General features: G+C 36.1%; 12 protein-coding genes, 8 non-coding genes and 1 pseudogene across 23 annotated transcripts in view; 10 read left to right on the plus strand and 11 right to left on the minus strand.

Moving 5' to 3' along the window:
* Positions 1-4,929: 4,929 nt before the first annotated feature.
* LOC115624319 (dynein regulatory complex subunit 5) lies at positions 4,930-7,701 on the plus strand. The gene is made up of 6 exons (XM_030518950.1): positions 4,930-5,155; positions 5,245-5,598; positions 6,616-6,793; positions 6,857-7,053; positions 7,192-7,442; positions 7,507-7,701. Exons 1-6 carry the CDS (start codon positions 4,930-4,932, stop codon positions 7,699-7,701), a joined length of 1,401 nt encoding a protein of 466 aa, XP_030374810.1.
* Positions 7,702-21,283: 13,582 nt separating this feature from the next.
* Positions 21,284-22,348, minus strand: LOC115623939. The gene is made up of 2 exons (XM_030518501.1): positions 22,324-22,348; positions 21,284-22,258 (listed from the first exon to the last, which is right to left on the minus strand). Exons 1-2 carry the CDS (start codon positions 22,346-22,348, stop codon positions 21,468-21,470), a joined length of 816 nt encoding a protein of 271 aa, XP_030374361.1. The 3' UTR covers positions 21,284-21,467.
* A 20,074-nt stretch (positions 22,349-42,422) lies between these two features.
* Trnaa-agc lies at positions 42,423-42,495 on the minus strand. The gene has a single exon. It is a non-coding gene; the product is annotated as a tRNA-Ala (tRNA).
* A 201-nt stretch (positions 42,496-42,696) lies between these two features.
* Trnap-ugg lies at positions 42,697-42,768 on the plus strand. Its single transcript has one exon. It is a non-coding gene; the product is annotated as a tRNA-Pro (tRNA).
* A 2,870-nt stretch (positions 42,769-45,638) lies between these two features.
* On the plus strand, positions 45,639-45,711 carry Trnaa-agc. The gene has a single exon. It is a non-coding gene; the product is annotated as a tRNA-Ala (tRNA).
* A 234-nt stretch (positions 45,712-45,945) lies between these two features.
* On the minus strand, positions 45,946-46,018 carry Trnaa-agc. Its single transcript has one exon. It is a non-coding gene; the product is annotated as a tRNA-Ala (tRNA).
* Positions 46,019-47,108: 1,090 nt separating this feature from the next.
* On the plus strand, positions 47,109-76,434 carry LOC115623531 (histone-lysine N-methyltransferase, H3 lysine-79 specific). The gene is made up of 8 exons (XM_030517913.1): positions 47,109-47,663; positions 52,068-52,124; positions 66,952-66,976; positions 67,046-70,498; positions 70,573-70,692; positions 75,684-75,941; positions 76,011-76,202; positions 76,263-76,434. Exons 1-8 carry the CDS (start codon positions 47,407-47,409, stop codon positions 76,350-76,352), a joined length of 4,452 nt encoding a protein of 1,483 aa, XP_030373773.1. The 5' UTR covers positions 47,109-47,406; the 3' UTR covers positions 76,353-76,434.
* Trnap-ugg lies at positions 60,156-60,227 on the minus strand. Its single transcript has one exon. It is a non-coding gene; the product is annotated as a tRNA-Pro (tRNA).
* Positions 60,392-60,464, plus strand: Trnaa-agc. Its single transcript has one exon. It is a non-coding gene; the product is annotated as a tRNA-Ala (tRNA).
* Positions 62,450-62,522, minus strand: Trnaa-agc. Its single transcript has one exon. It is a non-coding gene; the product is annotated as a tRNA-Ala (tRNA).
* Positions 75,499-75,571, plus strand: Trnaa-agc. Its single transcript has one exon. It is a non-coding gene; the product is annotated as a tRNA-Ala (tRNA).
* On the minus strand, positions 76,432-77,939 carry LOC115623532 (transmembrane protein 192). Its single transcript, XM_030517915.1, has 4 exons — positions 77,758-77,939; positions 77,508-77,640; positions 77,165-77,441; positions 76,432-76,929 (listed from the first exon to the last, which is right to left on the minus strand). The coding sequence occupies exons 1-4, from the start codon at positions 77,871-77,873 to the stop codon at positions 76,700-76,702; spliced, it is 756 nt and encodes a 251-aa protein (XP_030373775.1). The 5' UTR covers positions 77,874-77,939; the 3' UTR covers positions 76,432-76,699.
* A 194-nt stretch (positions 77,940-78,133) lies between these two features.
* LOC115623715 (dual specificity protein kinase Ttk) lies at positions 78,134-81,293 on the plus strand. The gene is made up of 5 exons (XM_030518196.1): positions 78,134-78,270; positions 78,335-78,427; positions 78,497-79,495; positions 79,553-80,105; positions 81,114-81,293. The coding sequence occupies exons 1-5, from the start codon at positions 78,173-78,175 to the stop codon at positions 81,231-81,233; spliced, it is 1,863 nt and encodes a 620-aa protein (XP_030374056.1). The 5' UTR covers positions 78,134-78,172; the 3' UTR covers positions 81,234-81,293.
* A 1,055-nt stretch (positions 81,294-82,348) lies between these two features.
* On the minus strand, positions 82,349-95,762 carry LOC115623895 (putative uncharacterized protein DDB_G0271606). 2 transcript variants are annotated; one of them, XM_030518447.1, is made up of 6 exons: positions 95,668-95,762; positions 85,209-87,359; positions 84,858-84,989; positions 82,998-83,480; positions 82,815-82,937; positions 82,349-82,674 (listed from the first exon to the last, which is right to left on the minus strand). In XM_030518447.1, exons 2-6 carry the CDS (start codon positions 87,282-87,284, stop codon positions 82,666-82,668), a joined length of 2,823 nt encoding a protein of 940 aa, XP_030374307.1. In that variant the 5' UTR covers positions 87,285-87,359; positions 95,668-95,762; the 3' UTR covers positions 82,349-82,665. The 2 variants fall into 2 exon arrangements, with proteins under 2 accessions (XP_030374307.1, XP_030374308.1); XM_030518448.1 differs by lacking the exon at positions 84,858-84,989.
* A 1,884-nt stretch (positions 95,763-97,646) lies between these two features.
* LOC115623996 (structural maintenance of chromosomes protein 6-like) lies at positions 97,647-102,140 on the minus strand. 2 transcript variants are annotated; one of them, XM_030518565.1, is made up of 14 exons: positions 102,085-102,140; positions 101,698-102,031; positions 101,422-101,632; positions 101,088-101,361; positions 100,983-101,020; positions 100,831-100,919; positions 100,689-100,766; positions 100,457-100,629; positions 100,000-100,397; positions 99,081-99,940; positions 98,307-98,918; positions 98,019-98,237; positions 97,826-97,956; positions 97,647-97,766 (listed from the first exon to the last, which is right to left on the minus strand). In XM_030518565.1, exons 2-14 carry the CDS (start codon positions 101,848-101,850, stop codon positions 97,745-97,747), a joined length of 3,258 nt encoding a protein of 1,085 aa, XP_030374425.1. In that variant the 5' UTR covers positions 101,851-102,031; positions 102,085-102,140; the 3' UTR covers positions 97,647-97,744. The 2 variants fall into 2 exon arrangements, with proteins under 2 accessions (XP_030374425.1, XP_030374427.1); XM_030518567.1 differs by lacking the exons at positions 100,689-100,766; positions 100,831-100,919; positions 100,983-101,020; ... (2 more) ...; positions 101,698-102,031; positions 102,085-102,140 and having other exon boundaries at positions 97,758-97,956; positions 100,000-100,249; positions 100,457-100,552.
* Positions 102,141-102,693: 553 nt separating this feature from the next.
* LOC115624023 lies at positions 102,694-103,202 on the plus strand. The gene is made up of 2 exons (XM_030518599.1): positions 102,694-102,913; positions 102,973-103,202. The coding sequence occupies exons 1-2, from the start codon at positions 102,742-102,744 to the stop codon at positions 103,080-103,082; spliced, it is 282 nt and encodes a 93-aa protein (XP_030374459.1). The 5' UTR covers positions 102,694-102,741; the 3' UTR covers positions 103,083-103,202.
* Positions 103,126-104,143, minus strand: LOC115624021 (RNA transcription, translation and transport factor protein). The gene is made up of 3 exons (XM_030518597.1): positions 104,026-104,143; positions 103,623-103,955; positions 103,126-103,564 (listed from the first exon to the last, which is right to left on the minus strand). The coding sequence occupies exons 1-3, from the start codon at positions 104,084-104,086 to the stop codon at positions 103,209-103,211; spliced, it is 750 nt and encodes a 249-aa protein (XP_030374457.1). The 5' UTR covers positions 104,087-104,143; the 3' UTR covers positions 103,126-103,208.
* Positions 104,144-104,305: 162 nt separating this feature from the next.
* LOC115623720 (RRP15-like protein) lies at positions 104,306-105,493 on the plus strand. Its single transcript, XM_030518203.1, has 2 exons — positions 104,306-104,430; positions 104,491-105,493. The coding sequence occupies exons 1-2, from the start codon at positions 104,388-104,390 to the stop codon at positions 105,258-105,260; spliced, it is 813 nt and encodes a 270-aa protein (XP_030374063.1). The 5' UTR covers positions 104,306-104,387; the 3' UTR covers positions 105,261-105,493.
* A 54-nt stretch (positions 105,494-105,547) lies between these two features.
* On the minus strand, positions 105,548-106,212 carry LOC115623721 (annotated as a pseudogene).
* Positions 106,213-107,468: 1,256 nt separating this feature from the next.
* Positions 107,469-108,961, minus strand: LOC115623627 (V-type proton ATPase 21 kDa proteolipid subunit-like). 2 transcript variants are annotated; one of them, XM_030518068.1, is made up of 3 exons: positions 108,827-108,961; positions 108,067-108,764; positions 107,469-108,020 (listed from the first exon to the last, which is right to left on the minus strand). In XM_030518068.1, the coding sequence occupies exon 2, from the start codon at positions 108,736-108,738 to the stop codon at positions 108,100-108,102; it is 639 nt and encodes a 212-aa protein (XP_030373928.1). In that variant the 5' UTR covers positions 108,739-108,764; positions 108,827-108,961; the 3' UTR covers positions 107,469-108,020; positions 108,067-108,099. The 2 variants fall into 2 exon arrangements, with proteins under 2 accessions (XP_030373928.1, XP_030373927.1); XM_030518067.1 differs by having other exon boundaries at positions 107,508-108,007.
* A 29,196-nt stretch (positions 108,962-138,157) lies between these two features.
* LOC115623575 (insulin receptor) overlaps positions 138,158-141,860 on the plus strand; it is a 4,888-nt gene continuing 1,185 nt past the window's right edge. The window contains exons 1-5 of the mRNA XM_030517973.1: positions 138,158-138,952; positions 140,220-140,754; positions 140,820-140,967; positions 141,394-141,789; positions 141,846-141,860. The exon at positions 141,846-141,860 is cut by the window's right edge and continues 202 nt beyond it. Coding sequence (XP_030373833.1) covers positions 138,431-138,952; positions 140,220-140,754; positions 140,820-140,967; positions 141,394-141,789; positions 141,846-141,860 — 1,616 coding nt within the window. The 5' untranslated portion in view covers positions 138,158-138,430. The remainder of the gene's footprint in view (positions 138,953-140,219; positions 140,755-140,819; positions 140,968-141,393; positions 141,790-141,845) is intronic.

Below are 141,860 nucleotides of genomic sequence, written 5' to 3' on the forward strand. Positions count from 1 at the left end.
ATCCTGGCGTTCATCCAAACAGACAGACGGACGGACGCACATGTCTAGATCGATTTCTTTTTGGGGTCGGAGATGCTTCCTTCTGCCTGTCACATACTTTGCCCTTTTTTCCCTTTTTACTGGTACAGGGTATAAAAAAAGAAAAACTGGGAGGAGGACAGCTCTATTAATCTGCCAACATTGCAGAGCCGTTGAAGTTGCTTCGGACTGATGATAACCAAGCTAGATCTGTAACTGATTAAATTTTGCAAATGTACTCTATTTGAAATATTATCTGCCTCTTTAAATGGCGAGCAGGAAAATACTTCAACTACAAACTAGTTCATGCATAACATGATTGTGTCTGTGAATTTATTATTCGCATTATTGATTTAAACAAATGTGCAGTCACATCTTCAGCTTCAAATCAGTAGCTATAAAAAATACCTTAGTAATCAGTAAATACTGTCCGTTCAAGTGCCTGTGATGCCTAATGTTAGATGTTGCTAGTTGTGTTTTGGCAAATTAACGGGAGGGCTCATTGTGTTGTGTAAGTTAGAGATGACTTTACAACAATCTACAGCAGATGAAGTCTATATTTTTCCCAGCCCTTTCTAGATTTTCGTGGCCTATGCGTCTTTGTACTTATTGTAGTTATACGTTAGTTCTAATTATAGTCGATATTGTCAACAGTCTTAGATGAAACTTTTTTAAATAAAACTAGTAGGTACTTATCTGCCTGTTCCTTAGATATTTATCTTCTCTGGTAGTGATGGTGTTTAACTATTTCTATAATTTAGGACCAAATCGTTTTAAGTAATATTTCCTGCTATGTTGTATAACTTTTTTAAATAAAACTAGTAGGTACTTATCTGCCTGTTCCTCAGATATTTATCTTCTCTGGTAGTGATTGTGTTTAACTATTTCTATAATTTAGGGCCAAATCGTTTTTAGTAATATTTCCTGCTAAGTTCTATAATACCTGCTTTACTTATTTATATTTTTATTATGGCTCCGTTAGTTTGTTACTGTATTATAATAGATCATTAAGACCTATGTAGTGAGTAACGCTAAATATATTTAACTGTAGAAACTGCAATACGCGTTTTTTGAGGAGAACAACCGCTTTGTATTCTACTAGGATCCACAGATTTATCAAGATATCGACAGTTAGCCATCGCCGATTATATAACAATACGAATATAGGGATCAGTGCGATGCTCAGAGCCAACACTTTAAACTTATTAGTCAAGGTGTTTTTTAGAATATACGTATGTTTTCTCTGAAGAATGATCATAGCTTTGCTTTATTAATTGCAGCCGACTTATGGTCTGCATTATTAATCAAAATAGTAATTGAGCATGCTTTAAAACGTTGCCATATAACTAAGCAGAATTAATTATTAATAGCATTTCTTTGTAAATATTATTTGAGCTTAATTCAGCCAGAAAATAATTAATTATGTAATTAGTATTCATTGATATTTGTGTGATATGTACTTTTTAGTGTGCCTCCAAAATGGATTTGCTTTCAAATATTCTACCAGTATCCCAAGACTCATCTAGATGTCGAAATATATTCCCCCGTTGTTATCCAAGCTAGAGCTGTTCAGATACTCGTGCTTGAGCTTAAGCAGCCAGTAGATTGGGGGGAAATTCTTGAATTCTCAGCAAGCCGGGGCACAATAGAAACAACAATAACAATAATTCTAGGCTTGTCCAACTGTTATCTCTTAGCGAGAGCAACAGTTAAGCGCTAACTTGAAACGACTTTCCTTTGCTTTTCTTGGGCATCTCTCAGAATCCACATTTGCATAACAAAGTCGTTCGCTGGACGCGATAATGTCTGCTGAGCTGCTGGTCCTACTACTTAGTCCTGCTGGTCCTGTTGCTCGAAGCTGATTATGACCACATAATTACATGACATTACAAGGCGTTTATACACAATACACACAAACACACACACTTTACTCTCTGGGGGGCTGGCATTTGCATAAACACGACGCCACACAGCCAATAATATTGACTTGGCAGTTTTTTTTTCTCTTCCTCTTGTATTGCAAGTTCACCTTCGCAGCTTAGTGGCAGCTGACATGACTTGGCGCCAAGATTAAATGTCTGAGTCCTTCCTACTCTGTTGACTTTGTTGGCTTCAAAATTGTGTAATTTTTATGGCTTAGTTTGCGGCGCCTGTAAATATGCAAAGTATTTCGTATAAAACGCGTTATTTATGTCTTATGGCGGCAAAATCCGAAAGCAAAATTAATAACACAGCCTGCCAGTTTGTCTTGAGAGTGTGTCTGTGTGTGTGTTGAATTTTCATGATGCGCATTATTATGGCCAATTTATGCACCTTACGAATACATACATACATATATGTACGTATATATATATATATATAAGCACAGTTGCGCTTTTTCCCTCGCCCCAGCCCTAAAAGAGAGGCCAATTTTTATGTAAAGCAATTTATTTTGAATTATTTTTATGGCACTTAACGTTGCGCTGCTTGAGCACATAATAATGGTCTCGGTGGCTGCGGTGGCTGCGGTGGTTTCTGCAACATTGGGGCACTTCCAAGTAGACAAAATTGGTTTGTCATTGCGTCTGAAATCGAGGCGGGAACAGCAACATTCGAAATGTTTTTATACCCTGTACCCGTAGGGTAAAAAGGGTATATTAGGTTTGTGCAAAGTATGTAACATGCAGAAGGAAGCATCTCCGTCCCCATAAAGTATATATATTCTGAATCAGCATGACGAGAGAAATCGATCTAGACATGTCCGTCCGTCTGTCCGTCTGTCCGTCCGTCTGGATGAACGCAAGGATCTCAGAAACTATAAAAGCTAGGATAACCAAAGTTGGCATCCAGATTCTCCTAGGTCCGAGAAAGGACGAGTTTATTTTATTTTTTGGAATTTTCCCCCCCTTCCCCCGCTACAGAATTTCGTCAATAGCATCCACATTTCAAATGCTACCTAAACCAAACTTTGCACACATAATTTATTTATAATTATCTACTACTGTTCAAATTTTATTCAATTCGGTCAATTCTAAGAAAAGTTATTAGCAAAACAAATTATCGCCAGTACAACCCCCCAAACTGCAGCAACAAGTTCGCTCTTCTTCTTCCTCTTTTTGCTTTTTTTGGGCGCATATAACTCAATGACGGAAGTTTACCTGGGTACAGGGTATTACACTGTCGGGCTTGCTCGACTGTAGCGTTCTCTCTTGTTTTTTTTTTTGGTTCACTGCTATTGTGCGAATTTGGTTTCATAAATCATGCAACATGGATTTTTCTATTGATTGACAATAAAATCGTTTGTTTCATATTATTTGAGGTTTTAATAGTAAGTAGAGACTTTAAGACTTCGACCATGAAGACTATTTTATTTTAAATTTCTTCCAAAGAGGTTATTATGCACAAATATCATTCGATTTTTTTCTTCTAGAATAGATATTGCTATTATGCTATTATTATATTACTAATTACTAATAGCAATATGTATCTGAATGACATCTTTAAGAACTAAAGTGGAGAAGAATTTTGTGTGAACAGCGGCTGATCACGAGTTCAACCATCCTATATTCAAGGGGAATGACGAACCCTTTCAAGTAAAAAAGTTGGCAATCAGGCACCTATAGAAACGAAGTGACATTCCTTTCAGATCAGTAATCATAAGGAGAAAAAAAGCAGTATAGTCAATCACCTCAGATGTCGCGTTGAAATTCGAATTCTTCTATAATATTGTTGATTGATTGATGACCAATAAATATATTAAATATATATTTTAAGCAAATATTGTATTAAACACTGGCATAATTTGAATTTAAGCTAAACGGAATATGGGTTCAATTCCTTAAACTGTTGAGTATCCATTTGTTATTAAATATGGACCTCTTGCTCATCCTGGCAGCAGCAATGTCTGGGACGATGAAAAATATGTCGGATGTGTTTTCTTTACATTTTCTTTTTACTACCAGCCCTACTAATTCCAAAAACGTCTACCTTAAACTATTAAAAAATATATGAAATTGAATGCTAAATTAATTATTTGTTAATAAATTAATCATTGAACTGCCAAACATAAATATTCTAAAAAGTATTCGTAAAATTTGAGAGAAATAAAAAATTGGATGTGATAATAATTGAAAGAGAAATAACCCGAAATTATTTTAAAAAATATTACAGCACAGTGAATAATTTGAATTTTGATCTTGAATTCGCGTTGTTGTGTTCGGGACCGCTCCCATATGTACATTCATTCTATTTTTCTTACAAGTATATACATATATGTATGTAAATAAATAGTTTCGTTTATTAATATTCGCAGAGAGTCATTAAGTTTGTAGTCGAATTAGCTAGAATCACGCAAGATACACAGTAATATCGTTGTGCAATGTTTGTTGACTAATATTAATATTCATTATTAACAAAACTAAAATGTGGAGGCTTGCCATTTAGTTATACAAGTATACCTCAATTAGTATTATTATTTGGTTCATTTTAGTTAGCTTGAGTAATATTCGTTGTTACTTTTTGAAATAACTTTTCTGCCAGTTAAGGCCTCTCAAACGATATTTATATTAGGCGCAAAAGAACTCATTAAACAATTTAAAAAGTTACAAATCATCAATTATTATTAATCATTAATAGCCCTGTTTGGGGTTGAAAAAGTCACCAAAACTGCAGCTCTCTACAGTTCATATCACAATCATTCTGTTGCTCATGAATTGTGAAAGCGCTTGCACATTTGTTCATCAACCAGCTATTATATTCCACATTAGTCCTTGTCAGCAGTAGACCGCCAATAACAATGCCAAGGCAACCAGTTATCCATTGTCTTGGCAACCGACCTCAACCTCAAGTCCAGAAAGCAACCCTTCGCTGTCAACAATAAATAATGCTTAACATACGATCCAAGCAGACATTGCAACTAAATAGGAATGTAAAATGGATTTCACTTATTGCGAATTTCCCTGCACGGTGTCACTCGACACCTTCAAGGCCTACTTCAATCCCAATGATGTGAAGCTGCCCAAAATCAGCGGCAAGTCATTGCTGAGCAGCCAGCCCGGACTTGCCGATGCCGCCGGCAGCAACAACAACGAATGCCAAACAAATCAAGTGAAAAGTTTGCGACATCTTGTGCTCGATGCCATTGTGGAAAACTGGAGTGGTAAGACAACAACAGCTCTTAGAAAGAGAAAGAGAGAGATGACGAGAGCTAGGACAACTATAAAAGGGCAACATCTTGACTCCTTCTAGAGGTTCCCCTCTACGAGCAGCTGCCGCGACACGAGGACCGTAACTACATACTCAGTCAGTTGGATGTGGAACTGCCGCTGGAACTGCTCAGCGCCCACATAAGCGACGATTATTTCTGGGAGCGTTCTTTTCAGCAGCGGTGGCGTTCCGCGACAATGCAGCTGCGCGGACGGGAGCGGCCATGGATTAACATTTACATGGAACGACATCTGCAGGAGTTTATTGAAAATATGCAAACCGGCGACTATGAGCCGGAGGGCAATGTGCAGACGACATTGGACATCTGTGCGGCATATATAAATCAATTGGAGATAAATCAGCTACAGCCCGCTCCTCCGGGCAGCGACACCAATGGTAAGCAGCAGAATTGTAGACGCACTGTGGACTGTGAGTTCGATTTTGTTGCTCAAAAGACTGTCACATTATTATTCATTTGAAATGGGACCGTTATTAAAGAGATTTTAAAATTATGTTTATTTTAATTCTATTTATAAATAGTAAGTTAATTATTATTATAAATTCATAAATATTTAGATCCATTAAAATTTTTTAATTTTATTCTTTATTTTTTCTTCATTTGCATTCTTGATTTTCATTCAACATTCTTATTCTTCATCTCCTTATTTATATTAATTCTTTAATTTTATTTTTCATTTGCATTCTTCATCTTCATATTAAACTTATATATTCTTTATCTTCATTATTTATAATCATTCTGTATCTATATTTTTCATCTGCATTCTTTATGTTTATTCCTTATTTTCATTGTTCATATTAAACTTCATTCTTTTTCTTCATTCTGCTTTCATCATGTTCATTTTCCATTTTCTTTATTCAACATCATTCTTTATCTTCATATTTATCTCCACTCTTTACCTCAAACGTCACTCTTCATCTTTTTTTTCTGCATGCCTTACCATCATTTTCATTCTTCATCTATATTCTTTATCTTCTTTATTTATAATCATTATTTTTCATCTGCATTCTTCATATTTATTTCTTAGTTTCATTCTTCACATTACATTTCATTCATTATTCTGCATTTAGTCTTTATCTGTATTTTTATCTCCACTTTTTACCATTAACGTCATTCTTCGCCTTCTTTCTGCATTCTTTATCATCATTTTTATTCATCAACTGTAATCTTCAAATTCATTCTTCATTCTTCTTCTTTGTTATTATTCTTAATTTTGCATCTTCATTCTTCGCCAGCATTCTTCATCTCATTCATTATTCTTTGTAATCTTCATCGTTCAGCCTCATTCCTCATCTTTAATCTCCACTTTCGACATCTAGCCAAAATTTCTGTTTCACATCCCATTGTGCAACGAAACATGAAACACGAATAAACATAAACCTTCCCTTACACAGATCACATTCCACTTGATTACCTGCTCGCCAATCTGCCGGATTTACAGAGGCTGCGGCTCAGCTATTGCACCAAGACGGCCGGCTGTAATTATCAATTGGGCTGCAATCAACTCTCCTCACGCGACATTGCGTTGCTGGCCAAAGGACTGAGTCAGTGCCACGAGTTGCGCTCCTTCTGGTGAGATATTCGATAAGTTGATTGGAAGTTCTGAAAGTTTTCGAACTCATTTCACGCTACCAGCATACACAACACAAAACTGGCACCGTATCAGCTCCGACTCTTCGCCCATTGTCTGGACAAGGGCTGCCATCACCTCAACGCCCTCTCACTGATGCACTGCGCCATCGGTGATGCGGGCATACGAAGCTTTATGGAGAACTGCACCAAAGAATCTTTTGCCACGCTCACCATGCTCGATCTGACCAATAATAGGATAAGTGAGTTACTTTAATGAAACGACTAGTTTAAGAAAAGTCATCCACAAGAATTATAGTTCTCACAAATAAGCCTTAGACAAAAAGACAAGCTTCTTCTTTTAAGAACACAAAAGATTATATTTATTCTATTCCATCTAGCTGAGGAGGGTGCCTACATACTGAGTCGCACTCTGCAGCACGTGCCCCTGCAACACCTAGTGTTGCGCCTCAATCCCATTCAGAGCGATGGCGCTGCCGCCATTTTCAATACGCTGCAAGTAATGCCCATCAAGGTGCTGGACTTGGGCTCCTGCTCCATCACGGAATCCATTACGAAACTATTTATGTTGCTCATGTGTCAGCACAAGACACTGCTGGAGATCGATTTGTCCAACAATTGTCTGGGCGAGGTGCGTTTCAATGATAACTAAATGTTATTGATTATAATTTAATGGACAATTAAATGGTTTGCAGGATTTTGGCAAACACTTGCTTAAGGTCTTGGGGCTGAATAAGATACTGGAGCATTTGGATTTGCGAAATACAGGCATGTCCATGGACATGCGCCACAAATTCAAAACATTTCTGCTAAAAAATGTGGAGCGGAAGAAACATGAGGCTCTGAAGAAAATGCAACGTGAAAAATTTATGGCCATGATGCAGCTTTGAAGAAAGATATAACAATCATTTGCTTTACTTTCAATTCTAATTCTTTTCGAATTTTAAATTTGTTTTTTAATATTGAATAAAAGTATATAATATATAAGTTCTTTAAATCACATTACTTTTAGAGTTAAGCTGCTGCAATTGTTACAGCACGTTGAAAATGCCAACCTCAATCTTAATTGAGTCGGAAACCCTATGCCTCTATAATTAATCAAAGCACCTACATATTGTCCAGAAAGTGCCAAAAGAAAAGTGTGCAACAATTTAGCCGGAAAGTGTGACCCTTTTGTAATTTTCATTACCAAGCCCCCCCTCACTGCGTCTTGTTGACTTAAAGCAAGAAAAACAAAACCATCCATTCCCTAGAACCAACAAAACAACACTCAAATAGCCTTTTTCTAATGGCCTTACCCAAGAACAACAACAACAACAACGAGCGGTTGCCGAACTAAGTGGCCCCACGTTACACTTGAGAATGAGTTGAGAGAGAAAAGGTAAAAGTTGTTGAAAAAATAAATAAATAGCGAAGGAGAGGAGTGGGAAAGAAAAGCAAGCTAGCAAGCAAGCCAGCGATGTTGTACATAGTTTTCCTTTTTTCCAAAGTTTTTCTGTTGTTATTTTTCCTGCCACGCAAAGTGTAAAAATTGTTGTGCTGGGTTAATGGGTTTTAAGAGCCAAAGGTGCTTGGCATTAATTAGAATAATGTGCGTAACCTCTGATCTCAACGAAAGTTGACGAACAAATCTAAATGCTATTGAAACTTTTAACTGACTAAAATATATAAAGATAGAGATATACAAGTAGATATAGATTTAGCGATATATAGTAGACTAGCGTACAAAAAATGTTAGCTTTAGGACGCCTTCCGTTCTCAACACAACTTGGATTTATTTAGCTTTGTAGACATAATTGTATTTTATAAATACTTTAATGATGTTATGCCCTTAGATAACTTCTTATTGGTCCGCTATAAACTGAACTCATTATTTTCATATTTAAACAAAAAAATGAAAGGAAAATATTAAAAAACAAGAACGGAATGCTAAAGTCGAGCAGGCTCAACTCTTAAATACCCTGTACCACCCCACAAAAAAGTAATTAAATTAATTAATTAATTAAATTTAATTAATTAACTAAATTAATTTAATTAATTAACTAAATTGATTTAATTAATTAACTAAATTAAATATAAAATATTCCATGCATGCATACATACATTTACATTTACATCAGAATCGTGCCTTATGCCTGTTTGTGTACTTGTACATATGTATGTATGTGTGCATTGGGCCTGGTTATATGGCTATAACTTTCTTTCCGATCATTCTATCATAATGAGACTTGGTATACGGTTATATAATAACTAACCTAATGTGACTACCAAATTTGAGTTGAAAATTCCAAGAATTACTTGAGTTATAGAAAATCGGTAATAGGGGGGGAGTGGAGGGGTGGATCAGAAAAAATTAACAAACTCGTCCTTTCTCGGTCTCAGGAGAATCTGTATACCAAGTTTGGTTATTCTAGCTCTTATACTTTCGGAGATCCTTGCGTTCATACAGACAGACAGACAGACGGACAGACGGACATGGCTATATCGACTCGGCTTGTCATGCTGATCAAGAATATATATACTTTGTGGGGTCTACCAAGCCTCCTTCTGTGTGTTCCATGTGCACTCGCACAAAACTAATATACCCTTGTACCCTTTGGGTACAGGGTATAAAAAACAATAAATGGAGTAATACAAAAAAAATTTTAAAAAAATATGGAAACAAATTAGAAAAATCGAAAAAATGCCACGGAACTATTTTAAATATTGCCGCAAAATTGCTAAAAATCGATTAAGCGGCTTCGGAGTCCATTTATATATATCTGGCTTGAGGTATTTAATAATGTGTTTGGGGATTATTTAAATTTTTCTTTTTTATAAATTATTTACAACATCTTAAATTAAACTTTTTGAAAAAAATACAAATACAGGAGTCTTATTTATTTTTAAATAATATTTGCAGTGGCAAAAAATTTTAAATAAATATCGCATTAGCTCGACTATGATGCTCTATCTAGCGTTCTTCTTTTTTAAAGTTTCGTCTTGCCAGCAGTAACGTCGTAAATCACAAAACTGTATCCATCCAAGATTTATGAGCTGCTAAATATGCTGACAAAACAAAAGAGGGTGCCTGATGCCCATTTCTGGCTGAAAGCGCGCCACACAACTTTTTTCCGCACACTCACAGAGCACATATCAAAATTTAAAACGCAATTATCATATATACCTCACACACACACACACACACACACACACACACACACATATACATGCATACATACATACATACACATAAACTCGTATACACATATACATTTTTGGCAAGTGAGCAGTGTTTGTGGCAAAATTTTCACTTTGCCGCTGTTATTTTTCACAACAAAGGTCCTAAATAAACAGAAATGAGAAAAATGTATGAGTGGAGACAGCACTGGTTGGCGGTTAGACGAAAATACAATTTGATTTTAATTGAAAAATAGCAAAACATTTGTACAGACAATGCAGTTGTGTTGACATATGCTTGATGGATGCCAACATAAGTGAAAAACAAAGCAAGCTAGAAGAGACTATATCTATACTATCTATTCACTAAATAATAGGAAATCTGATATCACAATTAATTATTAATAGTACAATATTTATTTATTTAATCAATTATATAGGAAACACTATAAATGTTATAAGAAAGCCTTATAAGCTAGGAAAGTCTATTATACTTGTTATATCTGTTATATCTGCAATTAATTTTTTTTTTAAATTTAAATTTAAAAAATTAAAAAAAATATTTTGTTTTCAATATATAGCTACATAAATACTTATTGTACAAATAAAACATTAAAGGTACTATCTTACTATCTATTACTAAATAATAGGAAACCCCATTTCACAATTAAATATTAATAGTACAATATTTATTTATTTATTCAATTATATAGGATACACTATAAATGTTATAAGAAAGCCTTATAAGCTAGGAAAGTCTATTATACTTGTAGTTATATCTGCAATTAATTTTTTTTAAATTGAAATTAAAAAAAAATATTTTTTTTTTAAATATATAGCTACTTATTGTACAAATAAAACATTAAAGGTAAAAAGTGGAAAAAGTCAAACTACATTAACAAAACAACATTAATGTGTACAAATATGATATTGAAATCGAGCGGGTGTCATCTCTGGCTGGTTAATTAATGAAAAAGACTATTCGGGGATACTGTTTTGTCATGTTTGAGAAGATTCACAGAGAATCGGAAAAAGTACCGAAGGATTTTTCGGACTGCTTTCTCTCTTTATAATACTTTATAATACACAAACATACGATAAATAAAGCAGCCTTGGCAAGTAATGAATTATTTTTGGAATATTAAGCTCTGGAACTAAAATCCTAAAATTGAATAATAAATTACTTTTATATATCAAGAAAACAATTTTTTAATTAGAATATGTAGCAGAGAAATACTTGGAAAAAGGACAACAAGCTGAGAACTCTTGATTCATCGAAAATAGTAAATATTAGCCAGTAAAAAAAGTATAGAAAACTATTAAAACCTTATTTTTAAAGAAACAATACTTATTTTTTCTTAACCGTATTAAGACATGTATGCACGAAAATAAAAATAGTAGAGCTCTTGTCTTTCAATGCATCTAAATTTCTGAATGCAGTCTAGTGCTTCCACTGCCTATTTGCTTATTTGCATTCAGTGGCCTTCGCCAAATTGGACCGTCCTTTGTCTTTGGCTTTGTCCCATTTCTTTTCCAATCCGTTTGCAGTGTCAATTAGTTTGGCTGCCTAATTGCCATATTCTAAGCCATTTTTGAAGGCTAAGCCCGCCTAATTGCATTTGGGTGCGGAGCAGAGGCGGCCCAGGACATAAGGAAGAAAGAATCTGACAGTTATCATAATTATTTATGATACATCTTGGCGCACTTTTTTGTGCCTTTTGTTTTCGCGACGCAGCTTACGTTCTGGCCAAAAGGGTTTAATGCGCTAAATGGGCATGAAAACTTTTCAAATTAAATTAAAAGCATGCCGAAAGAGAAGACAAAACAAATTTGATGAGTCAGCTGTGCGTGTTGAGGGCGAGCCCAAAAAAAAACATCCAAAATAAAAATATGTATAAAAAAAACAAAATCAAGGAAAATTACAGCCTGCAGCAGTTGCAGCATTTAAAAGTCAATAAATCAGCAACTTAAGTGACGTGGGTTGGCGTCAAAGTTTTAGGGAAAAACAAAAACGAAATTAAAAGCAACAATTAATATCAAAAAACAGATTTATGATATTTTTGAAAAAACAGTTGAGCTGAATATTTTTAATGATAATAATCATAAATCTTTCCCACCCGGATTCTATAGGCTTGCGATAGTTTTCCTTGTTGATGAAATAAATAAATGAATAAAAAAATAAAACTAAATTAACTTTAAGCTAGCAGTCAATAAATATATAAAAAATAAAAATAAATAAATAAATATATCACTTATGGTTAACTAAGTACCTCTAATTAGGCCAATAGAACCATTTATGGGTAGCGACAAAAAATTTATGAGCATCATTACGAAGCTCAAAACTCTTAAATCTGTTTTTTTTTTTTTGTTAAGAACTCTATTCTTTTGTCAAGTCCTTTCTTTTGTTGGGATTCTCAAGGGTTTTTTGACTCGTCACGTCAATTTTAAAATTATAAGCTTTCCTCATCGATACTATGGACTTAAATATGTGATTAAAAAAAGTTCGTTAAAGTCTCATTTTAAAGTAAATATTACAAAGAAACATAAACATCATTACTTCTTGAAATAGTCAAATATGAAATCATCATCGAATATAATATTTTAACGTCGCGAGACATTTCGCTTTTAATTATTGAAAAATATCATAAGTCTTTACATTGAATAAACGATTAAAGAGTACAAAGCACTAAGTACATTTTACTTCAATGCTAAAAATTTATGTTCATTCGAATTTTTTGAAATGTTTTGGCCGAAAAGAAACCCTAAGCTTTTAGATCACAAAATTCTACATCAGTATAAAAATGTAAAGATATCTCAGCTGAGAAAACCGCGCCAGAGTTTTCTAAACTCTAACACGGCCTAGATTGAAATCTATTTATAGGTTGATTTCACACCACATTTAAAAATATAAAGCGTGCCATAAAATGTGAGGCGCCTAAATGTAAATAATCATAATTTAACATGCAGAGAGCGCCATCGACACAACAAACAATAACAATGGCTGACAATGTTACTTTATTGCCTATATAAAAATTCAATTCAGGATTTTGTCGGCTCCAACACGTCCCACAACACGCACAACAAGCTCTCCCCCTCCACACTCTATTGTTGCTGTCTACATGGCATTTTTATGATTATTTCACTCTTTTTTTGTTGCTATTATTCCTCTTGTTGTTGTTGTTGTTGTTGTTGTTATGGTCTATGACAAATTTACATATGCGGCTGCATTGTTGTTGTCTTTGCTTATATGACAGCCTTGGGAATTTCCAATACCAAGAACACAATCTCGATGGCAATCGCATGATGTGAGAATTGCCACAACGCCTCTTTGTGTGTTTGTACTTCTACGAGTATCGGAACAATAAAGAATAATCTCTTTGGTTGACTGAGAGGGGAAGCGGTCTCTGTTGGCGCTTGAAGATTGCTTGTTCGAGCCAAATGTCTCTGAAGTTTGTTTAAGCATTGACGTGTGCCACGTTTTATTGCTTGTAATTTGCATGCAGCGCTAAGAAACAAACTTTTTGTTTCTGTCTCTCTTTTTATAGTCACCTTTAAGGCGCACAAATGATGCGTGTCAGAACACGTTGGCAGCAGTCATTTAGTTGGTAAATGCAGAGCTAAATGCTTGCTGTGTTTTGTGTTGCATAGTTTTGGGCGCCTTTAAGGAAAGTTTCATTAAAGTGATAAAATAATGCAGGCAGGCTATTAAGAAGTGTCATGCGAAGGATCTCCCTTGTGTAAAATATATAATATAATATCATAAAATATATTCCATATTAAATCTAAAAATATGGTAAATACATTGTATATATACATAAATTTAAGTGTGTCCTATAAATTTAGAGTTGGTCATAACTCTTGAATTTCCCATTAATTTTCAACCAGCTTAAGCTGCCATATTGGTAGCAGAATACTGGTTTAATAAATTGTAAATAAATTTAAAAAAAAACTCCACTGCTTGTATGTAGATTTTAGAAATACTTTTTAAATAAATAAATTTAAAAAACCCATCAGAAATGATTAAATAAATTGCTTACTTTCGCTTTCGATAATATTTCAAAATATAAATTTGTAAAAATAGCTTTCAGTAGTTACATAAAACCTCCATTTTGATGTACAAAAAAAATTAAGATTTTTCATAGCTTGAAATGAAATAACCTTGTTTTTCATCAACAACCAATTTCTTCTTCACGGCACATATTCACCAGATTAAGTCCCCTCGGATTATTTAATTTTTCCGAAATTTGAAAAAGTGGATCAATGTCGAAAGATTTGTCAAAAATAAAGATGTGCAGTCTGCGTTTAGTAGTTATTTTTATTTTTTAGCTCGACGTTTTTAACTATAAACAGGATTTCAGAGCTATTGAACAGCGCTGGAAAAGATGAAAAATGTGGATCATACCATTTCTTCCTCAAGCAGCATAAACTATTCGCCAAATAATATTTCCTTGGACTATTTCTTTTTTCCAAACGTGTAAAGAAATAAAGATAATTTTGGCCGAATTGGTTTTTTTTTTTTTTTTTTGCTAAATCGGGTATTTTTGGGTTGCGCATATGCGTTATAAACAGAAATTTGAAAATCTTTAAATCATGGGACAACATTTGGAATAACAGCTAAGGTTCTATACTGTTTATCTGACGATGAAACAAGAGCTCCTATAAATTTTACTGACTATATTTTAGGAAATAAAAAACTAAAATCTTCACAAATATAACTATTGAACTTTTACATTTGTAGTTTAAAATTTTCCAAACTCAACACTAACTCCATTGATTAGAAATTCCTTTTCCCAGCTTAGCGCCAAATTTTACTTTTTTTCAATAATAATTTATAAATACAGAGACCTTCTTCTTATTTGGTTTGCTGTTGTCAGTCGTCTGCGCTGTCACTGCGTATTAATCAAAACCTTTTTGCTTTGGCCATTTGGTCGCACACAATATTTGCCAATCAATTGCCACAAACACAAATTGTCCATTTTCCTGTCGCCGGTGCGCCAATGCCTCGAATGCGTAACGGAAGGAATTTTAAAATTCAAATATAAAATAAAATACCCAATTGAAATCCGTTACAATGAATGTCGCACTTCCAGAGACAGCGCCAGAGACAGAGTCAGAGTCAGAAGCAGAGTCCGAGTCAGTTGGCTGGCCTGTCAGTGGCGAGAGATTCACACCGAAATGAACCCAAGGAGGTCTAGAGAAAAGGAGCGGGGGGGTCGACGACCACAGCAGATAATATTGAAAATCCGTAGACAATTGTGTGCAGATTTGAATGTTGTGTGGGGGGAGGGGGGTGATGGGGGGCTGGGACATCGGACCGCACTTGAGTTGGCCGCCGCCTGGTAACTGGTAATGAAAATGAAGTGAATTGGAATGAAGTTGGGCAGTTTATACAAATAAACTGTCGTTGATTTTAATTTTGCCCCCAAAATGGAAATGCCTTTGCATTTTCTTTCATTCTTTCTTTATTAAAAAAGTTCAAAATTCTATACTTATAACCGCACGACTTTTAAATACACTGCTGAACTGAAATGTAAGCTTTATAAATATCTAAATTAAATAACTAAGAAATAATGAATTTGTTTGATCAAATATTATTCATATTTTGATTGATTACTTGATTACACTACACTCAGAAAAACTAAATAAACACAATAAAATAACTAAAAAATACTGATTTTTTTATAAAATATTATTCATATTTTGATTGATTTCACTACACTTAGAAAAAACTAAATAAACTCACAATAAAACATTTTTCTTAAACATTTTTCTTAAAAAGTCAGTATCTTCTTAGAATGAAATTTGTTTTATTAAGAGCGACCTTAAAACCAATCGTTTCTATGACATCTATACGATATTTTGGTACGATTTCGATAAAGCTATAGAATATTTAGATTATTGAATAAAAATTACATTTGTTTAAAATATGTTTAAAGAGAGAAAAAGCTGTTTTTTTGCCGATCGTTCCTGTGATAGCTCTATATATAATATATAGTATATATAGTATATGGTATATATAGTTTGTTATAAACTTGATATGCACATAGATAAGACAAGTCTATATGCAAAATTTTATGTCCATAGCTATGATGGTTTCAATAAAAACAAAGGTCATACAGTCGAACTGTCGAACAGTCGAAATGCAGACATAGTCGTCGTGCAGTCGTAGTCAGTTTTTTCGATTTCTTTCATCAAGCAGAACATTTCAATATTGACTGTTGCATAGCTGACTGACTACTTAGTAAGCGCTTTCGAACTTTGGGTCTTAGGGTATACAAACTTTTGTGAAATACCAATTATATATGCGCCCGCAAATGTGTTGCAGCATTTGCATAGACATTGCGTTACTTTTTTAGCATCTAGGGGTGTAACATTAGACATTGCGGATACGGATGCTGATGCTGATGCTAATGCTGATGATGGCAGCACTCTCATTAGCACAAATCATTGTCAGCCACATGCATGTTGGCGCATATATCAAGGCAGCAAGAACAACAGAAAACAAAAAAAAAGAGGATATCATATATATGCAGGCCTTACAAATTATTAACATTATCATCAGACAACAGGCGGGCTTACAAACACACTCCCATACTCGTAGTATGCCCATATGGGCCGCCATAATCCACTGTGGAAATGTACAAATGATTTTCACAAACGCTTGCAAATTGCAACACCAAGCACTTGGATTTGGACTTGGAGGTGGACTTGGAGGTGGACTTGGACTTGGCTGTGGTCACACTGCTAAGTGGACAAATCTACCACAAATACGAAAATCACCCTCATTATGGCCGAAAACGTAAATTCCTTAGGCCCTTGTTGTTGCTGCTGTTTTCTTTTTTTTCTCTCTCTCTTTTTATCGCAATGTCGACAAGACCACTGGCCATGTTAACAGACATACGACTCCGTCTACGTTAAATGGTCGACACAAAAAACAACAGCAACAACAACAGTAACAAGGACAACAGCAGGAACGGGAGAAAAAAAGGCGAGAATGTTCGCATTCGGTCGCTGTGGACCGCTGTCAGCATGCCTGACACTAAAGTGGTTTAAGGCGATAAGACGCCTGTGGGGGGCTTAGCACGCGGTTTCGCATGACATCGGGTAATGAGTGCCGTTATGTGGCAGGAGGCTCCAGGGATGTGCTCCTGACGAGTGTGTGTTTGTGTGACAAATGCTAATAGAAAGTGGTTTCGCTATGATTGTTATTTACAATTTCACAATTTTCAACAGCATGAAATGCTCTTTTCATGGCTCTTTTAATAACCGTCTAAATGTCATACAAATCAGTAATTTCATGACCATTTCAGAGAACAGTATTTAGGTCTATTAGAATGAAACAAAATCTTAAGGAGGCTAGAGAAACTATAAAGACTGCATAAGAAAATGGTTTCCAATTGTTGCCTACAATTATTTTTTTAAATTTATTAAGATGGTCTGAGATAGAAGGCCTTTTAAACTAATCCGTAATCTTAAGATCGCTGCAAGTAATGCTCTTTTCATGGCTCTTTTAATAACCGTCTAAATGTCGTAGAAATTAGTATTTTATTGTAATTTATTAAAAGGGTCTAACCGTCTAAATGTCATACAAATCAGTACTTTCATCACCATTTCAGAAAACACTATTTAGGCCTGTCAGAAAAAAAGAAAATCTCAATTTGGTGGCTAGAAAATCAAGACTCTATGTCATGGACATAAGAAAATGGTTTCCAACGGTTGCCTACATTTGGTTTTTTTTAGAAATTATTACTCCGGAAGCTTTGTGACAACTGCTAAATATTTATCAGACATCAGTAAGCCTACAATGGGATAAGCGAAAAGGCTGACTCAGCTACAATGCAAGTAAAATCACGCAACTCCTAAATCTATATCTAGAAAAGATTATTTTTAAGCACAAAAATCATTCACTTATGAAAACTTTGAGCAAACGAGAATTACACCAATATCCTTCTTTAAGTATTATCTATGCATGTTCATCATTTAAACATTTTCATTTTTATTCATTCTCTGACAATATAATGATTCATTTTAAGTTTTACTTTACAACTCAACCAATAATCCTTATATCTGAACAAAAAAAAAAAAATCATAAATTAAAAATAATTCTTCAAGTTTAATTTTTTGATCAAAAGTCATTGTTTATCTGGAAAAGGAATACTTCAAGCCAATTAATATCTATGAGTTCTTCTTTTGATTTACATTTTCCATAATTTTTTCATTTATATAATTCAGTCATTGCTTGTGTTGTTATTGTAATCTTTTGACTCTCCCTCTTGTTGTGTTAAGCCCCAACCCCAAGTCCACTGATAAAGTCACCTGTATTTTTCAGACTTAGCCAGCAACTGTCAGTTCTTGAGGCAGCACGTACCCAAAAGCCTAAGAGCACCCCACCATCCAGCCAGCCCGGCTGAGGCGAGTCAAAAGCGTTAAACCGCACCGACACCTACATAAGAGTATCTCCTGATGTTTGGGCATCACCTCCAAACACAATATCCCACAACACACACACACACACACTGACAAGCTGGGTGGGGTCCGGGGGGCGCTTACTAAGTGAGCCATTTATCTTCACAGGAACCTCAAGCGCGACACAACACAACAACGACGGAGCATTTCCTACACGCGTCATCCAATCCAGGCAGACGCCAATAATGCCAGAGCTCAAATAAAACGATTTATATGCCGCAATACCAGAATCAGCAGCAACAACAACACGGCATTTCAACGTATAGTATTTTGTTTTTGGTTTCTGCATTGCCCGACCATGTCAATTGAACAGCAACAACAACAACAGCAGACAGTGGACCAGCGAATAATAATTATTAGGTAAAATCTTTTCCTTTTTCATTGCTTCATTTTGCTTTTTTCCGCTTACAAGGTTACTTCTTTTTTTGTTAGTCAACTAGTTTGTTTCAAGAATCTTAGCTTGTTAACTTTTTTTTTATTTTTGTTTTAAGTCTTTATTGTTTTTTTAAGATCTGTCCTAAGGAGGTCAATTATTGAATTATATGGTAGCATTGGATTTATTTAGTCATGCGTTGTGACGTGATTAAGTTAATTAGCTTAACTAATTAAACTGTGAGGGAAAGCCTGCAATCCAATAAATTGTGGTTAATATAGTAAGTTGAAGATAGCGCTCCTGCTAATTAAGATTCACATTAAAAAATTTATTAAAAATTGTTTGTCATCGCTATTTTTAAGTCGATCATAAGTAGTTCGACAATAAAGTTTCAAAAAAAAAGTTATTGAAAATACCATAAGATGAATGGGAAAGAAACTTTTCAAAACCTCATCAAAAATTTTATTTTTCAGAAGAAGAAGAACTATTTTTTTCTTACGTTGATTATTTCATTTGAAGGAATTTGTCTTGTTTTATTGATATAAAGATAATAAATACATATTCCTTAATATTAAGTCCTATTTAAATGTAATTTAGTCGATCTGTGAAACATAATAACATTTCAATATAGTCCAAAAAGATGACAAAAGAAGCAACTTTTCAGAAGATTATCCAGATATTTTAATTTCAGCAGAAGAAAAATATTTTTTATGAAACTACCCCTTACCTTGTACACCTTTTAAACCCCTATATATATAAAGTTATAAATTCCTAATATTAAGTTCGCAATATTGCATTTTTTCTCCGCGCAAACTTAAAATCCACTAACACGTAAAATTTAAAAATCAAGAATAACTTAAGACAATACATTCACATACCTCCGAAAGCAGTCTTTTCGTTATTGATAATTGGCCAACAATTGAGTAAATCTGGCCCACTGTGCAAGTACGAGTAAATGAAACCCAGGGAAAGAAAAAGCAAAAAAAAAGTAAAGTAAAATCGAAGATTGCTATCTTTGACGGCTTGTTTTCCTGCGCCTTCCCCCACCTTTGAAGTCGAATTCGAAATGGGGAAATGGGGAAATGGGGGAGTTGGAATCGGAATCGGTCGCGTCAATTGTGGGTGTGGCCGCTATTATGTATTGGCGTTGAAACAATTTGGACAGCAAAACAGACCGGGTGCGCAAAACAAATGAAAGGAAGTCGTTTAAAAGTACAAACGGACATTATTTATCCCTCGAACCATTTCTGGCCGCAGAAACTACACGAAAGCATAAAAAAGCAGCAAAGTAGCCCACTCTGCTCAGACACAACACTTACTTCTTGTTGTTATTGTTGTTGTGTCTACTTAGTTGTAATAAATGGAGAGAATGCCACAATGCGTTGCATATAATTTGGCGCACGGACAGCAATTGGATTTTTAGCATCAGCGGCTAGCAGTCGAAAGAAAATCGATTGATTTTTGCTTACTTAAGCACTTTTCGAAAGCTTCTCTGTTAGAAAGGGGGAAGGGGGTGGAGGGGGGGGGGGGGGGGGTGGGGGGCGAGCAAGTAATTTACAGTTCGCATTGGATTAAGTCTAGATATATAGTATGTTTGTCTGTATTTGAAATGAGTTTTGTGTTTTGCTTAACGGAAGCTTAGGGTGCAAAGAACTGAGTGTGTGACAATTCGAGGGCAGTTTTAGAATTGAAAACATTTTAGGACATATCCCAGACATGTAATAATACGAAGGGAGACCTTCAAGCTAAATATAATGCTCTCAACATTTTACAGAACGGCATCAAGCTTGCAGCGAGACTCTGCTCCCCAAATCAGGATATCTTTTACTATGTTTTCCTAAACTAATTAAAGATTAGTACAGGAAGCCTCACGACTCTTAATTCCAACCGATTTACCTCTAACCGAAGAACCAAGCGGGGTTAAAGAAATATCCCGGAAATATTACAGAAATAGTACAGCTAGTCAGTGTTAGCCTCACTAGGATACAGGGATACAGAAACATTTCAGGATCTTAAATTACAGAGCAACTGTCCAGAGAGGCACTCATCTCTCTTGAAAATGACGAAATAGAGGGGAAGTTTCATATCAAAAGCATTACAATATAGTCCTTTAGGTGGAGCGGATTAAGAAGAATTCATTCCGACGAGGCCAGGACTTCAATACAATGATTTCTGCACAAGCTGTAGAAATGAAAAAGACTAAAAAATCGTAGAGGAGCTTCGTTTCGTTACTGTCCAGCACTTCCTAGGCTGAGATTTATTTATTGCTGTAGAGTATCCCTTTCTCTATCATGTCACATAAAAAAAAAAATAACCAAGAGGATTATATGACATCTCAATGGACCTCCTTAGGCCTATGTGTGTTTCCTATGTAGCATCATCGCCCAAGCCAACTCAACCTAAGCTTATGGCGCTATTTGGGAATGTATCTCAGACCAAAAATTAGTTTATAACTTATTTATTAAATTGAAATGTATGCAGCAAGTTTTTTTTATTTATTCACATGTTGGTTACTGCGTTCGTATAAGGAATAAAATAAATGTGAATTGAATTAAACCAATGGATACGATTCTGAAAAATGATTGAAAAGTCTTAGCAGAATCGAATTTAAGTTAAGTGAAGTGCGTCTGAAGAAGGTCGCAACGCCTCTTAGCGATTTTAAGGTTTGGATTCACCTAATAGACCCTTAAACAAGCTAGTCTTTAATTCTTTAAAGTCTGTGGGACTATCGTTTGGGGTTAGTCTTATATATTGCATATAAGGATATCCAGGACTAGGATAATAGCCTGGATAATGACATCTCGGATTGCACATATTGCCCAGAAGTTGGTCGACATATCCAGGCTTACACTTCGCCTGAGTGTTTTTTTTCTCTCTCTGCTCACGCACTTCATCCAAGGTGGCGGAAACCATATCCTTTAATTGCTGCATCTGTTGATTATTCGCGTTTTTCATATCTTGTATTCCCGATAAGGTTGCATTCTTCAGATCGTTTATGGCATCCACGAGACTTTTGCCAACTACGGCTAGAACGGCCGCTAAATTCTCTGATTCTTCTTTGGGTTTGGGAGTAGGTGCTTTTGTTGTTGGCTTTGTTGTTGGCTTTTTTGTTGTTGTCGGTTTTTGTGTTGTGCCTGCGGGCTTTGTCTTTATCTTCAGCAGCACGAATAAAAGTTTTTCCAACATCTCAACCTTTTCCGGATTATCAGCCAAGGTCAATAGCGGACACTCCTTTGCTGGCTTCTTTGTTGTTGGCTTCTTCGTTGTTGTTGTTGGAGCCTTGGTAGATGATGTAGGTTTTCCAATGGCAGCTAGAATGTCCGCTACTGTGAGATCATCGACCGCGTGGTCGACTAATTCATCACAAATTGTGGAAAATATGTTTTTCTGCAATTCTTCAAATTTTTGACCGGAAACTCTGTGGCACTGTAGCTGCAAAAACAGCAACACTTTTCACAACAGATATCATTATATAGATTATATATGAACTAGTATGATGATAGAAATTATTTACCAAATGAAATGAACAAGAGCCGCATTGTGAACAGTTGCTGCTGCTGGTCTGAAGCGATATCTTTAGATCTTGTGTTCTAAGCACTTTAAGGAGCAATTTTTACAGCCTAACTAATTCGGATTTCAAGCATTTCAGTTATCGTTTGAACTCTTACTTTTGTTGACATTCGATTATATAAATGGTGCTTCTAAACAGTATTAAGCAGTACTTGACTTCTAAGACCATGAAGAACAGAAAGTTAAATAACAAAGTGTAGAATCATATTAATTTTTAAATGCCTTCCATGGTAATTAAATCAAACTTTGCTCTTTGATAACATATTATATTTATTTGGCTGCAATTGTCTTTACAAGCTGTATATGACTAGTACGCCCTTTTAAACTTTGAGTTAGGAATGAGATGATAGATGCTTTGATTGCTGGGTTCAAAGACTGCTGAGAAAAGTGAAAATTTCCCAGCCAATGAAATGATGTTACAAATAAAGTGACTAGATGCTCTGTTTAGTTAGCAATTTCAGATACATATTAATATATATAATATTACTTGAACCATTTTGACATGTTCGATAAGTTTATAGAATAAATGTAAAATTTGTCTTTTGCCAAATTGAATTTTGAATTCATTCAAAAACTTTCTAACTCTCTATTGTCAATAATCTTTGAAAACAGAAGAAAACAAAAGGAATTTTTGATTTATTTATTTTACAACATAGATTCAATGCTCATTGAAATAAAGCGCTGGATTTAAAAAAGGTTATATTAAAAGCTGAAAACATTTTTTAAAATATAAACTGAACATTACAGCAAAGTTACGATTTGCAATACAAAGAAATTGTTTCAATTTTTAACTATTACTATATATTTGCAAATTTTTCATTTGTTTTCTTTGGTTACAATGTTTAGTTTTCTGTTTATAAATATACTAAATAGCTTTTGAAATTTGTAAAACGTGCTTTCTTTGACCTTATATGGAATATCTTGCCTTTCTTACTTCAACACCGAAACATTTAACAATATCCTAGTTCAATAGAAGAAATAAGTTGAGCTGCATTCCTTAAAACAAAATTAGTTCTACATGAGAACGTCTGCAGCAAATTTGTAAAAAGGAATTACATCTTCAATATCGGTTAATAAATGCATTCAAGAACAACACAAAAGGAGGTTTTACGAAAAATACAAATTCTGAAACAAATTTGTTTGTTAAGTATTCTGGAAAATTTATGAAATATTTAAAAAGGGACGATTCTTACAGGCGGATATAAATTAGTTGAACTCACTAAACGTTCGTTAATGTTGCCACAATTTAGAAGAGACGGCTGCTGCGATTCTGTATTTTAATAAAATAATATTCTAAGTTGGAAAAGTTTATTTTATTAACATATTAGTTGTGAACCATCCATAATAAGTCTCTTTTTGAAGTTTAAGCAATATCAACGATTGTGATAAGCATCAACTATAAGCATTAGCTGTAGAAAACTATGATCCATCGATAAGATGATTGCGTGGAAACCCCAATTAGAATACACGAAAGCGTCTCCAGCCCAAGTAGAGAGGCTAAGTTGTAAATCTTTTATAGCAATGTTATGGCAGCTATAAGTCCATCTTTCCAAGCTTTTCAACTACCGTACACACACACTCACACCCCCCGTTGGCATTGTGCACACACAGACACATAAATCAAACAATAAGTACTCTTTATTATTATTATTTGCACTTTTTGCATATAACACACGCCAACGGTATTTATTTAAGCAAAGCAGCCGACGCAGCACAAGCAACAACAACAACAACAACTTCAACTTGGCTTATTGAATAAGTCAGGAGGCGAAACGACGGCCAGAAACTTCAATAACAACACCCACGCCCACCCCTGCCAGCATCCGAGCGGAGCACTTGAAAAGTTTGGAACGCCCAAGCCATCGCTTATACGAGTAGTGGTGGTGGTGGTGGGAGCGGCCGACCCAGGCAGGAATCGGCATTCGACGCGAAAGCCACAAATCTACGCAGGAGCTGAAACAACATAATTTGCATAAAATTGACGTTAAAGGTTACAGCAACATTATGAAATGCCAAACATTTACTTAGGCGTTGCCACCAGCCCCCCACTCCCCCGCTAAACTTGCCCCTTGCCGTCAGCGTCGCGTCGCCATATTAATAACCTTAAATCAATTTCATTATTTTGGTGTTATGTTGTTGTTGTTCTTGTTGTTGCCCGCAAGAATGTTACATGCAGAACATGCGTTAAATTAATTTTTTATTTGCGGCAAATATGTGAAAAGGACCCGCCAGCAAATTTCCGACAAATTACAGCGAATGTGTGCGAAAAAAACGCGCTCTCGTTTTACGTGTGATTTTGTTAGAGTGTGGGGAAGAGTCTTTCCTGGGCAGGACTCGCTCATAAACGCATTAATTACAAACCGCTGTGAGGATGCCAGCTGGGAGTGTCAAAATTTCCACATACAAGGGCCTTTTCGAATGTGGTCTGAGAGCAATTTGGTAGCTTAGACATGCTTTTTTAAGTGATAGTCTGCTTGCATGCTAATAGTTATACGAGTTAATTAAAATAATAATTAGCTTAAAATATGTAAACACAGAATAGTTAGTTCATCCCTCAACATTTTCCGGATTTTTGCACTGTTTTGTCCTTTTGCTCTTTTTGAGAGTTCGATCACGTACTCTTAAGCTAATTATAACAGTTCTAATGCTAACACTCTGAAGCCAACAACAATGCTGCTTACTTGCAATGCATTCGAAGAGAGCTCAATATATCAATCAATATTATGCCAAGGAAAAACTGATATAGGGCATTCGATTTCACGCGAAAAAAAAAAAAACACAATTCGTATGCTTGTTTGTAGTTTTATTAGAAGTGAAGCCAAGCTTTAAAGTTCGCAGAAAAAAAAACTGTTATACTTAAGTTGCAATGCGTTCCAAGAGAGCGCAATGCGTTCCTAGAGAGCGCAATGCGTTCCTAGAGAGCGCAATGACTTTCAAGAGAGCGCAACGCGTTCGCACACTACTTGTATAATTTGTAAAGAGCGTGAGCTACCATAAAATAAAACTGTTTAACTTATGTAAATAATTACTCTATCGGAAAAGAAATATAAATGTGGTCTCCAATATTTCCGTAGTGTCGAAAACAACCAAGAGACGACGTAGCATTATTATGTTTAATAGTTTTTAATATTATTTAGATGTAATAACAATGTTTGTTTGTCTGTGTGTATGTTTGTGTAATTATTATATATAAGTACTTTAATGAATAACTTTATATATATGTATGTAATTAGGCTTCACTGATACGTGCGTAGCTCACGAGATTCTGGCACCGACTGAAAATTTGCTCGCTCTCTTTTAGCATTTTGCTCTCTCGGCTCTCGTCGTTTAGTAACGACGGCCACTTAGCGTTGCACGTTTGGTTGCTTACTCTTCTGGAATTTTCCCGATTCCTACATAAATATTTGACGCTGTCATTCTTTTGTTTTGCTTTTCTCAAAAAGATAAAAAAAATCAGCATTCCGCATTTATCTAATCTAATCTAGTTCTCCAAAAAATATAAAAATAAGAAATAAATGATTCATATAATTTACAAAATTTTTACATTTTCCACTCTTTACTTTATTTAACAACAACTGGAAAACAGCTTTGGAAAAAATAAGTTCTATTTCAACGTTAGTCGAAACGCTGCTCCATTAACAACGAATATTTCTGAGCGAACATTGTAACGAGTTATTTGAAAGCTCCAATGAGGTGAAGAGCAAGAGAGTGCTTTGTTCAATTAATTCCCTTAAGCTGTCTTTAAAAAAGAGAAACGAAAAATGAACTCACCTCGTGAGTTATGTCGAAAGTCATTCGAACATGTTTGAGTGTTCTACGCGAGGTAAGGATCATTCCCCCATACCAAAATAAATAATAATAAAATAAAAATATACTTAAGATATGTTTGTTAGCAAGCCAGGAGATGTACTTAAAAGTGCTAGAGAACCAGTAATAATCGAATACGCAAATAAATTTATAAAATTTGTATGCCAATTGCCAACACATGCAGAGTAAATTTGTTTATTCACATATCTTATTACTTTTAATTTCATTAGATTTGGTTTTTTTTTTAAGTTGCAGATTTAATTACTTGTATGTTTTTAATTTCCACATCCAGCTCTTCAGTATGGTGTGAATATAGCGTGAAGGAAGGTTTTCTTGATTTTGATGAAGAACTTGATTATGCAGCGCAAGCCGCACGTTACTTTTGGCCAATTTATGGGTCGCGGAGGCGGACGTATAGGCGGACGTATAGGCGGATATATAGGTGGCGGTGGCGGTGGCGGCGGCGGAGGCGGTGGTGGAGGCGGTGGCGGTGGGGGTGGTGGCGGATGCGGTGGTGGTGGTGGTGGTGGCGGAGGCGGTGGGGGCGGTGGAGGCGGTGGCAGTTGTGGCGGGTACTGAGGCGGATACTGTGGTGGGTACTGTGGTGGGTACTGTGGCGGGTACTGTGGCGGGTACTGTGGTGGGTACTGTGGTGGGTACTGTGGCGGGTACTGTGGCGGGTACTGAGGCGGGCAATGGGGCGGACACTGAGGTGGGCAATGGGGCGGACACTGAGGCGGGCACTGGGGCGGGCACTGGGGCGGGCACGGGGGCAGGCACTGAGACGGGCACGGAGGGAAGCACTGGGGTGGACACGGTGCCGGACACATTGACGGACACTGTGGCAGCGATGGGGCCGGACACAGGGGCGGACACTGAGGTTCCAGCGGCGACTGACGAGACACCAAAGCATAAACTGGCGGCTCGTCATTGTAATATTGCGAATCGTAAAAGTTCTCATCGTATTCAAAATCGTTGATGTGATTGCATTGGTTATTGGGTCTTCGGCATCTCTTCTTCTTGGGCTTCTTCTTTCGTTTATTCGGTATATTGTTGCAAGGTCCAGAACACAGTTCGTCCAGCAGCTTATGGGATTTGGCATTCTTGCACTTGGGCTTGCATTTTTCCATCATTTGCTTTTGTCTGTTGCGCGCCGAATCCAAGGCATCGGCCATCAACTCCTTTAGTTGCTCCAGTTGCTGCATATTCTCTGGTGGGATTACATTCTGACCAGTGCCGTTTGTTTTCTTGAGATGGTTGACCGAATCAATGAGGCTTTTGGCCAGAACCATCAGTTGCATACTCTCGTCCTGTGTCGCCCGGAAACCAATCTGACTTTTCTTATTATCCTTTAGGGAATCGAGCAGGGCTTTCTGCAAAACTGCCACCTTCTCGGGATGATCGTTTGACAGTCCTAGCGGACATCTTTTGGAGGCCGAAACATTCTGTCCGGGCACAACCAACTTCTTGTCCTTGAGCTGCGTGCACAAATCATTGAAGAGCTCCTTCTGAATTCTTTCAAACTCCGATTCAGCTGCAGAAGTCAGTTCCACGCAAAACAACAAAGCTGTTTTTAAGTAATTACATTAATTGTTTGTATAATTTTTAGCCAATTTTTTTTTTTACCAATTCCAAGCCAAAAGCTTCGCATGTTGTGCGAATTACTTTATGGAACAGTAGCTGGAAAACTGCGCTAGAAAAACTGTTATACATAGGTTTAAATAAGTTCCGTTAAAGTGGTTATCGAATCGCAATTGGCATGCCATTATATAACGAGTATATCTGTGGATATATAATATATCTGTCTATATAACATACAGGTCACAGGATATTTGTCACAGTCTGCGTAAAGATTCACGTTAAAATATTCCCACCTAAAGCGCATGCAAGAGGTACGAGCATATTGTTCTTAGTTGGATGTTTGTAGAACCAATTTAAAGATATACTCAACGTGTATATACATGACTATATACATATCGGATGACACTTGTTTGTTCAGATATATAGTCTACGTTGCCCGTAGTCTTATTATTATTGCACAATTACCAAAATCGGTCAAAAAACAGAAAAGTTTGTTTGTTTATAAAAATATGGAATCCAAATTACATCCAAAAAAAGTTTATAAGTATATATAGGTAATGGTTTTGTGAAGTTTGAGTTGGATTGGACAACTATATCACAAATATATTTGTATGACAAACTGTTTTCCTAAGGAACATATCGCCACCAACTTGGACATTGAGAAATTTGTTAGATATATCCAAAATTAGATATTGAAATTAGATATTGAAAATTAGATATTGAAAATTAGTTATTGAAAACTAGATATTGGTGATAAAACCAAAATTGCCACATAATTTGCGCTGGAAAGAACTGCTATATTCTTGAGATGCCATGGGAGTGTTTAGCTAATAGCTTTTTTTAAAAGCGAGAAAACTAGTTTTAAATTGTATTCGCGAGGCCCTACCTATATAATGACGTCTATTAACTTGGAATCTTTGCATTTTCAGTTAGTTGTACGATGTAATGATGCCTATTTGCTAGTATTACTCGATTCTCTGGTCAGTTCGTTGTTTGCCGTCTAAAGAGTCAGTTGCGTGAGAAGAACGAGCTCGGAAATCGGTTCTGGAATCATTTAAAGCATTATTATAAGGCCCGAAAACATCATTTAACGAAGTGATATTATTTTGGAAAATTGAATGAAAGCTCGTTATATCTGATTAAAAGTATTTGTCATTTTTGCAAACACCTTGCGGGAGCAGTGAAGCAAATAAAATTACCCCTTCGTGATAAGTTTGTTCCCCACTTACATAGCTTTCGAAAGTGGAATTTAACTCTAGCGTGAAATGTTCGAGTTACTAATGGAATTCCGGGAAACTATTCACTCGATGACATAACATTATCGGATCATTAAACACGGTAATATTTCATTTCATTGCAAACTATTGTTAATTTTTAAGTTTAATTTCGTTTCAAAAACATATATTTTTTATAAATATTAGAAGACAATTTTGTTTGGATTCTATTAAGGCCCCGATGAAGGATGCAGCTAAATGTTCTCCGAACAAAGCAAGCTGGTAATGGAATACTAACAACAAACCCTAACCGATCTCCAACCATCTGGCATCGATAAGGACCTCTAAGGTTTATTTAACCTATAAAGGCAATTGGAAAAGCATGCTTTCAGGTATTTCAACTTAAACCAGCTAAGAAAATTGCATTTTTTGTCTCTTTTTTTAAATATTTTGTAAGTTTTTAATTTTTATTATTATTTCTTTTCACTTGTTTTATTTTACATTTATTATTTATTAATATAACTTATTAAAATGTTATAATTTTGAAAATAATTTTAATAAACCCTTTCATTTTAAACGATTTAAAAGGTATTTAATGTTATTTTTTAATTTTAAGCTGAAGGGTAATTGAAATTGAAAATAAATAAAACACCATTGAACTGAAAGTAACAATGCAGAAATCAAATTTGAAGACAACTTAGCTGGATTAATCGGCTAACACCAGCCTAGTTGCCAGTAATTTCAAAATATTTAAATCAAATTAAAATTAAAACTATGAGCAAACGAAGTCTAATGGAAATTCTAGTTACGGCTGTTGTTGTTTATTATCTCTTTATTATCAGTTTTGATGCTCTTTCGAAAGGTAGTCGCATTTTTTTTGTATCTCGAATCCTTCTTTCATAAATAGTGTTGCACCTATTCTCTATTTTTCTAAGTTGCTGTGATTTTCTTTCAACATTTACGAGTATTTCTATTATTATTATCATCCATTTCTAAAATATTATTTCTCGGTCTTATATTAATAATTAGCACAAAAATGTAAGAAATTGTTTTATTTATGAACTTGCCACAAGAGCTTCAATTAAATTCTTTGATACTCAAAATATTTGAAATGGCAAGCAAAGCGAAACAAACAGACAAACAAGAAACAAACAACAAACAAGCAAAGCAATATTTTGAGGGCCGACCCAAAGCTAATTTGGGTTTTATTGAAGCGCATGAAAGCGATTAGAGGCGATTTGTTGAGTGTTGCAAAAATAAAAAGCAAGCCGGCAGGCAACAACAGGATAAGCCCCGCATAAAATAGGACCAAATAATAAACTCGCTGACCGCAACACTGGCCGAACCCGAACGAACCCATTCAAGAGTAAAAAGAATTTGATGATAACGCACTGATAATGGGAGGCAGAAAGCAGAAAAGCAGACGAGTGGACTCTGCGGCAGTCAACAGTCACGCCATAAACAGGCGTTCGCGTATCCTTAAACAGTTGGTCAGCAGCTCCCTCGGGTGCCATCACAGCCAATTAGGTGCGTGTGCGTCTGGGAACTAACTGCTTAGCCATGCAAATGGCCCTCATGAAGGCCAAAAGCCAACCCTTGCCGCTGTCCCTGTCTCTGTCTATTCCTGTGCGTGTACAGATTATCAAATTAGCGTAAATGTTATTGGCCTTTGGGTATTTATAGTATCCTGCTCGCTGCATCGATGTCGTCTCTACTTGTGCAAGTTTTCAATTTCCTGTTTCCCGAAAGAGGTGTTTGCCTGCAGCTTTAATTCACTCACACACATGCCACCCATTTCCACATCAGTGTAAATTGTTGGCTGTCTGTTGATAAACGCAAATCCTCAAATGATTTAGCATTGTCGCCTGAACCTTGTTAGTTGCCCACAATAAAAATAAATGCTCTCTTCCCTGACTCTTCTTTTTTTTCATATTTTACTTACAATTTATAAATAAATTTCATTTTTTGGCGCTATCAACTGTCGCACAAGTTGGCCAAAGCGGCTTAAAAGCTATAGTTACTGAAACAAAAGAGTCCTTGGCTGGCAGAGCAGCCGGAAAATGTGTGTGTGTGTGAAAGGCATTGATAGCGCTCTTACAAAAAAAAAATAAAGAAAGGGAATAACTTCATGCATAGATATACAAAAGACATATAGAAATGGTTAAAATCAAATTGGTTTTAGCTGATTTTTTGTAAATTTCTTTTCTAATTAATAGCTTAAAAAAAAGGGGTGTGCTTTGTTGGCCTCGTCAGGACATCTTTTGTGCAATCGATGGATGCTAGCCTGTCTAGTTGTTCACAAAATATTAATACTCTTTTAAACATTTGGTAGTCTTAAAGCCGTCTCTCTAAGACATATTCATATCCCTCGAAAGACAGTGCAATAGTCAGACAACTTTTCGTAATTACAAGTATAAAAGAATTCAACAGTTGATCTCTAAGAAGAAAGAATAAGCTATAATAAAAATAAATAGGAATAAAAAGTTGCACTTACTTATTTTCTATGTCAGGGTGAAGTATATGACATAATATAAGTAGTATGATCCGGGAGATCGAGAATATTATCTGTTCGATTGAAGATTAGTTTATTTTCGTGGCTCTGAAGTCTATCAATACGCTTTTAAGCATTTGGTAGCCTTAGAGCCGTCTCTCTTAGACATATTCATCTCCCTAAAAGACAGTGCAATAGTCAGACAACTGCTTGAAACTTTTCGTAATTATAAAAGAATTCAACAGTTTATCTCTAAAAAAGAAAGAAGAAAGCTTTACCTCTTCAAGGTATTGCTTTTTAAATAACCAGAACAGCAACATTTTCTAGCGATTTTTCGAGCTTTTTGTTTATTTAAATAAAACTTAATTCTAATAATTAAAACTGTGTTTTTCAAATAACCAACATATTTCTACTTGTCCGTAAGATGGGACTTGCTTTCTACCCCAGCTCTTCAAATCGAATCCAACCAACCATTAGAGCATTATCACCCCTACTTTTCCCATTCCACATTCCGCACTTGCGAAAATTTCATAAGCAAATAATTTGAAGGCTCAAAAGTTTATCTTTAAACGTTTTGCGTCCTGCGTTTTGTGGCTGTTGTTGGCAATTACCGCAGTCAGACCACATCGACGACCACCATTAAAAAGCAAACTTTAAACGTTCCTCACCACCCCCTCCCCCCACAAATAAAAAACAAAAACAGAAAACCATTAAAACAATTTAATCGCACTTGAAGTAGCGAGCAAGAAATCTGCGTCAGGCATCAAGACGAAATAAAATGCAAAAGTTTTTATTTTGGCGCTCGACGCTCGCTTGATTGTAAATCGTAAATCGTTATTCCCAGTCCATATAACGATTCCCGCGAGACAACAGCAATAGCAACAACAACAGCAACAACAACTATGGTCACGCGGTAGGTGTTGCCGTTTGTCTCCCCCATTTGACGCGCTTACAAGTTAATTTTCACATTGGGACATGCCTTCTGCCACGCCCCCATGCCCCCCATGCCCACTCGCCCGCCAAGCAATTTCCTCTACACTTTTGTTTAGTTTTTGATTCGAGTTTTGCTTTTCGGCTTCAACGCTGCGGCGGCGTTTTGGCTAATTATCATCATTTTTACAAGAAAACAAACGGCCAAATGCCTAAAGCCATTTCAGACCAACTTTTTCTGCTGTTTAGACGTAAAAGTTTCAATGGTCGCTACGAAGCTTGCGGCCATGTACTCGTAGTGGGCTGGGGTTATGGGAGAGCGGCAAATTATTGTCAATAGAGCTGAGCGTGATCGTGAAAAACGTAGATACGTTAGCTTTGGGGAATGCTTTTAAATAACATATAAATATATCGCTTCTATTCATTTATTTACATTCTGTCTTACGGCAATTAGTAAATTTAATTAGCTATTAAAATAAACACGAACAAATAGTTTCCAGTGAAAGCTACCAATATTTTACGTAATTTCTATGTATGATAAGCTGAAGTAAATCGGATGAAAATTGTAGATTTTTCATACAAACGTTGGAGTCCGTTGTCCCCCCTTTGGAGTTCGAATTTTCCCTGGCTTCCTAGCTCTTACCGTTTGGGCTGTGCGTTGATTGCCAATCAGTCAGGGTCAATCCGGGAGATCGAGAGTGTGTATTCTTTTAATTCCTTTCACTGCGAGAAAATTATCTGTTCGATTTAAGGCTAGGTTATTTTCGTGGTTCTGAAGTCTATCAATGTTTCTTTTTTTTTGTTAAATTTATTTACTTCTTCTTTCATATTAGGATTTTTTAGGTCTCAAAGCTTTGTAATAATAAGCTCGGTTGTATTTATAAATATAAAAGAATTAGCAGTAGTCTGATTTTGAGGCATGAAAAAAACATTTCATTTCCTTCAATAACTTGGGATAACAATTTAATTTACTCATCCTAATATTTTCATTATTTATTTAAACTTTTTTACTATTTTTGTTCAATCTGCTTATTTTCTGGAGAGTAACAATATGTCCTGAAATCCTAACATAATAAAAAAAAGCAATCATTTTGCATTTCGGCTTCCATAACTGATTTAACGAACAGGGTCGCCAGAACATCGTCAATAAGAATATTAGGATGTTCGTCTACGAAGTTTAGGTTTTCTAAAGAATAAATCCACAACTCATCTTGTGTAATCTCTAGAAGTGACTTGACTTATGGATTAGGAGTTCTGTAAAAAACTTCGCCTTTCATTGCATTATTGAAAATCATAGTTCCATGCTGCTCCAGTGATTTTTCGTTAAACTTTCGATGACAACTCACAGGCATAAATCTATATTGGTTCTGAGATACAGGTGTCTTAAATCTGGACTTAAGGGCCAGTGTAGCTTACTGGTCTTCAGCTTGAAGTTTGTCTTTTTCGCCTCTTTAAGCTTAGTCGCCTGTCTGGGTTAAAGAATTTCATTCCCATTGCATATTTTTATATAACACTCATATTTCGTTCTATTCTAAACCATTTGTCTTTAAACAGAGGTATTCATTTTTCTGCTAATTATTAATTATTTAATTGGCATGTTTTGGAAATCTATTTATTGAAGAATTTTTATCTGGATAGAGTAGACAGCGAGGGTATTATTTCCTTTCAACCATTCATTGATTTCATTTTCAGCTATTTACTTAAGCATTGGAATCGAATTTTCTTGTACCTGAACGTTTTTCTGAAGTCACGCGCTCAGCCCTAACAGCCATCAGCATAATTTGTTGTGTTTGTTGTTGCTGCTATTAGTGCTTTAGTTTGGCCAAGTTGGGCAGCAATTGCTGTTAAAACTTTGGCTGTGATTTTTATGATCGCAAAACAATCAAAATTTAATGTGTGGCGCCAGTTTCTTGCGCTCGTCCTTTTGCCTGTTTATTGAAAAATAAAACGCTCGCATAATCAAATAAATGCGCAAAATGTGAAAAATAAACTGCTCGACAGTGCCTTCTGCCCGCATTTGCACGATTCGTTAAACAAAGCACACGTTAGTCCGTTTCCCAGCTCCCAGCTCCGGCTGCCGATTGCCGACGGCGTCCAGACGCGCGCCCAAAAGCAGGCAACACATTTTGCTTATGAACGCTGGTCCTGTGGTGTGTGTGAGTGTGTGCGTGTGTTGGTGTTCGTCAAATGCTTTTAACTTTTATTTGTTTAAAACGCTTCTTTTTTTGAGGGCTATTGTTGCTGTTGTTTGACGGACATGGCCAAAAAAAAATAAATAAATACAAAGAAAAAAGCAGTTGCCAAAAAAAGGAGCAAAAAAACAAGAAACATGGCAAAATTGTTGGCAAATATTGAATTTGCAACATATTCGAGACTCATATGTCACAGCCAGCCAGCGAGTTGTCACGGAAGTAACAAAAGGTTCGTTTGTTTACCAAACATTTGCATCCCTTGCTGGGTGAGAAGGGGAAGCAGGAGGAGGGACGGGCTAAGAGCCAGCAATTGCAAGCTGGCTACCTTTCCGTGAATTGGCCATATTAGGGCCAACGGCTGGTCAAATTCAGCGCAGCTGTTGTGCAAATAGTGAGACATTAATTTCAAGTGTTGTGTGAAATGTTAATGCCGCAGAGAACTAAAGATATTCCAGCTTTAGGGAGGCCTCTGAGTAGTACGAGTTTTTAAGTAAAATATTGAGAGGTATTCTCAGATGTGATCTGATCGGAGCTAAGAACTTTATAAAGTCGTTCCTTAAATTGTAACAAATACTAATACTGGCAGATGCGCCCTTGAAAATGTTCTTTTCTTCATAAATTATTTCAGTTCGAGAATGCTTCCCAATCCTTACCCCATCTTCTTATCTACACTTTTTTCTGTCCATTTCTTAACGTTCTGCCAACCTATTAAGATTAAAAGAACTCGCAAGAACTCGATTAAATTAAGTTGTATATTATTTTAAAACGGTCCTTTAATCGCATATACCCAATAATTACACATTAATTATATAATTATCATTAAACCACAATCAAAACCATAGCCATGTGTCTTTTCATACATTTTTGAGCCCAGTGTGAATGGGAATAAAATAAATAACTTCTTCGAAATGAATAATGAAGTATTAAGATTGTAAAATCCAATTGAATATACTGAATGATTTTACAAAGTGTGAAGATTTAAGCTAAATTGGAGCAGAACATTGCGAGTTTTTACCTCACAAACGCGTGAACCTTAAATTTTATTATTTATTTATTATTTTTAGTTCATTATAAATGCAGATAATAAAATTATAAATAAGCATTTCGTAGTGGTTTTCGGAACTTGCCTTTCAGCCACACAGACATCAGTCCGTGGATTACCCAAGCCCAGTACTCTTAATTTTAATTTTTATCGCAGGCTTTTGCCACGGACCTTTGGATCCGTAATTTGAAAAAAAAAAGGATACAGAACCAGAGCACCCTCATTAATATTTTCTATGCTAAGCATGAAAAGTGAATGTGCTGAAGGATTCCAATTAGCGAGCAAGATCAACAACCATCGAAACCAAACAAACATTGAACTTTTACATGGCTTTTAAAATGTGATTAAGGTTAATTAAAATATATTTAAAATAATTGTGGCTGAAATATGCCAACTATGTCCAGTGATTCTTTAAGTCCTTCATTCCCTAAAAGTCGTCGTTTAGTGTAGGGAGCAACTATAACTTGGAAACTAAGCTTTCTTTAGTATTCCAATAGTCCAGTTCTGTCAGATCAGCATCGACTGAAGTGGAAAGTTCTACGTTTCTACGTTCTGTCCTACGTTTTGTTCCAGCTGGAGTGCTAAACATTTTTTATTTTATTTTTCAACACCCGGGGAAGATCTTAAGTTTATTCCAACGTTTAAATTCTTAACCCTAACTGTATCAAGACCTTCATCGATCGACTGCCCATATCGTTAAAATGCATTTGGGTTTCTTAAGCGACTTGGCGACGCATTACAAATGTTAAGCAATGGTCATCACATGAGCTCTATAGTTCAATCAATATCCTGAGTAACGTACAGGGTCCTTTTCTATTTACGATTCGCTCTAAAAGTGAAAGTAGTATAAGGAGTCTTTTAGCTCCTAAACTGTGACTAGTGCATTAATTAATAAGAATCTTTCCTGTCGCACGAGGAACTAATAATAAATAAAAAAAAATAAATAAACTGGTTTTACATCAAATCTAACTCTATCTTCCTTTAATTTTTACAACCACTTTCCTACCTATTTTTGTAGCTTTTTTAATAAGGAAATATATAAGGAAATTTGTCTGCAAATGATTTGTCCGTTTGACCGCATGCCGCATTCGTTTTCTTCACGTATTTCACATTCTCTGGCTCGTGCTCATTCCAACTGGTTGACCATCAAATGGCATTTAAGGCTTTTGTGCGTTGCCAACCCCTAAAAGCCACTTCTTTGCTAATTAAAGTTAAGCCAACATGTCTCGGCCAATTGCTGGGCCAACTCAGAAAGTGGCCGAAACAAAATTAACAAAATTATGCATTTAACAAGAAATTATCAGCGGTGTGGAAACAGTTGGGCGCCAAATTAGATTTTCTGCATTGTTTTGAGCAAATTATGCAAATGAACATTTGTGGAATGCGTCTAAATAATTAATGGGGCCCGTACAATCGTGCGTATGAGTAATAAATGATGATTATTAAGCACAAGACTGGCGCGCAGCTTCTTCGTCTTGTGGCTGTCTCTGTGGTTTTGTCAACCAGTTAGTAACTGGCAGCTGGTCAAAAGTTTTTGCCTTTTGTCTCAAATATTCATGATAGCACTAGATGGGGGAATGGGGCAGGTGGCAGGTGGCATGTGGCAAGTGGCAAGTGGGAAGTGGCAAGTGCGGGCAGCTGGCACGCCTCGAGCGTGTAGCAAACTAATTACTCCCGCTCCTCAGCTCCACCTAAACTCACTATGCGGGTGTTTGTTTGTCGTCCTTGTTGTCCTTGTTGTGCTTGTTGTTTTCGTTGTAAGTTAGACAACATTGTGCGCAGCATGTGTGTGTTTGTGTGTGTTTATCTATATGTGCCCGTCTGCGCCTTTTAATAGTTTCATAAGCTTCGTTTAAGATTCGCTGACACATGTTCCCTGCTCTGCCAAGTCAAGTGGCAACCGTCTGGCCAGGCCCGGCGGTTGTGTGTCGCGCATATATTAAAACCAAACAGCCTCAACCGCCACCAGCACCACCACCACCAGTACCAGCACCACCCCTCTGCATAACTCCATTTACGTTGACATAAATTGATATCACGGCGTTTATGTCTTCATTCAGATAAGAGCTAGTTGGGCTGCTCGGGTCGGGGTCTGGCCATTAATTGACATATTTATGAGGGTATCGTTGGCCGTTTAGTTGCTGATTTGATTAAGGCGTTTAGTATGTGTTTTGGGAAGTTAAGAATACTGCTAGTAAGTTAGTTGGCTGTCCTTTTTTTGTTGAGTCCGTGTTTATAGACAAAACAATTTGCAAGTCGACTGGCATTTAAATTTGTTTGAAAACATTCCATGAAGACACTATTACTTGTATTTATTAATTTATTTACAAAACTTATCCTAGCCTTATAAGTATTAGATTACTTTGAAAATTTTACGCTAATCATTACATATTTATTTTTAATTTTAAAATATAATTTAGTATTTAATTTCACAATTTATTTTATTTCATTTGACATTAAGATTTTTCATTTTTTTATAATTATTTTCCATTTTATAATTTTTGTTATTAATGTTCATTGTTTTGATAATAAATTTATGCCAATTATTACATATTTATTTTAAATTTCAATATAATTTTAATATAATTTCACATTTTATTTTATTTTTTATCAATTTTTTTTTAATAAATTATAATTATTTCTATTTTATAATTTCGTTATTAATGTTGATAGAAGTGATTGACAATTATCAGATTACTTTAAAATTATTACGCCAATCATTACATATTTATTTTCAATTTTAAAATATAGTTTTTATTTCATTTGATATTTTATTATTTTATTTGACATTTGAAAATTTTTTTGTTTTTTATATTTAATATTTTCCATTTTATAATTTCCTTATTAATGTTGATAAAATTGATAATAAATGTATTCCATGAGAACTCATTTTATTTATTATTTATTTATAAACTTTATTCTAGCGTTACAAGTATCAGATTACTTTAAACTTATTACGCTAATCATTAAATATTTATTTTCAATTTTAAAATATAATTTTTATTTAAGTTCACATTTTATTTTGTTTTATTTTATTTGACTTTAAATTTTTTCATTTGTATATAATTATTTTCTATTTTATAATTTTCTTATTAATGTCCATGGAATTGATAACAAATTGTCAAATAAAGCTGAAGCTATTTGGATCTATAATCTTTATTTGAAAGCCCGCAATAAAGTCGCCTGACCCTTGGCAATAATTTGTTGTGAACAGCACGTTTATTAAACTAATAATTTACAGGGACACACATTGCCGTTAAAAACAATTTCGTGCTCATAAACATAAAACCTCAGAGATTTATAAGCAACACACACACACACACATACATAGCCATATTTAAAGCGATAAAAAGGTCAGCAGCCGCTATAGAAAGTTGCCCCCTTGATACGATTTCTTCGACCTTTCCTCTCTCCCCCTCATATGTAAGTAAACTTATTGAATGTCTTAAGTTTTTTACTTTGTCTAACGGCCCCCTCCATGTTCCTCCCCATCCCCATACTATCAGTCAGGCAGCCTTCTGGTTGTTTTCATTTCATTTTTATGACAACGTTTAGAAATTGTTGTACATTTTCTTCCCAATGTTGTTTGTCTTTGGCTGCTGCTTTTGGCCACATTTAGCTTTGCGTTTTGCCGCAGCATCGCACCCGCCACCCGCCTCCCCCTACCCCCCAACCATTGTATTGACATTTGATCTTTATGTTGCCTATATGAGTCGAATAAATGTGTGTGTGTGTGTGTGAGGCGTTTGTGTCGCTTTGTTTGTCTGCAGGCATCTTTTTATGACTCGAGTGTGTTTGCCTTTTGGCTTTCTTGTATGCTTTGTGCCATAAAAAAAGAACTGCGCACAAGTCTTAGAAATCAAACTTCATGCCACTTTTTCTGTTCTTGTTTTTTTTTTTTCTCCTTCTTTCCTTTAGTTGGCATAAATATGAGGTCATCTATTATGAACGCGTTCAAATGGCTTAAAAAGCCTTTTGGCAAATAATGCTTGGAGCCGGGCAGAACTCTTAAAGCGACAATTTGTATGTTTGTATGTTTAAAAAAACCCATAAATTAGCAATTTAACGCTAGTTTCTAGATGTTTTAGGGATTCTGAAAAAAAAACTATTTTATTTATTTTTATTTTGAATTTTAATTTAATTATTATTTATTATTAATTCCTAGTGCGACAAGAATAATAATTCTTATAAATTATTAGAATTATAAATTATATATATAAATTAGAATAACAAACAGATTACCACAATTATGGTAAGGCTAACTAAATTAATCATCAGTAATACGAGGAATCTAAAACCAGGCAAGAGCGCTGCAATCCAATTCCAAATCACTCCTCGGGAAGAACAGAGAAGCATTTTCTCTTTGATTTTTTTAAACCCCTAACCTATACCTATAACCAAAAGCACCAAAAATATATAACTGGCGGAATCTGTTATGGGTACATACTATATACAAGTATGTATGTATTTATGAGCAGCATGACTGGACGAATAGTTATAAACTTGTCCTCTATCCGTCTGTCTATTTAACCCACTATTCGACAGTATGAACATCGAGAACTTTTAAGCAATAACATAAAAATCGACTTAATATATCTTAAAACTTCCATAGGAATAATCGATCATTGTGCCAACAACTTTTAAAAATTGTTTATGAGTTTTTTCTAGCGCCACACCTATTCTTCTGTCTATTTGATAAACTATTCGATAGCATGAACCAAATTTTTTGTTAGTGTGAGTTTTCTCTAGTTCCTCACTGTAATCTGAAGTTTCAGCAAATACGTCCCACATTATTATATAGGAGCCATAGAAATTATTTTAGTTTAGTTGAAAGACTATACTCAATAATTACGCTGGCTTTGCTTCCCTCTGAAAACTGAATGGTAAAATATTTTCTATTTATTTTCTTCGCATTGCCCCAAAGAAGTACTTTTTGTACATAACTGGATTCAAGATATTATTCAACAATCACATTCAAGGTTAATATGAAATTCAATTGTGTTTTAAGAAAACCCAAACTTCTTGCATTGGCAAGCAAAAATGGCAAACTACTGCATATTTCAATTAATATGAAATCAAGCATTAAAATTGAATTAGCAACCAAAACAGAGAGCCACTGTTGGGCGCGGTCCTGGGATTGGGATGGATGGCGAAAACTTGGCAAGAACTTTTGGGCCAATTAGAAAATTACTTGTACGTTGGTTGTCGACGACAATATGTGGCATGCAACGTCTTGCTTGTTGCACACACATTAGCGATGTGAGCGTCTGAGATGGGGATGTACATCGATGCTTCCAAAATAAGAAATTGAAGTGGCTGTTATTCGATGTATTTCATATACCAAAAAACATTCCAATACCTTTTTTTAAGAAAGTGTTACAAACATCTTTCTTTTATTTAAAACCTTATCGATGTAATGGCTTCAGCTTACAGTAATAACCGATAGCTTCAAATATCTGATGCTCTAAGTAAACAGCGATGCATCGTCAGCATATCGATGTTTTGTTTTAGCCTACGTATCAATGTTATTTCGAATACCTGCCTCACCTCAGCACTAAATATTGTTTAAGCATTTTCCACGCTAATTTCGTATGTTAGCCGAGGGGCACAAAATAGAGCAAATAAAGCAAAGGATGGGAGTTCTGGCAAAAGTTCAGCTAACAAACAAAGGCGATAATTAGAAGAAAACAACGGCCGGGCAGAGCAGGATAGCAACAACAACAACAACAAATAACAACAACATTGGCATCAACGACAAGTTATGAAGTTTCTTTGTCAGTTGTCTTGTGTGTGCGAATGCAAATAATTTTACAAAAATTAAAAGCAGACGCCAGTGCAAAAGTTTTCTTGCAAATTAAACATTTTTTGAAATCTATGCGCGCCGTCGTCTCATGTCAAAACGAAAGGGTTTCTTGTTTCGTTGTCATTGTCATTGTCCTTGTAGTTTATGTGCCTGTCTAACGGCATTTAACCTTCGCCTCTATAATTCACGCCATTTTGGCGGCTTCACAACGACTCCGTGCCCCAAAGTTGCGATAAGCAAAACATGATTTTACGACAATATTATTACCCAGCAGCTAAACGCTGGCAGAGGGCAGTCACTGCCCCTAACCCTTCTGAGTCGTAAACGGCAGACAGACAGGGAGCAGGCAGTCAGACAGACAGAGAGACAGAGAGACAAGCCTTGGGAGTTTTGTGGCAGCAACGTTGACGCGTCTCTGTGATTGTTTAAAGTTATGAATAATTAAATATTTGGGCAGGTTACGCTCTCGCGGGCTAATTGGCAATGCAAGTGAAGATGTGTATGGGTTGTGAATGAAATGATAGGCTGGCCAGCAGGAATGAATGCATCCTCTAAGTACTTATGGCTTTATGTTTCAGCCTGCGATTAGCTTTCCTCATTTAAGGGTACCCTGCCAGCAATAAAATAAAACAAAAGCCTTATTGTGCACAAAAATATTATTTTTGACTTTCTATGTATTATTTGCTGATTTTAAGAAATATTTTTCCAATATTACTTTTCTAGTAAGAAGTTTTCTCATCAGATATTTGTTTTTTTCTCACTAAAATTCTGTTCTTGTCTTTAAAATTATACACAAACGTTTCGAACAAAATGCTTCTTTATATTCAGACAACCGATGTGGCTTTTATGAACAAAATTTTCTACTTTTTTATGCTTAATTTATATATCACAACTTAACCTTAAGTAAATTTAAAAAAAAAAAAACACCTTTAAATGCAAAAAATCATAATAATAATTATTAAAAAAAATATATAAAGAAACTCTGGAGATGCGGGGCATCGATCCCCGTACCTCTCACATGCTAAGCGAGCGCTCTACCATCTGAGCTACATCCCCTCCTGCGTCCCGTTAGACGTGATCACTTTTTCACCACAATATGGCCAGCTTTGGCCAAAATATGCGCTTTTATTTTATAACATAAAGAAAACAAGAAAAGTAAAACTTGTTGGCTGCATAATGAAGACTTTATGCGTTTTTTGATAGTTTTCGACATTTTCGTTTGCTGAGGTAAACTATGAAGCGACCAATAAAGCATGCGGCTCAATGGTCTAGGGGTATGATTCTCGCTTTGGGTGCGAGAGGTCCCGGGTTCAAATCCCGGTTGAGCCCGCTCTTTTTTACTTTTTTGCAAATATTTATTATGAACTTTCAGTCCATTTTTCGAGTAATTAATTAATAAAAAAAATAAGAAAAAAGGCTAGAAAACCACACTTCGATGCAGAAACTATTCGTAATCTTCTCAAGCGTCTCCCAAATAAATTTTACAAATTTATGTGGATACCAAATGCGTCTGGGACCAATTCTGAAACCAAAAAGGCTTTGTCGCTAATACTGTTATATGATTGATTTTTAAGAAACTTTTCAATTCCTACATAAATAATAAATATGCAACAGAAGTCTTAAAGTTAAGAAACACTGGAGCAGAAAAAAATGTAATAACCAGCAAAATCGGTTATTAGTTTCTCATGTTAATTTATTATTGAGATTTATGAATGCCATTCTTTTAGCGGCTCTAAAATAACCACATCCATATCTGCAGCGAATTTTTAAAAGTAAACCCTTCAATAAAAATAGATTAATTATTATTACAATCATTTAATGCTGCCAGTTCAACTACAGTATAATTTGCTTAGCAGCCTCCAATACTTTGCGCAGACTTTTGAGGCAGCTATCCTAAAAAGGCATAATTTTTGTTGACAATATATGTAGCTGTATTTTGTTACTATGTATATGTACATACATAATTAATTTTCAATTAGGTTTCAGTAATTAAATTCATATTAAATTTTTTTAACATGCATCAAATTGCATTTAATAAAAATAAATATATATATAAAAAATTTGCATTGAAATAATCTGTAATTTTTCCTCCAAAACCCAAAGATCAACAGCAACCAGTTGTTGTTTCAGCAACATGCTTTTAAAATCTATATATATTATATTATTATGTATTATTTATGAAGTTTAATTGTGTCTTCCATGCTAACCTCATTGCCTTACATTTTTAAGAGAATTCGTGCGCTCTCTTACTTTTCTGATTGATCTAATTGCGCTCTCTTGGTCCTTTGCGACAAGTTGGGGCGCTCGACCACCCACACACCAACTTGTTGGTATGTCTTCACACAACAGACTCAACACACAAATGTAGGCAAGTTAGCAATCTGTTATGTAACATATTCGGCAAATTCTGTAAATTGAGTTTTTTCTTTCTTTTTTTTTGTGCATCTGTTATGTTATGGTGACATTTTGTCTGCTAAATTAGCAGTGCTAATATAAACGCCACTGTGAGTGAAACCTACTCATGCGTGTGCATACATACATACATACATGAAAAAAGTCATTAATATAAATCACTGCGTACTTACATTGCGATCGCTTTAATTACAAATTATTTTTAAATTGAACACCTATACTTATTTAAATCACATTTATAAACACTTAAAAAAATAAAAACAAAAATTGAGGCACACGCATAAGTATGTATGTATGCACATACATACTTGTACTCGTATGTACGCGGCACATTAATCGCGCGGCATTTTCGCATTAATAAACACATATTAAGAACACTTCACACACAACTTAATATGTACAAATATGCTTTTACATAATATTTCTAGCATTTAAACTATTAATTAAACATATTCTCAGACTTTTCGGCAACTCCTAACAAACGACGCGACGCGTTCAACAGGTCGAGAAAAACTAAGCCTTGCATTGCAGCTGCAAGCAGAGTCCTCTCTTGAAGAATGTAATGTGAAGGCAAGGAATCAAAAATAATAACTGTAAATTCGCTCACGCGCCTGCCATACGTATTTCGTTTCATGCTAATTGTCTCACATGAAATTGTTGGCTTGTAATTTTTTTAAATGTTTATATAAATAAACAAAAATAATTAAATTAAAATTAGTAAAGGACCAAGGGAAATTCCAAGATTTACGGGAGCTATGGAAAATCGCTAATTGTGTTGGAGAGGGGGAAGGGAGGGACTATAAAAACATTTCATAGATGGCGCAGCTAACTTTGATGGTATTCATAGAAAATGGCAAAAAATGACTGCCGCTTTGAGGCGCTTAAGTGCAAAGGCTATTAAATAGGATGCACCAAACGTAATTACACCTAATTCTGTTTTTGCACGGTCTTTTTTTTACACTATTTTGATATAATACGGTTTGAAAATTAAAAATTGCATATATCTTTCTTTACAGATAAGGAACCAATCACCTATTTTTGCATATGATCAATGCCTTTTTTTGCACGGTTGTTGCTGGAACCAATCTACCGTGTAAAAACAGAATTAGGTGTATTTTCATAGGAAATCACCTCTTAATGCTGCGAAAAGCAAATTTCAGGCAGCTAAGCAAGTTATACTGTAATAGATAAACATATATACATACGTACATACATATGGTTTTTTAGAACTCAAAAATAAAATAAATAGTAAATTTTTTATAAGATATAATAAAATAATGGCCGATTTTTGCAAATGGACGTGTTTTTCAAAACCTATTTGAATTGAATTCATTGAATTCAATTGATTGAGATCGTCAAATTATCAAAACAAATTTTGTTCATTTACTTGCATTCAAAAACTCAAACAGGGTCGTTTCCGATCCATGGCAAGTCAACTTACCTATGCTGTGCTTTTTGGCCTATGCATTCAATGTAGACCAGCATTTGAAATGGGAACTTTTGAAAACCAGTTTCACAAACAACACTACGCTGGCCTTTCACGCATAATAAAATCGAGTAACTGGTATTCCAAATAGTTGCGAGGCTGGTTCGAGTAGTTTTTGATGTACAAGACAAATCTATATAGCATTTTTTGATACTTACCCCTCGCTGTTATGCAGCTTACCTTATGTTTGGTGTACCCCTTGCAATCATGGCCATGAATAGCAATTACCTGTGCGTCTATTTTTAGATTGCGAGCCTTACATGGCACTCCTTAGAAACAACTTTTTATCGGTCCGTTATATGGGGATGTAGCTCAGATGGTAGAGCGCTCGCTTAGCATGTGAGAGGTACGGGGATCGATGCCCCGCATCTCCAAAAGGATATTCTTTTTTACCATCAAATAACACATTCCCTATGTAAACACTTTTGTGAATCTGTCCAGACATCTCTTATTATTAAAAGCTCTAGTCGTTTATTGCTACATAACATAATAAAATACGCCATCATCTAATCTATATTCCAAATCTTAAACTATTAAATATATTTATTAAAAAATAAAAAACTACATAAAAATGGAATCTGTTGGTATTAGTTCCCATATACTAAAGTTGGAGATGCGGGGCATCGATCCCCGTACCTCTCACATGCTAAGCGAGCGCTCTACCATCTGAGCTACATCCCCATGATGATCGGGGCTTGCAAAAATCTGATGTGATTTATCGACACACACACTTGGCTGCAAACTAAACTAACACACAAGTGTGTTCGCTGTAAGAGAAATCCACAACATAACATCCACACTCCAAATTCTACATCCCATTCCCACTTTCCCAGCCAACAACGCAAAACACACAATTAATTTACGCATTTGAATTTCTGCTTTTATTTTGTGCTTTATTGTTTATTCGCTTTTATTATAATTTTAAAAACTGTCAATATTTACACTTTGCCACAGGTTTATTCTACCGTTAAAACACACACACTTACATTTACACAAGCGCGCACACAATTTTCTTTTGGGCATCTCTTCTCTCTGCTGCTTTGTTTTCCTTGCATTACATTGTTTTGAATTCTTTCTCTGCTACCTTTTCGTCTCTGTCGCTGACAACATCTTGTGCGGCTGCTGTTCTTGTTTGTTGTTGCTGTTGCTGTGTCGCCATCCATCCATCCACCTGCTTGCTGATGCATATAATTATGGAAATTTAAAAGTGCACAGCACCACCCACCACCCCATGTACAAATAAAAGATACAATTGAAATGAAAAATCAACGCCAGCTGCTAAATAAAAAAGTTGTTGTGCCAAAGAAACAAAATGAAAATTTCAAGAAGAATAGAACCGAAAAGTATTTGCATAACGCTTATGCGTACGATTGCATTGATTTTTAAATCATCAATCTACATCTGTACATATGTACGTTGAAAACAAATTAATAAATGTTAGAAATAAGACTTTAAGAATGCGTTTTAACCTTGTTTAAAAATAGAAATAGAAAATGTAAGAAGAGAAATTTGCAAAGCCGATCTAAAAATAAATGCTATTGAAAGCATTTTCTATAAACAGTCACTTTAAGAAAAAAAGAGGAGGTTTTTTATAACGTGTCATTGAATTTTGTGCTAGCCTAAATAAGTATTTAAGTACATAAATAAGTATTTTTATAAACATCTCTTACTCATTCAAACTTGCCAATTCTGGCGCGTTAGTGGCAACGCTGCCTTTACGTTTTGCATTGCAACCCTGCGCTCAGCAGCTGACAGCTGACTCTGAAAAGAAAGAAATACTCGGGGCTTCGTGCCTGTTTTTAGCTATTTGGGCTGCGCGTTTTGTTTTGTAAATATAAATTAAAGATAATTGTTAAATTGTTTATAAGGAACACGCGCATTGCATACAGCCGGTTGAGAGTGAAATAATTGCATTTTATTGTTAACAATAAGAACAACAAACCAACCAAAAACGTGTACAAATGCCGTGATTTTCGAAGTGCCTTAAAATAAATGTAATTAAGTTTAGAACATAAGCATTTGTAACATAAGGAGTGTAAGTGTTATGCATAAATATATATCTAAATAACATGGCAACACAACCAAAAAGCAAACCAGATGTTGCACCAACAACGTCCACAAATGGCAAGAAGCCGGTAGTTGAAGTTACAACAACAACAGAAACGTCAGGAACAAAAATAAAGAACAGCGCAGAAGCATGGCCTGTGGCTACCACCTCAGCAACAGCCGCTACAAATGCCACAGGAGCAGCAACAAACGAGCGCCACAATCCAAATACAGGTGGCCAACAACAACAGCATCAATCAAAAGGAAATTCATTTAAAAGGTCAGTTCTAAACAATTGTTACATGCGGCTAAACAAAAATTACAACATACATACATATGTACACGTACATGCATGCATACAGTCATGTCAAGAATAATAGAGACACTTGAGTTGAAAAATGGGAGTTCGTTTTTGCAAACAGAACAAGAACAATTTTAGAGCATTTTATTCAAGAATTATTGTTTTATTTTAAAAAAAATTCCTAGCGCCCACCCGTCATCGTTGAGATTTTAAGTTTCCTAATTTTGACAGGTGTTATTACACCGATACACACACACGTACATCTATAGCATCACAAGCATCATGCATTTGAGCTAAATTTTTTACCACATGCCACACGACAACACATAACCGCCCACCATCATAGCCTGGCTGCCCCTTAAAAACTGCGCACGTTTGCATATTCATTCCAAAAAAAAATGAAAGAAAAATCTGCTTGCAAAATATTATGATAATGAGGCGGCTATCAACAGCATCCTCCCCTCACCTGCCCTCCCCTCTGCTCATCATGCACTCCCACTACGCGAAACACTCACGTTTCGCTCTGCTTACTAATTTTATGTGCCTCTGCCTGGCAGCAGGCATCCTCAGCACCCAGGACTAAGGACTCTGCTGCGTGTCGCATAAACATAATGTGTTGTATATTTCTTTTCTTGCGGCATTTCATGCCACCCTCATACGCTTTACCGCCTGTTAAATAGCTTAGCTAAACAAAAAAATTCGCATATTCAAGAGCCAGTTAAGATTTAGTCCTGCTGTGCGGCATTTAAGGTTATACGCCAGTTGAATGCATGCATGTTTTAAAGGATAAATGCGCTGCAAAGGCTCGTCAAATTAAGCATAATTTGCTTCATTTTAAAATGAATAAAATTGTTTAAAAGGGCTAATCTAAGATATCTAGTTTAATATCTTAAAAAATAGTAATAATATTATGTTCATATTAATACCTTAATATCTAATTTCAATGCCAAATTAATAGAAATTTAGAAATAAAATGTTGTTAAATTAAAGCCCTCTTCTACCAATGCTTCTAATTGCAACATTAAGTTCTGCATGGTGTTACTTTTTATTATTTTTGAAAAGATTGAAATGTAAAGAAATCAAATCCTTTTGAGCTTTTGCATTCCTCATAGAAGGCAGCAACATTTTGTATTTAGTTTATTGTATTTTCCCCTGTACATTAACAGGCCATTTATTAACTCTAATGCTGCCACCCATAAAGTCAGTCGCAACCCAACTCCCCCCAAATGATGTGCCACATCTGCAGGCAACGTCGCAACAGCTGCTGAGGAACAAAAAAAAAATGAAGCAAAAGAAAATTCTCATAATAAATATAAAATGGCGAAAACGTGTCGATTTGGCCAAACAACTTGAAAATGATGATTTGTTTTCAGTCTGCAGAGCACAACATACACATATTGACTTCGATTTTCAATTCAGAACGACCTTTCATCTCACATGTGTGGCCCCCAAACCGAACCACCTTAAAAAATGGTTGTGTTTTCTGTGCATTTATGCTGCAAAATTCCATTAGGCCGCAAAGTTGGAGAATTCGCTGCCTGTTAGTTTGTTGGTTTGTTTGTTGCTTGTCTCAATGATGTTTCGTTTCCATAACATGCGGGCAGCTTCACTTCATCTTGTTATCAAAACAAGCTGGCCAACGAACCTAACGAACTCTCCTGACGACACCGAACTAAGACAAAACCACAATAAAAAAAATGGTTAATTGATAGCTGTGGCTGCCTTTTGGCCCGCATCTTGACCATTTCCGTGCTGCGCGTCCAACGGATGTGCATGTCTACTCAATTTTCCGGCAAATGAGTTGCCGCCGTGCATGTCCAAGGATAAAGTTTACAAATGTCTCGTCATCTTCGACAGGCGGCTGACAAGCGCCCCAACGATTGATTGCAATTTTCAGCAAAGGGTAACAACACTTTTTTTTATTCAATTTTTGTTCCCAACACATGGCCACTTGAGTTGCTTGTTGCCCTTTGGCTTGTTTTGGCTGCTCGCTAGCTAGTCACAAATGAACGATGTATCCTTTAGAAAGTGTATGTTCACTTTTGTTCTGGACTCTTTGGCTGTAGACCAGCAGCTAGTCTCAGGTTTTTGAGCAACATATATTGCTGACAAAGGCTTAACTTTTTTGCTTGGAGTATACAAATAAAGAAAAGCAATAGCATTTCAGATTAAAAACAAATTACATTTTAAATAATAAAGTTCAACTTTTCAAATAGTATTCGTTTCAATGAAGCAATTAATTGAATATTTTTAAGAAATCTGAATCAATTTTGAAAACATCCTTCTCATATCTTTAGTTAGCTTTAAATCTGTATTATTGCACTTATTTTACTTTTCAGTTTGAACAAAAATTAAAGAACATTTTCAAAACTCTGAAAAGAGCATCAAATTTTCGTTGGTCAACAATTTAAAATTTCCATTTTTTTTTTTTTTTTTGGCACAAAATTCCTGTAGTTTATATTTCTGTTGCCAATTTTTATGACAACAAGCAGCAACACTCTGGAGTCTAGACCACACAAAAATGTTACCAACAATCGGTATTAACGTAATTAATTTCTCGAGAGCGACGTCACATGTTTGTTGTGTAAAGCAAACAAAGGCAAAAAAAAAAAAAGAAAATTAATTATAAACAAATCTTTTGCTGTCAGCAGCGGCTGCAGAAATGTTTGCCTGCAATGGAATTTCGACGCTTTTCCACATTTTTTGAATGCCCGCCCCGCGACTTCCCTCTCAACTCAATTTCCCAGCAATTTCTGCGCCCCCCTCTTGCCCCGCAAAAGTTGCTTGGGGTCACTCAAAAGCACATTTCGCTTATTATTAGCCCATTTATTAGCACGCTGACCGTGGCAGCACCTGGATTTTGGGTCCTGCATCCTGCGGTCCTTCCCCCTCAAAATTCTAAACAAAAACTTTTGAAAAATGCGCAAAAAAAAGAAGGAGGGATGGGCAAAAAAAACTCTGGCGCGTCTTGAAATTAACACATAAATTTCAGTGGGTGGCCAGTGCGGGCTGCTGGTATGGCCTGTGGCTATCCGTCAGATACTTTTAACTCACGCTTGGGTTGGCCTGGACCGGGCCGGGACGGGCCGGCTGAGTCGTTCGTGCGCATTGTCATTGAAATTTCCGTGCGAGTGCGCTCGAAAGTATCGCCATACGGGGGGTGGATGGCCAAGACACCTATAGGCAATAAGTTGTTAGCCAATTGACGTTAAAACTACGTGATGTGGCCAGAAGTGGTTACTGGCATTTTTATTGCTTGCCCAATACAAAGACAATTTTTATACACTGTACCTTCAAGGTGTTAGAAGCAGTTGTGGCAGATCAAATATAAGCATCTCCTTCTGTCTGTGCGTGCGTTTATGCCGCTGTTCGACTGTATGAGCATCGATAACTGCTTAATCATAATAGATAGGGACCCCTAAATTGGCATGTAGGGTAGTCTAATCGCTGCACAAATCAAGTTTATTCCCAATAGCATATATCAGCATTATTTTGTATAGCTGCTCTATAGTTTCTATAAACGATTGGTACGAAAGTCAAACTTATTTGAATAGCTATTTGGTTCGCAAGTGTTTTTGATATTTGGAAGCGTCTTATAATTCTTCTCTATATTCTAGTTTTATTTAAATCGGTAAACTAAGATCAAAAAGTTATTTTTGTTTTACGATATTATAACCAAATTTGTTGTTTATATGTTTCTAATAACGCCCCAATTGTTGTACTATATCCTGTTAATAAAATAACTTATTTACTTCTGAACATAGCTTAAGAAATTTGAATATTAATGAGTTCCATTCTAATCTGTGCACTACAAAGCCCATTTAAGTTGAATGATTGTGGAAGGAGAAGACAGAGTAGACAGACGCATGTGTCTTGCAAAGTCCATCCCTCCATTGTATGATTGCAAATTCTCTTTTTTTGCATTTTTTAATTATGCGCCACTAAATTAAAAATTTGCATTGACTTTTGCTCATTGGGTTGAACTTCATTATCAACTTTTTGCAGACGCGTCGCGCTACGGCCTAAGCATAAAAATCAGCTACAGCCTCCGCATTCCAACCTGCTGGCCCCAACAATGAAATATAAGATGTTGGCGAAGACAAAAAGCAAATAAAAGAATGAAAAAGGCCGCACCAATGCGGAAATAAATAAACGTCGCGACTTTTGCAAATCTCAGCCACCACCATCACCATTCCCCTGATCTCTGCTCTCTGTACTCTCCTCCTTCCACAGTTGTCGGAAGACAGCATTTTGAATAACAAAATTATCAGCCCGTAGCTAACTCACACCTCCACACTCACTCACTGCTTTGTAGTGTTAACCATTGGTTAGTTATGCATTTTTATTTTAATTTTTTATTTATTCTTTCTCCCACCTACACAGGCACAAGGCGAAACCGCCAGCGGAATACAATCCCAGATCCTGGCAAAACCGATGGAGGCAAGTTTTCCCTTACCTTTTTATTTTTTATTTTATTATTTCTTTTTTTGTTTATCCCCACGTTAAAGTTCGTAGTGTAAGTCCTTGTTGTGCTCTAAGTGTGTATTTGTTTGTTTGTTTTGTGTGTTGTGTGTTGTTCTTTCCTTTTTCCTATTCCTTTCCCCCCGCACGCTTGCACCTTCAACGCAGCCAGGTTTGGTGTGGCTGACTGGGACTTGGGGGAGAAGGGCTGATTCACATTATTAACACTTGACTAAATATGCATTTCTTGGCTGCCGTGTTGACAGCTTGAGGGCTAACAAGGTTTGCATTGTGGGCTCAAATTTGAAGAAGTGGCAAAAGCTGGGGGGAAACAATATGTAAAGCCACAAAAAAGAAGAAGAACTACACTTAGTGGTAAATAAAAGCTAGGCAGGAGTACTCTTGAAAATAATACTAGGCTCATGCTATAAATTTGGACTTCTCAGTACCTAAGTTTCGAATATAATAAAAAATATTTGAAAGATAATAAAAAATTCTATCTAACAACAAATCTACTGTCAAAGAAACAAAAAGGTGAAACCTCGCAGCAATTAAACAAATTGAAAGCGCAACTTTCTGCCTTGAATAAATTTGCACTTCTCAAGATACCTAAGTTTCGAATATAATAAAAAATATTTGAAAGATCACAAAAATTCTATCACTTGCTTACATAAAAACAAAGCGATTGTCAAAGAATAATAAAATATTTTCTAAAATGAACATGCAATTAATAATAATTGTATTGTCATCAGTCCTTGACCCCTGTTCAAATTTTCAAGCTGATCAGACTTCTGGAAATTGGTAAAAATCACGCTGAAAGATTCCGTTACTTACATACATGCAGGTGAAGCTAATAAAAGGTGAAACCTCTCAGCAATTAAACAATTTGAAAACGCTACTCTTCTGCTTCAAAAAAAAATAGATATATATTCGCGTCAATTTGATTTGAAAATGAAAGAAATTTCTTTTTTTGCGAACGCATTCCCAACGTGTAACAAAAATGTTACCCACCACCCGCCCAACCGACGCGAGGGGCGACAGCCACAGGACGTATGGCTCGAAGAACGCGATTACGGCAAAGGTCCGGACCCTGGCCTCGATTATATTTCAGTCGGCGCGTACACGTATCAAAGGCGGACTTTCCCATTAGCGGATAATTTTGTTAGGATTGTCTTCAATTTGAAGCGGAACACAAGCCCCGGATAGAGCAGACAAGGCCGATATTGTAGCACTCGATGGGTGAACTGTTTTGTAAAATGGAAATCGACGGCGCGTTGATTTAGTATTATTTGCCCTTTTAAAAATGACTGCCTTAGTAGTGTTTGATTGTTTCGAAGTCGCCTTTCGTTATGCAGCTAGTGTACAAGCAGAAGATTATGTTTTTCATATTGCTTAATACATAGAAAGGATACAATATTTGTTGCCTTCATAGAGGCCCTACTTTTGCTTAAATATATTATTCATATAGATATAGTGATATATAAATGGTTGAATATTGACTTTTGCTTAAATCGGTGATTAATTTTGTTTCTTTCGACATTTAATGCAATTCGTCGAAAAGCGTTGTGTGTCGTCAGATTTGTGTTTTTTTGGCCTCTCCATGGTGGCACATGAAGTCTTACTTACAGTTGGCTCGCTTCTTAGCGAACTATTGGGTCGTAGATAGCACAAAAATTGGGGCTCTTCGAGAGCTTTCGCTTAATACAAGCAGTTGGCGCTTTAGTAATCGCTTTCGATTAGAGCTGTGGAATAAAAAGATTCAAAGTGAAGAAAAGAAATGAAAAACGTAATGTTGAGCCAGGTTATGGGCTTAACCTATCAATTAATGTGCTTATAATATTAGCAAAATATTTTTAATATTCCTGATAAAACTCTCTAAAAGTTGATTTGAGATAGTTTTGAAAAAATAATGCCACTAAAATATAGCATATTTTTTGGAACTGAAAATATTTAAATTTATATTTAGTGCCAATCAAAATTATCTATTTATAAGAATAAGTAACCTCTAATACTCGAATAGTTCTGTGGAGCTCAGTTAATCGTTTGATTTTTTTAAATAATAAAATAAATCTTATACGGAAATTGTAATGCCGATAGTCAACATTTAAATCAGACTCTTAAAAAAGTGCCTGTTTTAATTCCTTGCTATGGGAAAATGTTCCAAAAAATTCCGAATAGAGTGAACGAAATGAGCGAAAAGGTAAATATTATGGCATAATTTTGAATTTTGAATTTTTAAACAGGATCAGCAGTTGTAAAACCCTTAAGCTAAAGGATAATTAGGTATAGTTGTTGTCCAGTAGTCTGTTGGTATGCTCGCTCAAAGCTAGAGAAGGCATTTCTAAATTTGGAAGAGGCGTTCTTCTACACCTTAATAAATGAAACTATTCACTTCTTGTCCAATTTCTGATTTTTCTGTTGGTTTCAATCTCAAAATGTGTTATACTCTTTCTCCTAAGGTTTATGTTTTTTGTCAGATTCACTCCCCAACACCCCCTTTATAGCTGTATTTTTAAGCATTTTGATGTCAAGCTTTGTTTTGATGAACGATCTTTTAAGAAAGTCATAAACATAAAAGCAATCTCTCCTAGTTATGGTATTAAAAAACCACTTATGTATATATGAAACAGTTTTTATAAATGTTAACATTTAATGTAATTAATTAATTTAATTTACCTTAATTATTTCAAAAAAAAAAAAAGTATAAAACTGAATATAATTGTGATTTTTACAATCTGTTTTTTTTTTAAACAATTTCTAAAACAATTTGTTTGCTCTCATATTTAAGCTATTTTTCTTATTAAATACACAAAACGAGGTTTATATTTTTGAAATTTTTAACCGAACTATTTGAAGCCAGATATACTATATATATTAAAAATGAAACAGCATTTCAAGTTTTTCCACGTATTTACTGTCATTTTCTTTTAAGGACCTGTTTAAAAACATTCAAATTTATGCCTAAGGTTAAACTGCTTAAACTTATTATAAATAATGCTTTCTTAATCATTATGTCAATTGTAAATAATAATTAAAAAGTCTGTGGCTATAAAACTAATAAAGTTCCACATAGTCGCTTGTATTGATTTGCAATGCAGAGTTAAGACTTATCAATAAGAAATCATTTAAGACGAACTTCCATTATAATTCTTAACTTAGAGTAAGAAAGTTTTGATCTCCTGAGATTAATATGCATCTTAATTCCTTCACATGTTGGAAAAACGTTGCTCCCTTAACACATTTTCAAAAGAAACACTGCACTACACACTTTTTTTGCACCTTTTTCACGTTAATACTCACTTTAGTCAGCACAGGGTGCTCACAAACAAATCCAAAGAGAGTGTCCTTAGCAAAGGCCGTCGCAGATGATAGTTGACCAAAAAAACTTGTTAGTTTGTTGTTGGTACTATTGGTTAGGTAGACAAAAATGCCACAAACGCTGCCTGGTAGTTGAAAATCAACTGAGCTCAAGCACATAGCCTAACTGACTTTTATAGCAATGGCAATCAAATGACATGCGCCGAAATTTTCATTCATACATATGTATGTGCAATGTTCAAAGTAACTGAGGATGGTGGAAAGGTGCCTTCTTCGTCCTGCCACTGCTGCTGCTTATTGTATTGTTGTAGTTTACAAACAAAAATGCCAACTCAACTCAAACCAGCGCAGCCCCTAGAAGTATGCAACATGCCAGGCCAGGCCAAGCCAACCAACCAGCCAACCAGGCAGTCAACTGCAGCGTCAGCACGTGCTTGCGTGTATATGGGTGTGTGTGTGCGTGTATGTGTGAGGCTCTCCCTCCCAGCCGCTTTAATTGCAGTGCTGTTTTATATCGTTGCTGCTGTTTCTGCTGTTGTTGTTGTTGTTGGCTTTTATGTTGTTTTGCTTGTATTTTATTTTATTTCCCAAACATGCTTTTTTTGCTCAATTTCTCTTGCGCTCTCACTCGCTCTCACACTCTCCAAGGCTCGCATGCGACCCGAAGTCGCACACGAGTCTTCATTTCGTGACTAACGAATTGTTTGCTGCCTGCCTGCCGGCCTTGCTTGCCTTACCAGCCTTGGCTGTCAGTCTCACTCGGTCTTTCCAGCTCGCTCGTTCGCCGTTTCGTGCGCTGCTGCGACGGCTGCGGCGGTGGCGGTGGCGGCGGCGTGGGCGCTCACCCAATCCACCCAACTACTGCATCTTATTTAGTTACATTACACAATGTTGTTGTTGTTGTATTTTGCATTGTTTTGTGCTGTGTTTTGTTTTGCTGCTGCTGCTCCCGCTCCTGCTCCGGCTGCTGCCACTACCACTGCGACCTGCAGCTACTGCTGCATTCCCCTGTCGCTGCTGCTGCTGTTGTTGTTGTTATTTTATGCCCCCCCTGCCAACGATTGGGTTGCGGCTCTCGTTTTATATACAACGGCAAGTCGTTATGATCGGCTACTTGGAATGCTCGTCGTTCGCTTGACGCGCCTTCGTTGTACATGAGTTGTGTACACGCGTGTGATTGTGTGCGTGCGTGTGTATGTGTGTTTGTATGTGTCGGTTGTATTGCTTGTGTTGTTGTGTTGTGCGTTATTGTTGTTATTGCCGCTATTGCTGTTGTGCTCTAAACCGCTCCCAACTGCATGCCAAGAAAGCCGTCGGTTGTCATTTGGCGGCACGACAGCAACCAAAACGGTTCGCCCAATCCTTGTTGTGTATTTCTTTATTGTGCCGAATGCTGTTGTTGTTGATCGCATCGCCAGCCTCCAATCCAATCGTACATTCGCGCTATAGGCCCTAAAAAAGTGCATTGCCGAGCGTTCCAAACGTGCAGCCAAAGTGATTAAATCAAACAAAAATTAAATAAATCAATGCAAAATATAAATAATATGCTAATCCATGTAGACTTTATTTTAAAACTGCATAGCAATATAAATAAATAGATTTTGAAAATAAAATTCTCCGTACTACATACATATTTACAAAAACAATAGAAACTAGAAATATTAAAACAAATAAATAAATAAGAAGCAGTATTTGAAAAATCGAAATCTGTAAAAATAAATAAGTACATAAACAATTTTTAAAGCAATTTTTAAAATATTTCAAAAATATATATATATTTAAAACATAATATTAATAGGAAACTATTTTAAAAATATCCATCAGTGTATTAAAACACATTTGAACAATTATAATTTGATTAAAAATACATAAATAAATATATAAAAAAATAAAAATAAATCATCTTTAAACTATTCTGATTTTCCCAAAAGAATTTAAAATTATCATAAAAATTAGCTTAACATATAAATAAACAAATTACAAATTTGTATACAAAATTAAAAACCAAATTCCGTTTAAAAAAAAGCACAAAAAAATTGTATTACCGGCTAAAAAAAATGATTAAATTATGCTCTTTAAAAAATCTTTAAAAAAAAAAACAAATTTTCAATCAAATAATTAAATAACAAATAATTAATAACAGAAAACAATATATTATTGAACAATTCTGATATTAAAAAAAAAAGAACACGAAGCATTACAAAGTAATCAAAATAAACTCTTTTAAAAAATAACTTCAAAACGCAGTTCGCAAAAAGTCCCACCACTTCCGTTTCCGCTCTGTCAACCGCAACGCTGTCAACGCGCCATGTTGACAAAAAAATTCATAGCCTAACACACAGGCTGATTTATAGTATATTGCACGCACACAGGCGCACACACACACGTCACTTCCGCCTGAAGTGTGTGTGGGTGTGTGACGAAGCACGCAATTCATAAACAATTAAGTGCCACTTGGACGCACGTCCTTGACTCCTGGCCATGTAGAGGAGTGGACGAACGTTTTACGCCAACCAAATTATTGTGATTGAGTTAACTTATTGGACTTGGAGAGTGTATGAGCAACTTTTACAATCAAATTGTTTGAGTTCGTGCAGCCGACTGATTGACTTTAGTTGCATATTGCGAAGAAGACTGTCTTAGTGTTTAGTTTAGTGACAGCAACTAAGTTGTGTCCTTAATCCACCACATAATTGACTTGATTCGAATGAAACTGTGATAAGTTACGGAGCACTGAGTGTCAAGTATATTGCAGTTTCAAAAAATTTAAAAAGGTGAGAAATAATTATATCTAAAATATTTGTGCTATAAATACTATGTACATATATTCGATTTTCTACAGTTTGATAAATATTTGTGCTTTTTTTTTTAGAAAGATTCACACACGGTACATTTTTATATAATTAAGCATTAATTAGTTAATATTAATTTTTCTACTGTCAACTTTGCAAAAGAATTTCTTAAGTATTTCTTTTTCTGATAAGTACAGAAAGAATTTCCAGAATTTCTAAGTCAAAAATATGAATTTAAGTTTACATTTCAAAATGTTCGGAAATTTAAAATAATTTCCAGTTTGTATTATCCAATTTTACAATTGTGTGTATATTTTTTAAAACTTCCAATTCACTTTTGTCTATTTCTAATACCTATGCAAGTTTTTCATCTTTTTTGACTTTAATAACAAAATTTAAATGTAGTTAACTATTGAATTGGGATTCTCATTCTAAATTAAAGAATTTCGAATATATATTTCATCTATTTTCTACATTTATACTAATTTATACGACTTTTATCAAATATAGCTTTTTATAACTTACCGGAAACGGCTATAAAATATGGTCTTCGATAAAGTACTACTATTATTGTTTAGGCAAATATTGTGTATTTAAATAATTTTAAATAAACGTATTCTTCTTCTTTTTTTGTAACCGAAATGCTCCCAATTTGTTAAAAGCATTTGGAGAGCCTTTCAATTAAATTTCATTAATAGCTTAAAATGATATAGAAGTAAGGTAAAAATATTATTCCAAATTCGATCTGAGAAACTATCATAATCACGACTACAGAGATTTCTAATTTGTTTTATATGCTTGGAATTTTCCAAGCAAATTCTTCAAGCATATTATAAATCATTACAATAGGAATCTCCCATATATATTATATCTGCGATCTAAGAAATATTTAGTTTTTGAAACAATATGCAACATTCTTTCTAACCCCAAAAACTGTGCTTTACTTTTCTCTAAATGGGTTTGCTTTTCTTGTTGTTATTGAATTAAAAGTTAAAGTCTAATGAATTCAATAAAAGGTAAATAAGATTAAAAGTTGCTTTAAAACGCCACTCTACCAATTGAGTGGTGCCTTGAATGTAAGAGAGACATGACTTCACTTGCCTGTCAGCCTGGCTTCTAATTAACGTAAACAATTTTCAAGTAGAAATAATAATAATAACAATAAATATGGCAAATCCTCTTATGCGCGACGCGCATCTGGCAATTGAAAAGTTTCCCATTTTCATTTTTCTTATTCTTAATTAAATCCAAGAAGCAAGAAGCAGCAGCCACTTGCATAAACTTTTATCACAACCTAGTGGTTGGAGGGGATCCCCCACAAATCGCCAATCCCCGGGTACGCATCGCATTTGTCAATGTGGCAAAAAAGTGAGAAATTTTTCATTTTTCATTATCGAGCATTATGACAGCTTTTCATGCAGAAAATGACGCGCAGTCAGGCGGCACGACACTGTTGTTGCTGTTGCTGTTCCTGTTTTATTTGTTTGGAGTGGAGTTCGAGTTGGGGATGGGGCTTGGGGCTTGGGGGGTGGAAGGACAAATTTCCTGAATTGTTGTTTTGATTATCAGCTACAGTTAAATAATAAATATGCATTGAACGTTTATCTATCTATCCTCGGCAAGACTGTAGACTTCAGTTAAGTGTCTCGCAGGCTGCCAGGCTGGCGTGGAGGCGGAGAGGCGGGCGGTCTGGCTGGCAAAAGTAGACTTAAAAGTAATTTTACGTCTGACTAAACATTAATGTGCTCAATATTTTATTGTTTGTTTATTTTGTGTGTCCCACAAAAGCAGCAAAACGAAAACCTACAGTCGACTATGCTGGCATACAGATCCGTTGGGGAAAACTTTCTCGGGGGGGACAACTTTTTTACTGTTTCGTGGACCAAAAATATATACGGCTGGGCTCAACCGGGATTTGAACCCGGGACCTCTCGCACCCAAAGCGAGAATCATACCCCTAGACCATTGAGCCGCTTAACTGCAGTTTTGAAGTTTAAAAAACTCGTTCGAAATAATTAAACGCTTGCATATGTTAAGCTGGCCCTAAAGACGAGGCCCACAAATTTCAGCTTACCTTTCACTTTTGGCTTTCTTGTGGGCATTATTTCGGTGACAATTTAAAAAAAAATTGTAGCTGGGGATGTAGCTCAGATGGTAGAGCGCTCGCTTAGCATGTGAGAGGTACGGGGATCGATACCCCGCATCTCCAAAACTCCACTTTTTTACATACTTTTGATTATAAAACTGCATCTTTTGTAGTCCCCAATTCAAATTGTGCCAACTCTTAAGTTGATTGTAATAGTTTTGTTTACAAAAGTGCATTTATTAACTCTAAAGACAATGGAAATCTGATGTGAAATACATATTTTTTATCCTGTACCAAAAGGGTGAAACCCTAGTATCTATGTAGATTTGAAAAATTGTCAATAAAGCAGACTAATTAGCCCACTTTTGTTGCACTCCAATAATTCAAATTGGTTATCAACATTCTAAATATCTACAAGTTATAATAATATCTCGTGCTAGCTGGAAGAAAGTTAATTCAAGTCGGATCTCGATAATATCATTCTAAATATCTACAAGTTATAATAATAATAGTATCTAGTGGTAGCTAGAAGAAAGTTAATTCAACTCTTAGATCTTCATATCGGATCTCGATTATACCAAGTTACTATCTGTACAAATGAATCATTTCATCAAATCATTTCGACAATGAAAATAAAATATTTCCAAAATCAAAGTCAATGGAAAAAGTTGAAAATGTTTGAAAAAGATTTTAAATTTTCTGTTTTCTTCTCTGTTGTAGCTGTTCCACTAAGAATCGAAACAAAATCGAATGCAGTTAGGAGTTACTGTACTATAAACGTTTAAATGATTTGTATGCAATATTACTTAACCAAAATAACAAGGCAAATAATCAAGTGATATTAATATTAGCGAACTTTTTCTGTACTAAAGCCATTAGAAGCCATAATTGTGGGTGTTGATATTATTATCAATCGTTTCTTCTTTCGTTAACTTCTTCAAATAATCTTCAAATAAACCACTAAAAATTGTCTAATCGAGATTATCTTGCTAGTAAAATCTCTTTGTGAATGCTGTGTTGGAAACAAAATAAACAATGACATTTATTTAATTAATAAACCAATTCAATATAAAAGAGGCAGAAGGTTAAAGTTGCAGGAATGCTCAAAGAATTAGTTTAAGTGGCAGGCGAAGTAAAAATAATTGTTGGTTAATCAGAAAAAGATAAAAAAGATAAGATAGTTTGTAGAAACGCAGCTTCTAGACTAACAAAAATTTCTTTGAAAATAAGCTGAGTGAGAGTGCAATCAATACAATAGCTCTCGATAGTACCAGAAAATACCTATATCTGAAGAAATTAGTCAAAAACATCAACCAACGTTTGATGTTCCTTGGATTGATTTCAATTCTTTGCAAAGACAAAACTGCAGACGTCGGCAAGCTGTTGATGAATATTCCAAATGGCAAAATGCTTGGCACAATTGCATAGCTCCCCCTTAACCCCCTGGTGGACCCCATCCACTTGCCCAATCAGTAGGCAGCCCCCATGTCGACAATCAAGACGCGTAATTTGATTTGCACCCCCATCGTTGGAACACATTGTCGCACATAAATCAGGACAATATGCCGATGTTTGTTTACTCGCTTGCATTTTCCCGTTTATACATATATATATATATACATATATACACAAGTTTGCCAGCAATTAAACAGGCAGAGTCAGAGCCAGTGCCAGTGCCAGAGAACATTGGATCCACAGTCGTCCCAGTGGTGCGACCGACAAACTGGGCCTGGGATGGTGGTCTTGGGGATGACGATGACGACGACAAAGACAGCCGCAGGCTCACAAAACACACACACACTCATACACACAGAGGCACAGAGGACATTAAGGGGGGGAGTAGTTGCCTGTAAATGATACATGATGTGCTATTTATGAGGAAACGCAGCTTTTGTTTTAATTTTTGTGCAGCTGGTGGTAGGGTTTCGGTTTCCGGGCTAAGCTAGTTAAGCCATTGCCGTGATGTTCTGTTGCCAACTTTGTCAACTCGAAACAAAACAGCAAAACAACAACACGACAATTTATGTGTTTGTCTATTTTTTAATTGTTTTAAGTGTTTTGTTATGGTTTTGTCAAATAACAAAAAATATAGTTAGTTGTACTGGTATTGGAGATGCGGGGCATCGATCCCCGTACCTCTCACATGCTAAGCGAGCGCTCTACCATCTGAGCTACATCCCCATGTTGGTTTTGGCCATATAGCTGATATATATATATTTGTTGACCACTATTTATGGCTTTGTCTGTTTTGACCAAGTTTTACGGTTTTATAGTGACCCAACGCATGGCCCCCAATTGAAATGCAAGTCAGCTCGCAAGCAGCCCGTGAAAGGTGATTTTTCACGTTTGCGCCGAACTGGTTTTTGGCCAACAATGCGTTCAACTGATTGTTGGTGGTCTATTTAAAATAATTTGCTTTCTTTGAGTTATTCAAGAGAGTGAACAATTTTGATTAAGCGTATGCCTATCTTATCTCCAAATAATATGTTCTGTCTCTATGGAAACTATTAAATAACTGCGAAAATGTTGTTTTAATTTGTATAATTAAGCTAAATATATGTGCTTGTGTTTTAAATGCTCGTTCCTGCTTCGAAGCCCCCAGGCTAGAGCTGTTTTGTAGATCGGTATTTTAGAAACTGCATTGAAGAAACTGCATTGAAGAAACTGTATTAAAGATTTGAAAGCTCATAATGACAACTTTTAACAATCTTTTTTTTAAAAAAATTTTGCTAAACACTTTTGAAAATAACAAATGAATCGAAATCAATCTAAGTGTTCTTGATGTAACTAACATTTTCCCCCAGGCTAGAACTGTTTTGTAGAAACTGTGTGGAAGAAACTGTATTAAAGATTTGAAAGCTCATAATGACAACTTTAAACAATGATTTAAAAAAAAAATTAATGCTAAACACTCTTTAAAATAACCAATGAATCGAAATCAATCTAAGTATTATTGATGTAACTTACATTTCCCCCCTAGGCTATATCTGTTTTGTAGACCGGTATTTTGGAAACTGTGTTGAAGAAACTGTATTAAAGAAACTGTATTGAAGAAACTGTATTAAAGATTTGAAAGCTCATAATGACAACTTTTAACAATGATGTAAAAAAAAAATTAATGCTAAACACTTTTGAAAATAACAAATGAATCGAAATCAATCTAAGTGTTCTTGATGTAACTTACTCTTCCCCCCAGGTTAGAACTGTTTTGTAGAAACTGTGTGGAAGAAACTGTAATAAAGATTTGAAAGCTCATAATGACAACTTTAAACAATGATTTAAAAAAAAAAATTAATGCTAAACCCTCTTTAAAATAACCAATGAATCGAAATCAATCTAAGTATTATTGATGTAACTTACATTTCCCCCCTAGGCTATATCTGTTTTGTAGACCGGTATTTTGGAAACTGTGTTGAAGAAACTGTATTAAAGATTTGAAAACTCATAGAGACAACTTTTAACAATGTTTTTTTAAAGATAAATGTATGCTAAAAACTCCTTAAAATAACCAATGAATCGGAATCAATAAACAATCATTAAACAATCAGCAGCTGCCATGAAAAATTGGGAAAAAAGAATCGCTAGCATAAAGCTCTTTAAATAATACCTAAACTATTCATTTAATTTTAAAATATAGGCAGCCTAATACACTCTCCTTCTTAAAATACAAACCACAAATCAGCATCAATCGCCAAAAGCATAGCACAAAAGCCAGCAGCAATTATCGTCATGTATTCGTACAGACCTTTCCGAGCATGGCCAATATACCTAATATCACTTGACTGAAGCAACTTTATATATGTTTTTCGCTTTAATTAAAACCAAACAAAACAACAAAACAAAACACACTTGTCAACGCGCCACTGAAGCCACTGCCACAGTCGACATCGCCAAAAGTTGAAAATTACCTCAAGCTGTTGCAAATCAAGAGTTCCAGCCCCACAGACAGAGTGTGGAACCCTTTAAGTATACAACCCCTCCCCTCCCCTCCCCTGCCGCCTGGTTGGTTGCTTATCAGAAACATTGTGAAAACATGGGAAAATGTTGTCTGCTTAAAAACACATTACAACGTGTAAGGAGAGCAACAATTAGTTTGTCTCATATACGACAAAGGACCCTTCCCCCCCACACACACACACACACAGACTACTTGGCAGCTGGCAAGAGTTAAATGTTTTCATATTTATGAGCATCGTAAAACTCAATGATATACAAAATTAATGACAAAAGCGTACGAGTTGCACTTTTCTTTGCTTACTTTCTCTCTGTGTGTGTGCGTGTGTGTGTGTGTGTGTGTGTGGCACCCACGCGAATCGTAAAAGAAATGTTACCTCAAAAGTTTTGTCAGCATTTACCTGAGGAGGAGGAGCAGGTATTTGGCAGAAGCTGAGTTGTGTTTGGGAGTGTCTTGTAATTTTAATTTCAAGACACAGTCGTCTGCGACTTTTTAGTAGAGCTGCCTTAAAAGTAAGTTTAAAAACTGTCCATGTCCTTCCCCCCACCACTTTTCTGGCGTGTCACGTACTTTACTGCCTGTTGAGACATTTTCCTTCTTTCTTTTTTTTTTAATTGACTTCCCTTTGCTGTGTGACATTTTTTTTTTCTACTGCTCTACTCTACTCTGCTTCATTAGTTGGGACTTTGGACTTGATTTGAGCAATAGGTGCTATGGAATATATTTCCTTTCTTTCTCATTAGTCGACTTGTCACATACGAGCCTCTGCTCTCTGACTTTTTGAGACCCATTTCCGTCGTGTCAGCCTCGCTGGCAAGTGGCATCCTTTTTCGCTCATCACTGCATAAATTTTCTCAAGTTTTTTCTTTCCGTTGCGCGCTATGCATATTAATGTTTACGAAATATGACAGAGTATTGTGTGAGAGGTGCGTTTATTGAGTATTTGACCAAAAATAAAGCAACAACAACATTTTTTTATGACTAGTTCTAGCTATATTTCTTTACGAGTTTAGTGTAGATTTCAGAGTTTGAAACCACTTTTAAATAGCTCCATATAGTATTTCATTTAAAATGTCTTCCAAAGCTTAGAACAATAATTAAATTCACAAATACGACCACCTTTGATACAGCTTATAGACATTTCAGCCCTAAAAGTGGTAAATTGTTTTAAATTAATTTTTAAAATAAACCATTTTATTATAACTATCGAAAAAATTGACATTTTGGTGGCCAGTTTTCACATATAAGGCGAATAATTTCTTATCGCATATTAGGATATTTTTGTTACCAAAATAAAATTTAGTTTGTAATTTTTCAAAGACCCTTTTTGAATTGATTTGTTTTTCTAGTATTTAATGACATTTCTAACTATACTCGTATATGTAACATAACTAATTGTTAATAAATTAATTTTAGAAATATTTTATTATAGTCTATCAATGTTTTAATTAATTGTGGCGTTTTTCAACACTTTTTCTGTTCTCCAATTCTGTTAGAATGTTGGCAATCCCCAGCTTCACACTGTCTGTTGATAAAAGAGTTCACAGGAAAACCTTCCTGTCTATTCATTCTGGTTGGAATAACACTCGAGCTGCTTTGCCAAGCTTTAACCAAGATTTAGATTTCACAAAAATAATACATATCCTATTTACTGTTATTTATAATAATTTAGAGGCAAGTTTTCTATTTTACAGACCTTGACGATTTTTTCTTTTTTTTGCTAAGAAATAGTCGGGTTTGAACATTGTAAATGGTCGTTTGTGTTTCGTCCAATAGTTTGAAAAAACATTATATTTTACATATCGAATACAAATTCCTTTGATCAAGTAATTTATTGTGAAGGAACTTAAAAATATGCTAATTATTAAAAGAAAACAAATTCTTCAAAAAATGGCATATATTGTGATAGAATTTTTTCTTTTTTATATAAATTTTATTTTAATTTTTTAAAGCCCATAACAAAATGAAAACTTTTTCTACTAATAAGTATGATTAAGGAAGTAAATAAACAAACCGTACTACTCAATATTTCAAGTCGATTCTTTATTTGTTCACACCAAAGCTATTGTGGCCCGCGAAAAATCTGCGCGAACCTCCAAGTCGTGCAACATTTTTAATTTTTAATTAGTTTAAGTTACAAATTGCATTACAAAAGGGCAACAGCTTCAGGATTTGTGGCTGTATATTTTAGCATTTCTTAACAAGATTTACGCTCTGGGACTGAAACAAAAGCGGAAAAAATCCAAGACGCCAAAGGAATTCGCACCTTTGCATTCACAAATAGAATGAATTCAAATGCGGGGGATTGAGTTTTTTTTTTTTGGTTTGGTTCTGTTGTGCTTGTGGTTATAAATTTTAAATCTGTTAAATTAATGCCACAGCTTGCTTACGTGCGACTCAAAGTTAAGAAAACTTGGCAGGCTGTCGACTGACTTTATGGCTAAAAGCTGAGCAAAGCACGTTGCCTGATTACATTAATTATTCCTTTATTGTTCGTAGAAGTTCTGCATTTTTTTTTCCACTTTTCCGTTCTATGTAGTTATGTTTTCGTAATGAGCATGACTTGCTTCTAATTGTAACTGTAAATGGTGGGAGTGGGGAGGGCGTCCTGAATATCTGCATCTTCCACTAACTATATGTATTTTCTACTTGCAGGAATTCAGGCTATGTGCCTAAAAATGTAAGTTATACTAAGCCGCTATAGCGTAGATATATGTAGTTTGTCAACTTGTGAGCATTTTATTTGCAGCGGGATAACAACGTAAGGCCGACCTTTTCATACCAAGAACGCCCGCCATTTGGCAGACAAAACTTCAATAACAATTATAATAACAATAACAATTACAACGACAACGGCAATAATTGGTCGTTTTATAACAACAAGAACAACAACAGCTGGAACCTGCAAAGACAGCTGCCACCGGACTGGTGTAATCCATTTAGTAATAGTCAAGGATATCCCAAATCCAGTGATAGATGCGAGTTGCGTTGGGAACGCAGTTCTCACCCAATTCCAGCCAAACAACAGCAGAAGCAACCACAGCAGGAGCCCAAGATTCCCAGTCTATTGGTTTCCAGTAAGGAAACAACAACTAAAGATCAACTCAATAATAAAGAGCAAACGAATCAAAATAAGTTGAAGAACAAGAAGAGTGATCCTACGGAGAAGCCACGCAGCACCAGCACTCTAGCTAGAAAAAATAGCTGTGACGAAAGCATATCGTGGATAAATGCTAAAGAATTGGAAAAAAATAACAACAGCGAGAACTCAAATAGTTTAGCAGCATATAGGCAGCTGGAGGAATTAAAGAAGGCACCAACGCAGCAAAGAGAGGAAACTAATACTACGCAGCCAAAAGAACTCACAGTCCCAAGAACAAATCCCAAGATACAGGTAAAACCTTTATCCCAACTGCTCCGACAAGAGATAATTGCCCTAACTAGAGAGAAGAAAGAGGAGACAGCGACTTCTCCAGCGGAGCATGGTGCAATAAAATCACAACTGAAGGCCACTCCGCGAATACGTGAGCGGACCTCGAGCAGTAGCAGCGTGGAGCTCACCATTAATGAGCGCCTCGCTACTATGGGCAAGGAGGCACTCAAGTATATAATCAATAATAAGGATACTATTTATGACGAGCATTTGCAGCTGCAGGCACGCCGACGTCTACGCGAAGAAATACGCCGTCAGCTAAAGGAAATCGAGCTGGAAAAGCCAAAAGATGAAACCAAAGAGCTGGTTGAAGATGAAATTGTAGATGCCATTAAGTTGCCACAGGTGCTGCTGCAAAATATTGAAAAATTCTTCGGCATAGACATATCAGTTGCGGAGGTGGAGTGTGATCAAAGCGAGAAAAAGACTGAGGAACCTAAAGACAAAGGACAATCTCAAGCGAACCAAACAGACAGTTTAGAGACCATGGCTAAGCAGTCCAAAATCTCCACCGATCTTATGAGGCGTCTCAAGGTAGCTGAGGAGTTCAAGGCCTCAGCCAGCAAGCGCTCGCACGAAAGCGCCACAAGAACAAGTCGCAGCAAGTCGCCGCATGCTCCGGTAGATTCCAAGCGTAGAAAGAAGAGTGTAGAGGAGCTAAAGGAGCGTAGTCCCAAAAAAGCCGAACGCAGTCCCAAGAAGTCTGAGCCTAGCTCCAAACAGGTTCAGTCCAAACCCGCGCAAACAGCACCCAACAAAGTGGCTAGCCCCGCACCAATTAAAGAGCCTGTGAATGCTATTAGTGCCACAAATGGGCGAGAACAAACTGATAATAAAGACGTCGCGCCTATCAAAGTGGAAATAAAACCGGAACTGCCTGGTGAATCGCAATTTTCCGAAAATATCATAGTGCTGAGCTCCTCCGAAGATGAAGACGAGGAGGAAGTGCCGAAGAAACAAGCTGCTAAGCCCGATAACGATGCTTCCAAGAAACAAAATTTTACGATCAATGGCGAAAATGTAATTAGCAGCTTCGAGAAGCTGGTGCTGCCCTATCTGGGCAAAGAATTAACGGAGCGATATCGCACCAAACACTGCCTGAGCAATCAAACGCGATTACATTTCATTTCCTGTGTCTGCACCAGCGAATATAATTCGGAAACCTTCAGCAAAATCGAAATAGCCAACATACAAAGGAATCTCAAGTCATCTCAGAATCAAGTGGGCTTAGAATTTCTACTGCGCGAGATAGTCAATGTGGTTAACTACCAGAAGCAGGTGGCACAAAAAAAGCAGGAGACAGAAGAAACTAATAAGATTAGCGATGAGTCGCTGACAAATGCTGTCGATAAAAACGCTGAGACCGCGCCTGATTTGCCATCAAAGACACCGGCACATCAAACGAATGCTACGAGCCCAGAAATTGCTGAGACAGCAAATGCAGAAACAGAATTATGCGCCCAACCCTCTACAATTTCTGGTACACCACCCGCAATCTCGCCACCCCGCAATCTGACACCAACCGCAGGACCTGTTAATGGCCTCTTGCCAGCAACAGCAACATTTGCAGCTTCTGCACTGCCAACACGTTTACCAGTCCTACCCTATCTTAGTATGGAGTCCACATTGCCGCGTCTCTCGCCCGGCAGCCTCCCGCTCCATGGCAACTGCAGTCTGGATAACTCGGAGTCACTGTTTCACTTGGGTCTCAGTGAGTCTGTCACTCATAGTTTACTCGAGACTGATCGGCGACTGCTCGAGAACCAAAACCGACGCAGTTTCCTGGAGGAAATGATTATGAAGTTTCAGAAAGAGAAATCCGATTTAGAAATGCAAAGTCTAGAGCTGCAGAATCGAAAATTTTTATTACTCAACACAGCCATAAGCCGCAATCAGCCCATAAATGGGCCGATGCCCTCAAGCTCTCCGCCAACGATAATCACAGCTCCGGTTCCAACAATCTCACCAACTGAAAATGTTGTCCATATTACGAAAGCCAAACCACGTTTAAAACGTCGCACCGTTTTCCTAAAACGTGTTAAGGTTTTGCCAAAACGGAAAGCAACTAAAAACCGTCTAATCCTTCCGAAAGCAACTCCACAAAATCAACAGGCCGATGAGTTGCAGCGCGAAATTGAGAAATCACTGCAGGCCTGTGAGGAATCAAAAAAATCGACAGCATCTAATAATATGCCCCTACCCATGAGACTCTCCGTAAGCAATACCGTCATTAAGGACGAACCCATTGATGTTCCAACGTCCCCTCCCACGTCCCACCCAAAACCGGCAGATGATTATGACGTCGCGAAGGCGAAAAGTTTCCGCTCCATGAAACCCAAATCCACATCGACGACTGCCCAACAGCAACCTCTGGCTGTTATACCACCGTTACCGCCGCCACCCCCACCACCGGAGCCCATAGCGAACATGTCCTACGATCTACCCCGTAGTATACCCAAAACATCACCAGCTAAAGCGTCGAACACAGCCGTTCAGTCACCGCCTATCGCCAATCTCAACTATGACTTCATTCCTAGTGGTCGGTTGCATAACATCAAAAGCCCCATTACCCAGCTATGCATATATAAGGTGTACATCATAGCTGCTGCGGAGGATGGGGATGTCTATATGTTCAACATAGGCTCCCATAAGCTCGAACGCCAGATCACCAAGCACAGCGAGGCCATCACAAACATGTTTCTGTGCGAAAAGGAGTCCTTCCTCTACACTACATCTCTCGATGGTTTTTTGAAAAAATCATCCCTAGAGGTGGGTAGCACAGTTGTGCTAAACTGCTATTAACTTCGGCGTTAATCCCTATGCTATTTATCTGTTGTCAACAGAACTTGGAACGCGTGCTTCAAACGGTCTATTTCAAGGAACCGCTACAGTCCATTGATGTCGAGTGGGGCATTGCTTTCATTGGCAGTCGTTGGGGCAACATATTTACCTATAATTTGACGGTAAGTTCGACATTTTTTGAGTTTTAACCAGAGAGTATTACTTAAAAATATTATATTATATATGCAATTTTATTGTAAAAGTTTCAACCCTACTATTAGGGATTTGTTGTCCCTTATCCATATATCCTTGGCATATTTGACTGCTTAAAGAAGCTGTAAGTTCAGGGGAACTCACTAATAGCTCACTTCCCAATAGAGACTGAGAGGTAACCCAGAGTATATTTGCTTTATTTAAAAACTTCAATCAGAAACCCAGGAGTTCTTGTCCTTTCTGTTTACTCAGCTTTAGATTTAGCGATTCCTACTCATCTTCACCTTCCACAGTTGTCGTCCCGATAGTTTTTGAGAAGATCCTCAGAGAATAATGGAGCTGGAGATGTTGGCTAGAGAGTAATTTAGTTAGACTGGTGGGAGGACTCCAGACATGAAGAAGATACTATCCCTGTCAACTATCTTTGATTATTGTATGCAGAGGCTTGAAGAAGTCGAAAATTTCGCTGTACTCCCAAGTAGAAGCCAAACCAAATGGTAACCTGTCCATTCATTATTTTCTTCACAAACAGAGGGCATCGTCAATGTGATTTGCTCTTTTTCTGCCTTCCACAAGGATTTGCAACTTTTTCGATTTAATTAATGTGCGGCTCATTAAATATTTAGCTGTCAAATAAACACACTTGAAAAAATTCAATTAAAAATTGAAAAGCACGCCTGCCAAAAAGACAACACACGTTGGTCGACGCCACACCTTTTGGAGCGCGAAAGCAGCCAGGCAGAATAACAACAACAATAAATTGGCATTAAGCCGCCATTGTCTAGACAATGAAAATCAAATCGAATTTTTTACATACTTACAAATTGGATAGTAGAGGAAAGAACAGTTGGAGAGCTGTGATGGGGCACTTCATTACTGTTTGGCATTATTTCGGGCAATTCATTTCTTTTGGAGGGTAGAATACAACAAGGCATAAGTCATAATACAAGTATAATGGAGCGTTCGATATGGAAATGTGAAAAAATTTCAAATTTATTGCAGCGACGTGACCAAAACGAAGTGCTGTTAAATGTTAGCACAACTGTACTTTTCTCGCAAACACAACTGCACCTACTTTTTGCATGCACAACTGTACTTGCTGTGCTACATACTATTTACTAAATATTTAGGTAACACCTAAGCTATATAGCTACAACTATTGTCGTATATAGAAGCCTAGAAGTTGTACACGCCCCCCAAAAAAAGAAGAAAAATGAAAATGAAAGACAGACGAAGCTGGAGAAGGCGTTTCCTTCGATGCAGCAGACGCTGCTATTGCTTGATATTTTGTCTATTGTTTTGTGTTTTATTTTGCATTTGTTGCTTTTACTGCACGTTGTTTGGCCGAAAAACTAAAATTGTTGCACATGCGAACGACTACAACGACAACGACGTTGAAGGCCCTGAGATGGGCTTCGGGTGGGGGTTAGTTGCAACAAACAACAGCAAATTGCAGCAGAGCGATGAGCATGGAGCATACCATAATCGTTAGCGTTGCTGCTCGCACAGCTTCGTTGCAAGTTGCCGCTGCCGCTGCCACTGCTCCCTATTGTTGTTTATTTAAGTTTTTATGTGTGTATGTTTAGTTAACGGTATATTTTGCTGACTCACACTATCACACTGCTCTTGACGCCTCTCTCTCTCGCTCACACTGCAGCCTGCACACACCACACTCTCTCTCTCTCTTCCTATTGTATATTGCAGGCAGACAGGCAGGCAGACTGCCGCCTGGCTTGCAGCAACACGAAGTCAACGACTCGCCTGGTCGCTCTCTCACTCTTCCGCTCCCTCTCAGTGCCTGCTGCCTCTTTCTCGCACATTGTGCGCATGTCGGAGCCACCGTACTGCAGTTTCCTTTGCCGGTTTGCTGTTATTGTTGCTGCTATTTTTGTTTTTGCCAATGCGAGTGCTGTTGCATATACCGTTAGTAGTTGGGCTTGCCACACACACACACACATACAAATATATATAGATACTTGTGCATGCATATTTTTTGCTTTTCCTTTTTCTTACCCCACGCTCATTCGTTACATTTTCGTTGGCGTTGGCGTTGGCGGCGCTGCCAGCAAGTTGGCAGCAGCAAATAAAATGTTTATATGCTATTTACTCAAAACAATTTTAAATAAAATACAAGCAAGGCATAACCCATACCCGCTCTCTATGTACTGCGCTGCTCACGCTCTCTCTCTCTCTCTCTCTCTCGTTCGCTCGCACTCTCTCTCTTATTGCAGGCGAAATTTCCAAGGCGTTGCAATTGGAATGTCTTCGTGCCTGCCGCTGTTGTTGTTTTTATACTTGTAGTTGTTGTGCTTGCTGTTGTTGTTGTGACTGGCATTTCTTGTGCTGGTTGGCTCCTGTTTTGTTGTGTTGTGTCGTCTCTGGAAAATGACGCCTGTGCGAGTGTGTGTGTGTGGGAGTCTCGTCGGCGCGCCGCTTTCTCATTGGCTGTCCTTGACGAACCGGGTTGGTTGTTTGCCAGCAAATGCCGTTAGTATGTAAGTAATCGTAAATGTAACTCTTTGGTCTGGCCTGGCCTGGCCTCTGTTGTCGTTGTTGCTGTTGTTGTTTTGTAGTAGCATCCGCCACAACGTCAGCAACAGCAAATTGCATTCGTGTGTGTGTGTGTGTGTGTGTTAATGTGTTGGTGCTGGGGGGTGTGGCAGGACTGTCTTGCAACCACTAAATAAACAAAACGGCACAGTCCTGCAATTTTGTGTGCGCCGCCTGCAGTTCTCTAGCTGGTTGGGGCTATTTATTTATTTTTCGTACCCTATGCTTTCCTTCTCAGTTGCACCCAGCAATGGTGGCGACGCCATCTTGTAAATAATCGAGGCAGCGCAGCAATAACAGTACATAAATTTGCAGTCTCATCTTCTTTTTCTCCCCCATTCCATTTAGTTGCATGTTGTTGTAAAAATAGTTACGTTCATGCCATATTCGTGGGGCGTGCATTGCAATTTGATTATTTTCCCCTTTTTTTTTAACCATGTGGCATATTTGGGAATAGGTAGATAGGTGGATAGGTAGGTAGCTCCTCATTTATCATGGCACCGACTGCTGCAACAAGAGGGAGGGCGCGAGAAGTGGCTGCCATTTCTGGAATTTTCTAGCGGATGTGGCAAGTTTTTCTTTGTCTAATAATAATGCTTTTTGATGAGTTTCTGCACAAAAAAGGGCTTTTGAATTTTACGATAAAACTACTTTTACTGTCATTAGTTGTTTAGTAGTTAAGGAAAACATTTGCTGAATATGGAAATCGAATCCAATAATAATAAGCATTTGTTATATCTTATGCCAAAGAATTGTATGTGAGTTGGCAACTATAATACTTTTCGACTTTTCTCTGTTTTTATTAAGAATTACTATTTTTATTGTAAAGTAAATAGTATTATAAGTACATATAAAAAATCCTTGATTTTCCTAGTCTTTTTGTGCTCTAAAAGCCATACTTTTGCAAAAAAAAAAAGAGTTCAGCATTTTGAGAAGCCAATGATCTCTGAAGAGTTTTTATAGAAGTTCAATTAGAAATTTTGGACCAAACACCTTACCTGCCCCTATTTGTAATTGGTTTTTGTTGAAAGTAAGCCTAAAAACAATAAGCAATTTAATCAAAGCTATAAATTGTTTTTCAAGGTATTTATTTATTAAGTGCCACTCGAGCTAAAGCAGATAATGCCTTACCTATATGTATATTTATTGGGTAATATAAATGTTAGCCAATTTATCGCCAGCAAATGGTTGATAATGTCTGACCTACATCAATTTTTGTGCGGAGCGGAATTAAAAAGGCTTTCCAGATACTTTCAATAAATGCAGAATCAAGAGACAAATTCAAGAGGAATTAGAAAGTTGCTACTTCCTAGTAATACAGTCTGGCACAGGCGAGTGTGAAGATTATAGATACTGCTACTGAATGATTTAATAGATACTAGTGCTTGTTCTACAAGGGAATAGTTTTGGAATTTACGAAAAGGTAAAACTGTTTAGAATCTTGAATCAATCGAGCTTTGCTTCGCTCAAGATGCAGTTCGACTTGGCTGTAGAGATCTAGAAAAGTCGGAAGAAAAACCAAATTGCTTAAGATTTTTAAAATACCATCTAAGTTTTTTGACTAGAAAGTTTTTCGGTTAACCAGGGAGTGTGAAAGAGGAAGATGCTGCGACTCTTAAAAAATGCAGAGAAGTACAGTGAAAACTCTCATGATGGACACCACTTTTATCGGCACGCCCCTCATAGGCAAAATATCTAGGACGCAATTTCAATAGCAACGGTTTAATATAATCGGTTAAGCATAGTAAAAGGAAAGTAGAACATTTCCATTCATAAATAGGAGGCGAAATTTCTAAAGTCGTATGATAGTTATCTAGGGGAATGGTTAAGGTCGAAGATCTAGAAACCACATCATGCGTGATTCAAACATGAGGGCAAGCAACTATTTCAATGCTTCATTTGAAATGGAAAAATGCGGGATAGGCATTCCACAAAGTCATGCTATGTTAAGGACGGTAATTCGATCCAGCAATATTTGGAAACAATAGAGTATTTAATAATCAAGCCACTTGACAAAGCTGTTCAACATATAATGTGTCAGCACAAAAGACATGGCCAATCGGATTAAGTGGTCTGCTTAAATTGTCGCACACGCTGGCGACACTTCAGCGGGGGCCAAGACAAATTACAATGCAAAGCACAACTCTTTGGCTATGTCCAGTAATAGCCAATAATCAGCTGAATAAAATGGTGATAAGGGCCAATAAAAGCGGGCAATATAACATGGGGATGTAGCTCAGATGGTAGAGCGCTCGCTTAGCATGTGAGAGGTACGGGGATCGATGCCCCGCATCTCCAGATTGGTTTCCTTTTTTTAGATCTCTCATACACACGCAAACTATAAATATGTTGCTAACTTTAGGAGTTTAAAAATAGGATATCATTTAAACATTTCTTGAACCTATTTCAGACCAACAAAGTTATTGATATGCCGTTGCTTGGAACTGGCCAGTCCATCATTGCTGTTAAGGCCACCAAAGAGGGTGTGCGCAAGATTCTCGTATTGGGCTGCAAGGGAAACTCTGTCTATATGCATGATGCAGCCACTGGCTTGTTGCTGCGTCGCCTCAGCGTTCCAGAAGGTTTGAATGTCTATAGCCTGCTGCTAAACGAAGTCTACGTCTATTGTGGTACTCAGAAGAATGAAATATTTAAATTCGATTTTGCGGTAAGTGTCGATTATGTCCTTGATTTGATGAGCTTTTCATCTGAGGTTTTCTTTTCATTGGATTTTCAGAGTGGAGCCCTCGTTTCCACACTGAATTGTGGCAACGGTGCGGTATCGATGGCTACATATAAGGACCGATATCTGCTGGTTGGCTGCTATGATGGCTATATTTATGTTCTAGACAAAATCAAGAATGTACAGGTCGGCCGTTTTGAGGGCTCGGGCCGTTTGGTGCTGGCACTGGCAATAACGGGCGATAAGGTGGGTGTGAAATTGAATAGAGATTATTTTTATAAAATTGTTTATTTGCTTAATTCGCAGGTAGTTACATCGTCTAAGGATACCTCGCTGGAGATACTGGAAATTCCTCCAGAGCTGCTGAATTTGGGGCAATGTTCTGATTCTGTTTGAGGCTACTTGTTGCTTACAATTCAGTTCCCAACAGACACACACACACACGTACATAAATATAATAATAATATTTAATATGTATATTTTGTATAATCAACTTATGAATATATTAGTTGTATAACATTTATAGGTTCGGATACATACATATTTTTTGTATTTACAGTTATTAATTTTTTAAAGCCTAATCGCGTTACTACAATGTGTTTTTTCTTTTGAAGAACATTTCAATGCCTTGAATAATACAAAAGAAGACGCAAAAATAAATGAAAATACACAAAACCAATCATATACTGTAGTCATATACTTGTCTTTGACTATGTTTGATCCTTCCATTTAGTGAGTAAGTCTTAAGGAATCTGTGGTATGCGCACTGGATGGACACTGGTCTGCAATTGGTGGAGTTTCTGATTGAGTTTGTTCGAGTGATCGCGCAAATAGGCGATGAGATCGGCCTGCTTTTCCAGCAGCTCCGCGGTATTTCCCTCTGGCTGCATCAGTCCAAGTGAGCCGCTGGCGCTGTCGGCGCCACGCAGAACATCTGGTGGCGGTGCGGCTTTGTTGAATTTACGCACCTTGCCTGCAACGGAATGGGGGACATTTAAAAAACGTTTTAAGAATGCATAAGATAGTATTCCTAGCTGTAATAGGTTAAAAGTACTGGATGGTCATACAGTCGAACAGAGAAAAATTAACATTTAACACAGGATATAGAAATGTGCACTACATGAAAGGATTGTTGGAAGCAACAGCTGGCAAATCAGCGTTTGATTTTTGGACGGTTTAGTAAGGATAGTCAACTCTCTTTTACTTACTAATGTAACAGCCATGGATGGCCGCCAAAACGACATTCTCGGCCACATTGAAAAGAGTCACATATGCGACGGGCGAGAGCCAGCCGGCGGCACAATGTACAAAGAAATTCTCGCCATAGTAGTGATGAATGAGCGCCTGCACGGCCAACAGCATTGAGTTCCACAAGGACACCACATGCAGTGGAATGCCCTTCTGCATGGCCGTGTCCCTGTGAAAGTCGTGGTAGCCGTTCAGGCGCAGCGCATCGTGTTCCCGCTTCACATAATGATCAAAGAGCTGACAGAGATAGAGTGTGGGGTTAAGTATTGAACCGATCAATGCTATGTCATTGGCATTACTCACATAAGTTATCACCCAGAATGTGGCGCGCAAGTATAGCATTACAAAGTAGGCGTCGCATCGCTTCTCTGGTTCCCAAGTAGCCGCCAAGCAAATGCCCACAATTGAGATTATCGTCGAAATAAGCAAGTGTATGCTACACACATACATAATAATAATAATTTTGCATTAGTGTGCGTTAATTGCGTTGCGATAGAGAACCCCTTTCATCCCAACAAATTAGCTGTGATTCATAGCCGGGAATTGCAAATACCTGAATGCGGGCACCGTTTTCAGCGGCTTGAACGTTCCTCCATCGTCAGAGAACAAAACCGGATCCATTAATGGAGCGGTGTCCTGATTCTGCATTCTGGGCTCATTGGCTTCCATACTCAATAGTAACTGACACGAAAAAGTAATAAGAACTAACAAAAAAATTGCTTTGTTTTGATTGTTGTCGGTAGTAATGCTGGGCTGCCAAATTGCTAACAAGCGTGCGTCAGTCTGGCAGCGCTCTCTAGCGCTGCCACTAAATTGGTCATTTAACAGCACTGCAGCGCGCTTACTTTGCCAACACTTTTTGATCAAATTCAAAGCCAATTGCGTTGTTGTTGTTTATGTGTTTTTTGTGTGTATTTATTATATTTGCAATTAAGTGATTAATATTAGGAATTTTAAGCGCTTAACAAATGGCTACGCCACTGCCGCGCCGCGTTAAGGATATGTCGGCGTTTTTTGATTCGGAAGATGATTTAAATACGCCCTGCAAGTCCAGTCAAAGGAACGCGTGGGTGTCTAGATTTACAAAAAATAAATGAATGAATAAAATAAATAACAAACCTTGCTTGCAGTGATCAAACAAACAAAGAGAATGTGGCGCAAAGCATTAATAATGCAAAAAATAGTTTGCTCAATGCTCCGAAGGAAAGCGGATACGGTTTCTTGTAAGTCCAATATCCTGCTGAAGAATCTTTTAGGGCTTTAATTGAAATACTTCTACGATTTCTTTGTAGTCCTATGCGCACGCGGGAGCTCCAAATGCAGTCGGATAGCGATGAGGAGGACGAGGAGGAGGGCAAGAGCGATCATAATTTAAATTGCGCCATTCTAAACGACTCCTTTATACAAAGTCCCTTGCATGAGAACACTGCCAGCACGTCAAGCCTATCCATTCCCGCGGCGGCCCTCAAGCGCACAGACTCCAATTTATCGTTTCTGGGACGATTTGGCAATATGGGCATCAATTGTAGCGGCAGAGAAAAGTCCCCCAATGCTGAGGTGGAGGAGCCTGCAAAAAAAGGCCCACCACCCACGACGTTGCAACGTAAGGCCATTGAAACGGAGACGCCACTACGGCCATTAAATGTGGCCCCCAAGTCGCAGTTGAAGCACGAGGCGGAGTTTGTGACGCCACAGGTACGATGTCGTTCAATTATGCGAGGATCACGTCAACAGGACTTACAGAAATCCTCGTCAGCAGCCAGTAGCTCGCTAGCCAACGAGTTTCGCTCCCAAAAGGTGCTCTTCCAAACACCTATGGCAGTGAGTCGCGGTGCGGCCTTTCCCGGTGATAGCATCTCATTCTCGCTGTGCGATACCATCAGCGAGAGTCCTGATACGCCTGCCCAGCCCAAGCCAGCGGCTGTGCCCCGAACTGGCAAATCCAAAGTCTCACTGGAGAGTGCGTTTCGCGAAGCAGAAAAGTTGGCCGAAGTGCTGCCGCCAGTAGCGTCGGCGCCGGCACCAGTACCGCCAGCTTCCACGCCAGCAACATCCTCTTCATCCACAAATGTGCTGAAAATTAAGAACCATGAGTACGTTATAGTTCGCAAATTGGGTTGCGGGGGCTCCAGTTCCGTCTATTTGGCGCGTCGCAAGGACACGGGCGAGGAGTTTGCGCTGAAAGTGGTGGATTTGCAGGCAGATCCTGCCGTTGTCGAGGGCTACCTGAACGAAACAAAATTGCTGGCCAAACTGCAGGGCTGTGTCTGCGTTGTGGCGCTCTATGACTAGTAAGCCATACCCTAGAGATAACCCTAACAAAATATAATAAACTCACCCTTTCACAGCCTCCTGAACAGCCGCGAATCGAAGCTGTATGTCGTAATGGAAAAAGGCGATTCGGATTTAAATAAAATACTGCAAAGCTATACCACAAATCTGCCGCTCTATAATCTGATGAACATACTCTACCAAATGCTGCAGGCAGTCAACTATATTCATCAAAATGGTGTCATCCATTCAGATCTCAAGCCGGCCAATTTTCTGATGGTCAATGGACGCCTGAAATTAATTGATTTTGGCATTGCCAGCAACATAGCCGTCGATTCGACTAGCATTATCAAATTCAGTCCAGCCGGCACCTTCAACTACATCAGTCCCGAGGCCCTAACGGATATATCGACCGGTAGCAGTCCGATGCGTAACAATCAGCCGAAAATGAAAATCTCCACGAAGTCGGATGTCTGGTCTTTGGGTTGCATTTTATATCTGCTGTTGTACCAGAAGACCCCCTTCGGTCATATCAGAAACATAAACGCCAAAATGAGCGCGATTTCCAGTCCCAGCACGAGTATCGACTATCCAGCCATACCGGTCTATTATCCAATCATGTTGGTGCATGTAAGTGGAAAATAATTCATTCTAGCTTCAAGATTCAAACTCAATTAAATCAATCCTTAGTTCGGTCGAAAGAATTTTTCAAAGATTTTAAAAACCAGTTTTCAATAATTTAAATAGGTTTCGAAAATAAGACTAATCTTCCATTCAAATATACTTTTTTTGATATCTTGCAACGTTTTCAAATTGGAAAAAATTGGGGAAATGTAAATAAAACATTAACGAAAAAAAAAAACGAACAGAAAAGGGTTCAGAGAACTAATTACTCTATAGAACTCAATTAAATTCGTATATTCCCATTTATTTTGAGTGAAATGTAGATGAGGCAGATTAAAATATATAGATCTTAGACTTAGTACCGGCCCTTCATATTGAATATAGACGTTTTCATCACGAATACGTCCTTAAAAACTTGGAAAAAGCGCGTAAAATAATTCGAAGTTCCATCAAATTTCATTAACCCAGGTTTTTATTTACAAGTTATAGTTCTGTTCTTGATACATACATCTGGAATGACGTAGAATGCTAAACATACAGGATGTAATTCAATACATGGGTTCTAAAAAGTTTTTTCTCTGATGAGAAAACCCTCGAACTTTGTATTATTAATAAATATGCACTACCCAATAATTGCTGTCACTTTTTTGGTATTTTCATTCGGAATAACTTTGTAAAACCTAATATATTCCTGTGTTTTGATTATTGCAGTACATTTTGCCTAAAAGCTACTTGAAGATGTTCCAAAAGTAATTTGATAAAAGCAACCACATTATTTGTGAAATAAGAAATCATCTCGAAGACTGACTTAAATTTTAATATTTTATCCCGTCAGCAAAAAATTTTTTCAACTTATTAGTTTGATTCCATTTAAGAACCTACGTTTTAATTGAGATGTACTTTTTGAATTTTTACTTTCACTTTGGGTTCCAAAACGTTGAATTCCATAAGCAGAATACCAATATTAAAATTTTATTTTAATAACTTTTAACCAAATCTATTGATCTTTTCCAGATGACCAAAAATTGCCTGCAGCTGGAGCCAAAAAAGCGGCCCTCTTGCGCCGATTTGCTGCAATATCCATTCCATATGGTCATACCCATACAAAATCTGGCATTGACTGCCAAACGCTGAGGGAAAGATTTATACTTACAACATGTATACAATAGTAATAATAAAAACCAGTCAAATGTACAATTTTTGTTTTGTTTAATTTTCATATGTGTGTGTATTGAATTCTCATGTATTTTAATTATAAATCATAATCTTTATAATCAGCTCCAGTTTTTCTTTCATTTTCATAATTTGTTTTATTTTTTTAATACATAACTCAGATTAGTTTAATACCGCCGACCATTCAATTATGAAATCGATAACATGCTATCGAAGTGCCGGCTCTCATTGTACAACACTGTTTCGGCAACAGATTTGTTTCTGTTTTCTGCTTTTGTTTGCACTATTGTTTTATTATTACAAAGCCTAGTTACTATTTTTGCATGCAACAAATTTGAGAATTAATTGCTATGTAGTTTTATAAATCCTCATCAATTTATGCAGTTTTCTACAACTTGCCAAATGTGGGTGTGTGGTTGTTGTTGTTTGTGAGCTTCATGTTGTCTCTCTGTGTGTGCAATTATAATTTGCATTTACTTAAATTAGTTTCATTTGTTTATATAAAAATAGTTTATTTGTTTATGCTTAATTAAATATGTTGCTGTTTTTTAGGGGGGGAGAGGTTGGGTGACCATTTATGCTTAACGATCTAACACGCATTTGCTGCTGATGCTGTGTTTAGAGGGGTTTGTTGGCTTCAATAAAAACACAAAAAAAAGTTACAAGCAGTTTTAAGAATAACAATAAACACAAAGCTGTTTTCAGTACAAAAATGCAACAAAAATTAATGTACATGGAAATATTGAACAGGCACACACATACATACATGCACTAGTGTTTTAAATATACTTTTAAGTGACATTTCAAATTAAAAATTTGTTGTATATAATTTCGTTTTTAAATGCAATTAAACACAAATAATTATATATTTATATATATAGACAATGTGCATATAAATAAAATATAAAGAGAATATATATGTATTTTTGTGCAACAGCAGCAATGTGTGTGTTATTGTTGTAGTTATTTTTTGTGGGCGTATTTAGAAGACAAACTTTATCTTTATATTTGCCATTTAGAATAATGCTTTCCCTTCTCTCTTTCTCTCTCTTTTTAAATGTTCAACATTGCACAAGTTTTGTTTTTACTCTTTTAGTTTTATGTATAGTTTTTTGTTAAAGCATTTCTCTCATTTCATCCTTCTATCTGGTTTACTAATTTAAAATGTTAAATGTGGCTGTTGTGGTATTTTCAATTTTTCAGATTTCATTTCACTTCATAATATTAAACTTTAAACTTAATAAATTGTTAGAATTGTTGTTGTTACTGTTGTGTGGTTGTTGCTGTTATTGGTTGTTGTTGTTCTGGAAGTTAGACAAGTCGCTGCCGCAAAGCTGTTCCTCTTGTCAATATCGTTGTTTTTTTTAAATATTGTTATTAGACAGCGTCGACATTAAATGTCCTGCAAAAAGAAAGAGAATAGTTAAATATAATGATATTTAAATGCACTAAACAATAGAAATCAAATTTGTGGTTGTTTCTCAATATATCTTTACACCTTATCCTTAAGCCCATGCTCAGGAACTACTTGTGTAGACTCACCTGTTCACCATTTGAGGCACGCTGCTGCAGCGTTTCAATGAGTAGCTCCTTTTGGCTCACCAGACCCCGCCAGTGCTCGTCCTGTTCGCGTGCCCGCTTCTCCAGCTCCAAGAGCGTGCTACTCTGCAAAGTAAAAGGGTGCATTTAGGAATCGTATCTATGGATCTCGTCGATGATGCTTACCGTTTTTGTGACCAGTTGCGTGAGCTCATCATTGTGCTGACGCAACTGTAGGTTTTGTGTGCGCAGCTCCTCCTGCTCGGCGGAAGCATTGCTATTCAAACTACTATTATTGCTAATATTGTTGCTGTTGCTGTGGGTGCTATGATGATTATTGCTACTGCTGTCGTTGCTGCTGTTGGGACTGCTGCTATTTGTTGATTGTGTGGACTTATTACTACTGCCATTGGTGGCCTTGCTCTGCGCCTGCTTGATCTGAGTGGCCAGTACCTGTTCCAGCCAGTCGTCGAAGGAGGCGTTGAGGGCCGTGGCGGCGAGTGCCTTGACAGCATCCGGATACAGACGCTCGTAAAGCTCACGAATGCGTTGCTGTTCAGCCTTTGCTGTGCCGGCGCCCGCGCTCACGCCACCATGAGCGGACGCATTCAGGCCGCCATTGGCAGCAGCAAATGCCTTCTCCTGTTGCTGCAGTTGAGTCTGTTGTTGCTGCAAAGATCAAAACAATATATTAGTTTTAAACAAATTTAGTTGATGGCGTCAGCCGGTTGTTGAAATAAATAATGACAAGTGAACTTTTTAAAGAACTCATAACATATTAGGACAGAACTAAAAAAATATTAAAGATAAAAAAGAAAAAAAATTAGGCACTTCAAATTAACAAATCTAATCAATATTAAATGAAACCCCTAATTAAAACACAATGAACAGTTTCCCCGCCTAAAAACGTTCCCACTTAAGTTAATCAAAACCCATTCCAACTAGCTATGAAATTCCAATCTTATCATGTTTATAAATAAATGTTTATTTTTGTAATATTCTTTTCTATAGGCCGGCAGATTAATTTTGAGCACTTAAAGAATTATTATTATTATTAATCAAATCATTTTATCAACCCACTTAAAACCCTAATCACTACAAGAACCATACAGACGCAAAATAACTCCAATACCCTATAATTTTATTTCAAATATAATTTTTTTTGTGGATATTTCTTTTCAATATGAAATAGGCTATTTTTGTATCTTTTCTTTATCTTTATCTATCTACTACTTTTCTCACCTTATTTTCTCAGTGTATTTCTAAAGATTTTTAATTTTTAAATGAAGAAATAAATGTATATTCAACTTCAATAAAAAATCTATTGATTTTTCTTTGTTTTACGCATCTTTTGTTGAATTTGTAAAGTGATTTTGGTAAATTTAAACCCACAATTGGGTTAAAAGGGAAAATTATTTTGAAGATAGTTGTCAAACATTTACTACAGAACGAGAAACGAAATAAGAAATGTTATTAGTTTTTTGTATAATATTTTAGATTGGATTTTTCATTCAAAACTTTAATTTGTTAGGTGTTAATTAAAAATCAAGAATCTATCCAACGATTTGGAGACCCGGCTTTCTTATTTTTTTTTTTTTTTTTGTGGTTTATTGGTAAATTTGTAAATAAATAAATATCTCTGCTTTTGTATTTTGTTATTTGTTATTCGCACTCCACTTATAATTCTTATTTGTTAGGCTTTTAGATTAAGTGACTGACTGTTAGATATATATGTATTTATAAATCCGGTTATCTCATGAATACGGCTATTAATGCTATGACGAAGTTGTCATCTTCAAGATATTAAACAGTTAGGAACACAGTCATTTAACTAAAATAAACTTTGTTGTACCAATCATTGCTGTGGCAGCTATATGTTATAGTTTACCGATAATGATAAATATTTGCCTATCTGACCACAGAGTGCGATATTTGCTAGTCCTTTGGATTTTGACTAAATCAGAAATTAATTAATCAATTGTGCCGTTAGTAAAGAAAGGAAGGAAGGATGCAAGTAAGAAAGGATAAAGTGTGGCATGCACTTACGGCTATGCTTTGTGTGTTTGTTTTCGCCTTTGCTGTTGCTGCTGTTGTTGTTGTTGTTGCAGCTAGGAGCTTTGTTGTTGCTTCGGCATTTTGCAACGCTTCAATCAACTTCCAATTTTTCATACGAAGATCCTTCATGTGTTTGGCAAAATGGCGAGGAAAAAAAACACAAACGTGCATAAAATGTTACAAAAAGAAATTAGTAGATGGCGAGAGACGAGGAGAAGCCAAATAAAAGAACACACACAATACATAGATAGGCAGGCAGGTGTTAATTGAAATTATGCACATGAGGTTATGAGTAATCACAGCAACAACAGACAACAATAACAACAAGATCGGTATGCTTACATTATTCTTCTCGCGCTGCTCCTGCAACTCCTGCTGGAGTTGGCGCTCCTTGCCTTGCAGTTGCTCGGCCCGTGTCTGGGCGTCCTGCAACTGAGACTGCAGTATATCGGTCTTTTGCTGCTGAGCCGTTTGGGCATCGTTGAGAGTGCGGACCTGCGCCTGCAACGCATCCAACTGTTGCTCCTTTTGCGTGAGTGTCGCACTCAGAGCCTCGCATTGCGCCTGCGCCTGTTCCGTTTGTGCCGCCGACTGTTGCACGGCGGCTGTGTCGGCCTGGCTCTGACTCACCTGCTGCTTGAGAGCCGCATTGCTAGCCTCGAGGGCATTGAATTGCTGACGCAGATCCTGCAGCTCAGAGTGTGCGGCACGCGAGTGGGAGAGCTCGCTTTGGGCCGCACCCGCGGCTGTCTGTGTTTGCGCCAAATCGGCTTTAGCCGATTCGAGGGCATTGTGAAGGTTGCGGAGCTCGACTTTGAGTTCGGCATTCTCCGTTTCGAGCTGCTTGCGCTGCTCCAGCTCGAAGATGCTGTTATTGAGACGCTGTTCGAGTTCGTCGCGTTGCTGCTCGAGCGCCAGAATCTGCTGGGCCTGATTCTGCAGATGTTCGTTCTTCTGCTGGGACTCGGCATTGACGAAGGACGTCATTTCCGCGATGACCTTCTCCTTGAGTGCCAGCTCCTGCTGCAGGTGCTGCAGCTGTGGCAGCAGATCCTGCGAACTGGCTTGCTTCTCACGCAGCAACTTGGCCTGGAACTGTTGCCGCTCGAGTGTCAGTTTCTCGTTAGTGGCGGCTAGCTCCTGGTTGAGCGAGTTCAGCTCCTGTTCCTTGTTCTGGAACGCCTGCAAGCGGCTGTGCATTTGAGCGCGTTCGGTGTTGATTTCGGTGCGCAATTCACGCAGCTTAGCCTGTATGCCGATGGAGGCTTCCTGTTCTTCGGCTAATAGCTTCTCTTTCTCCTCGAGCTGGCGCTTAAGTTTCTGGCAAATATCATCGGACCATTCGGCATGCGAAGCGGGCATGTCTTGTTGCTTGTTGAGCAAATAATCAATGAGTATTTGGATCTCGGAGCGATTCAATTCGGCGCGTGAGAACACATTCATGAGCGCTGAGACGCCAATCGTTTGATGTTCGGCCAACTTATCGAGTGCCTGAACGAGGTCCTTGGCAGCAAGCGTTTCCTTTTGCTTTTTGGCGTGCTGCTGCTGTTCTTTCTTGGTTTTATTGTTGGCATTGTTGTGCTGCGCCTTTGGAGAGCCACTTTGCTGCTGTTGTTGCTGCTGCTGCTGCTGTTTAAGGACCTGTTTGGGCACGTGCGGCACCTCAACGGGCTGCTCGATGGCGGCGCTAATTACGGCGGTTGCTGTGGTTTTCTCCTTCTTGTTGCCTCCGCCAGCGTTGCCATTCTTTTCGCGCTTATTGGCCTGCTGCTTGTTGTTGTTGTCCTCCTTGCGTTCCTTCTGCTCGTGTTTTTTGAGCTCCACAATATCCTTGGGGGCACGCGTCTCAAAGTGATTGAGTGTTGGCGTCTCTTCAGCCACTGGTTTGACGGCGACAGGTTCGTTTTTGTTCACCAATATGCCCACAGCTGCTTTGTTGCCATTGCGTTTGTCCTTCTTGCCCTTTTTGTTGCCAGCAGCATGTTGATTCTCCTTCTCCGCATTGCTGGCACGCCGTTGCGATTGTGGCTGTGCCTTCTCCTCATTGTAGTTCACCACCTCGGGCTCGGGTTCGAATTCGACATGGTGCTTAGACAAGCCAGGACCTTGGACGTCATCCTCCACAGAAGCCTGCTCCTCGGACTGACCATCGGAGTAGTCTTCCTCGGCCTCGTTGTTGGCATCCCTTTGCTGTTCGCGCTGGCGCTGTTTCTTCTCACGCTTCAGCTCCTTCTTTTTGGGCTTTCGTGCCGTCGCATTTCCAGACTTATTCTGCGCATACAGATTGGCATTGAGGGCACGCTTTTCCGCCACCACCTCTTCGAATGTCTTGCGCCGAAATATCTTGTTGATGAACAGAAACGATACGAAAGAGGCCAAGAAGACGCAACCGATGACGATCAGTATGTGGAAATCCATATTTGCATACTTTGTCGAGTCCGTCGCTGCTGCTACTACTGCTGTTCTTCTTCTTCTGCTTCTTGTTGTTGGTTACTATAATTATAGAAGAAGAAAAATATATTAAAGACTGTACATTGGATTACTAATTAAAGCTTTGTTCATTTATTTTAATTCAAAAGATATTTTCGCACTTTATCAGCTTCTGGCTTGGTTTCTTTTTTTGATGACGTGTTGCACGGCAATTTGTGAACAAGCGTTCATATACTCGTACGTATCAAGATCAACGACTTTACAAATACGAATGCATGTATAAATGTTTATTAATGCGCGTACATTTGTCATGCCTTCCAATATTGCGAATATAACGTAAAATACGAGAGGAGTTCAACAAAACAGTCGACAATTTTGAATGGGGTTTAAAAAAAAATTGTGTTTTTCTTATTAATAAGAAAATAATAACAATAATAATAATACACTTATACGTTAGACAATTGCACAAAATCTTTTTAATTTCACCCCTTGGAAGTCGAATCTATGTAAACAAAATCTATTCATTTTCCCCCATTTGGGAGTCGAATTCAAACAAAAAATATCAATTTAAGTTTTCTTCACCGAATACATTAGGTACTTCAATCATTATATATTTACACTGTTTACTCAATTTTACAATTTACAAAAAACATCTGTTATTTTAATAATTACTCGTTTGTTTCAAACATATTTTAGGATGATCTTCAATATAAATAAACACTTTTTACAATTTGGAAAGAACATTTTCGAATTAAATAATCAATTTCTCACAATCTTAAAGAAACATCTTCAATTTAAAGAAAAAGATCTTTTATTCAAAAACCCTTTTTTTTTTTAAAAGGAATATCTTTGTTTTCTTTTGTAATTTAAGAGGAAAAAATCTATAATTTTTAACTGATGTTCTTCACAATTTTCAATTTTCTTGGCAACTTTTGTAGCACGCCTTGTGCATACAGACGGGCTTATCATTTTACCGGCCGGTGAATGGCACCAAAAAGTTGGCGTGTCATAAATAAATACATACAATGTATGTACATATGTTTTTTCGTATATAATTGTTGGTTCAATTACATTAAATTGGACATAATGTCGCTTACAATTCTGATTTCAATTGATTGCACTTGTATTGTCAGGTTAAAGTCCTTTGCATTCACAATGCCTGTGATCGATCGATAGTCTGACCAACAAATTTCATGTTAAACAATTGCCATAAAAATTCTAGGTAGAAAAACCAGTAAGACAAGTTACTTTGGCAATTACTGAAAAAAGCAGATAAAAATAACTCGTTTCGCAGAAAGAAAGTTAACAGTTTTTTTTTTTTTTTTGCTTTTCTCAAACTTTAAATCGTTGACGTAGACACTGACTGGCTGACGCAGTTGCTGACAAGTTGCCAGAAAAAGTACGACCCACACCGAATTGCCAAAACTTAACAAGAAAAATCCCACACACGCAGACACACACACATCTAATTGCAAACGTATGCAAATTTAAAAGACACTCACAAAATAAGACCGTTGCGTTATTTTTACTTTCCGCGTTTTCAAGCGCTCCCAACTTCTTCTACCAAGCGCTGCTAACTGGACAGAATACGAATGACAAACTGGGCAGCAGCAGAAAACTCAGCTTTGCACCGCGGGCTCTCTCTCCAGCACTCACTCTCTCTCTCTCTTTCTCTTTCTTCTCTATCTGTCTGTCCGTCTTACGATATCTCCCACAACTGGAAATGTTGTTGGCTCCCAAAACAAGCTCTGCTGGCTGTTGTTGGGTTTCGTTAACGCAACGAATTGCAAAATTCACTTCAAGGTTGTTGCTCTCGCACAAGACAGAGTGCTGGAACATGGCGTGATCGGCCACTGAATACACTTACATTCATTAAAGAGTTTTCTTCTGAACCCCATAAGCTATATATTTTGATAAAATAAATATATTACCACCTCATTAGCCATATAATTTTTGTCGAACATTTTTGAAACTTACATAGTTTTGTAAGTTACTTAAATCATTAAAGAGTATAACATTTTATATATCAGAGAGTAAAGTTACAGTTTTTGGTTTTAATTTATTTAAATGTTATAAATTTTTGTATCGCATATTTTCCTTTAATTTTAATATTTATTTTATTTTAAATTATTTATATGTTTAAACTTATTATTTTTTTAACTTTATTTGTAGGTTTTTATTATGTTTTAAATTTTAAGTGCATTTTATTTTAAAATATATTGGCATACATATATATAGTTATTATTTTATTAGTCTACCTGTTACAAACAGAATGAATAGCTCTGCATACTCTTTTAGTTTTTTCGTTTTAAAAAAACAACTGTCTTGGCTTCAAATGTGTTCATAAATTATTAACGTACTCAAATTTCTTTGCAACTGATTTTGCTGATTGCTTCAACCATTTATACAAAAGCTTTTTTCGTTTCGATTGACATTTATCATGTTTCAATGTTTATTTGTCTGTGTTTGAATTATTTAATTACTTATGAGTGACAGTCACTTTTTAAAGAGAATAGAAGGTTAAAGTTGAACCAATCCACCTTGATGTTTAGTCCTTCAACTGAAATAAACTTTATTGCGGATTGTTTCTATGCAACTAAATGATAGAGGAAATCCCTTTTGAAGATGTTTAACACTTTAGACTTTAGTTAGGCAAATCCAAATTTGGGTTAGATATTTTCACAAACACAAAAGGGAGAATGGTTTTTGTACCCATAATTAACTTTATCCTAGATGTTATAGTTCAGAAGTTCTTGGTGTTCATACAGTCGAACAGGAGGGAATTGTTTTCTTCGCTTCGTCACGTCAAACTGATCAAATATGAACCTGTGTATAACTTGTGGTCCACAACGCCTTTTTCTGCCTGTATAGTCGGCGTTTAAGCTTTCTAGACAAAAAGACTTCTTTTGCCAACACCTCTCCGTCCACTTTCTCTATTGCCCAATATGCCCTTTTCCCCTTTTAGTTTGTAATTCTTCGGGCCCTTGTCGACTACCAAGTCTGTATGCATAAATATTGTTTTATTTGTGCACTATAAACTCCCGTAAATATTTATTTAATGACTACACTATGGGTATTTATAGAGCGCATTGACGCGTTCACAATAACAATACATATTACTACTAACAAAAACAAAAAAAAAAAAAAAAAACTATTTATCATCAAACAGCAAAGACGATGACTTGAAAAGAGCAGCGGCGATGGCTTAATGAGCATTTAGGCGCACCAACAACAGCAACTATTTACACAGATACACATATTTATTTATTTACACAGATATGTACATATGTACGCATGTGAGTGTTGAAAAATGTTTAACGGCACTGTGCTAAATACACACACACAGACCCACACACAGACACACATACATACAGATACACTCGTTGTAAGTCAGATACTAAACATGCGGGCTGCGAGCTACGCTTGAATGATGCCAACCAACCAAAAGCTGATGACGATGCTCACAAATCCCAGCAAGGGTAGAGCAACAAAAAAAATGAGCGAAGAAGAAACTATAATAAAACGCCGGTAAAGGTCATCAACCGGAAGAGCGCCGCTGTGGAATGTGTACGCGCGTTTGTATGTGTGTGTGTGTGTGTGTCTTTGTGTGAAAGTCGAAAAGTTGCCGCTACGTCGGCGCAATTATCATCTTTTTACCAACACAGTCGAATCATAATTATTATGATAATGGAACTTGCTGTACGGCTGGTAAACAATCAATAGTGTCAGTGTTCCTATTCAGCTTTGCGAGCCAAAAAAATCAAAAACTACACTATAATTTATATTATTTATTTAATTAATTAAATTCTGCAGTGTGACAAGACACGTTACATATAGTCTTACTGTCAAAATAGAATCTTTCAATGCGTATGTCTTTAAACATTTCTAAAATACTTTCTTTATATTCTTTAAATTATTTTATTTTGTTTAGTCTTAAATTTGTTTACTTATTATATTGCTTTAATTTTTTTAGTGCACTCTTTTTATTATTTACTATATTTTACTTTTTACATCATTTTATTTTTAGTATTTTAATATCTTTTAATTTTTTTTGTATTATTTTATTAGTGAATCCAAAGCATACTGCGTGAAGATTAAACTGTTACCGACTTGTTTCGGAATTCTATTTCAATTGTCAACATTTTCAAATGGTCGTGCCCGGACCACTGATTCTTACTAATAATATATAATGTGATTATGCACTAATTTCAATGAACCAGAGGAATAATTCATAATGGCAAGTAATGATCATTTTATTCAGATATTTTTCTGAATCGTTGAGCAAATCAAAAAGTGAATTTGGCCAAAGTGGACTAATTATTCCTTTTTAATTGCCCATTGTTCGTGTTTACTGATCTCATTGAATAAATTATGTCCATACAGTGCTCAATAGGTACTGTTTTTTAATTTTTGCCAGTGCTGCCACATAAAATGAAGTTTTGCATGCAAATTTATAACTCTGCCCTGGTTTACAGCTGACGTCGTTGACTGCACATTTGGCCTAATTTTTTAGTCTGCGCTTTTTCTTCTTTTTCAATTAGTTCCACACAAGTGCCACCCAAACCAGAAGAGGCGACCAACAGATATGTACGTACATATATAGTACATATACATATGCACATACATTCATGTGTTTCTCTTTCTTTTTTTTTTTTGCCAACATATGGATTTTCTCAGATTTGCCAAGTGGTGCTGTTGCTGTTGTTGTTTTTGCTGCTGTAACCGTGCCAGTGGCGAACAAACACACATTCCCGCATTCATTCATTGTTTGCGACTTATTCATAAAATGTACTTTTTTTCTGATGTTTTTCCTCCATTTCGTGCGGCCTGTGACCATAGACTGCGACACAAGTGTTAATTTTAGAAAGTTCCTCATCTCTTCCATGCAATATGCAATATTTCTATGATCATGATCATGATCATGATGAGCAGCAACAGAACGAAAGAGAGTGCGAAATAAAAGAAGAGACAAAGAAAGGAGAGAGTTTGAGGCCTATAGGGGACGAAAGAGGCAGAGGTGCGAAAAGAGAAACAGCGAAAGTGAGAGGAAGAGATGAAGAAAGAAGGAAAGACAAACCGGAAAGGTAAGATGGATAGGTGGAAAGTACGTGTACGTACTATTACAATGAGGGAATTAAAATAAATAACTCAATATTGTTAGAATCACAGCGAGCAGAAGAGAAGAACTTTGGGAAGAATTTTCCACGCCCGTCATTGACATTAACGTTGCATTCTTCAACAATTGGGATCATTACTGATCTCATGGGACTGATCGGAATCTACTGATTCAATATTAAAACTGAAATCTTTCTTTTGTACTTTTTTTTTATAAAAAATTTACATTACATTACATTTCTAAGTATTGAAGAGTAAATATTCTTAATTAGTTGGGATATATTCAGTGTTTTTACATTTCAAAAATTTAACATTAAGACAAAATTTAAATAAATAAATTTTGCTGACACAAACAAATGTGTTTCATATTTTTCTACAATCAAGTAAACCTTCTAGTACGCTTTGAGTTTAGTGTCATAAGGCCTTTACCAACATTTTAGGGCTTCATAAAATAAGTAATAGAAACGATGATAACATTCTTTATATTTTCCTTCGTTTTCAACGGCAACAAAAAAAAAGCTAGAACTTGCTACGAAATATCGCTATAGTAGTTTGCTCCCACACAAGCTGTTCTAACTCGAAGCAAAAATTGTATCTCAAGTGGCTTTAAATCAAAAGCAGTTATCTTCAAGTTAGTAAAACAACTTTGCTTTATGTAGTTATGTATTTAGTTCGTCGTATGACTAACCGTAGTAAAATGTCGTTAATGCAAATTTGCAAAACAAGAAACTTTGTTTGGAAGCTTGCGCGGTTTATTTTATATTTTTCGGTGAGTCACAGAGTTCCGTTTATGCCTATGAAGAAATAACATTGTAAGATTGTGCTGCTATTAATGATTATTGATTGCTTACGCACGCAGGCAGACTCTCTGTAGTTGCTATTATCAATTAGGGGCATGGCAGGGAAGTGGAATTTCCGAGAATTTCATGAACGTTCTATGTCTTGGCTTATCTGCGGATCGTTCACTTGTCAATGAATTTATGGGGAACACGTATGTATAGTAAGAACAACTAGTTTTCAATTTTCACCCGTTTTTTTCTGACTGGCATTTCTAGGAGCGATAAGATTAGGAAAGCGCAATGCACATGCTGCAAACTCAAATCGGCGGGGGGAGTGGGGAGAGGGCCGTCATGAGGTCAGCTCAGTCGAATGATTGTTGCACAAACAATAAATGCTGGCTGCCAACTGTGTGTAAATGTCAAATGACAAACGCAAATGGCAACAGCAAGAATAATGAAAACAATTACAACAGCAGCAACTTATAGAGGCCAACACATCAATTATGTTTATTTCTTGTGCGCGTCTGATAAAAATCTGAACAAAGGGGCACAAACAGACACATATCACAAAAACACTCTGTACGTATGTACACCCGACAAAAACGCACTCAGCTTTTATCCATTTCTCAAAAGCTGTTAGCAAATGCTAGCAAGTCTCGAAGTAAAGCTTAAATAAAATTAAAGAACGATAAAAAAAAAAAGTTTTTTTTTTTTTTTAATTTTGTTGTGTTGAGACGTTTGTGTTTAAATTTCTTAGATAACTTGTAAATTTATGGATATTACTTTCATTTCCGAAGTTAAGGGCTACACTTAATAACAATAATACTAGCTTTAGCTCGTTTTCGAAATTGGATTCCTATTTAATAACTAAAGAAAATAATTCCATAATCCAACTAAATAGGTTTCATTTTTTCCGTCTAATAAGGATCATATAAGCCTATAGTATTTATCTCCATTCTATCGATTTGTTTTACGTTTTCCTGCCAACATTTTCAGCTAATTTGTTAAAAACTGTAAAACGCAATTGTAAACTTTTTCGAGGGTTCTTCCCCTAACCAAGCCGAGATGAAATTGAGAAAATAATTAATTAAAGTCTCGGAAAACAGACACAGCCCTTTGAGTTTCTAATTAAGAACAATAATAGTTTCTTTATCTGAAGAATGTTGTGCCTTCAATTGTCAGTCAGTCGATATTTTCTTCTATTTCGTTGGGTGTACATTCAAATGTATACATTTATGTACATATGTTTGTATGAGTGTGTGTATGTGTGTGTGTATGTTGACAAGTTTGCAAGTATGTGTGGCATGTTGTAGTTGGCTGTCTGTGTAGACAGACGGCGGCGCACAAGTTCTTGGCAAATCAAATAATACATTTTTGCTGGTTTCCCCCCAGGCCCCTTTCCCACACTTTGCAGTCATTATTATAGTCGGGGCCATTGTTGTTGTGCCACATAGAAATGTGTCAGTGCGCTTATTGGCTTGATTATTGTCAAATTAAGGCCGAAGAAGCATTCGCGCACTCTCTCAGGCAACGGTACCAACCATATGTAAATGCACAAACACACACATTTACATACATATGTATGTAGATGTGCGAATGCATTGCAGTTCCGAGAGAGCTTTTTAATTAATAACTGTAAGTGTAAGTGAAAGTGCAGCAGCCGTTGCTGATGGGCTTTGGTTTGTGGCGCCTGTGGCATATTTTTATGCTAATTAAGCAACTAATTGGCGACACTTTTGACAATAAGAAGAATTGCGGCAACAAATGCTATGTAAATAAATGACCTAAGCCTCATTTCTCTTTTGGTTATGTGTATATTTCTGTCTATAAGTGTATGTTTATTTGTTGTTGTTTGTTTTTCTGCAAAAGGCAATATGTTGACGTTGTGTAGCGCGGAGCCAAGCATTAACACAGACACACTCACTGCAGCTATTGGGGGTGTGGGTGATGTTGGCCCACACAAAAGGGCGATGTACGTAAAGCTCAAGACAAAAGGGCGTCGCTGTCGCTGCTGAGGATGAAGCGCACAACAAACACAACAAATGCACTGCACCCCAACACACACACACACACACACACACACTAACTCCCAAGCATGCAAGCCCACTTTTATTTTTTTATGCAATTGCAGTTGCAATTCAAACGAACTTCTTGCAACGTCTACAGTTTTTTTAACTTTATACATCTAAATCACGGTAAGCACATACATGCATATGTATGTTACATACATACATATGTATGCAGTTTTTTTTTTCCTGCACGGCATCCGCATCCGCCATTTGCAAGCAGTCAAAGCCAAAGCCAGCGAGTATGCGTGTGTGTGCCTGTGTAGGTGTATTTCTGTGTCTGTGTGTGCGGCGTTGTCGCGTCGGCAATTTTCTTTAATTTTCGGCACCAATTTTGAGCAACATTTACTTATTTATTTGTATCGCACAATTACTTAAAACCTATTAATAGTCATTTGCCTGCAAACTTACACTTTTTTCAATTGAGCTAATGGCCAACTTTAAACATTTATTAGATTAATTTTATCCACTTGAAGAAAACACACTTGCAGAGCACAGGGTTGGGACGTACTAGGGATGCGCGATATACATCGATGTTCAATAATACATCGATGTTTGGCCGCGATGTATCGGGCTGATTCGATGTTTTGAATACTTCGATTGATTCGATGCATCGAAAATCGATTTTTATTTCATCTGACTTTATTATGTTATGTTACATTTACAAGATTAAATAAAATAACAACAAACGTGTGACGCATTCGTTGACAGGGTTCTAAAACCCTATTTAATGAAGGCTCTTTGGAAATATAACTCTCTGGAATATAACCAGTTTCCAAAGCAGTTCAAAAAAGCTTAAAAACATTTGATGATGGCGGCCACCCCTATGCCGATTGACAATCCAAGCGTCTTAATAAAATTCATTTTATGCCAGTTTTGCATTTTTACCAATTGGATTAATAGAAATAAAGTAGCTTCAATTTTCTTTAAACTACCATTTTTAGTTCTGTTCAAATTAAATGCGATTATCGTAGGCACCGATGTTTTCTTTTATTGATATAGCACAATACATCGATGCATCCCATCTGACAAGCAGCGATGTATTTGTGAGATGGAAATCTCTAGGACGTTCTGGCGTATGTGCGATAAATAAGAAAATATTCGATATATTTGAAAACATCAATAACCAACACAGTCGGTTTAGTACAAAACAGTGTGACATATAATTGTTGCTCACGAAATGTTTTTTGCGAGCTCAAGCAGTTAAATTTTTTCCAAGCAGAAATAATTTAAGGTACGTTTATATGGAAGTTGTGAAAGATTCTTACAAAATATATAAAGTTTGCTTAACAGTTGGAATTTTATTTGTTTTATTCAGTATTTAAAATTGTTTATACTCTGTATATTATTTATTTATTTATTGAAATATTATGTCACTAAAGTTGTATTTTTGGTTTTCCTTTTTATTTATAGCATTATATTTTAATAATTTGTGTAACCTTTGCTCAATAGGTTGTACATTTGCCATTTTTTTTTTATTAATAATGTTTTTTAAATTACTTGTGGCATTAAAATTCTGAAAGTTGTATTTCAAATTAGGTTGTTTAGTTGTGTATTATTATTTGTGGGTAAAGTTTCTCATTAAAATTGCTCAAAAATATGTAAATGTATTTTCAAATTTGGTATTTTAATGAATTTCTCATTTTTATCTCTTTTTTAGCTATGTATATTTATTAAATAATTTTGTTAAAAATTTTGTAGTTAGTTTGGAATTTTTAATTTTGTATCCATTATTAGCTCATGAAAGATATAAATTAGTAACATGTGAATACAGTTTTAAATTATTATTGTTAAACTTTTTTGTTGTAATATTTATTAATTCATGTTTGTTTAAAATTTAAGTAAACGAAACATTGGTATATTAATTAATTTATTAATTGTGATATATACTCAACAAATTAAAGAGAACGCTGAAATAAAACAAAAACTAAAAACTGTTGTATAATTTCATTAGTAAATGGAATCAAATTGTTTAACAAATCTAATTCAATTTCAGGTACATGTTATCAACTGAAAAATCTAATTTAATTTTTAAATTGTATCCAAGGCGTTACACGGCAGTCAACCATCGATGAGTATTTAATAATGAAGAATGGAAGCTAACCGTGCCTTAAAAAAGCGCCACAAAATAAGTTTCAAGTCAAAGCCGTGATTCGTCTTTCTTAGGATTTTAACTATAATTTGGGAATTACATCTCATTATGCTCATGTACCCCCATGTTAAATTTCATTTTAATAGATCGCATGTAAAGAAAGTTATAGACGCTTTTGTAACTGCTTTAGTTTTTATTAATTTTATTAAATTAAATAAATTTAGTTTATAAAAAAATAATCTATAAAAACAATTTTTAAAAGTCATTCCTCTCTCTCTAACATAAAAGTATTAGAAAGTATTTTTAAAATTTATTAATCTATTAAAAAAATTAAAAAAGCATTTCTCTTTCTAATACAAAAGTATTAGGTTTTTTTTTGGTAATTAAAGAATTTTTTTAAACCACTGGGGGCTCCAACCTTGAAAATATTAATTATAAACATTCATCAATTGTGAGGTGCATATTAAATTTACATACTTGTGGACCTTGATGAGAGGACTGGCCGCCACTTCAGTATCCTGTGGAGTTAGGAAGCAGAATTGTCTGTTCTGATAATCATTTCCTTCATCAATCAGAATTTGTGTTATAAAACTTCTATTTATCTCATCCTGAAAGTAATATAGAAATAATGTGAGAGTTCCGATTCCATATAATGCGTATATTGGCTTACCGTGAAAACGTCATACTCATCCAAAAAGTAAAACGGATGATCCGATGTGCTCCAGAGACCCTTCAAGAGCGACACTGTAGTAAACGATCGCTCCCCACCCGACAGAGTCTTGGAGTTGGATGTTTTGTTTCCACTCGGAGGTTCTACATCTATTTGCATTGTATTGGCGCCGTGATCAATTATGACATTTGATTTAAATTCGCGCAGACTCAACGCTTGCTGTGGATTAAAAATGGAAGCAAATATTAAGCAAATAAGGATCACTTGATAGCCTATCTAGGGCTTTACCTGAAACTGGAAGTCAACCATTGAAAAAAAATGGAATCGGCATCTTTGGTAACGCTGGGCTCTTTGGTGATAGGATATGCGTAATTTTTTCGCTGCCTCTCTAGCAAGTTGTAAGTTCTCAGTTTGGGACTGAAGTTTGGTTCGTAATTGGTTCAGTTTTTGCTGAACTTTTTCGACGCTACCATTATAGTTTTCAAATTGTTTTATCTTTGCTTTATAGTGACAGATTTTGTCACGTATTTCCTGTTCAGTGTTTTCGATTTCGCAACAATCGCCCCTTTTCTGCGCCTTATCGCGTGCCTCTTTCAGGTCCCGCTCCACGTCGGCCTTCTGTTTGAGAAAATTTTCGTGCAGCTCGATGGTTTTGTTTAGTTTAACAAAATTAGCCTCATAATGTGTATCTAGACTTCGTATTTTACTCTCAATATCCAGATATTCTTTTTCAATCGATTCAATATTTTCCTGAATTGGAATAATTTTGGCACGCTCCTCAGCCTCTTGTTTTTCGGCTTGAGCCTTTTGCTCATTAATTTCGCTTAGATCTGCCAGCAGCAGTCTATGTTGTCTTTCGGTTTCTGACATTTTTGCTCTAATACTATCCATAGTTTTTTGCTTAAATTAGGCGAAAGTATATTAGGAAAGAAATATCAAACTTATTATGATACGTTGGAAAATTGCTTAAATATATAGGGTCCTCATGAGGGGTTGATGAATTGATTAATTTAATTTCAATAAATTTTACACAAAATTTTCATTTAAATATAATTTCCTTACCAAATGATCTTGCTCAGGTAACTCTTCGTATTCGTATTGCTCGATTTCCATAATTTCCTCCAAGGCTTTTATATTTTCGTTGGAAAGCTGCTCTATGACTGGTGCTTTAGCTTTGATTTCTTTCTTAAAGTTAATCGTGAGACCGTTTGTTTTTTGAAATACTATTTGTGCGTTTAGTAGACTTCTTTTCACATCTACAGTGTCCTTCTCAAGCAGCCTAATGCGATCATTTATGTCTACTTGCAAAAGTCGGGCCGATAATAGATTTAGCGAATACATGGAATAATGCGGAGCGGGTATGTATTCAAGATATAGATTGGGAACCAATACTCGCGTAAGGTTTGGAGGGACATTTTCGGAGTCTGAGGTCAGGTACTCAGCAGTTTCTTTTGATTCGGTAATTAAAACAGTTTCAATTCTACACCAGTCGATTAAAAAGTTCATCACAATGGGATCGTCACATTTGATTTCGTCAATGAGTACCGAAGTGTTTTCAATTTTCTTAACTTTATAGGGCGAGACATCGTAGACGTGATCCGAAAACGGGCTGGAAATTATTGAGGGTAGATGGCCCGTAGTGTAGACTCTCTCAAATATACTTCTCAGCTTACGACGATCTTCGTCCGAATTCACAATGAAGGAGCGCAACGAATGCGTTAATTCATGCTCAATTAAGTCGCGGTACTGTGGATTCGGCACGGATATATATTTGGCAATTGGTCCACGTGGCAAATTAATATGGTCATCGCTATTAAATTCTCGACGTATAAAATCGTGTGCCTGCATCGCCTGCTGTCCAAACACACATGTTTTATTCGATTTGTTGGTGTTCAACGAATGAATTTCAGCCCTCAGATGAACTAGTTTAAGAGAGGGAGATAATTATTGATTGTTTACTCGAATCAAATTATTAACTTACTATCTTTCTTTTCAAGTCTTCTGACTTCATTCCTGGAATGTTCAGCCTGCTCTTGTGCTTCAAAAGCTTTATTTGTGAGCTCCTCCTGTTCCTTACGTAATTGACGAATTGTTTCCTCATTCGCCTTCATACTTTTGTTTAATGCCGCCAACTTGGCCGAATGATTCTCCTTCAGGCGTTTATTTTTCGCGTAGTCCACATTATAGTTCTCTAAATGCTTCTGACAGCTGTCCAAGAGCTTTTGATCCTCCTGCAATCGACGTTCAGCATTCTTAATATTTATATTAATTTCACAGACTCTTTCGTTGATTTCCTGCACTCGTAGCTTGGCATTCTTTATTGTACGTTCTTGTTGGCCATACAATTCTAAAATTTGTGCCTTTGTTTCTTCCAATTTGCTGTGATATTTAGTTTATAACTTTATTTTATTAAACGATTAGTTGTATCGAAAACTCACCTCAATTGCTGAGAGAAGGCTTGTTGTTTACATTCCTTTTTGGAGGTGGATTCGATCAGTTCGGCTTTCTTCACTTCAATGGCTTTTATCTTGGTCAAACAGCCAGTCAATTCCTTCTCATGCTGCTTAACGGCAAGCCATGCCAATTCTAATTTGGACTGACCCAAGAGTGCCTGAAACATGCAAACGAAAGAATTGTATTTTCTAGCGGATTGAGAAACAATTGTTCTACCTTTATGGACTCTTTGTTTTGAAGCATTTTCAATTTCTCCTCCTCCTCATTAACTAGCATTTCTGTCTGCTCCTTGCGCTGTGCCATTAAAGCCATTTTCATTAAACACTTGACTTTCAACATATGCAGAGTTATAACTTACATCTTTTAGAAGTTCAATTTCAAAAGTCAGGTTTATGCGTTTCTCATAGATCTGATTCAAGCTATTGCAGCACAAATCTAGCTGTGTGCCTGTCATAATACATAATACTATTTAAATATGATTATTAATCATTCAAGTGGTTTCGTAGCTACCTTTCATCACCAACGCGTAATTCGTTGCTGGATCCAAACTTTGAAGTGGGAAAAAATAAGTTATTTATGTTCTCTAAAATGTTTTGATTTTTAAACACAACTCACTCCTTCAGGAATTGCCGTGCCGTATCCTGATTAAGCACGAATATAGGATTATCCACCTGAATGCCGAAAAACACCAAAATGCGACGTATATCATCCAGTTTTCTGGACACAATATTGCCACGCGCATCCTTCACTTGGTAATTAGAAGAGGACAAACGTATTTGACGCACAATTGTTACACGAGGGCCATAGAATTCGGGTCTATAAGGACGCAGTCCTGAATTGCAAAGCGTCACCTCAATGGTGGCACTCGTTTCTCCATTCTTTATAAGTTCTATATTTTAAAAATATTGCGGCCTCATTGTTTTACATTTTTTCAACGAGCTGAACTCACTTTGAATGCTGCTGGCACGATGCGTGGCACGAGCGGAGCTGCCCAGGCCAAGGACGAGGGCTGTGAGGACGGCACTTTTGCCACTGCCATTGCTGCCCACAAGGAAATTGATATTGGGACCAAACTCAATCAGCAAGTTCTCGTGGCACATAAAATTTTGTAGGCGCATCGATGCCACCTTACCGCAGCGTTCCGAAAGGCTATCTTTAATCTGAAAAATTGCAAATCTTTATCTATTCTTGAAGAATGTATCATTTTATTCCTTTTATGACTTACAGTATGTGGCAAGGAAGTTTCTGGAGTTGGCGACCAAGCTTTATCATGTTGTTCTGCCGGTTTTCGTCGTTTCTTCCTTTTCGGAGGCGGCGATCTAAATTCATTGCTTTCAGACGAAGTCGACGACGTCTTACGAGTTCGACGACGGCCCATTTTAGACTAAAAGGGACACAAGCCAGTAATTTTTTGCATTCGATTCACTTAAAATATTTTCTTCCGATTGTTCTCGCATGCACAATCATGAAAACACACATGCATACATATACATATGTACATATGTACATACATATGTCGTGCATGAAAAAGAATTCCAACCGTTGTCCCTAAAATTATGCTGAGCAAAATGTCGGTTTTAAATATTTTTACCTTGCGAAAACTTTTACTTACCCGCTAGGCTTCTTTTTGAAAATATTTTTCAATAAATACTTATTCAACCTATTATTTAACTTCCAGCAATCACGCTGAACAAAATGGAAAGAACAAATTTGCGAAAATGACTTATTGGCGTTATTGCTTAGCGACAGCAAAAGTGAAGTATTAGTGAGGGAAGAAACATCGATATATTATTTCAAATATCGATTTTTTTCCCGATGTTTGACCTTTTCAATGAAAAACTCGTTAACTCGTTAAAAGTTAAAAGCTATAAATTACATTTTTAAATAAAAAAACTAATTTAAAGAAAATAAAACTTTTTAAAAGCACATAAATACAGAATAAGTAATTATTAAGATAAATTAAGGTACAGAATTACAATACATTTTTCCTGCATTTTTCGCCTGGCATAAAGGCGATTTACTATTATTTTTTATTTATGTATAAACTTATCCTAGCGTTACAAGTACCAGATTACTTTTAAGTTAATACGCTAGTCATTACATAATTATAGTTTAAGCTTTAACAAATAAAAATTAGCTGCCATTATTATAATATATCGCCTCAGTATGCTTTGCCACAACAAGCGTATATAAAAAGTTGGCAGCCCCAACACTATTAGTTTTATTATTATTATTTTTGCAGCCGGCAATTGTGGAAAACCTTAACAATATGATCGGTAGATTCAGTTATTGGTATCGAGGAAATGTCTCGGAGGACGCGGATTGCGTGGCTTGTCGTCTAATTAGTGGAATTGGTCTGTTGGGCATTGGGGCCTTTCTGTTCTCACAATCGAAGCGTCCGCGTCCAATCGAGAAATATACCATGAAGGGCTTGGCTGCAGGTGCGTAAACTTTTAATGAGACCCGTCAACATGCAATTAGTCCCGCATTATGCCCACAGTTGTTGGAGCTTTAGGAGTGGCACGTCTGGCCGATGCAAATTTCCTAAAGGCTGACCTTGAGCCAAGCAGGCCGGCAAACACAAGCGAGTCGAGCAAAGGACGCTCTTAGATTCAAGAGACTTACACATTTACTCAATAAAATTATTTATGCATAGCTAAGCATCCCACGTGTATTTTCAATAAAAAAAAAAATGTAAAAAACAAAATAAAAAACAGATTTATACATGAACCCCAATTAAAATCCCACTTTTCCCAGCTTGGTGTCAGTCTTTGGGTTGGCCGTCAAATCTTGCACCGACACGATTGTCTCATTGATTTGGGTTTGAAGCTCGCGCAGACTTTGTATTTGTAGCAGGCGCAGTATGCGCATAGGATAGTCGAGAGCAGGATCATTCACAGAAACTATATCGTTGCCCTTCTCGAAAGGGAACGGAGTGCCGGTAATGGGCTTTCGATTTTTCGCAGCCGGCGACAGACGTTCGTGCACAATGCGTGCCACAGCTTCCAGTTGTAACAAATGGTTAGGATGATGAGGAACATTTAGTTTATTAGCCAGTGCGCGTACGCCAGAAATGAAGTCCTTGTCTTGAACTGCCCGAAAAAATTAAAAATTATAACGTCTTTGAAGCGCAAAATGTTATTGGCTCACCATTTATTTTGCCATCGAAAATAGCTTGAATTTTAGGCGCTGGTGTCAGCTTCTTTTTGTTATCTTGCTTCCCCCATTCCTCCGAATTAAATGCCTCATATTGTCCTGGATCGTCGAGAAACTCTAGGCGTATTGCATGACCCAGCATCCAGGTGAGTTGTTCGATTTGCGTTTCCAACGACGGCATATTTAAGTCTGCACAATATTTCTTGTAACCTTCCTCCCACACCTTCATGTCATCCAGATTGCGTAGCATTGCCCGATCTTCAATCGTATATAGACGAATCTTTTGATCTTCCAGCCAAAGCACAGTGCTTGCGAATTCTTTGCGGTCTGTGTGTGTGGGCGGGCGTGTATTTCATTAATTTTTGCAATGTTTTCTCCGGCTGTTTTCTATACTTACTGCTCAGCACCACATCATTGGGTGTTGGATGCCCCAATGCCTCCAGCTTTAATTTCAGCATGTTGCGCTTTTAATACAAGACTTAACAATTTAAAATCAGTTCTCCAACTGGAGCTGCAGCCGCTTAGAAAATTTTATGCAGCGGCAGTCACATTTGTAGCGTCGAAAAATATAGTGCTGGACAATATTTCACCCAATTAAAAAACGCAACCAGGTGGCAGCACACTGCTACATATGTATGTAGTGAATGGTAAGTGCCACATGCGCGCTTCTTCTTCAAGCACGTTCCAACGTTTAAACAATTGTGCGCATATTTATAAATGTTGTTTTTAAACAGATAACAAAAATAATAATACACAAAAATGGCACTACAAACAGCTAAACAGTCCAAAAGAGCGTCAGCACGTGAGTAATTTATTAATCGATTGTGTAAACGAGCATAATATCTTTGAAATTATTGATCAGCTGAAAGCGACAGTGGCTCTGAATCGGACTCGAACAGCGTGGGGAGCGCTACTGAAGGCAACTCCGGCTGGGCTGATTCTATAAATAAAGTTTTAAAGACAAGTGGCAGGCCTTATGTACAGAAAACTGTGCTGGCGCGGGCAAAGAAAAGCCAAGCCGTATCCTCAAAGGATGGAAGTAGCAGCAACAAAACGAAAAGTTATGGCTTTGAAATCGATGGGGCCAGTGGCGCTGAAGTGAAAGAGGAAGTTGAGGAGAAACCAGAAACGTCTGCCTTGGACGCCCAACTGACGAAAAAGCAACGCAAAAATGTGCCCCTACAGCTACGCGTGAAGCCCACTTTCCGGGATATTGAGCGCGAGCGCAGCCTGAGGAAGGTTGCCACACGTGGCGTTGTCCAATTCTTCAATGCCGTGCGCGTTCAGCAAAAGGAACTGCAACAACAGTTGGAGGAAGCCGGTCCTCTGGATAGTCGCCAGGATGCGGTGCTTAATAACATAAATAAACGCAAATTCCTGGATATATTGATGAGTGGTAAACGTGCCAAATCGGAGGCCATTGACAATGCCGTAAAGAAGGAGGAATCGGATACTGAGGAGGACAGTCAATCCGAAGACGATGCGTTTGCGTCTGGTGGCAAAAAGAAGTCCGAATGGAATGTGCTACGTGAGGACTTTATGACAAATAAAAAGATCAAACATTGGGATGAGGAATCCGAAGAAGGCAGCAATGTCGAAGACAGAGCGCAGAGTAGTGATGAAGAAGATTGATGTTGAAGACAATGAGGACGTTTGTTGCTGAGAATCTTTGATGCTGTACTTGCGAGTAACTGATGCCAAGGAATTTTTATCAAAAGGAAGATAAAAAAGCTTTCTATATGATGTTGTATGCCAATCTTTTAATTTCTTTAACTGATTGCAATTGTGTATCTTTTTATATAAACAGCATAAATCTGGATCCTCAGCATAAAAATAATTAACACAAAAGCTTATGTTTAACACTTGAAACTGTTTTTTAATTAAAAGTAGTTTCCTCATTGAATCGTTTGAACGTTTCTTTAGGAAACCATTTCTGCCTTCGATACCATATAGATGCCAACAATCAGGCCAAACAGACCAATGGCCGAACCAAATATCTCCACAATCAGAATTTTCACAAAAAGCGTAGCATTGGCCGCATCCGAGAGGGCGGCACCGGAACCAACGATGCCCACACAAATGCCACAGCTAAGGTTGACCAAACCCACTGCCAATCCGGAGCCGAAAGTCGCAAAACCGGTGAACATGTTCTTGGCCAATTGTGATCGACTGTTGATCATCCGAACCGTAATATATGTCTGCAGATTGCCGGAGAAAACGATGGCACTAATGAGTCCATATATGGCCACAGCTTCACAAAATATAATCGAGATGAGATTCTTGGTCTTGATCCGAGGAGCACGCACCCCGCCGCCCACCACACTGACGCCTGTTGTGTAGATTCCAATGGCTGCACCCACCACTGACAAGGACACAGCCAATCCCACGCCCATGCCTCCCCACATATGAGGACTGGTGCTGTAGAGGAACCAACTAAAACCCGCACGTTCGCCGGTGCCGTTTATCACTTGACCCAGAACTGCAATCAGAGCTGCGAAGCTTGCAACCCCGGTAAATATGAGCAGAAATACCAATCGAAAACGCATTTTGAAAGCGTGGTAGAAACCGGAAAAGAAAAACGTATTCAAGTTAATTTTCTGCTATACTCACTTGTTTGGAAACTCTGACGTTTTCAACGAGAATAACGAATATTGCTATGCAGGATATTTCGAAATATTTTTTAAAATAAGTATTGTCAATTATTCATAAAAGGATAGGGCTTGAGAAGAGCACTTCTAGGAGAACATATGTTTAAAAATGAATATATTCTTAGATATATACAAAAATGTGCTCTTGTCATTTAAGATAGAATTCCTTTCATTTTATATAAATTTAAAACTGTATTATTATATAAAAAAAATGTTCTCCACTAAGCAATTTTTTATGCAAACTTCAAAAACATACATATATGTATGTATACTCAAGAACCAATATGTCCTTAATGAGTATATCCTAAATATAAATATTTTAAAATATAAACATATGTACATATTTAAGGAAAAGGATATGATAGGAAAGAAACAATTTTAGTTCCGATTTTCTACTCCTATTCATAAAAATTTACATGTTAATGAATACATTTTACGAAAGGTTTAATTTAAAATACAAATATATAAGCAAAAGGATATGATAGGAAAGAAACAATTTTAGTTCCGATTTTCTACTCCTATTCATAAAAATTTACATGTTAATGAACACATTTTACGAAAGGTTTAATTTAAAATACAAATATATAAGCAAATAATCTACACCAAGTAGAAGATTGGAGCATATTTCTTGAAATACATACACATTTGGTAGAAATAAGTCACACACTCCGCTCTAGTTGCTTAACAGTGTTGCGAAGTATACCACATTTGGTGTTGGCAGAAATTCGATTTGTGAGAGCGCGCGCAATCTGCTTATTCAAATTGCTGATTTTGTGACGTTGTAGCGCATGCCTAGATATACGATTAGCTAATTCGACTGATAAACAAAGCATAAATATTTGCAATTATTATTTAACTGTAATTTCGTATATTTGTACGTATAGGAATACTTGCTATTACCATAATAATAGTTTCCTAATTGATGTCATAGTAGGGACAGTGCTGCATAGTAGTGCAAAATTTAAACTGCCAACAGTTCGATTTAGAAGATCGCGCGCAAATTGCTCATTCAAATTGCTAAAATCTGTGACGTCATAGCGCGTGCTTAGAGATAAGATTTGCTAATGCGACTGATAAACAAAGCACAGGTATTTGTATTTATTACTTTAAATATAATTTCGCATATGTATTTGTTTGTATTGGAATATTTACTATTAGCATAATAATAATAGTAATAATTGTGTGGCTGGTGTACTATTACATACTTCTGATTTAACAGTAGCATAAAATATACAGTTTTTACCTTTATTTGTAGTTAATAGTATAATACATGTTAGAAATACAAGTGCCAAAAGAACATATATATATATAGATAGGTACTTATAACAACAACTTATACAATAATCATACACACACGTCTTTCTTTCGTACTAATATTTTGAAACTTCGCTTTTCTTACAAAAGCCAAATTAATCATAAATAATATTTGCAATTTTCGCACGACGCACATTCGGGCGCCAATTGATTGTTAGTTGATGCTGATAATTGGCGGAATGTGCGCAACGAGAAAATTAAACCATTTAACACTTTTAACTTAATAAGTAACTAAAGTCCCATGTTGAAGCGTGGCTCTGGTAACTGTAACTGAACAAACAATTTGTTGTAATTTCCAAAAAATGGTGAAACACTGCTGTTGATGTGTTTCGTTTTTACTGTGGGAATGACTGAATGATTTATTTTTTATCTTCTTTTTGTTTGTTGGTTGTTTGAGGGGTCGCGTGATAACAAACGCTGAAAGCCAAAACTTGAATGTCAATTAATGAGGGATTTTGAATAAAATGTCTACTTACTGCTTTAAGTTTGTGTGGCAGCTGCAGTGCACTTTATTCCTTGTCGCCCATCTTGGACTTGGACGTCATGTAGATGCCGACGATGAGGCCGAAGAGACCGATGGCCGAACCGAAAATTTCCACAATTAAAATTTTGACGAAAAGTGCCGCATTGGCTGCATCCGACAGCGCCGCGCCAGAGCCGATAATACCGACCGCAATGCCACAGAATAAATTGACAAGGCCGACGGCAAGGCCGGCGCCAAAGATGAGGTAACCCGAGAGCCAATTTGAGTTTTGTAGCGCCTGATTATTTAGCACCACACTCATCTGGAACTGATCCAGCTGGCCGGACAGCACAATAGCCGTAATCAGGCCATAAATGGCCACAGCCTCGCAGAAAATGACCGAAATCAAGTTCTTGGTCTTAATGCGAGGCGCCTTCACGCCTCCGCCCACAATGCTTGTGCCAGTTGTGTGAATGCCCAATGCGGCGCCCACCACAGATAGGGAGACGGAGAGTCCGATGCCGAGACAGGCCCACATATAGGGACTCGTTGTGCTCAGGAACCAGCCAACGCTGACACGCTCGCCCTGCCCATTGAAAACATAGTAAAGAATGAGTACGACGGCTACGCTGACAAAGAGCGTGAGAAATGTGTTCGTAACGACAGTGCGTATTTGGGCCGCCATCTTGCACGAGTTAATTTATCTGTGTGCTGCATTTAGAGTGTGTAATTAATAGCGTTTTCATAATATCAAATTAATTATTGGCACTTACCAGTTTGCTGGCGTAATTGTATTTTTCTCGGCTGACAGGTGACTGCTTCGTGCGAAAAAAATAGTACCACAATCACATGACGTACATTTTCTCTATCACATGCAATCGAGTGTATCGATTGTGGACGTCAATGTGCCAGTGCTGCCAGACAGCTGCACAGCCAAAAGGTGGCAATAGTCAAATTAACATTGATGGTATGCATGTTAAACAATAGGTGGCGGAGTACAACACGGAAATATGTGAAAAGGATTAAGTTAATAGTGTTGATTCACACTTTTACAGACACGTGCAATATAAATAAAAAAGTGCAGCATGCCTTTACTGAAAGCAGAAATTTGTTTGAAATGCATTCTTAAAAACTGGTTATTTTGTTAATCCGTTGCTTGTGTTAATTAAGTAATTTTTAATTTCAAATAGTTCACAGCAATAAAAAATAGGTAGAAAATTTTCAAAATTTCAAAATTTTTCAATGAATAGATAAAAAGCTATAGAAAAACCAGCGTGAACTATTTTCCCAAATTTACATTTATTTCAAAAAATATATAAAAAGAGGTTTTAACGGTTATTTATAAATCCAAAAAGAGTAAATTTTTCTTATTAATGAAAACCAAATTAAAAGAAAATTCAAAAATAAAATGATGGTAGTTTTAAATGTATAATTAAAAAATAATTAAAAATAAAACATAAAATAAAAAACAAATTATCCAAAATAGCAATAAAATCAATAAAAATTAATAAATAACATAAATAAAATAAATATTAGCATGTAAAAATAATAAAAATTAATTAATTAATAAGTTAGTTGGTCATTTATTGAAACCCTTATTTATTAAAAGCAATAATGTAGCACATACGTTTATATCGAATATTCAAATACATTTTTTTGAAAACAGTCGAGTCAAAGAACAGTAAAAAAATGGACTCCTGCCAGCATTACTTATACGCGTTCGTATATATTTCTTGTTGAACTTTTCGACACAAAAGTGGAAAAACCATTGTGTTGGTGTGCAAAGGATACGAAAATGGTGCAGCATTTTAGCATTCCAGTTCATTGAATTGAGTTGAGTTGAGTTGAGCCCAAGAAGCAGGTCCGTGCAGGTCCGTGCGCGATCTTCGGCCACGTGCCGTGGCGCTTGTGTTGTTTTTCGTGGCCAGAACGCAATCTAGAGTCACATCATCATTAAATATTTACACTACATTATAATTTTCCTTTCCTTTTCTTTGCTGCTGCTGCTGCAGCGAAAAGTAAAATCGGCGCGTGTTTTGTCCTTTCTCACGTTTACACACACACACACACACACACGCGCGCATAAAGGACACGGCAAGACGACAAGTGTCATTGTTGTTGTTGTTGTGGTCGTGTAGACATGGAAGCCAACCGTAACATTCAATTAAATGTAATGTGCTCCTGTCTTTGTCCTTTCAAATGAGCAACGGCCAAGGAAGAAGAGAAGAATAACAACAGCGGCAAAAACACCAACACCAACAACAACAACAATGGCAGCAACACGCACGTGCTGCATCCGCATTTCAGCCTTCAGCCTGATGATAAATTTTAACTTTTCACTTCAACAAAAAGAATAGCGGACCCCAATAAAAAGGCCCCACATACCCTTACCACTACTTATATACAAATCCAGCAACAAAAAAGAAATATATATCTAAAGAGAAGAAAAACAGCGAGTCGGACAATAGGTAGAAATTTTAGACTTGGGCATACTCTTAGAGAAAAATTAATGATAATATTAACAATATTATTTTTATTCTAAATAATTGTAATTATTGGTATTATTTTTAAGGATTTTAGACTTGGGTATACTCTTAGGGAAAAATTAATGTTAATATGAACAATATTATTATTATTATTATTGTTGTAAATAATTGTAATTATTAGTATTATTTTTAATTATGAAACATTTTATTAAGCTATAATTTTAAAAAAAGTAAAATCCTAAACATGTTTGGTAAATAATTTCATACTCAGTAGTAAACAATTGATCATCAATATTTGGCTTTTCCTTAGGACAGATCTTAAATAAAGAATAAAAACTTATAAAAAAAAATATTTGGCTTTCAATGTCTCGAAGATTTTAAGAAAAGACAGAAATCCCAAAAATTAATTAGATTTAATCACCTTTTAATGCCTTGTATGAGACGCAGGGAGGAGGGCTGTATGTTTATTCAAATTATTTCTAATATTCCGAGTTGTACATTTCCTTGGGATGAGTCTGAAAAAAGTTTTTAGCGAATGCTTGAAATATGGAGAAATTTGTTGTGGAAAATCCCTGAACATGAAAAATCTGTGTTGCATATGATTTAAGCAATGTATAGCCTTTATTTCCTTCAGTGAGTTGAATAGCACAAGGGAAATCCATTAAACTGCGTTTTTTATCGTCGACTAACTTTTGAAGTTGCTTTGTTTTTCTGATGCTGTCGTTGTTGTTGTTGTTCTATTGCCTAGACCTTGTCAAAGTACTCGGAACTTAAAACTAAAAGTCAATTCCATTCAAGTGATTTCTAGCATGAAACTAAATTTAAAGAGCGCTCGTAAGTAGGAAACACTTTGTTTAATAAAAAAAAAAAACATACAGACTACACTTAAAGAAAGAATAGCACTTGTTCTCGATTCCAGATTCGATCAAACATAACCAAAAAATCAATCAGATTTTCACAGAAAACTGAACTTTAATTAACATTTTAAGCTAAAAACTTAAACGTAATACTTAAATTTTATAACTTACGCTTATAATTTAAATCTTAAACTTTGAACTTAAACTTAAATCTTAAAACTTAAACTTTAAATCTTAAACTTAAGCTAAATAATTAATCCTAAAACTTAAAACTTAAACTTACAACTTAATCTTAAAACTTAAACCTAAAACTTAAACTTAGAACTTAATCTTAAAACTTAAACTTAAACTTAAAACTTTAACTTACAACTCAAACTTAAAACTTGAAACTTAAACTTAAAACTTAAACTTAACCTTAAAACTTAATCTTAAAACATAATCTTAAAACTTAAACCTAAAACTTAAACTTAGAACTTAATCTTAAAACTTAAACTTAAACTTAAAACTTTAACTTACAACTCAAACTTAAAACTTGAAACTTAAACTTAAAACTTAAACTTAACCTTAAAACTTAATCTTAAAACATAATCTTAAAACTTAAACCTAAAACTTAAACTTAGAACTTAATCTTAAAACTCAAAATGAAACTTAAGCTTAAAACTTAATACTTAAACTTAAAACTTTAACTAAAATCTTAAACGTAAAACTTAAAACTAAAACTTAAACTTAAAACTTAAACTTGAAACTTAAAACTTAAAACATAAACTTAACCTTGAAACTTAAACTTAAAAAATAAACTTACAACTTAAATCTTAAACGTAAAACTTAAAACTAAAACTTACAAATTAAAACTTAAACTTAAACTTAAAACTTAATACTTAGACCTAAACTTAAACTTTAAAATTTTAACTTTAACTCAAATTTTTAATTTAAACATAAAGCTTAAATCTAAAACTTGAAAATCCAAAATAAAACTTCAACTTAAGCTTAAAACTTGAACTTAAGCCTTAAACTTTAAACTTATTGCGGCTGGTAGAAGTTTCGCAATATTGTACTTCCTTGTAAATAGCACTAGCTCCGATTTGGTGGGGATTACTTTTAAATCTAAAAACTCTAGCAAGGATTACTCTTTGTGGTCAAGGGAAGATTCTGCAGCAAAGGTAATGCTACAAAGGGGAATTGTTCAACAAAAACTAATGGTAACATTTTTTCATTCGAATTAACAGCAGATTAGGTGTACAATTTTTCTCAGTGTAGGCATGCTGACTGCATCTTTTGTTAACAAACGACTGCCACTTGAGGCGAAAGTCAAAGCCAAAAACTGTTGCCTGCTTAGGTTGTGCCATAGACCGGAAGTTGCTGGCATATAGAAGAATCCTGCCGTTATAATGTTGCATACAAGTAGCCTTTACAGGACTTACAATGCACTTCGCCCACACACTCACACACACACACGCACACCTGAAAGGGCCACAACAATGCAAAGAGCATGGCAACGGGAGAGACCAACAAAAGCCATTGCCAATGCACATTGGAACAAAAGTGTTGAACAAATCAGAATGCAATCAAAGGTGTAATAGTGCTGGAAATACTAAGTGTTGGAAAATAATAAAAGTGTGTCAGGCAGAGGTGTATTCCAAGATTATCAACTAGAATGTTGGAGATTGTTGCATGGTTCTTAAATATTATAATTAGATCTTTTGTTTCTTTATTTTTTTTTTACTTCCAAATAATCAATAGAAGAATTGAGAAATTGAAAAACCTTTTAGCAAGCAAGGCTCCAAGGTGCGTTGCACTTAAAGACCAAAGCAAATATGAAAATAGGTACAAAAGAAGCCCGAGTCGGTTGACTATTTAAGATAAGGTCTTGTAAAATGCATTTGTTGCTTTGTTGCTCAGCTCAGTGGCGGTATATAAGCACTCAAGTGGGCGTGGCACTTAAGCGCAGACAGACAGTCAAATAGAAAGGTAAACATGGAGGAGCACAAAGGCCAGCTGAGGTCCGAAAAGGGACGCAGAGTAGGGTCGGGGTCGGGGTTGGGGCAAGCTGTTGAAAATTTATTTCCTGTTACGTTTCGCATTTAGGCCGATTTAGAGCTGATGGTGGGGGCGGGGCCGTCAGATCAAACGGCAAGGATTCCGCTCCCCTCTCGGCTTAGCAACATGATAAGGCATTGCAGGTTAAGTACGTCAACGGCTGAGCATTTTACCTTTGCCTGCTTTTAGGCGCCCGCAACTACTTCCTTCTGCTTTGCCTCTTCGACAGCCTCTCCTTATAGAAGTATTGTTGATACGTTTGAACTCGGATTTGGCTCCATGAACACCAAAGCAGCAGCGGCATGAATTTGTTTTCCTCTCTTTTGTGTGTGTGTGTGAGGCGGATTTGGCTTAAGCTGTTGTTGTTTTTGTTGCGGGACCCAAAAGGTCAATGCAGGTTATAAAATAAAATTAAATGGCTTGGCATTTTTATTGCTTTAACTGACCGCGTCATTTCCATTTCCATTTGATTTTTATTTTGTTAAGTGCCTTGCTGGCATTCATTCAATGTAATATGGCAACGTGTATGTGTGTGTGTGTGTGTCGTTGTAAGTTATGCAAATTAAATGGCATTTAAATAAAACTTCACTGAACGTTTGCAAGCGTTGATTTTTTTTCTACTTTTTTTCGCACAGAAATGTGTGAAATGTGGCCAACTAATGAAATGCAATTAATAAGCTACACTTTAATAGCATGTGTGTGTGTGTGTGAGTGTGAGTGACAGGGGTAGAGATGGAGAGAGAGAGAGAGAGAGAAAGAGAGAGAGATGTGAGAGCGAGCTGCTGAAAAGTAGGCAACAAACAATTTATAACTGTTTTTTTTTTTTTTTTGATAAAACTTTAATTTTACTGCTATTATTTACAGCAACTTAAATTAAACTTATAGAAATATACAAATACAGCTTAAACTAGGAGTTTAGTCTTATTTAATTATTTATTTCATTTAATTATTAATTATTTATTCTTATATTAAATAAATCTATTAGGGAATTATATCTGTGGAAAAACTACAAATAAAACGAAATAAAATGTAAAATAATTTCATTAATAAAAATATAATCAAAATAGTTCATCACCATGTGCTTAAATAGTTTATTTATTTAAAATTCGTTTAAGTTCCTCAGTGCCTATTTGGAAATCTATAAACTAATAAAATTATTAAATAATAATTCAGATTAAAATAAATAAAAACTAAATTGTGTCCAAGAATAGTTTATTAAATAAATTATTGGAAAATCCTTTTAAGAATATTTTATTTAATAAACTAATCTTGGACACAATTTAGATTTTATTTATTTTAATCTGAATTATTATTTAATAATTTTTTTAGTTTCGTTAATCAAAATATTTAATAATAATCACCATGTGCTTAAATAGTTTACTTATATCAAATTCGTTTAAGTTCCTCAATGCCTATTTGGAAATCTATTAATTAAATTATAACAAAATTGTTCAGACTAAAATAAATAAAATCCAAATTGTGTCCAAGAATAGTTAATTAAATAAAATATTGGAAAATCTAGCTAGGTTTTTAAGAATATGAATAAATATTTAAAATGAAATTCAAATAAAACGAAGAAATATTATTGAAGTGAAATAATTATTAAAATATTCTAACAAACGCCAAAATTTAAAACACAGAAATGTTTTTAATTAAATAATAAATGGAATAAATGAATGCAATATTTTCATTCTATTTGCAAATTTTCTTCAATAAGGGATTACAATATTTTTGAGCAGACTTCTTCTTCTTGTTGTTGTGTTACTCCACGAATTGAATGCGGGAGTGTCGATTCTATAATTCTATATTCTATACGCTTAAAATCTGTTTATACTGAAAAAAGGTGTGTTAAGTGTTCTGATCTTCTTCTAATTTATGTTTCACTGAAAAATAAACAATAATCATAAATGATTTAATACTAATATTAGAGCTTTTAAGCGCACAAAGTTTTTTATACAACCTTTCTTTTTTTTTAGATTGCGTTTGACTGATTTTTTTTAAGTGTTTTTTTATTTTTATTTTTGCCACGAGCATTTGTGTTCAGCCATCCAGCTCTCTGTTTCTAATTCCTAATCCATGCACAACCCATCGAGGCTATTTTGAAAATATGAATAAAATAAAGTGATATGGATTTTATTTTATTTTTGGTCGCATTTTCGGGCCTCAACTGCAAAAGTTAGCTAGCATTCATGTGTAATTCATGGAAGTAAAACAATTTCCACATTTCTCACACGCTTATCGCACAGGTTCCGTCCACTCAGACAATTCCGTTCGTTTCATTTGAATTTTCCACTTTTTTCCGTTGAATATTTTTTATTTTATTTCTGACCTGCTTTGCGAAATTAAGTCAAGCGCCGGCAAAGCTGTCAACCGCATGGCATAAAGAAGCAATCCGAGAAGGGCTCAGACACGGAGGCAGCCACAAAGCGCACGAAATTGCACATGACGTGTAGGTAAATATATATACGAGTTTATATGTATATAAAGGAGGATACGTATGTTCCTCGAGGCGGTTCTAGGTAGACTGCATACCCATTGTATGTTTGCCCGATGTGTATATACTTGTATTCTATTCGTTTGTTTGTGTGGCTGACGAGTTAATGTAGTTTACTTATGTTAAAATATTTGCTTTTTAGTCGAACTGCCACTGAAATTTTTTTCCCGACAGTATGAGGTCGAAAAATGCAACTCTTAAGAAGGTACATTTATTTAAAATAAATACATTTTTGTATAGTTGGGACAGTTAATGCTTCAGTCGTTCGTTTACCGATCAAAGCCTAAGGCAAATTGCTGTCGTTTAAATACAGTTAAGCCCACAAAAGGGGGAAAGCTTACAAAATTACAGATTAATGAAAATATAACAAATTTTGGCTTACAATTGGAAAGCAATTATCAGAATCAGACAACTGGGTTCTAAAATTGGTCGACATATTGCTGAATTTTAACATAAAACCCATAAAAGAGGGAAAATTACCAAGCCCTGATACCTGAAATTGGAAAACAATCTTACCCATAAAAGGGAGAACAAATTATGGTTGACGAAATCTGAAAGTGAGGCACATTTTTGGCCCACAGCTGAACTCAAGATTCTAATGGATATAGGATTGGTGGAATTGAAATACAATTTTTACACAATTGCTTAAAAACAATTTGACCCAAAAGAGGGGAAATTTTTTTTAATCATAGATGTTTGAAAAACTTACTATTTAGAGAATGGTGGAATTTGGATAAAATTGATCGCTCAAGTCAAAAATACAGTAAAATTGAAACACAATTTGACCCACAAAAGGGGAAAAAACTATTTTGACTAGTGGGGACAATTTTTTTAAAACATAGATGATCAGAAAACAAACTAATGAGAGATTGGTGGAATTTGGACAAAATTTGACGCAAAAGTCAAAAAGATTGTGAAATTGAAACACAATTTGGCCCACAAAAGGGGAAAAATGACTTAAAACCAAGTTTAGCACAATTCGCTCCACAAAAAGGAGAAAAAAGATTGAAGACTGATGGCAAAAGATTAAAAATAGTGTTTAGAATAGTAGTACTTTGAAAATGATTTGAAGAGCATGCTGATAGTGTAGCCTCCTGAAAATAACTTTCGGCATTCATTTGATATTTAACGAGCTTTGATATAAATCTGCAAGAAACTTCGCTTTTTGTGTGAGGTCTGAACAAATTTGAAAATAATTGAGATGTATTACAGACATACAAAACGACATTTGAGACAAATATAAAAGCAATAAGAACTTTACATACTATATTTACAGTTCTTTTCGTCAGTTCAATTAAAATAAATGTATCTATTTTAAAATATTAACCGACTCTAGAGTGAAAATGTTCACTGTAGGAATATATTGCGCGCATAAGTGCATACGCATGCCAACTCGTATACGAGTATATTACAGGCCGTTGTATTTGTTGCTGCACACGGCAGTCAATTTTTGCATAGGACAACTGGTAACCGGTAGCTGGCAGCTGGCAACTGGCAGGACACTGGGCCCGGCTTGGGTGCCGAAAGGGACATCGTTAGCTGTTGCAATTACGCGCGTGTTCGAAATGCAAAACAATTTCCGTTGCGTTCAAGATGCAAATCGATGTGAAGAGGCCAAAAGGATGAGAGGGGGGGGGGGGGAGGGGGAAGGACTTCGAGTATTGCTCTGACATATCTGCCTGCCTGTCTGCTTGTTAGTGTCGAAAATAGCGCTCGCGGTCATAAGATTCTAAGTAACTGCCAGAAGATGCTTACGGCGCCTGCTTTTCCACAGAATTAAGATAATTACACAAAGTAAACGCTCCACGAGCTTACACACATACACACATACATAGATGGAGTATTATATTTAGGAGTATACAGTTATATTCGTACCTATAGCCGCAAATGGCCGTCATCATTCTTCTACCTTTTGCAGGCATTCCCAAAGTTATGAGTAAGGCCAGAATGTCATAGCGCAGTTGAGGAGAGATAAAAAGGACACGGTAGCTAATGACACGCTCAGCGCACACAGAGTCGGCCAAGAAGAAAACACATTATAATAAATAGTAGCATCGCAGCATCGAAGTGTGAATACCCTAACAAAAGTATTATGGCAGCTAGATGGAACTTTACATAATTATACATATATCTATATTATTTTTATATTTTACGTTGACAAAGTTTTCTTTCATTGAATGGAATGCTTAATCGATCTGACTCCGACTTTCTATTATTGTTATCTTATTCTTATAGGCTATGTTGACAAACTTTTCTTTCCTTTACCAACATTATTGTCACATTAATCCTAATCGTTTCTGTGGCAGCTAGATTAAATGCTTAACCGATCTGACTGCAACTTTATATTATGGTGGCGTATGTTAAGACACTTTCCATTATCTCATTGAGTATCAATATCTTTTTAAATAAAGAAGTTTCTTCTACAAAAAATACTTATAAAGATGATATATGACAAGACAGACAAAACCTTGGCATTATTAGAGCGCATGTCAACATTTTTCTGGTTTGTGATTTAGTACCAGAAACTTTCCTTTTCAAACAATTTTTTCAAACCCAATTCATGTCTATGCATAGCTATGGTAGCTATATGATGTATTTAACCGATATTTCGGAATATATTATTTGAATTTAATATCTTTTAAGACTAACTCACACAAAGACTTTTTCTTATACGAATCGTTCCAATGGCAGTTATTCAATAGATTCATATTCATAGATTTCAATTAAATGTGAGTATTTAATAAAATGACCAAATATTCAATATTATGTTAATAGATAAAAAAAAAGAATTTATCAGAATAACGATTGAAAGTTCCTATGGCAGCTATATAATATAGATCACAGATTTCAATTATACACGGGGATATATAGCCACATTCAATGAACAAACCAAATATTCAATATTATGTTAACAGATAAAAAAAGAATTTATTAGAAAAACGATTGAAAGTTCCTATGATATAATCAGAGTATAATATTAGCTATATAATATTATTATATTAGACTTATCGTTTTGCAGAGTTAGCTTTAAAAACAAAAGAGTTACTGCAAAATCGGAAGATAGGTGCTACTGCAGCTTTAGCATATAGTAATCCGATTTAATTTATTATCGCGTATATATACCAAGTATTACTTTTGGCTGAGATACCATTAAAAACAAGAAGTTATTGTTAAGTTAAGTTATTGCAAAATCGAACGATTGTTCCTATGGCGGCTATAAGATACTTGTATAGTAGTCTGATTTCATTAAAATTAAAGAAGATTTTCGAACATTAAATAGAGCTGTCGAATATTGAATCTGGAGGAAACAACTGTAAGAGTAAAGAAGTTTGAGAGTTCTTATGGCAGCTATATGTATATATGTAGCATAGAAGTTCGATTTAATTCAGATTTAAGTGTATGTTGAAATATCTCATAACAACTATAACGTATCCTACGAATAGTTGATAGCGATAGCTTAGAAAACATGAAAGTTATGGTAAAATCGACCGATAATTCCCATGGCTGTTCAAATCTGCTCGCTCTAAGAAGTGATCTGCTTGCAGAAATAAGAAGCCTATATAAAGAAATTATAGAAGCAGACAGAAAAAAAGAAACAAGACAATAATATATCGCTGAACTCTGCCTAACCTGCTGTTTATTACAAATATCATTTCAAATGGAATGTATTCTTTGAAAGAGTATAACTAAAATATAAAAATGTGACTGGCGAGCGCAAAAGGCAGCGGCAACAGCAAAAGCAAAAGCCAAAGCAAAAGGGTTATAAAACACATTTTCCACTTACCCATGCCATATAGTAACTACAATGACAATGTCGCCGCCATGTTTTATTGTTGCCCCCCCCTGCTTACATCCCCCCTTCTCACACCCCCTTGCCGCTGCCCCTTGCTCACATTTCCGGCCACACGCCTAGGCCTGGCCCATTGTTGACGATTGTTGCCTTTTTTTTTTCTCTCTCTCTCTCTCTCTCTCTCTCTCTCTCTTTCTCTCCCTCCTCTTCAGCGTTGTGTCTTTTGTGTTGTTTTGGCATTGAAACAATTTGTCACTTTTTTTGTTCCACGCGGCTGGCGGCAATTGTTTTTCGGCCATGGCTTTTGATAATGAAATGAACACAAATGAACAGCAAGTGGAGGGAGTGGGGGTGGGGGTGGGGGCCCCTGATATATGCCTCTTACTTACCTCTGTACGAACACGTTTTAAACTTTTGTATTCCACTTAAATGTTTATACATTTAAATGCATTGGTTTTTTCATTCAAAAATTAAAATTTTTGATATACTGAACAACAGACAGAGTGGAAAGTGTGCATTTAAAATGTGGGATAAATAAAAGGATAAAAGATGATGTGCTATTCTCAAAGCAAAAACAAAAAACAATGCATTTTTTTTTCTGATAAGATCTAATTTAATCTTTAGCTTCTATATAAATTAAGATTAAGAGCCAGTAACTAAACCTGTTTCCATCTCTAACTTAAAAAGCTGAAGCGACACGTATAGAAATGTTGCCATATTATTAACGATATTTAAAAAAATAATGCATTACGCCTAGCCCTCGCTTAACGCTAACTCTTTTAATGATAACTCGGTCTAACGCGATTGCAAAATTGCTACCTTTAATGAGGTGAAATACCTCGTTCTAACGCGATTGACAAAATCAATTTTTTATTTTGTCGATTATTGCATGAGTATCTTAGGGTATAAATAAATAGTTGCTAAGGTGATTATACAAATTATATACATTATACAAATTGCAGTTTCTACATGGCAGCAAAAGAAAATAAACCATATAAGGAGAGCTGCTATGAAGCTTTAAGAGCCACTCTACAGTCGCAACAATCGCAAGGGTATCCACCATATACAAGGGCGTAGGCAGGGGGGGGGGGAATTTCTATTTTACTTTAATACATACTAGGTGTATATGTTAAATATATAATTTTAAGAAACTACAAATAATATAAATCTTAATTAAATAGCCGCAAGCTGAATTGAGAAAAAAATATCATAGAAAGACTATAAAATACTTATTTTGCTTTGAGAATGTTTTCAATGCTGTTAAAAAAGTAAAGAAAAATATAATAAACAAGAATAAAAAATACAGTTTTTGTTGAAAATCTTTTCAATCGCAGCCAAATTATCTTTCTTTTTTTCTTAAGAGCTGGACTTGGCAAAAATGTAAATTAAACAGAAATAATTTCAAAATATTCTTTTAATTCCAATTTAATTTTATTTCAATCATTTAATTCCAATTCTTCCGCAAAATGGCGTTAACAATATTTGTTTCCTATGTAATGGCTAGAGCTGAGATTTCGATAATTATTTTTGGTATATTTTGTTTAGGCCCTTCGGATATTTTTCTCTTACCAATTTGTTGGCTAGTTTGGCTAAAACATATTTTAAAGGTGGCAAGAAAAGCCATATACCTGCGGACGCATTTAACAATTGGGCTGCTCTCCAGATTTTAGATATTTGCTAAGTTGGTGGCGTTTTTAAAGATATATAGGATTCGGCCAATACAAGCCTGTCTGAGCTTCAGGCAGGGACTGAATTCTTGATGTCAGCTTCGCTATTGAGTTTTGGGCAGCTGATACATTGCTTCTACTTAAGCTAGTCTATTTTTAGGGACCATTTAGGGTTCTAATGAACAAAAAATATATGGAGAACGATCCGACAATAAATCTGCCTCTGAAGATACTTACTTGCCTACTTATTTGTGTTATTTGTTTTCTTGTTATGGCAAAGGCAATGAGATTGGCAGCTTTCCTTTTTATTGCGGAATTATATTTAGGGCTCAACTACAATTCTAATGTATTTATTTTATATTTTTTAGAGTTTGTTCAACTACAATTCTTCTTAATTTTAATAAAATTTTTTTAATATTTTGGCTTACAAACTATTGCAAATTTTCCCCCCACCGGGTTGGAGATTTTCTTTTTGCTTTTTCTGTTCCTTACTTCATCTAGATAGCTCTTAAGTAGAATAAAGCTTTCCCCTCTACTATTTTTTTTATTTTTTTAGTTTTTATTTTTATACGTCTAAAATATCTCTGACCACATATGGCTGTGAATCGAGACATAGCTGGCCAAATGGCATATAAAATATTGCATTAATAGACATTATAGCATTGTTAGTTTCGAAGTTTTCTTCTTTTTTATGTTGAAATTATAACATAATATTATTCTCTGTCTTTATTGTAATTTAATATACAATATTTTATCGACAGCACAGTTTGTTGATTTATTAAAAAAAAAAAATAAAAAGCAGTCAGAAAGGGCTTTCTTTTAAAAACAAACCAAACTACAAAAACCAATAACTTAAATATTGCTTTATTCTTAAACTCAAATTTGTGCAACATTATTGCATTATAGCGCCACAAAACTGATAGTTAAGCCAAAATTTGTGTTGCAGCTGCTGGTGAAGCCAAGTCAGGCGCTTAAACTAAAGTTGAAGACAAACAGAAGTTTTTGAGGGCGCCGCCATGAGCAGCCGTGGCATGCAACTTAGGCGATTGTTTATTATAAAGCTATTTATGCTTAAGAGCAGTGAACTACAAGTATTAACGAATTAACCTTTCAATAATGAATCGGATTGGCTGCAATTTATGGAAAATTTGCATAAATCACAGTGTTTGGGCAAAGGCGTAGCCAAGTATGCGTTGAAGAATGTTGGCGCTGGTATGCGCCTAAAGTTATGCAAAGCATGTCAAAATGTGGAACGGAAGTGCTGATGGGTGATGGGGAGAGGTTGTGTGTTTGGCAATCAAAGGCAGCACAAGAGGGATAATAAAAATTGTAAAAAATTGCAAAAAACTGCAAATAAAAGACAATACAAACATACTTAAGCCCTAACCTTCCTACTTTCCATGGAAAATACAAATTGAGTTTTCCTAATTACCATAAAATATTGCTGATATTTAGCATTAATGAGCCAGTCAAGGAGTCTGTCTGTCAGTCAAACAGACAGTCAGACAGAGTGCCTGAGTGTGTAAGGGAAGAAGTTTTAATTGAAAATTAAGCACTTAATTTGCCAGGCGCTCCAAAATAGACAAAATAATGTTGAAAGCAAACCAGGGCTGAACGAATTTCAGAAATACACGATTTTTAATTGATTTTTGGCTTAAAAGCTAAGACATTGAAGGACAATTTTAAGAACATTTGAAGTGAAACTCTCTTTTTGGTTGTAGTGGAATAATTTAATTTGAGTTTGTAGGAATGCCCTAATTGCGTAACAGTAGGAACACCCACTAATCAGTAGCTGTTAATAACTAAGCAGTAACCAGACATTGCTCGAGTCGATTAATAATTAGCAGTAATCAATAATCGATTGTAAGCGATAACAGTTAAGAATAAATTAACTGATATTGGGCAACGATAGGAGAACAAAGCGTCTGTGAGAAATTTAATATAGCTGAAATTATAAACTACACCTAATTCTATTTTTACACTGTCTTTTTTTACACGATTTTGACATAATAACGGTTTGAAATTTAAAAAATGTATATTTCTTTAGAGATAAGGAACCAATCAGCTATTTTTGCATATGATCAATGTCTTATTTACACGGTTGTTTCTGGAACCAATCTACCGTGTAAAAACAGAATTAGGTCTATTATAAAATATTATACAAATTGTAAAATATTGTAAAATGTTATAGAATTATAAAATATTACTCAATTGTGTTTAACTTCAATTCATCAACAAGTTCTTTTTTTTTTAGATTACAATTATAAGTAGCTAGACAAAAGGTAGAAAATCCACTGAAAATCGACCAGAAAATGGCTAGAAAACCACTTATAATACATAGATGGAAAACCGCTAGAAAATGGTTAGAAACACCGCTTCAAATAGCTATGAAACCCGCTTAAAAATATATAGAAAACCGGTCGTTGCCAATGCAGCTTTCAAAAGCCTCAGACAAGGCAGTTTTATTTTGCATTAAAAATATTCTTGGAAAACCCGAAAGCCACAAAAAATGTAAAACTCTTAAATATCAATAAATAAGCAGAAGGCACATAAACTGCTGACGATTGCATGTGTTTTTTACAATTAGGATCGGGCAGTAATGTGTTTTGAAATCTGAACAATAGGAGAACACCAAGATTGTTTAGATTTCAGATTGTATCGCTAGGTTTATGGACGCTTCTTGATAGGACGGCTGATTTTTTTGTTCATTCAAAATTTCAATTTGCTGTTCATTTATGTGCGCCTGTTACTGTGCTATTGGTTTCGTCACAGAAAAGGTTGCCGATCTAGCATTCAAGACCCTCACATAGGAAGCTTTACTTTGTTAAAAAAAATCTACATTTTGAGGCTAAGATTTAAAATTTCTGTTGGCAAATCCAAAAACAGTTTCATTCCATCCCTGGCTGTTGGCGATTTTGAGCTCATTTAGATGAGCACTTGAGAATGGTGCGCGCTATTGATTTGATTTTATAAATAAGTTACTAAGCAGCTGCCACGCCCCCGCCACGCTGACCTCGTGCGCCTCAATAGTAGTAGCAGCAATAATTTACAATGACGCTTTATTTATGTGAAGCAGATGTCACGTGTTCCTTTGTTACATCTCTGGACGCAATTTGCCTGAATGCTGAGCTCTTTGAGGGCTGTGGGCGATGGGCGGTGGGCGGTGGGCGTGGCGGGCACACTTTTGAAATGCTACCCAAGAGTGAAATATGGCGCAGGTTCATGAGGCAGCGGCCGGGACATCAAACTGATGGCGGCAAAGACGCTGACAAGTACGATGATGTCGACGACGTCTATTGCAATCAAGAATTTATGTTTTCGTCCCGCAGTTTGTCTTTTCTGAGGACATGGCGGCAGTAGTGGCGGTGTTGCTCTTGGTGTTGGTATTCGTACTGGGTTGGTGTTGGTGCTGAAGTTCTTCTTGGTTGCTTGGTTAAACGCAATTTAGCTGCATTGCTCAAATTTCCGGGCCGCTATCGCGTTACTTGCCTCCTCATGCGGGACGCTTGGGGCGCATATTTGAGCAAAAGACGTTGCGACACGTCTCTTCCACGTCAATACACACAAATATATATACCACTTTATATACGTATATATATTTTTTTCTATGTATATGTACGTGGTTGAGTTGATATTGCTTGTTAGTAAGCTGCAGCGCATCTCCAGCTTGCACAATAATTTTATTCATGTGCGAGTATTTTTCCTTAACAGATTTCGAAAAGATTTTGCATGTGAAAAAAAGTTATACACACTTATATAGCAAGTTAGCTTCAAGGGTTGGTGCTTATATATCCCATATTTTGGACCTCCCATAGCTCAATGAGAATTTCTTCGTGAGTAGGCAGTCGGTTCGAGTCACGTCGCCACCGTCATGACAGAGGCATAATTGAAATAATTTCAAGCCTATCTTCAAAAATCTTATAATTGTCCTTCTTAGGAAAGATTTTAAATTGCAAAAAATACTCGCTTATTAGACACCTCTGTTATCCAGAGTGTCTTCTTAGGAGGAAACTTTTTCTAGAACAGTCGTTTTGGTGTAATTTTTAGCCTCTCTTATGCGAACACTCTCTAGACCGGACACAGATACTATTTTTTTTCTAACTAAAGCCTCTCTGGGCTGAACGCGAATCTCCAAAAATCTCCGGCATATGTACATAGACACATTAAATTTTAAATAAACTATTTCTTTATCTTATTAATTCTTATCTTATTAATGGACGTTTCAAATGCATGAACAATAATAGAACTGATGTTCTTTATTAAGTTTGATCAACCGTATTTCTAAGATATTATTATTTCTTTCTAGCCATATTTGATTGAATGAGAAGTTGTTTCTTTAAATTCGATAAATATTGTTATAACTTTTTTATTTGATTGGATAAGTTTATTGTTTATGTCCTTTGTATTGATAATTGCTTCATTAGTTATTTTTTATTGAAAAGAATATATAAGAAGTGATGAAAATATTAATCGTTTTATTATATTAGTTTTAATATTTGTTATGTCAATAATATTATTAATTATTAGTCCTAATTTAATTAGTATTTTATTGGGGTGGGATGGATTAGGTTTAGTTTCTTATTGTTTAGTAATTTATTTTCAAAATATTAAGTCTTATAATGCCGGCATATTAACTGCTTTATCTAATCGTATTGGCGATGTAGCTTTATTGTTGGCAATTGCATGAATATTATGAAGTCTACTACAAGAGGACAATAAAAATATCCAATTTATTTTAATCGCCTAAATAGAAAAATAATTATTATAAACAAAAAATGAAAAAATGTCTATATATCCTCTCAATTTTATTTTATTTTAAATCTTATATTATTTTCCCATTTTTATGGAAGTATGTATGCATGTGTGTTCGCTATAGACTTTGAAACGACTCAACCGATTTTGATCAAATTTTGTGGCAATATTCAAAATACTGCCATGGCTGATCCTGTGAAGTTTCATGGAAGTTGGATAAACAGAATTTTTTTTTTGGTTTTTTCTACTTTTTTCAACAATTTTTCCTTTAAACTACTCAATCAATGGGTTCTTTAGATTTTCCCTCCATTTTTTGTTTGTTCAAATATGAAAATATGGTTATAAGAATATCTTTTAGAGCATAAAAACAATCGAATATATGTAAAATACCATTATGCATGCAAAACCGATAAATCCAAATTGTGTTGAGAACGGAAGGCGTTCTAAAGCTAACATTTTTAGTGGCGCAGCAACGCAAGCCGACTATGCTAGTTTTAAATAGAATATAAGCATGTTGTTTTAGGTATGACCTGAAATTTACCCTCAAATTATAATTGGCTTCTTAAAAATATAAAAAAAAATTTAAGGACATATTTCTAGGAGTCCGTTTTCTTTAAGTTGAAAACGTATTTAAATACATATCTGAAAAAAACAAAAAATGGAAAAATTGAATGAAAAATAAATGAATTTCTTTAGTCAATCACTCCATTAAGATGCGATCAAGACTAACAAGTTAGTGTTAGAAGAAGGAAGCTGCTGCATAGGCTCTTAACCCTCTACATAATTATAATAATTGTACTTTACAAATGAATTCTGCACATCCTCATTCTGCTCTTTCTCTTGAGCAATCTTAATTTTCTTTATTTCATTTTTATGTACAAAACAAACTAGGAAATGTGTACGATATTAAGCCATTGTCCTGAACATTCCAAGCAGCCGCAATCAGCTGCCCATCTGTTCCCATCGCCTTTCCGCTTAACGATGATGTCTGTCAGGTGCTGGGAATATCACTTAGCTCATATTTTTCTGCCGTTCATGCTGGCGCTAAGAGTCACTTGCTGGCGTCCGTTTTGCCAACTAATGGATTATGCGACATTTTTCACGTGGTCGCCCAAAGGCATGTCCTTCTGCTCCGCAGCTTCGTTGTGTGCCATTAGGGTTGCGTATACGCCATGTTACACGTGCCAAATATTAATTTGCCGGTAAAATTCTTTCGGCAACTATTTTTGCTCAACTAGACAAAGGCTCGGCTCAGCTCACATGGCTATGCGAATTTATTTTATTGTGGCATATTTGCAGGCATATATTTTTTTTTGGGGGGGGGGGGGGCTGTTTCGCCATTTTCCTTCAGCAGGCAGGCAGTCATGTGAGCCTATAAATAATACAATAGCACAATATACATAATAATCATACCTGTGCGTCGCAGGTACGAGCGGATTTTAGACACACACACACGCACGCACACAGTCGTCGCTGCAGGGCTGTGACTTCATTTTGTTTGAGTTTCTGCTTTGCTGTTTATGTTGCGTCACAACGTTTTGCGTTTTCTATGCACGTTTTGCAGCGCCACGCAGAAAAACAATGGACAACAACAAGAACAGCACAAATATTCAACTGCAAAAGCAAACATGAAGAAAAATAAAAAACCACAACAACAACAACAACAACACGGAGAAGCAGAAAAAATAAAACATCAATTTTTATGCGACAATTTATTGCTGCGCGTCGGGCAGCGACCGAAATCGTTGCCTACTTTTGTGCGCCACTGAAGCTTTACATTCCGAAAGACTAGAGTTGTGTGCGTGACACCAACAAAAATGTCCTACCACACGCCTATTCACAAAAATCATCAAGTTTTTTGAAATATCACGATCATGCACAATTTTTGGCAATTTTTATCCAACATTTTTTAACATAATATTTTGAAATAAAATTCTCTTCATAGAATCTAGTTTTTATTGCATTTACGAAGTTTAGAGAATTTGCTAACCTTTTCTTTATATTTTTTAACATTATTGCAGATTCCGTGTACTATTTTGTAATAGAAAGTATTGTGGTTTTGTAGTGTTTTAACGATTTTTGTATTTATTAATATTTTGAAATAAAATTCTCTTCATAGAATCTACTTTTTATTACATTTACGAAAATTTAGAGAATTTGCTAACCTTTTCTTTATATTTTTTAACATTATTGCAGATTCCATATATTGTTTTTTAATAGAAAGTATTGCGGTTTTGTAGTGTTTTAACGATAAGGAACATTCATGAATTTTAAAAGTAGTAGATACATGTATTTTTTTTGGCCTTATTTAGATTTTAAGCTACTAAGGTGCAGTTTGTTAAATCGGTTGAAGGGATAACGTGGCTGTCAAGACAATTACATTTTCTCAATGTTCGATGTGCGATTTTTTGACTTCCAACAGGATTTTATAACAGAAAAAGGCAAACAGGTATAAATGATTGTATTAGACGCAATGCTTTTTTTGGCTGGCAATTTGTACTTTGTATTATACAATTTTCTTCAACATTTTGGGATTTTAATATTGTCTATAATACACTTTTTAGTCCAATAACACAATTCTATTTTCGAATATGCGAATATTTATCAATTTCATTTATAATTCAGTAACGGTTACAGGCTTGATCAAAATTAATTGAAAGGCATTCTCGTCCTAGACAAAAGTGGACTGATTCACCAACGGAGTTAGTGTCGTGTTAATTGTAGTTATTGATTAATTATTTTTTGTGCAAGTTTTAAATAAAAATTGTGTGTGAGTGCCTGCTCTCTTCTTCCTATTTTTTGGACTAACTTTACGAATTAAGATGAAATTTTGGCATTTGCTACAAAGTGTGTTCTCAAAATGTAATTCCTATTTAATCGGAGCTTAATAAACGGAATTTTTAACATTTTCAAGCAATTCTATGCAAATAGAAAATTAATAACATCAGTTGATTACAAATTAGCGTTGCCACCTTTTTGTTTAGAGATCGTCATCGGTTCTAGAAAATAATGTTCGAATTAACAAAAAATATAATTTAAGCGGATATTAAAAAACTGGGTCCAATAATTAAATGAAATAAATAATTAATTAAGACTAAACTCCTAGTTTAAGTTGTATATGTATTTTTCTATAATTTTAATTTAGGTGTAATAACAGTGTAATTAAAATTTAAAATGTAAAAATAAGGTCTAACTAAGCTATACATATAAGGAATTTGTTTTGTTGTGGAAAATCATGTTCGAATTAACAAAAAATATAATTTAAGCGGATATTAAATAACTCTGACTAACTAAGCTATACATATAAGGAATAGGTTTTGTGGCGTCCGAAATTAGTTAATTAATTTTTAAATCACCTAATAAAGCTCTCCATAAAAATTTCGTGAAATTTTGAACAGTCGTGGTTGGCGATTTCTTCTAAAATTTCACGTTAAGTGCATGTGTGTGTTTGCTTTCACGCACAACTCAATTGCAGAGGCACGTTCCGGTTCGAGTGTGGGTTTCCGTAGGATACCTTTGGGCGCCTGATTACATAACAGAAAATGTCAATGTTATTAGATTAGACACCGGCTGCAAACTGATGAGTGTTTTTTTGTTGCTGTTGTTTTGTTTTGTGTGTGTTTCGTGCCTCTGTCGTCCTTGACGCCGACGTAAACGCCGACGCCAGCAGCGCTGCTCGAAATGTGCGAATTGTGTGCTAATCTTTACAAATTCGAGGTGCGCATTTGTTTACGGGCTGTTTTGTTGTCATAGTCGCGCCTAGATTGCGAGGGAGGATTTGCCACTGCCGTTGGCATTGTCAGCAGCTGGATTTGCAGCACAGACATTTGCAAGCTTAGCGAGCCAGTTGTTCGTGTGTGTGTGTGTGTGTGTATGTGTGTGTGAGGCACAGCCCAAGTTGCCTATGAACGAAATGTGAAAAAATTAAAAATATCATTAGATATATATTTTGATATAAATAAATGCGAAATATTAATTTGTTATTTGTCCATTAACTAATTCTATAACTTATTCTATTAATTCTTCTTTAACAACACTTCTCTGAAAGAAAGTCCTTCGAATATAGATTTGTGATTGTATGTATCGATTAATATATGCTTCGATTGTCTAGAAAGAGTTTTGTAATCACTGATGCTTTTAATAATATATAAATAATAACAATATTGATTTAAGTTGTCAAAGAACAATTCTTTCACGTACTCGGAGTTGCGGCGAATTTGGAGAACATCACAAAGAATTTTTATTATTATTACTATAATTATTATTGAAATCTACGTTTCTTACAAAGCCAGCAAATTCGTACGTTTTTAAAAATGAAACTACATCTAATTCTGTTTTTACACTGCCTTTATTTACACGGTTTGAAAATTAATAATTTTTATATACATATGGTTACACGGCTTTATTCTACTTGTATTTAGCACGATTCAAAATAACTTATTATCTATGTCTTTTTACACGACTTCTGGAACCAATCTATATCTATAAAAATCTATATCTATAGAAATGGAAGTATATTGGAAGCAGATCTGAATTTTTATTTAAGTTTATGTAGAAACATTAAACTTATTTACGTTAATTTTTCAGGTCTCTTCCAGCTCCGAATTTTCAAATACTTACAAGAAGTTTAAATTTAAATTTTCAACTTAAAAACGTTTATTTTTTAAAATGTACTATCACTATTATTATATTATTATTATATTACTTTATATGTATTTCATTTTAAATCGAATATTGTCTCTTTATGAAATAACAAAGGGGTCCATATATTTTTGTATCAATCTTTGTTGTTTACTTTAAATTATAAATCATATACTATAGATTTAAAACGAGAAAGACATTAAATTTCAAAAAATGGAATAAAAAAACCCTTTTTTGTTAAAGAATAAAAATTGATTTTGTGTTTATTCTTCTTCTTCTTTTTTTTTATAAAAAGTGATTTTCTAGGATATTTGTACAGTTAATTTGTAACTGATTATATATATCTTTCTTGTATCAATCTTTGTTGCTTACCTTATAATTTTATAAAGGTATAGTATATGATTTAAAACGTAAAAGATATTCAATTTAAAAAACGAAATGCAAACGAAGAAAGTCTATTCCTTTTTAAAGAATAAAATATGATTTTGTGTTTTTTCTTCAAAAGACTCCTTTTTTCAAATATAAAAATTGATTTCTCTTGGATATTAAATAGGGAGTAATTAAATTGGTTAAAAAGGCGGTTTGAGAAACAAAATTCAAGCAAACTCTTCAAATCGAAGTACTCTAACATATGTCCAAATTAAGTTAAAGCTTAGTCGAAAACAGACCTACATAAGCAAATTGCTGAGTTCGGCTTCAGTGGATTTATTTAATTAGCAATACAAGTATATACGAGTATGTGGCATTACAAAGAATTTATCATGAATGGAAATTGTATTATTTAGCATTTCTTTAAATCGAATTACTCGAATGTATGTCCAAATTAAGTTAAAGCTTAGTCGAAAACAGGCCTACATAATCAAATTGCTGAGTTCCGCTTAAGTGGATTTATCATGAATATAAACTGTATTATTTAGCATTAACGCATCGGTTTTTTTTTAAAATTTTGTTCTGTACAATTGTTCGAATTATTTGTTTGTAAAGTGCACTTTAAAGAGTTAGAACTGTAGTCGTAGCTGTAAAGTAGCTGCCATTTAGTGCCGAGCTTAAGCAAAGCATTTGCCAACCAACTAGACAAGAGATCCACTGACTTGGCTCGTGATATCGTGAAAGGAAAGCCAGCATGTCGTTGGCTAAGCACTTGGAAGCCGCAAAATGAGCAGAGAGCAGCAACCCATTCGGCAAATGAGTGTGGGACTGGCTCATGCTTGGGCGCCATCAGATATATGCAATTAATTTGGCCATCAACACGCACTCCCCCCTCCTCAATCCTCAGTCCCCAAACCTCGCCCGGCAGCCAGCAGCTTACCAAACACATGCCAAGACGGGCATTGTTTGCAGGCAGTGAGCGAAATTTAATAATGGCTTTAATTTGATTTTGATATCGAAGTTGGCGCACTTTTTGAAGTCTGGCTCCTGCAAAGTTTAACAATGCTGGCATCCAGCCCCCTCCCCCCCCCCCCTCTCCCCGGCTCTGCATAATCCTTTTGAAATATTTGCACTCATTATTAACACACACTTACACACACAGCGGCGCAGAAACACAGAGACAGAGATGGAGACGGAGACGGAGACAGGGAAGGGGGCGGGGACAGGAAGCCGTGGCGCAGAACAAATTCCGCAATCGCACGCAAAGTGAAATTCCAGAGACTCGCAAGCCCAGATCCCAGATGCCGCCACTGTCAGGACCTTTTTTTGCATTATTAATTTTCTTTGATATCACATTGCTGGCTTTTTGGGTGAGAGCTGGGAAGGGGTTTGGCTGAGCAAGGCGTTGGCCCTACAAATTGTAGCGCTGCTCATTGTCATCGGGCAGGTCAGGACGTTGGTCATAAATTGAACTTTATGCGCGGCTAATAGAAAATGTTCAACGTGCGTGTGCGTCTGGCAGCATATGCAAATTTTTCACTCCCCCCCCTCCCACACACAGACACACACGTACACATAAATTACACACTTAAGCAGCAAAAAGGCAAGTGGCAGAAAAATGCGCAACAACAACGAAACACTTGCCACAGCCACAGCCAGAGCCACAGCCAGAGACACAGCCAGAGCACCCACAAAAACGATTTGCATTGCATAAAAGGGTATGCCGTATGCCCGAGCACAACATTTATATTTCTTTATATGTATATATTGAAATAAAAATGGAGTTTCAAGTGTGCAACAAATGGAAAGAGCATCTAGTATATGCATATATGTATGTACAAGTAGAATAATGTTGGAAAAGCTAAAGAAAATAGTTGTATGCACCACCTGCCCGGCATAAACATGAAGATTTCATGGGGCACAAACGAGGGACATGCAAATGCTTTTTGGGGGCGCCGAGTGGGTTGCCCCCAGTCCCTGACCTCCTATCTAATATTTCTTGGGGGTCTTTGTAAAAAGCAATAAAACTATTTCTACGGTCGGAAACGCAAATAATTTGCATTCATAATTTAAAAAGAGTATAATGTGATGCCAATTAAAACCAATAGAAATTCTTTATATTCTTTGCAGCCTAGTTGAAATAAATGTGCAAATTATTTGCTTATCTGACCGTAGTTTAACTAATTTGCAGCTTACACCAACAACAATTTAAAAAGGAGAGCTGTTCCGAGAGTGTTTGAAGGAAAGTTCAAAAATTCCGAAAATTTCGAATATTCCCACCTACACAGCTGGACAGAATTATAGGTGTGAGAACATTTTTGTTTTTTTCAAAATATGCTTGCCTTTCATATATATTCCAATTTTTCTCAAAAAATCAATTAGTTTTCAAATAATAACAAATAATAAACGGCTTTACCAACCGTTAAAAATAACTTAGCGTTTAGTTAATTCATAAAATACAAAGATTTCGGCTGGACAGAATAATAGGTGTGTAAAAACAAAATTTGTTAAAAAAAATTAAAATTCTGTCATTCATGGTCCCATATTGTACTGAACTGATTAGAGCACACTCCATATTCTGAATATCGGCCATTATTCTTGGTGATCTTTTCGATTCCTGCAGACATAAAGGATATCAACTTCTGACAAATCTTTGAAGGCATGTTATACCAATATTTCCCATAAAACCTTCAAATTCATTGCCAGGTCAATGAAAAGTTCGGAACGAATATTCTTAAACCAGAAAAATCCATCGAAACACGAGGAAAACCAAGAAATACTTCAATAGAGACCGAGCTCGAAATAGTTACCGATTCGTCTCGCATTCGCCATGAAAATCAAGCCACAAATTATGTTTGTGGCCTGATTGATAAAATAAATGATTCAATCATGTCTTACATATTTTTTAAAATAAAAACAATTTTTTAAAATTTTTTTACTTTATTTTATTAGACTTTAATGCCAAGAAAGTAAAGCAAATGCTTCACTTCAATGAAAATAAATTACATTTTGAATTTGCACATTTCAAACTTCACAATCTCAATAAAAAAAACTGTGCCTATATAAGCTAATTAACGCAATATTTTGTTTTAATTTATTTTAATTTAACATTTATATTAATTTGCTATTTCATTCAAGATAAAATTTAAAGTTGAAAGAAACAAGTTAAAGTTGAAAGAAACAATTTAAAATTGAAAGAAACAATTTTAAGTTGAAAGAAATAATTTTAAGTTGAAAAAAATAATTGTTTTTCTGTATTTAACTTTAAAGAAAAGCTTTCTATGATTAAAAACAAAACATTTAAATTTTCTAAGTATTTTTTTTTTTGAGTGTAGAATTTTATGTTGAAAGAAACAATTGTTCTAGTGTATTTAACTTTAAAGAAAAGCTTTCCAAGATTGAAAACAACACATTCAAATTTTCCAAGTATATTTTTTTGTAGTTTAGAATTTTATGTTGAAAGAAACAATTGGTTGACTCCAAAGAAAAGCTTTCTAAGATCGAAAACAAAGAATTTAAATTTTCGAAGTATTTTTTTTTTGAGTTTATAAATTCGTAGATGAAATTGTTTTGTAAATTTGTTTTATCAAACTAAGCTAAAACTTGACATGAAGTGATGAAACTATAGTTTGCAGCAAAATGCAGTTATAAACAATGAGAGTGAAAAATATTTTGCAAGCCCTTAATCTAGTTTTGCGCACCAACTATTTTCATGAATGTGTGTGTGCGAGGATGTCTGTGTGTGTGTGTGTGTGTGTGTGTGTGTGTCATCAAGTGTCAAAATGCATCAGAGAATCAGCCAGCCCAACAGCCTTCAGTGGAGAGATGAGCTGAAATGCTGCTGTTGTTGCTCCTCTGCTCTCCTGTCAGCTCTGGCTAGGTGTCCTATCAATCACATGGGTGTTGGCGTTGGCGTTGCCACCCCACGCTGACAGACTCGCTGACTGACTGACGGACTGCCTGACTGACTGACTGACTGATTGCAGGACGCATCAAAGACGGCTGCTGTGCTGGAAGCTGCAAGTTGCAGCATTTTGTAAAAATTAATTAAATTTTTGCCTTTTGCTTTCAAATATTTATATGGCCTGTCATTCATTGGCATTGTTTGTAGAGCTACGCGCAATTATGGCCAATGCTCACACCAATGTTCACACCACACGACATAAGTATTGTTACTGACTCAAAAATATTCGAATTATTTATTGATTGAGTTTAATAAATGAGAACTGAAAAAGCATCTTTTCAGAATCGTTGTGTATTTGTGGAAATTGATAAAATCAGCTGCATTGGCTTGTCAATATACTTGCGGCGACTAGTGTGACAAGGAGCTGCAGAAACAATGGGCACATGCAGCACGTGCCACGCATTGGCCATAAAAGAGAGCAAGCTTGTGCTTGTACTCGCAGTTCTTTAAATTGAGGAAACTATAAAGTGCATTGGAAGCGAAGCGCCGGGTGTTGATTTATGTGTGCGGGCCAGGGATGTGGGCGCTCTAATTTGGCACTTAAATGCAAGGACGTGCGTGGGACTGACTCATGAGACGGCAAGCTGCCTGATGTGTGTAGGCACATGTCTGCAACATCCTCATCATTATTGCCAGCAGCATCATCATCATCGTTGTCGTCACTATAGATTCCTATCACGCGCCGCAAAATGACGTTACGTGTCTCCCAGTGGCGCGTCGGCAAGGTGTCCTTGCCGTCCACTTGGCTCACTGACTGCCACCACTGGATTATGTTGCCGTGGCGTTGTCATATTCAATAATTGGCGCAAGTACTTTGATGCGGTTGGCGGTGCTTCCATCTCTTCAGTGTGCCGCAACACTACGTATACAGGGTGCTTTTCTAAGTTATACTATTCAAGCAACTGCAAACTTTTGCAATTTTTAAATAATTCCATCCAAAGTCAGTGTGCTTTACAAATATTCCTTGTTCCTTGTTTTCAAGAACAGCCTTCGCTGCTTCAATTAAAAAGCCACTTCGCAAGTGGACCAGCAACGTTGTTTTGTTATCAGTTAACGATGCGGAACCGGTTTCACAAGCCGCAAGGTCGTGGCACCATACACTAACAGAAAAAAAGTAGACCGAATTCATCATAAAAGAAAGGAGAAGAAAAATATGAAATAATAATAAACAATAAATAAATTCCAAATTTATTGCACTAATCTGCCAAAATAGTTAATTATAATTATTAATATTCTTTCTACAAGTATAAAATAAAAATATTTTAATATTTGGTCCTTTCGTACTAAAATATTATAATTATTTTAAGATAGAAACCAACCTGGCTTACGCCGGTTTGAACTTAGATCATGTAAGAAATAAATATAAATACATAAATAAATATACATTTAACAAATAAATATTAATAAAGTTTAATTTTTGAATTCCTTTCTTTCTCATTTCAATTCAATTTTTTTTTAAATTTCTTTAAGGAGATTTTCGTTTTAAAATTGTATTCATTTTTCTTGCGATATTTCAGTTTAGTGTTGGATTCAAAATCTCAACAGAATAATTGGGAGTAAAGAAAAAACAAATTATGTATAGTAATAAAAAGAAATAAATATATAAATTATATTAATAATAGCCAAGCTAATAAGTTTTCCACTTATATTTATTTAACGTTTCTTAAAAATGTTTCCTCAAAAAGATATAGCAACATATGTAATGTACACATTAATTTATGAAAATGATATTTTAATAAAAGTTTCCATAGCACAAAATACAATACGAATTCTATTTAAAAAATTTAAAAAAATTCGAATTGCTTGCTCATGAAATTTCTCGCTAAGACACTTTCTTTTTTTTGAGTGTAGAAAACACTAGCGGGCCTGGTGCGAAAAGCCGGCCAAAGAGGGAATATTAAAAACACAATAGCTGCGATCCTTCACAACGAAAAACTGAAAAAGAGTGGCTGCGAAAAAATAACAGAGTCGTCGCAGCAGCAGAGCTAAAAGGGGCGGCTTTTCTCTTCTTCATTGCGAAAATTAAATAACAGTAATTACTAATTAATAGCTTTGCAATTTAAAGTCAAAGTAGCCTCACAAATTTATTTATTCATTACTGCATTAAAATATTAGAAAGAATTTAATTTTGAAAATTATAAAGAAAACTAAAAATTTTTAAAATACAAGTGCCTGCTGTTTTTATGTCTACACAATTTTTTATTTTCTCAGACTTGATAATTAAAGCATGTAAATTCAAAATTTATTTATTTTTGATAATTTTAATGTTTTTGTCAGCATAAAACTTTTCATATACCAGTGTTTTTATTTTAATTAAAGTAAAAAGAATAAATTAGTAAATATGGGGCGTTTTTCAATTTCTAATAGATAATATTTTTAAAAACGTTAGCCTTGAAAGGAAATAAAAAAAGGAGTAGAAACGTGAACAATTTAATTATTTAACAAATAACGGCCCTAATAACAGAATAAATTAAAAAACTGAATGAATGAATTTTATGAACTATAAATATAATAAATATAATTTGCTTTTGTAGCAATTTGTTTTATTTTAAAGCGAGAAACAAGTTTGTAATATAATAATAATTTCATATTTTTTTATTAAAAGAGACAACTGAACTGAAGCATTTTAAGATATTTTTTATTACTTTACTTGCATGTTTCAAAAATAATTTGCAAAATAATTGATAATAATTAAATAGACTGTTTTTTTTTTAAATTTAATTATCGCTTTTAAAGCACGCTCCCCACGCCCCTAAGCCACTGTGTTTTGCTTAGGCTGTGGAGCTGAGATTGCTACACACATAGACACACACATAGACACGACTAAAGCAGAGAGTGCTAATATTTTTCCCAGAGCGTAAGATCCAGTTGCGAAGCTGCGTGGAGATGGAAGCAGTGCCTCCCTAAGAAGAACAAAACGAAAGAAGAATATCCAAACAAAACAAAAGGGGAGCGACTAATTGAAGCGATCGAATGCCGATGATGTTTGTTGACCGGCGCGGCCGACGTCGACCAAATCAGTTGAAATCGGAGCGTCGCGAGAGACGGAACGCATATCGAATGCTCAACGCAACTACTTGTATATAGGCAGACAGACAGACAGACGGGCAGACAGAGAGACAGCCAGACAGATAGATAAGCGGAATTGAACGATCGATCGAGCGGAGACGACATTGACATTCAGGGCGACGTCATAAAGTGTGGCGCTAATTGATGCCAATATTTGTGAGGCCCCTGCCTCCCCCGCCCACCCACCATCACCATCACAGTTGTGACGACAACTGGAGGCCAAGCACGCGGGGTCAAGTGCTCGCAATTGAATGTGTCAGAAAATGAACCGTTTGGGGCAGCAGCTGTTGCTCTTGCTGTTGCTGTTGTTGTTGTTCTTTCTGGTACTCGTGCCCTCAGCGAGGGCAGCTGTTTGCGGTTCCATGGACCTGCAGCGGCCTGAGGACTTCGCCAAGCTGCGTAACTGCAGCTTCGTCGAGGGCCATGTGCGCATCGCGAATATCGAGGTGCCGGCCAATGGGAACCTCACAGAGCTGCGCTCCGAGTTGCTCGAGATTCGCGATTACCTCATGATATATCGCCTCAATGGATTGCTCACGCTGCAGAGCCTCTTTCCGCGTCTACGCCTCATTCGCGGCGAATCTTTATTGTTCGATCAGTACGCCCTCGCCATATACCAGAATCGGAATTTGCGCGAACTCGGCTTCGTCCAGCTTCGGCGTATCCAGCGCGGCGACATTCGCATCGAAAGCAATCCCCGGCTCTGCTTTGTGGAGACCGTCGATTGGGTGTACCTGCTGGCAAATACCACGCAGCAGCATTATTCGATCAAGGTGTGTATCAGAGTCTTCAAAGAACAACAATTCCAAGTTCTCATTAATTTATATAGCATGTCTTCAAAAAAAGGCACAACTAATTTAACAAAAGGTTAAATTTCGGTTAGAAATATCATTATTATTTCTTGCTAAAGTCATTTTTGGTAAAACATATAGATTTCTACAAGTATTTGCAAAGAGAGGCGCTTTTATTTTTTGTATAACACTCTACCAATAAATATCCCTACATTCCTGAATTGGAGGAACTACTAGGGGTGCTTCTCAAATATGTCGATCCATTTGTTTTTCCGTACGAGCTTCGATACCTTTTGATCAATGATAACTAAGCGTTTCAAACTACGTAAATATAATTGTGTTATCAACGTGTTTAGCGAGTTTTAATTGCAAGCCAATTTAGTTATAGTTGCCATAAGAATGATCTGTGCAAGAATAAATCTTACTACTCGTACCTCTTTCGCTAATTGAGGTATAGGAAAAAAATTTGATGCGACAGCGTGACTTGATGAATCTATTTTCGTCTGTCTGTATGAACCGCAATATCTGAGGATTTATAATAGCTAGTCGTATCAAATTTGGCATAGAGAGTTGTTGAATGGAAATGTAATTCCAGTTTACTGCAAAACAGATATAGCTTAAATATTTTAAATAACTGTCATAGAAACGATCGAGCTAAACATTAATATAACTAGCTAGTGCTTTGATTCATTAAAATAGATGCATAATATTAAAGAACTGTCAGAGAAACAATCTGAACATTGAATTCAATTTTTATATCAGATAGTTTTTAATTAAAACTGAACTATTTATCATAAAAAAATGATCAATAATTAATAAAATTTGTAAATAAAAATTGAAATATGTTCTTTCAATAAAATGTTTGGTTAATATTGAGAGATTTGTTATAGAAAGAAAAAAAGTACTTATATTGGTAAAATAGCAACAACTTGTATATATTTAAAAAGGCAATGATTAGATTTTGAACAAATTTTGAAAATGTTTTGTGGAATTGTTGTAATTTGGTGACTATAACTGAACGATTATATGAATTTCATTTTAACAGTTTGGAGCTAAGTTTAGAGTTCCCCTTAAAACTGGAATGTATTCGAAAAGGAACTAATTGATTTCTTTTTTCCTCCACGAGTATTAATATTTTCAGCTATATAGTCTTACAACTGTTTAATAATGGTTTGGTGCTTCAGAAATTTCAAAAATATACTCACTTGTTATTATATTCATTATAATAGAATGTTGTATATTATTTTAGCATAACATCTCCCCCAATCTGTGTCCTGTTTGTGACGGTCTATCGGCGGACTATGGATATCGTCAGAATACAACGCAGAGCTGCTGGAACTTGAACTCTTCCCAGCTCCGATATACGCCGCCCCGCACCTCTGATTGCCCAACCGAGTGTGGACTGACTGGCTGCGATGTGGCAGGCAAGTGTTGCAACTCCAATTGCCTCACTGGATGCTCGGCAGAGAACTGCAAGCTGTGCGCCAATCTCTATCATAATGGCAGCTGTGTGGATCAGTGTGTGGACAGCTATAGATATCGTAGCGAGTGCGTATCGTTTAAGGAATGCCGCGATTTGGGCAACATACCACTGGCCCGGGGCAATAGATGTTTGAAGGAATGTCCAAACAAGGAGCCACCCAAGCAGGGCATCAATGGAACGCTCCATTGCGAGATGGCATGTCGGGGCACTTTTTATGTGAGACGCGCCTCGGACTTATGGCCCCTGCAGGACTGCATCGCCATTAATGGTTCACTGATTATTGAATTGGTCGACATTAAGGGTGAGAATTGGCCGCAGTGTGTACGAGTGCAGCATATGAAATGATATAGTTTTGGGTTTTTGCAGAGAAAATTATACCGGTGCTTGAGCAGACATTGAGCGACATCAAGGAAATAACGGGTTATCTGAAGATTCAACGATCGGCGCAGCTGCTGAGTTTGACATTTTTCAAGAACCTGGACACTATACGTGGTGATGTGTTAATTCAAAACAAGTAGGTTGCTTAAAGAGAACGTCTGTCTGTATGAACGTCGAAATCTTCTTAACCCTAGACGATAGGCATATAACATTTGGCATGTAGATTTATTTTATAGATGTGTAGATTGGGTAATGACGAAACACATTATTATTTAAAGTGTAAAGCTGCCATAAGAATCTTACCAGCATTACCTTTATTAAGGTATCGGAACAAAATTTGTTAGGGGAGGGTGCCTTGATAAGGCCATTCCCGTCTGTCGTTACATTCGTCTGTCTGTATGAACGTCAATATCTTCTGAGCCATGACCAATAGCCATACCAAATTTAATATATAGATTCATTTAATCAAAATGTAAATCAAGTTAAATTATTTTAAATCCTATGATATGCTCACGCCTCATCTCTTCAAAGAATAGTCTGTTGTAATCATTTCATTTCACAGATATGCTTTCTATGTTGTGGATAATCATCATTTGGAACACATCTGGCCCTCAAATCGTCAGGTCGCCATACAGAAAGGCTCGATTTTCTTTCATTTGAATCCGCGTCTGTGCTACGAAAAGATTCTGAAGCTGGAGCCCATGCTGAAGGGCGCTCAGAAGATCTCTATTGCCGATGTCTCGCCCAATTCCAATGGGGAGCGCATCATTTGCGGAAAGGCGGTGCGTACCCTGGAGGCCACCATAGAGGATTTGAATTCCACAGCCGTGCGTATTGCCGTCAGTCTGATGAGTTGGGAGGACATTGAAACCCTGATAGGCTATTCCTATCATTATATGGAGTCGCCGCACCGTAATGTGACGCGTTTCGATGGACGACACGGTTGTGGACATGACAAGTAATAATACTTTTTACCTTCCGATAACCTTAAGCATCGCTCCTTTCCACTTGCAGTTGGCTTATGGATGT

The sequence above is a fragment of the Scaptodrosophila lebanonensis genome, unplaced genomic scaffold (genome assembly GCF_003285725.1).
Source record: "Scaptodrosophila lebanonensis strain 11010-0011.00,11010-0021.00 unplaced genomic scaffold, SlebRS2 tig00000053-arrow-pilon, whole genome shotgun sequence".
In the NCBI taxonomy this organism is placed as follows: domain Eukaryota; kingdom Metazoa; phylum Arthropoda; class Insecta; order Diptera; family Drosophilidae; genus Scaptodrosophila; species Scaptodrosophila lebanonensis.

Bases quoted from the DNA above. Each gene is read 5' to 3' on its own strand.
- LOC115624319 (XM_030518950.1), top strand. From the start codon at position 4,930: ATGGATTTCACTTATTGCGAATTTCCCTGCACGGTGTCACTCGACACC. The intron at 6,794-6,856 runs GTGAGATATTCG...TCACGCTACCAG, and splicing joins CACGAGTTGCGCTCCTTCTG to CATACACAACACAAAACTGG. The intron at 7,443-7,506 runs GTGCGTTTCAAT...AATGGTTTGCAG, and splicing joins CCAACAATTGTCTGGGCGAG to GATTTTGGCAAACACTTGCT.
- LOC115623895 (XM_030518447.1), bottom strand. From the start codon at position 87,284: ATGGATTTCCACATACTGATCGTCATCGGTTGCGTCTTCTTGGCCTCT. The intron at 84,990-85,208 runs GTAAGCATACCG...AAACACATGAAG, and splicing joins AGCAGCGCGAGAAGAATAAT to GATCTTCGTATGAAAAATTG. The intron at 83,481-84,857 runs GTAAGTGCATGC...TGATCTTTGCAG, and splicing joins CAAACACACAAAGCATAGCC to CAACAACAGACTCAACTGCA.
- LOC115623627 (XM_030518068.1), bottom strand. From the start codon at position 108,738: ATGGCGGCCCAAATACGCACTGTCGTTACGAACACATTTCTCACGCTC.
- LOC115623720 (XM_030518203.1), top strand. From the start codon at position 104,388: ATGGCACTACAAACAGCTAAACAGTCCAAAAGAGCGTCAGCAC. The intron at 104,431-104,490 runs GTGAGTAATTTA...ATTATTGATCAG, and splicing joins GTCCAAAAGAGCGTCAGCAC to CTGAAAGCGACAGTGGCTCT.
- LOC115623715 (XM_030518196.1), top strand. From the start codon at position 78,173: ATGGCTACGCCACTGCCGCGCCGCGTTAAGGATATGTCGGCGTTTTTT. The intron at 79,496-79,552 runs GTAAGCCATACC...ACCCTTTCACAG, and splicing joins GTTGTGGCGCTCTATGACTA to CCTCCTGAACAGCCGCGAAT. The intron at 80,106-81,113 runs GTAAGTGGAAAA...GATCTTTTCCAG, and splicing joins ATCCAATCATGTTGGTGCAT to ATGACCAAAAATTGCCTGCA.
- LOC115623996 (XM_030518565.1), bottom strand. From the start codon at position 101,850: ATGGGCCGTCGTCGAACTCGTAAGACGTCGTCGACTTCGTCTGAAAGC. The intron at 101,021-101,087 runs GTGAGTTGTGTT...CCCACTTCAAAG, and splicing joins GCACGGCAATTCCTGAAGGA to TTTGGATCCAGCAACGAATT. The intron at 97,957-98,018 runs GTAAGCCAATAT...TATTACTTTCAG, and splicing joins ATGAGTATGACGTTTTCACG to GATGAGATAAATAGAAGTTT.
- LOC115623532 (XM_030517915.1), bottom strand. From the start codon at position 77,873: ATGGAAGCCAATGAGCCCAGAATGCAGAATCAGGACACCGCTCCATTA. The intron at 77,641-77,757 runs GTATTTGCAATT...GTATGTGTGTAG, and splicing joins AAAACGGTGCCCGCATTCAG to CATACACTTGCTTATTTCGA. The intron at 77,442-77,507 runs GTGAGTAATGCC...TATCTCTGTCAG, and splicing joins CATTCTGGGTGATAACTTAT to CTCTTTGATCATTATGTGAA.
- LOC115624021 (XM_030518597.1), bottom strand. From the start codon at position 104,086: ATGCTGAAATTAAAGCTGGAGGCATTGGGGCATCCAACACCCAATGAT. The intron at 103,956-104,025 runs GTAAGTATAGAA...CCACACACACAG, and splicing joins CAATGATGTGGTGCTGAGCA to ACCGCAAAGAATTCGCAAGC. The intron at 103,565-103,622 runs GTGAGCCAATAA...TTTTTCGGGCAG, and splicing joins TTTCGATGGCAAAATAAATG to TTCAAGACAAGGACTTCATT.
- LOC115623531 (XM_030517913.1), top strand. From the start codon at position 47,407: ATGGCAACACAACCAAAAAGCAAACCAGATGTTGCACCAACAACGTCC. The intron at 47,664-52,067 runs GTCAGTTCTAAA...CCACCTACACAG, and splicing joins AAAGGAAATTCATTTAAAAG to GCACAAGGCGAAACCGCCAG. The intron at 70,693-75,683 runs GTAAGTTCGACA...AACCTATTTCAG, and splicing joins TATTTACCTATAATTTGACG to ACCAACAAAGTTATTGATAT.
- LOC115624023 (XM_030518599.1), top strand. From the start codon at position 102,742: ATGATCGGTAGATTCAGTTATTGGTATCGAGGAAATGTCTCGGAGGAC. The intron at 102,914-102,972 runs GTGCGTAAACTT...TTATGCCCACAG, and splicing joins CATGAAGGGCTTGGCTGCAG to TTGTTGGAGCTTTAGGAGTG.
- LOC115623939 (XM_030518501.1), bottom strand. From the start codon at position 22,348: ATGCGGCTCTTGTTCATTTCATTTG. The intron at 22,259-22,323 runs GTAAATAATTTC...TGTTGTGAAAAG, and splicing joins GCTCTTGTTCATTTCATTTG to TGTTGCTGTTTTTGCAGCTA.